The sequence below is a fragment of the Pristiophorus japonicus genome, unplaced genomic scaffold (genome assembly GCF_044704955.1).
Source record: "Pristiophorus japonicus isolate sPriJap1 unplaced genomic scaffold, sPriJap1.hap1 HAP1_SCAFFOLD_226, whole genome shotgun sequence".
Lineage (NCBI taxonomy): Eukaryota > Metazoa > Chordata > Chondrichthyes > Pristiophoridae > Pristiophorus > Pristiophorus japonicus.
The window spans coordinates 672,152-816,330 of NW_027251973.1; the positions used below are offsets into that span (position 1 = coordinate 672,152).

A 144,179-nucleotide genomic window follows, 5' to 3' on the forward strand; every position below is an offset into this window, starting at 1 on the left:
AATAAAGGAAACTACAAAGATATGAGAGCAGAGTTGGTTAAAGTGGACCGGAAAAATAGATTAAAGTGTGGGATGGTTGATGAGCAGTGGCAGACATTTAAGGAGGTGTTTCATAACATAAAAGAAAAATATATCCCAATGAGAAGGAATAACTGTAAGAGAAGGGATAACAATTCGTGGCTAACTAATGAAATAAGGGATGGTATCAAATTGAAAACAAGGACATACAATGTGGCCAAGACTACTGGGAGGCCAGAGGATTGGGAAACTTTTAAAAGCCAGCAAAGAATGACTAAAAAAATTATAAAGAGAGGGAAGCTGGATTATGAAAGTAAACTAGCATAAAATGTAAAAACAGATAGTAAGAGTTTCTACAGGTACATAAGAAGGAAAATAGTGGCTAAAGTAAAAGTTGGTACCCTGGAGGAAGAGACTGGGAAATTAATGGGAAACAAGGAAATGGCAAAGATGTTGAACAAATATTTTGTATCCGTCTTCATGGCAGAAGACACTAAAAACATTCCAATAGTGGATAATCAAGGGGCTGTCGGGAGGGAGAAATTTAATACAATCACTATCACTAATGAAGTAGTACTCGGTAAAATAATGGGACTAAAGGTGAACAAGTCCCCTGGACCTGATGGTTTACATCCTACGGTCTTAAAAGAAGTGGCTGCAGAGATAGTGGATGCATTGGTTGTAATATCCTGGATTCTGGGGCAATCCCAGCGGATTGGAAAACCACAAATGTAATGCCCCTATTTAAAAAAATGAGGTAGACAAAAAGCAGGAAATTATAGACCAGTTAGCCTAACGTCTGTCGTTGGGGAAAATGGTGGAGTCCATTATTAAGGAAGCAGTAGCAGGACATTTGGAAAAGCATAATTCAATCAAGCAGAGTCAGCATGGTTTTATGAAAGGGAAATCATGTTTGACAAATTTGCTGGAGTTTTTTGGGGATGTAATGAGCGGGGTGGATAAGGGGAAACTAGTGGATGTGGTGTAGTTGGATTTCCAGAAGGCATTCGATAAGGTGCCACATAAATGGGTCATTTCCGGTTGGCAAACAGTAACTAGTGGGGTGCCACAGGGATCAGTGCTGGGCCCTCAACTATTTACAGTCTACATTAATGACTTGGATGAAGGGACCGAGTGTAATGTAGCCAAGTTTGCTGATGATACGAAGGTGGGTGGGAAAGCAAATTGTGAGGAGGACACAACAAAATCTGCAAAGGGATATAGACCGGCTAAGAGAATGGGCAAAAATTTGACAGATGAAGTATAATATGGGAAAATGTGAGGTTATCCACTTTGGCAGAAAAAAATAGAAAAGCAAATTATAATTTAAATGGAGAATAATTGCAAAGCACTTCAGTACAGAGAGACCTGGAGGTCCTTGTGCATGAAACATAAAAAGTTAGTCTGCAGGTACACAAGTAATCAGGAAGGCCAATGGAATGTTGGTCTTTATTGCAAGGGGGATAGAGTATAAAAGCAGAGAAGTCCTGCTACAACTGTACAGGTTATTGGTGAGGCCACACCTAGAGTATTGCATGCAGTTTTGGGCTCCGTATTTAAGGAAGGATATATTTGCATTGGAGGCTGTTCAGAGAAGGTTCGCTCGGTTGATTCCAGAGATGACAGGATTGACGTATGAAGAAAGGCTGAGTAGGTTGGGCCTATACTCATTGGAGTTCAGAAAAATGAGAGGTGATCTTATCGAAACATATAAGATATTGTGGGAGCTCAACAAGGTGGATGCAGAGAGGATATTTCCACTCAGGGAAACTAAAACTAGGGACATCGGGCTAGATTTTATACTTTTGTGCATATTGCCCAAAAAATGGGCGTTATTTCCGGTGTGGGCAGTAAAAATGGGTTTTCAGATCGCCGGCTTCTCGCCCATTCTCAAAGCACCTAGTCTCCATTTTTGAAATTGGGCATTACCGCGAGTGATATGAAATGGGCGGTAACGTTAAATCTCTCAGACCTTCTGCCATAAAGTGTCACAGTCCTTAGCAACAGCATGGCAATGCTCGATTCCCACAATTCAGGATGTCAAGGTTAATCATGACATGTGCAGAAGAGGAAACAGAGAGAGAGAGAGAGCTGAGAGGGACTGAAGGCATGTGTGGGTGTGGTGTGGCTGCTTTGGGAAGAAGGAGGGAGAGTTTAGCGCTTTAGAGCAAATAGGGAAACAAAAATTAGCTGTTACCAGCCACACATTTGCCCGAATTTGGCCTATAATGGAGGGAAAGGAGGAGGCATCACAGCACACTGTTGAGACTGACGCTGGCGAGAGCAGTGAGGTGGGAGAGGAGCACATTGGAGGACGCAAAAGAATGAGGAGGTTGTTGTGGAAAAATATTTTCGAGACTGTATAATATATAAAGAGAGGGTTATTAAATCCGAAACAAAGCTTTGGGAGAAGTGTCAGAGACCCCTGTCTCTGAACCACTTCTCAAATTGGTATCTCCAGTGAGGTTCTTTTATCTTACAAATTATGTCACTTTACATCACATGCTTTATCACTCGTCCTTCAGTCTAATCATCGCATTACAAGGTTTACAAAGCTTTTACTATCCAAGGCTGAGTTCTTGATATAAACCAGCCTGCATTGTGACAGGGCATTATAAACAAGTGCAGGCCTTTTTGGCACCGGTATAGACAAACATACCCTCAATTATCTCTCCAGTCGTTCATTATCTCACTTTCCTATCTCCATAACTCAAGGCCAGCATACCTTGAAGTCTAACTGTGTTTTTTTATATAAAGCATAATGCATCAGTATTGTCCCTTACAAAATTCATTAAAGGGGAAAATAAAAACAAATGTTTGGTCCCGTATACTAGTCAAGTATATGTCCAAAAATACGCTCCAACAATATTCCCCCTTTTGGTCCTTCAGGATGTTCACGAAATCCAGATGACCACAATGATAGTAGAATGGTGTCATATATTCATCCTTTGGGGTATGTTACTTCCCTGATGTTCCGTATGTCCACCTTGCCTGTAGCTCGAGGCTACCCTTCAAAGATAGTGGTCGGTGTCAACGTCGTCTGTTTCTTCATCCTTGGTGTCTTCAATAATTTCCATCAGGTGTGCTTCTTCTTCGGTGGTTACACTGACTACTGGCATCAGTCGGACCATCATAACTTTACAGCAGATATTAAAACACCCGATAATCAGACAGCAAATAATTATTATTACAACCAGAATAATTACTCCATGCATAAGATAGGACCCCCAGGATCCCCCTAATAGCCAGTCAAATCAGCCAGATCCTCCTGTCATGGATAACTTCTTTACCTCCCTTCTTATGTGATCAGCGAGGTTGGTTATGTTTTCTGAATTATCGGAAATGTAAGTGCAACATTCAGCTCCAATTAAGGCACATGTGCCCCCACTTTGTGCTAGTATATAGGGCCATTCGGTTCTGGAGTAACATTGTGCGTATGGCTACCATTTCAGCCATTATGCCCTCCATTGCTTCAGCAGTGTCGTTAACTATCTGTTCCAGTACCCTCTCTAGGTTACGTAATTCATCCATGGTGCGTCCTATCCCAAATGGGAGCATCATGACCCCAAATAGCCTCTCTACCGGGGTAAGACCTCGTTTTAGTCGACCTGGTGTCTGTACTTCTGCTAAAGTACGTACCCGTCTGACAAAAGGGGACCACATATCCCAAATAAGAGGACCCCCTCCAGTCCTGTGGCAACCAGGGGTAGGCCTTATGCCCGCACACAAAATAAGTGCCATTGTATGCTGTTAGATTCGATCCCAATCTCTCTCTCAGCCCCCGTCGCCACCTAATCTTAGGGTCCCAGTCCTGGCTACTTGTTTGATTCTTCAAACCCTCTATTTCAAAGAACCCCTGGTTTGTTGTTTCACTGGCTATTATGTTCCACCTGGTGAGGGTAAAGTATTGCGTACAATTGCTATATCCTGCTACAAAACCTGTTTCCTCACCAGTCAGGTTTCTAGTGAAACAAATGTCAGTGGTGGGCCTTCCAACTCCTGAGGTGTTGGTCAAAACCAGGAACGGTGTCGTTCCGACCTATTGTATTCCGGCTGGTACCATCCGTCATGCATCCAAAAGGTAACCCCCCGATCTCCATGTTTTTTTATCCCCACTCTGGTTCCAAGTATCATTTACTTCCCCTGTACCATTTTGTCACATTACCCACTCTGCTACTTCCGAAATGTTAAGGGAGATTGACCTCAAAGGGATGCCTCCTTTGCTATGTATGGGGATGTGTGAACATACCCAGCAACTAGAAAAGTTCTCATTTTGCGCATAAACATAAGACATGTACAAAAAGGTATTCACATGTAACTCTCGTTTCGGTCTAGCTAGCAGGCCGGACCTAACACGAACTATGATAATCGCAGCGATCGCAATATATAGTTTCATCTTATTAGTCTATAATTAACAAATAGTCAAAGGCAAAATGGCCGTATGGCTTGCTTGAAGAATCTCTCGCTGTCAATCTGTAAATAGACAAACAAGAACAACTAATACGTGTGCTAAACGGCTGGTTCAAAAACCTTAAGCTGGGTCCGATGCTTCCATTGTCCGTTCCCTTTAACATCGATGCAGGCACAAGTGTCCCTGCTGATTATAGCCTCATACGGTCCTATCCATTTTTTTGGGGGGCAAATCCCGGGAGGACCCTTACCATAACACGACTTCCCGCCAACAGGACTTCAGGGAGCTTTGTAAGCTCTGCTTCTGCATCTCTTTCTTCCTGATTGTCCCTAACTAACTTACGCATCCCTTTTAATTGAGTACTTAGTTCCAAAACATACCGTTTTATTTTGTCTTATAATGGGCCTACATCGGTCCCACCTGTTATGATGTTCTCTGGTAATTGCATCGCCCTTCCTGTCATTAGTTCAAAAGGGGTTAATCCGGTTGTCCGGTTTGTCATGGCTCTTAATTTCATCAATATAATGGGTAATACTTCTGTCCACGTTTTTCCTGACGTTTGCATGGCCTTTGCCAGGGCGTTCTTAAGAGTATGGTTCATGCGCTCTACCATCCCAGAACTCTGCGGGTGGTAGGGGAGGTGGAATTTTTGTTTTATGCCCATCAGCTGGCATATTGTTTTTACAATTTTTCCGGTGAAGTGGGTGCCTTGGTCAGAATATCCTTGCCACTGTTGAGGCAGTGGAATCACGTGTGGGGAAAGCTTCCACCCACTGGGTAAATTGATCTATAATCACTAGGCAATATCTTTTTCCATGGGATGGGGGCAAAGGACCTGTGAAATCAATTTGTACGTGTTCCTATGGCCCCCGTGGATGGGGCTGGTGTCCCATTTTAATTTTAATGGGCCTGCCTGGATTATATTGTGCGCACGTAACGCATCGATGGCAATATTTGGCACTATCTCTCCCCATCCCTTTCCTCCACCAATCTCTTCCAAGACTCCCGGTCATGGCCTCTTGTCCCGAATGAGACAGGCCATGGTGCAACTCCAATAAGGTATTCTGTATGCATTCAGGCGCCATTACCTTGTCGTTTCGTCTCCAAACGTTATCCTTCCCTTGCGTTGCGCCTTGCTTTGTCCACATACCTATTTCCTCCTCAGAAGTGTCCTGGTGTAGTTTCTCAATCCTTATCTCTTCGTCTCGGGCCCCAGCGGCACTGACTGAGGCTTCCTCACACTCTTCCTGTTCTAATGCCTTCTGTGCAGCTACGTCTGCAGCTTTATTCCCTGGTGACTCAGCCAACCTGGACTGGTTCGGTCCGGCTCCCTCCTGTGGGCTTTAATTTTAATAACCGCTACCTGTTTTGGTTTATTACTGGCTGCTAAAAGAGCTTCTATTCTCAGCTGATGCTTTCTGGGATGTCCGCTAGTTGTGATAAAATCCCTTCTCCCCCATGCTGTCATATAATCGTGTACTACCCCGAATGCATATCTACTGTCCGTATAGATATTAACAATCTTATTTTCCGATAATTCCAGTGCCCGGGTGAGGGCGACCAGTTCTGTCACTTGAGCTGACAACCCCCCATTAATTCGTCCTAATTCAACTGTCTCTAGATCCTGGTTAACTACGGCCCATCCGGTACGAGGTAGTCTCTCTACGTATTTTCGTGAGCCGTCCACAAACAAGGTTTGTTCTGCGGTTTGAAGGGGGGCGTCTTTTATTCTATCTTCTTCCATATCCTCATATACCTCTTCGCAAAAGTGGGGTTCCCCTTCACCCATCATACCTTCTGCAGGGTTGTTTCCTACATCTCTAATTATGGTTACCGCTTTGTTGGGTGTTAAGAGGACTGCTTCCCACTTTGCCCGTCTCATATTAGATATGGTTCTCAGTTTTTCTGTGTTTAACATTTCTACCAATGTGTGTTTAGTGTGGAGAATGATGTTTCCAGTCATCACCACAGGCTCGCTTAATTTTTACCGCCCAAGCTGCGCAATCTAGCGTGGCTATACATCTGGATAACCCAGTCACCACCGAGCTTTCGGTGGTAGAGTAATAGGCTATAGGTCTCCTTTTATCCCCGTGATCTTAGGTGACCACGGCCATATAGAACCCACCTTCATTGTTACAGTGGATGTGGAAATCCTTACCCATATCAGGCAGTCCCAATCCAGGTGCGGAGACTAGTTCTGACTTGAGTTTACTATACGCCTGTTCTTGTTCAGGGCCCCACTCTATGAGGTCTAGGGCCGGTTTCCCCTTGCCGCAATCAATCAGGGCCTTAAATGCACTAGCATCTCACACTGTTGGCCCCCTATGAGTGCAGACAAATATATCCTTCCCTCCTTTTTACTTTGTACAGGGGCCGCCGGACATCACCGGGTGGCTTTGTACGCCTGCCACTTCTGGTATTCCTGTTCTGACAGGATCCTTGCCTTATTAGGATAGCCATTTTTACCATAGCATGTCGCTTCCAGGTGCCCTTTCTTACCACAATACGTACATTGCTTTTCACTGCCTTTCCCTTTGCATTCCCTGGCAAAATGACCCGGTTTTCCACAATTATGGCAAGTCCCCCTTTTCTGCCCTCCTCCTGTTCCCATGGCAGAGACCTTTTCCTGCTTTATCTTTTTCTTTTCTAAACTGCTAAAGCTTACTGTTTTGGCCTTTTTCAAAAGTCCCTTTTACACCTTCACAGATAGCTCACCACTCACCCAGGAGTTTGACCTAATCCCTGAAGGTATTTCTAAATTTAAAACTCTTTTTTTTTACTGAGCTAGAAACTTTCTTGTCAAGGTTTTACACAAAAGAAAATGGGAGCGTTTTAAAAGGCATTCTTTATCTCATTCCTAGACTAAATTTATGTCTTTCAACCCAATTGCATGTTTTCTTTCGACAAGTAAGTGAGCGTGTCAAATAAATTCTTTTTTTTTTATGACCGGGACCATGTATTTTTTATCTTTTACTTAACAAACCTATCCTTTGTGCATTTCCTAGCTCTGTAACTTATCATCCGAATATATCCACACCTTTGTTTCTAACTTAAAATGTAATACCATAAGGTTCACAGTTTCTTAAACTTCCCACATACAGGACAACACTACGAAGGGTTAAAAATTTTTTCACTCTGTTTGGAAAAAGTGGGTGGAGCTAAAACAGGCAGGCAACTCCACACCTTCCCAAACAGGCTTTCATTCATACCGCAGTCAAAATCACTCAAGTACTCTCTTCATTCAAAATAGACACTCACAAAAGTCTTTCTTCATTCAACAAAGCTTATGTCTGGATCCATATGTCACTTAAGATAGTTACTATCAGCTTTTTTATGGCATTACATAATTACGCAAGTTACAATTAATGATAGGAATTAATTAATGACCCGGGCAGCCCGCGTTTTACATTCCCTTCCTTACCTTCCATGTTCGCCAGTCTCGGACGTTTCCCTTTGTTTCTGTAATACTCACGGCCACGACTACTCTGTGGAGACCCTTTGTCTTCGCAACAAAGCTAGCGTGTTTCCTTACCACCGGAGTTTTTGGCTCTAGGTTGGAGTGATCAGTTCCCTTCCGCACCGACCTTATTTACTAAAGGGACAACTCAAACTGGTTAGTCAGCCTCTTCCCGCTATCTGTTTACTCATATCTTATACACTATCCCGTCGTGCCCGTACACCTCTCTTTTCAGTCTCTAACACCAGATTCCAGATACTGTCTTAAGTGATCACGTCTGATCGGACAGTATCCTGTCGTGACGCCATTTTGTTGTGGAAAAATATTTCCGAGACTGTATAATATATAAAGAGAAGTTTATTAAATCGGAGACAAAGCTTTTGGAGAAGTGTCAGAGACCCCTGGCTCTGAACCACTTCTCAAATTGGTATCTCCAGTGAGGTTCTTTTATCTTATAAATTATGTCACTTTACATCACATGCTTTATCACTAGTCCTTAAGTCTAATCATCGCATTACAAGGTTTACAAAGCTTTTACTATCCAAGTCTGAGTTATTGATATAAACCAGCCTGCATTGTGACAGGGCATTATAAACAAGTGCAGGTCTTTTTGGCACCAGTTATAGACAAACATACCCTCAATTATCTCTCCAGTCATTCATTATCTTACTTTCCTATCTCCATAACTCAAGGCCAGCATACCTTGAAGTCTAACTGTGTTTTTTTATATAAAGCATAATGCATCAGTATTGTCCCTTACAAAATTCATTAAAGGGGAAAATAAAAACAACTGTTTGGTCCCGTATACTAGTCAAGTATATGTCCAAAAATCCGCTCCAACAAGGTTCTCGGATGAGGCAAATGCCTCCCTCCTGCAGGAGGTCGAGTTACACTGGGTGATTTGACCTAGGGAGGACGTGGGAAACCGACCCCAAAGGCCTACCAGAAGATATGGACCGAGATAGCTGAGGTGGTCTTGTCGGCGACCAATGAGGTGCGTGAGGGCAACCAATGCAGCAAATGATGGAATGATTGTAGGATCCGCAAGAGTAAGTATTACATTTATTAACATGTACTTATGTATTTATATAATTTGATTTGTAACAGTCATGAGTGACTATCAGCAGATGTGAGGTCTTTCACTTTCACTGGGAATGTTGTACTCAAAGCCTGCGGTCATGGTGTACATCTTTAGGTAAAGAATGATAATTATCCTAATAAGCATGATTCCATCTATCAGTTATGTGTTGTATCAGTCTCTATGACAGTACCTAGCAATGATATCGCGCAATGATCTCATGCCATGTCGTCCTGTACCTTTTACAGAAGAAGCTATCGACAATGAGGCCCGTGCAAAGGTGAATGGGTGGGGGGCCACCAGTTCCTAGCGACATCACTGAGATGGAGGAGCAGATGCTTGCACTCATGGGGAAGCACATCCTGACTGCCATGGAAGCATCTGCAGACCCTGAAGTGATGCCACGTGAGTAAAGTTCACACCATTGCATGATGTAAAGTCAAGAGATGCCACGCCCACTCATATCCGAACAATCACATATGATAGATGATTTCTAAAATTGTCCTAGAAATAATGCTGGCCTAATGAAAATCTTTGCAATGCAAATGTGCTGATGGTCATGAAATGTGATGTCTGTGATGATTTTGATAGTAGTGGTGCTTTTGTCGTGCATATGCTTTGTGTAGCGCTGGACTCACCTTGTGACCCTTCTCCTTTAATGACCTCATCTGTGTTTGCAGCTCAGCTAGCAGCACGGCCCCAGGTAAGATCACAGAGGCCAGAAGGTGGGGGTGCAGGGCCAGACTCACTGGATGATCCGATATCTGGTGCTGAGGAGCTCTGATTCTCGCCTGTCAATCCGCTGGGTCTGTTCTCTACAGATGAGAGCGTGGACTTCGAGGAATCTGCATCGCCACTTTCCAGAAGCCATTCCACCCCAAGGCCATCTAGTGCTTTTCCGATCATTCCCGCCTCCACTTTGGAGGTACCAGCCCCTAGCACCTTGCCACAGGGCACCCCATTGCTCCCCAGGACAGCGCCGACCCTGCGGAGGCTTTGTGGACGCGGTAGGTCTGGTTCACGAGCACCACATGTGAGCAGAGAGATGGTACAGGAGGACTGTAGACATTGGTGACTGTCATGTGTGTAGACCATGAATAATAACAGTATAGTCGCATAAGGTGTGCCACCAGAGGGCAGTGTGGTGGGAGACCTGAGGGTCACCTGCATAGGTGTGCAGGGCCCAGTATAAAGGGCTGACTGTTATATATGTATACTTGTATTTACTCTGTACAGCCACCAGAGGGATCATCCCTTGGAGTCCCAAGGGATCCCATAATCCCTTGGGAGCACAAGTATTCAAGGAGGCTTCACAGGTTGGCGAGGTACTCTGGAGACCTGCAATAAAAGACTACGGTCACACTTTACTTTGAGCCACAGTGTTCAGTCTGACTCTTTCTCCATACACAACAACTGGCAACGAGATACAGATAGCAAACCCAAAGATGCAGAGAACAGTGGGCATCCTGGAGAAATTCTTGGAGGGAGATGATTGGGAAACTTTTGTGGAGCAACTCTACCAATACTTCGTGGCCAATGAGCTAGATGGGGAAGAGAGTGCTGCCAAACAAAGGACGATCTGCCTCACCGTCTGTGGAGCACCAATGTGGGCCTCATGAAGAATCTGCTCACTCCAGCGAAACCCACAGAGAAATCGTACAACGATTTGTGCACACTGGTCCGAGAGCATTTGAACCCGAAGGAAAGTGTTCTGATGGCGAGGTACTGGTTCTACACCTACTAAAGGTCTGAAGGCCAGGAAGTGGTGAGTTACGTCGCCGAGCTAAGACGCCTTGCAGGACATTGCGAATTTGAAGGACATTTGGAGCACATGCTCAGAGGCTTTTTCGTACTTGGCATTGGCCACGAAACCATACTTCGCAAACTTTTGACTGTAGAAACTCCAACCTTGAGTAAGGCCATAACGATAGCCCAGGCATTCATTGCCACCAGTGACAATATGAAGCAAATCTCTCAGCACACAAGTGCTGCTACAAGTGCTGTGAACAAAGTGATGTTGTTTTCGAATCGTAACGTACAGGGCAGGTGACACATACCTGCAGCTACACGTCCGCAGATGTCTCAGAGTCCACTATCAAGGGTGATGAATGCAAGGCATTAACACCTTGTTGGCGTTGCGGGGGTGATCATCGTTTACATTCATGCCGATTCAAAGAGTACGTTTGCAAAGGCTGTGGAACAATGGGACACTTCCAACGAGTGTGCAGGTGAGCTGCAAAGCCTGTTAAACCTCCAAACCACCATGTTGCAGAGGAGTTCAGATCCACGGAGGATCACGACGGACCAGAGCCTCAGATCAAGGAGGCAAAGGTAAATGAGATGCACACATTCACCACGAATTGTCCCCCGAAAATGCTGAATGTTGACCTAAATGGACTCCCGGTGTCAAAGGAGCTGGACGCGGGTGCCAGCCAGTCCATCATGGGCAAAAAGACTTTCGAAAGATTGTGGTGCAACAAGGCCTCAAAGCCAGTCTTAACTCCAGTTCACACGAAACTAAGAACTTACACAAAAGAACTGATTCCTGTAATCGGCAATGCTACCATAAAGGTCTCTTAGTATGGAGCGGTGCACAAGATACCAGTCTGGGTGGTACCGGGTGATGGTCCCACGCTGCTCAGCAGGAGCTGGCTGGGAAAGATATGCTGGAACTGGGACGACGTCCGAGTGCTATCGCCCACTGACGACACTTCGTGTGCCCAGGCCTTAAACAAATTTCCTTCGCTGTTCAAATCAGGCATCGGGAAATTCAAAGGGAAAAATTGCAGATCCACCTAATGGCGCGACCCATCCATCACAAGGTGAGAACGGTACCGTGCATGATGAGAGAAAGGGTAGAGGTCAAGCTAGACCGGCTGCAAAGAGAGGGCATCATTTCCCCAATCGAGTTCAATGAGTATGCCAGTCCTTTCATCTCAGTCCTCAAGGGAGACGGCACTGTCAGAATCTGTGGCGATTACAAAGTAACTATCAATCGTTTCTCCCTGCAGGACCAATACCCACTACCAAAGGCCGACAACCTCTTTGCAACGCTGGCGGGAGGAAAGACATTCACGAAGCTGGATCTGACTTCAGCCTACATGACGCAGGAACTGGAGGAATCATCGAAGGCCCTCACCTGTATCAACACGCACAAAGGTCTTTTTGTTTATAACAGATGCCCATTTGGAATCCGATCAGCGGTGGCGATATTCCAGAGAAACATGGAAAGCTTACTGAAGTCAGTCCCGCGCACCGTGGTCTTACAGGACGACATCTTGGTCACAGGTTGGAACACAGTCGAGCATCTCCAGAACCTGGAGGAGGTTCTTAGTCGACTCAACCACGTAGGGCTCACGTTCAAACGCTCGAAGTGCGTTTTCCTGATGCCTGAAGTGAAGTTCCTGGGAAGGAGGATTACGGTGGACGGCATCAGGCACACCAATTCGAAGACAGAGGCAATCGAGAACGCACCGAGGCCACAGAACGTGACAGAGCTGCGTTCGTTTCTGGGACTCCTGAACTACTTTGGTAACTTCTTACCGGGACTCAACACACTGTTAGAACCATTGCATGTCTTACTATGAAAAGGGGACGAATGGGTTTGGGGCAAAAGCCAAGAAAATGCCTTTGTAAAAGCGAGAAAATTGTTATGCTCAAATAAATTGCTTGTGTTGTATGATCCATGTAAGCGTTTCATAATAGCATGTGATGCGTCGTCATATGGTGTCGGGTGTTTATTGCAACAAGCTAATGACTTCGGGAAACTGCAACTGGTTGCTTATGCATCCAGGTGTCTGTCTAAGGCTGATTGAGAAAGAAGCATGAGCATGTTTCTATGCGGTAAAGAAAATGCATCAATACCTGTTTGGGCTAAAAATCAAATTGGAAACTGACCATAAGCCACTTATATGCCTGTTCTCCGAAAATAAAGGGATAAATACCAATGCATCGACCCGCATCCAGAGATGGGCGCTCACGTTGTCCGCATACAACTACGCCATCCGCCACAGGCCAGGCACAGAAAGCTGCGCCGATGCTCTCAGTAGGCTGCCATTGCCCACCATGGGCTTGGAAAAGGCACATCCCGCAGATCTAGCCTTGGTTATGGAAGCATTTGAGAGTGAGCAATCATCCGTCACTGCCTGGCAAATCAAAACCTGGACAAGCCAGGACCTCTTATTATCTCTAGTCAAAAGCTGTGTGCTTCACGGGGGCTGGTCCAGTGTCCTAGTGGAAATGCAGGAAGAGATAAAGCCGTTCCAGCGGCACAAAGATGAAATGTCTATACAGGCAGACAGCCTTCTGTGGGGCAATCGAGTAGTGGTCTCCAAGAAGGGCAGAGACACCTTCATCAATGACCTCCACAGTACCCACCCAGCCATCGTAATGATGAAAGCGATAGCCAGATCCCACGTGTAGTGGTCCGGTATCGATGCAGACTTCGAGTCCTGCGTTCACAGATGTAATACATGCTCGCAGTTAAGCAATGTACCCAGGGAGGCGCCGCTAAGTTTATGGTTTTGGCCCTCCAAACCGTGGTCTAGGGAACATGTCAACTATGCAGGCCCGTTCTTGGGTAAAATGTTCCTTGTTGTTGTAGACACGTACTCCAAGTGGATTGAATGTAAGATAATGTCGGCTAGCACGTCCGCTGCCACTACTGAAAGCCGATGGGCCATATTTGCCACACACGGCCTACCCAATGTCCTGGTGAGTGACAACGGGCCATGTTTTACCAGTGCTGAGTTCAAAGAATTCATGACCCGTAATGGGATCAAACATGTCACATCTGCCCCGTTTAAACCAGCGTCCAATGGTCAGGCAGAGAGAGCAGTGCAAACCATCAAGCAAGGCTTGAAGAGGGTAACTGAAGGCTCACTGCAGACTCGCCTATCCCGAGTCCTGATGAGCTACCGCATGAAACCCTACTCACTCACTGGGATCTCACCTGCTGAACTGCTCATGAAAAGAGCACTTCAGACAAAGCTCTCGTTAATTCACCCTGATCTACATGAACAGGTAGAGAGCAGGCTGCTTCAACAAAGTGCATATCATGATAACGCAAATGTGTCACGCGAGATTGAAATCAATGATCATGTAATTGTATTAATTTATGGACAAGGTCCCAAGTGGCTTACCGGCACTGTCATGGCCAAAGAGGGGAGCAGGGTGTTTCGGGTCAAACTTTCAAATGGACTCATTCACCGGAAACAGTTGGACCAAATCAAACTCAGATTCACGGACTATCCTGAGCAACCCACCTTGGACCCTACCTATTTTGATCCCCCAACATACACACCAGTGGCAACTGGCACCACGGTTGACCACGAAGCAGAACCCATCATCTATAATAGCCCAGCAGGGCCCAACACACCAGGCATCCTAGCAAGGCCAGCTGCACAGCAGCCCAGCGAGGGCCCAACAAATGAATCAACAACACCAGCTTTGACATCGAGACGATCAACCAGGGCAAGAAGGGCCCCAGATTGACTCACATTGTAAATAGTTACACTATTGACTTTTTGGGGGGGGGGGGGGCGGTGGGGATTGCTGTTAGATATGTATACTTGTATTTACTCTATACAGCCACCAGAGGGCTCATCCCCTGGAGTCCCAAGGGATCCCATAATCCCTTGGGAGCACAGGTATTTAAGGAGGCTTCGCAGGTTGGAGTGGTACTCTGGAGACCTGCAATAAAAGACTAAGGTCACACTTTACTTTGAGCTCACAGTGTTCAGTCTGACTCTTTTCCATACACAACACTGCCCACCATGCTTGTGCCTCACTCTGGAGTTATTATAACTGGGACTAAGGTCACAACAGCTCAAGTACAATTCTAGACCTCGTGGAGTCATTCATAAGAGTATTAAAGACATACCAGTGACCAGATCGTCAAAGCATTGGGGGGCATATCCCGACAGCTGGCCACCATGACTGAGTACATTCTGCTGATGGCGGAGGCCCTGGATGCGATAGCCAGGAACAAGCCTCCTCCCAGTGGTCCCAGAGCACGGCACTCCACCCCTAGGTTCCGCACCACCACTGCAAACGACAGATGAGAGGAAGGACCAAGAACCTGCTTCTGCATCAGAGAATGTTGCCCTCTCGGCACCCCCCACTCCCGTACCCATGCAACCACCGCCTCTGCCTTCACCCCCCCCCCCCCCAATGAGGCACCGCCTGAGGAGCTCCTCGGCCAGGCGCCATGGAGTGAGGAGGGGAAGGGGTAGAGGTGGGGAGAAGAAAGGGAGAGGGGAAGGAAAGTGAGGTGAATGTCCGCAGGTGATGGCTTGTTTCAATTTTCATGAAGCAGAAAGAAAAAGATGTAGGACAGGAACAATCAAATCCAATGCTTTGTCGTTTTTGAAACCATTATACTAATTATCTGATAACTTAAAAATTTGAATTCATACTTCTGATTAGAGATCGAGACACTGAACATCCATTCATATGTGATTCCTAATCCAAACCTCAAGCTCACTCTTTTAGCCACTCAGAAGTAATCATCTGTAATATTCTACATCTTCCTATTTGTTACATTCAATATTACAATCGCAGGCAGGTCACTTTAAATAAGCAAACCACTGAAAAAAAATTAAGCTGTACCTACAAATCTTAAGAGTTACCTCTCAAGATCTAGGTTTGCGAATTGTTGCGTATGCAGTAACTCAATAGGCTTAGTACCGTGAACTCAATCAGGTGCGACCTGACTCTACTTTATTAGCTCTTAAAGTGAGGATTAAACATGGAGGCTTTCTTTATATACAAGGGCTGCACGTGTGTGTCTGTGACCCAATGACCTTCGACGCTCGCTCCCCCTGGTCACAGGTAAACCCAGGCATACATGATTCCCCCCCAAGATCTTGGTATCAGTCCTATTTACAAATTGAGACGGTCCGGTGTTTTCCACTCCCTAGTTGATCGTCTCAGTTCAGTTCCAGATCTGGGTGAGCTCTCTGAGTCATTCATGACTTGAGGCTGGGTAGCCGATCTCATGGGAGTGGCAGTGTCCACGTTGGGGAGTGAAGCTCCAGATTTATTGACAACAGCAGGGTTTTCTGATAGCTAAATATGAATCGGCTGGTCATTGATGGTGTCTTCTTCAAGCTGTTCCGGTTCGTCTGTGTGCCGCAATTTCATCTGATCAATGTGCCTCATGCATGTTTGCCCATTAGTGAGCCTGACAATAAGCACCCTGTTACCCTACTTGGCCGTAACAGTGCCAGTGACCCACTTGGGGTCTTGACCATAATTTAGCACAAACATAGGATCATTAATAGAGATGTTGCGTGACACGGCAGTGCGATCATACCACTGCTGATGTTGACATCTGTTTTCGACGTGATCGTTAACATCAGTGTGGACAAGCGAGAGCCTGGTCTTGAGATCTCTCTTCATCAACAGTTCAGCAGGGGAGACCCCGGTAAATGTGTGGGGTCTCGTCCTGTAACTAAGCAGTATGCATGACAAGTGAGTCTGCACAGAACTACGAGTTACGCATTTCAGGCTCTGCTTGATGGTTTGGACGGCCCGCTCCACTTGTCCATTGGACGCAGGTTTGAATGGTGCTGACCTTACGTGCTTGATACCATTGAGTCTCATAAACTCTTGAAACTCCAAACTTGTGAAGCACGATCCGTTGTCGCTCACAACGATGTCAGGCAGACCATGAGTGTCAAACATGGCACGAAGGTTCTCAATGGTGGCTGTGGATGTGCTGGATGACAAGATTACACATTCTATCCATTTGGAATATGCATCGATCACCACCAAAAACATTTTGCCCAGGAAAGGACCCGCACAGTCGATGTGCATTCTCGACCATGGTTTGGATGGCCACGACCACAGACTTAGTGGAGATTCCACTGGTGCATTGCTTAACTGCATGCAAGATTTGCACTGATGCACACATGACTCCAAATCAGAGACAATGCCAGGCCACCAAACGTGAGTCCTGGCAATGGCCTTCATCATCACAATACCGGGATGGGTACTGTGTAAATCCCGTACAAATCTCTCCCTGCCTTTCTTGGGCTTAACATCACGATTACCCCATAGCAAACAATCAGATTGAATGGATAGTTCGTCTTTGCGAGGGTTGTAAGGTTTGGTCTCATCACACACTTCCCTGGGAATGGCCGACTAAGGACACAATGTTTTAAAACCGATAAGATCGGATCCTGGCTGGTCCAGGTCCTAACTTGTTGAACAGTGACATACGACCCTTCACTATCAAAGACATCCATGACCAACAGTAGGTCCGTGGGCTGTAGCATTACCACCTCCGGCTTGGGCAATGGTAAACGGCTGAATGCATCGGCACAATTCTCAGTACCAGGTCTATGGCGAATGACATAATCATAGACAAATAATGTCAGCATCCACTCTGGATGCGGGACGACGCATTGGTATTGATACCTCTACGCTTTGAAAACAAAGATATGAGAAGCTTGTGATCGGTTTCAAGCTCGAAACGAAGCCCAAACAGAGACTGGTGCATCTTTTTAACGTCATATACGCAGGCTAAAGCTTCTTTCTCTACCATGCCGTAGGCTCTTTCCACTTTAGACATGCTTCTCAACGTGTACGCAATGGGTTGTAGTTTGCCTGACTCATTGGATTGTTGGAACACGCAACGAACCCCATGTGATGAAGCATCACAGGCCAATACTAAACGCTTGCACGGGTCATAATGTACCAGCAATTTGTTGGAACAAAGCAGATTTCTAGCCTTCTCGAAGGCCCTGTCTTGAGATACACCCCAAACCCAGTTGTCGCCTTTTCTGAGCAGCATGTGCAGTGGCTCTAATAATGTGCTCAATTTAGGTAAGAAATTACCGAAGTAATTGAGAAGACCAAGGGACGATCGCAGCTCTGTCACATTCTAGGGTCTGGGTGCATTTTTGATGGCCTCTGTTTTCAAGTCCGTAGGCCTGATGCCATCTGCAGCAATCTTCCTTCCCAGGAATTCGACTTCAAGTGCCATGAAGATGCACTATGAGCGTCTCAGCCTGAGCCCCGCTTTGTCCAGATGACGTAGAACCTCTTCCAGGTTGTGTAGGGTGTTCGGCAGTGTCACGACCTGTGACCAGAATGTCATCTTGGAACACTACGGTTCTAAGGACGGACTTCAGTAAACTCTCCATGTTTCTCTGAAATATGGCTGCAGCCGAGCGAATTCTGAAAGGACACCTGTTGTAAATGAACAGCCCTTTAAGCGTATTGATGCACGTAAGTTTCTTCGACGATTCGACAAGCTCCTGTGTCATATAGGCTGATGTCAGATCCACCTGGCTTTCCCCTGGCTAGCATTGCAAACAGTTCATCAGCCTTTGGTAACAGGTCCTTATCCTGTTTCGAAACTTGGTTGATCGTAACCTTGTAGTTTCCACAAATCCTGACAGTGCCATCACTCTTCAGCACAGGAACAATGGGACGAGCCCATTCGTTAAATTCGACAGGTGAAATGCCCCCTTCACGTTGGAGTCTGTCCAGTTCGATTTCGACCTTCTCCCTCATCATGTACGGGACCGCCCGGGCTTTGTGATGGACGGGTCTTGCATCCGAGTCCTGGTGGATCTGCACCTTGGCTCCCGTGAAGTTGCTGATGAACGGTTCAAACAGCGAGGGAAATTTGCTTAGCATTTGAACACACAAAGTGTCATCCACCGATGACAAAGCTTTAATATCGTTCCAGTTCCACTTTATTTTTTTGAGCCAACTCCTGCCGAGCAGCGTTGGTCCATTGCCTGGAACGATCCATAGCGGTAGATCATGAACCGTCCCATCGTACGCCACCTTGACTGCTGCTCTGTCAATCACTGGTATAAGCTCTTTGGTGTCGGTACGCAATTTTTCATTTACTGGACTCAGCTTGGGTTTCACGGCCTTGGTGTCCCACAGCTTTTCGAAAGTCCTCTGGTTCATAATTGACTGACTGGCACCCGTATCTAATTCCACAGATACCGGCACACCGTTCAATTTTACTTCAATCATTATCGGTTGGCTCTTTGTCAGGAACGAATGTACACTATACACTTCCTCCTCGGATATTTCGGGTTGCATTGCCGAATCCACTCCGGATCGGTCATCATCATCCACGTAGTGTGTCGCAGCACACTTGCTGAGCTGCGGACACATCCGCTGAAGGTGCCCCATTTTCACACAGCCTCTACAAATGTACTGTCTGAAACGGCACTGATGAGGCCGATGATTGTCCCCACAATGCCAACAGGGTGAAATCGGATTCGTGTCCAGTGGCAGACTTTGAGCAGCTACAGGTTTCGCAGGTAGGCTCTGCCAGGTGCAGCTCTGCCAACCGACGACACAATCTGATGCACAGTACTTGCCGTGGAGATCCGACTCTGCGAGGATATCTGCTTTGTACTATCGACCGTGGTCAGGCAAGCCTGGGCGATTGTGATGGCCCTGCTCAGATCCAGTGTCTCCGCAGCCAGCAGCTTCCGTAGGATCACCTCGTGGTTTATGCCTATTACAAAGATATCGCGCAGCATGTCTTCCAACGCGGTTCCAAACTTACACGTCCCAGCGAGATGTCTCAGGTCGGCAACAAATTCTGGCCCTCAGAACGAATATGCTTGTAAAAGCAATATCTCGAGATAACGGTGCCTTCTTTAGGTTTGAGATGGTCCAGAATCAGAGCACACAATTCCTCATAGGTCTTTTCTGTTGGACGTGCAGGTGAGAGCAGATTTTTTATGAGGCCATAGATTTTTGGACCACAAACCATGAGGAAAACCGCCCTGCGCCTAACTGCATCAGCATCTTCATCCATCTTGTTGGCCACGAAGTACTGGTCGAGGCGATCCGTAAAATCCTCCCAGTCTTTTCCCTCTACGAATCGCTCCAGGATTCTAATGGTGCTCATTTTTTTTGTGTGTGAAAGTCCGTATTGTGCCTCGTTGTCAAATGTTGCGTCTGCAATAACTCAATAGGCTTAGTACCATGAACTCAATCAGGTGCGACCTGACTCTACTTTATTAGCTCTCAAAGTGAGGACTCAACATGGAGGCTTTCTTTATATACAAGGGCAGCACGTGTGTGTCTGTGGCCCAATGACCTCCGACGGTCACTCCCCCTGGTGGCAGGTAAACCCAGGCATACATACATGACACGAATAATATAAACACTGCTACATGGAGAGTCTTGGCTGTCTTACATTTGTCAGCTGAAGTGTCCTTATGCTGAAGCACTTTTAGCAGCTGCACACATGGCGTGATTTGAAGAAGGCGGCAAGAGGAGCGGCAATATCCAAAATGGATGAGCGGGCATCAACTCGGCGTTGCACGTCTCGCTCAGACTGATTACAATACTTTCGGCAAGCGCAGGCAAAGGGCAAAAGTGAGGCAGCCACCATTTTTCCCCCAAAGCAGGCTTTCATGGCCAGCGGTCAGACCTCGAAGATTGAGGCCATAGTATCTGTCCTCACGGAAAAAGACACAAAAAATATTCCAGAAATAGTGGGGAACCAAGGGTGTAGTGAGAATGAGGAACATAAAGAAATTAGTACTAGTATAGAAGTAGCACTGGAGAAATTAATGGGACTAAAAGCCAACAAATCCCCTGGACCTGACGGCCTATATCCTCGGAATTTAAAAAAGATGGCTGCAGTGATAATGAATGCATTGGATTTGATCTTCCAGAATTCCCTCGATTCAAGAGCAGTCTATGGAAGGTAGCAAATGTAACCCCACTATTGAAGAAAGGAGGGAGTGAAAACAGTGAACTATAGTCTAGTTAGCCTGACATCAGTGTTAGGGAAAATGCTAGAATCTATTATTAAGGCTGTGGTAACACGGCACTTAGAAAATCGTAATATGATTGGACAGAGTAAATGCCGCATTATGAAAGGGAAAAAGGGAAATCATTTTTGACAAATCTAATAGAATTTTTAGAGATTGCAACTAACAGGATAGATAAGGCGAGCTAGTTGGATTTTCAGAAAGCATTCGATAAGATGCCACACAAGAGGTTATTACACAAAATTTGGGCTAATGGGATTGGGGGTATTATATTAGCATGGATTGAGGATTGGTTAACAGACAGAAAACAGAGTAGCAATAAATGGGTAATTTTCGGGTTGGCAGGTTGTAATTAATGGAGTACTGCAAGGATCAGTACTTGGACCTCAGCTATTTACAATCTATATCAATGATTGCGCGGAGCTTGGAGCCCACGATTTCTCGGATGAAAGTGATGGGCAACGCCATTAGAGCACTTGGGGACCATACCATGATGCTGGGTGTAATGGGCAATGCCGCAGCTTCCATTGCAGCACAACCAGAAGTGACCCAATATCTGAGTGCTGCAGTGGAAGCTCTGACTTCTGTCATGCAGGCTCAGCTTGCTGCCAAGCAAGATCAGACCGCTGCCATCGTGGCTGCGTTTACTGGTGTGGAAAGGGTCTTGCAGGGTCTCACACCAGTCCAGCAATTGTCCTCCAACAGATGGGTAGGAATGTTGAGCTGCCGCCCCAGGGAAGTGGTAGTGGCTCCGTGGAGCTGGAACCTGCTATCCTCTCTCAGGATAACAGCATTCATCCTCCCACCACTGCCACTCCACCAGTGCCCTTGCCTTTGCCTATCAGTCAGTCTGCCCAGACTGCTGCCGTCGATGCTGAGGTGGTGCAGTCCACAGCCAGGCTTTCTAAGCCTAGAACTGCTCATCCTGCAAGGCGAGCTGCAGTGTCCCCCATGAAAAGTCAGCAGTCTTCCACCAGCCATACTGCAGCCACTGGGGTAGCACTTCGTAGAAGCACTAGAATAGGCAAAGGCTAAGGGAATTCACAATGGTGATTGGTTGAATTTGTAATGTAATATTAGAATTAATCATTCAGAAATTTTTGTTTGGGTTGTTTGTTGTAAGTTGGCTTTCATTTCAGCATTGTGGCCAAGAAGACGCTGTGATGTTCCGGTACAGAGGGATGGTAAGATGGGGAATTGTTGAGCAATGGGGATCTGGGGTTACATTCAGGGGAAATGAAGTCTGATGATGCACTCACAGACAATTTGTCTGGAACAATGATTTACAGGTTGCCTTCTGTCGAAATCTCGACCTCCGAAAAGAATGACTCCGACACTTACAGCTCCAGTCGAAGTTTCTTTAATTCGCTTGCTAGCAAGGGGCAGGTTACACTCAGTCAAGGGCTAAGTGAACACCTCTGAAATGGTTCAGTTTAACAAGATATTTATACAGTAAAACCCAAGTTATGGCCTCTCCCTGTGTATTGCTCTGTCTCACAGTCAGTGAATACAGATAAAGAGTTAATTACTATATCCTGGTCCTGACATGGTATCCAGATATTTCCTTTTGTCAGGGTTATCAGTTGGCCAGCCGGCCATTACTCCATGAGTCATAGGTAATGGGCTATCATCTGTCTTGTATTGTGTCAGGATAGTTCAATTTCCTGGTCAGTTTATCTGTTTGCATCAAATGGATGAGGTCTCTGCAAGAGATAATGGCTAGAAGATAAGGGTGGGGTGACATGGAACTTCTGTAGTGTAGACAATAGGAAAGCACCATGGGGGGGGTACTTGTCTCAGCATGACTTGTCTCCTAGCTGTCTGATGGCCATCAGCCATCTCAAACCAGGTTTAGCTGTTTATGCAAGCTGACTGCTAAAATGCAGAAAGTTCTGGAAGGGCCAGGACTCCATTTTGATATATATATATTGCAAAGGGCACACAAATACCGTATGGTATCAGCTTAGACAAAAATACATTTCCACATTCCCCCATTTTGTCCTTCACAAGGACAACTTAATCCATTCTGATCTTGTACAGTCTCTCCATTTCCATTTCCACACAAGAGCATTCAGCAGTTGTTGCTACCATAACTCTAGCCGTGATCTCGGTAGGTAACATAGTTTCTCCCACCCTGGCACAGCAACACTTAACGATGACAAATAATAGATACAGGGCGAAGACTATCAGCAGGAATATGATCAAACCCTGTACCACAGATTTCCCCAGGGCTCCCAACCATCCTGATGCCCAACCCCACAAGGTGATACCGTCCTGGCCAACTGTCTGTTTATACTCTATTACCTTTTTCCTGATGTTTTCAGCTAGACTGCCGATATCTTCTGATTTATCTGGGATATATGTACAGCATTCTTCACCTATTAATGCGCATGCTCCTCCCTCCTTGGCTAGGAGATAATCTAAGGCCATACGATTTTGGAGAGCCACTGTTCGAATAGCTACCATTTCGTCATTTATCCCTTCAAAGGCTTGGGAAGTGGCGTTGGCTACTGATTCGACTAAGTTAGCCAGTTCCCGTAACTGCCATTCGGTCGATGCTATTCCATAGGGTGGCACCATTACCTTGAATATTCCGTTTAGCCACGTCAAATCCTGCTTAAATCTGTGACTTCCATAGGCCTCCCTTAGAGTCCTTACTGATCTGATAAGGGGTACCACATATCCTAAGTAACAGGACCCTGTCCAGTTGGCTGGTAACCATGGGTAGGCTTTATGGCCACAAATAAAGTAGGTGCAATTATAGGACGTCAGCTCCTGGTCCTTTCGCACTGTCCCTATTTGAGTGGTCTCACCTTCCCACCCTTTACCTGGGGCTTTGTTATGGACCGTTGTCCAGCCAATGGTTGCTATCTTTCTCTCAGTGGAATTAGGTGTGGCTTGCCATTTAATCATTTGGGAACACTTACTGCGTCCCATTTCTGGTCCTTTAGTCTCATTACTCTCTAGGCATATTATACCTTCAGGATTTTCTATTCTGGGAGTAATGCTTAGGAAGGGAGGCTGATGGTTATTATCATAATTGGGCTGGTACCATCCCTGGAAGGCTGTAAGTTTATACCCTGCCGACCTCCATTCTGTTTGCTCCTTCGTTTCTGGCCCCTTAGTTAGTTTCGTCCTATTTTGCACTGTCAACCATTCTACCATTTCTGATTCGTTAAAGGGGACAGATCTCAGGGGAATACCCCCCCTGGAGTGGACAGGCACATGGGAACACACCCAACAACTTGATAAGTTTCTTTCGTGAACATACCTATGACTCAGCGCCATAAATACGTTTACGTGCAATTCCCTTCGGTGGCGGGTCTGTACCCCTGGTGTAATCAATAATGCGAAGTAAAACCCTGTCAAGCCCAGCACCATCAGTCCCCATAGTCCATACAGTTCCTTATTCAGTCTTCCTTTTTCTATTCCTCTGATTCCTTCTTCCCTTCCTCCTGGTCGGGTGCCCATTTGCAATGGAATGCGTGGATCCATGTTGGTCTTTCCTTTACCTTGATTGCAGTATTGGTCGCCAGCAAGACCTGGTATGGTCCTTCGAATCTTGGCTGTAGACTGCTTTTTCTTTTAAAAATATTGATGTAAACGAATTCCCCTGGCTCCAGGTTATGACACTTCCCTTCCGCTGGCTTGACTTGGGCTTCCTTTACCTGTGAATGAAAGCTGGAAATACATTTGGTTAGTGCAATACAATAATTCAACATATTTTCCTCCATTTTGTGGATGTCCATCTGTTTTACAGTAAATGGTGCTGTAAAAGGTAGTCGTTGGGGACGTCCCATAACTATCTCATGCGGTGACAGGCCTGTTGTTCTGTTGGTTGCAGATCGCATTACCATCAAAGCTAAGGGCAGCAGTTCTGTCCATTTCAGTCCAGTGTCATTGCATAGTTTTGCCAGTTTATTTTTAAGCATTCCATTATATCTTTCAACAAGTCCAGCTGATTGTGGATGATAACTGCAATGAAAACGTTGATTAATCTGCAAAGCTTTACACATTTCTCTTATAACAGTTCCCGTGAAATGTGACCCGTTATCACTAGAAAGCTTAGCAAGGATTCCGAAGCGCGGTACAATTTCTTTTAACAAACATTTAGCAACAGTAGTGGCATCGGCCTTTTTACATGGAAAGGCTTCAATCCATCTAGAGAACACATCTACAATAACTAATACATACTTGAATCCCATACACATAGGTAATTCAATAAAATCCATTTGTAAATGTAAAAAAGGCCCGACTGGATTTGGGTGGGAGGCAGATTCTACTTTTTCCGTCTTACCCGGATTCATTGTCTGACAGGTAACACAATTTTCTCAGATTTGTTTTGCAATTGCCGAAATACCTGGTGCATACCAAGTTGCCAAAATATAATCTGCCAATCTCCCTTTGCCCGCATGTGTGAATGTATGAACACATCGGGCAATCCATGGAAGTAAGGATCTGGGGGCCACCACGCGGCCGTCGTGGTGAACCCATATTCCTTCTGGATTTTTATAACATTGATCCTTCGTCCAGGTCACCACCTCCTCCGTACTGGCCTGTGTCTGAAAGGCCAGCACGTCATTAATAGTGGATGGCGGGTCTGAGCAATTATTTTTCCTTAGTGGGAACAATGACACCTGCATCCCCCCTTTTGACAGAGCTGCTGACTTAGCTGCATTATCAGCTCTGGCATTCCCAAGTGCCACCTCATTCGACTGGCCTGTATGTGCTTGGCATTTGATAATGGCAAGTTTCAAGGGGCATTGAATGGCTCGCAGAAGATTTTCCACTTGTTCTGCATTTTTGATAGGGGTTCCTGAAGAAGTCAGGTACCCGCGAATCTTCCAAATTTGTCCATAGTCATGTGATACCCCAAAAGCATACCTGGAGTCAGTGTAGATATTAACTGTGTGTCCTTCAGCCAGAATACAGGCTCGAGTTAACGCAAACAATTCGGCTTGTTGGGCTGAAAAGGAGTCTGGAAGAGAGGCTGTTTCGACAACATTAAACTGAGTTACAATTGCATAAGCCGCTCTAGGTTGGCCCCTATCATTTCGTAGGGCTGATCCGTCAACATAGTACATTAGATCAGGGTCACACATTGGCACATCTGTTAGATTGATACGTGGTTTAGTCACTAATTCGGTTACCATTTCACATGAATGGGGTTCGCCGTCGTCTTCTGTGGGGAGTAGAGTGGCTGGATTTAAGGTAGTGCATCTTTTGATGATAAGGTTTGGATTTGATAACAGTTCAACCTCGTATTTAGTGGTTCTTGCGGAGGTTAGGTGTTGGGTGGCACACTTAGTAAGTAAAATCTCAACAGAGTGTGGGATATACAAAATGGTCTGATGATTTAGAGTTATTGTCTGAGCCTGTTGCATAGCATAATAAGCTGTTGCCAATGAAGGAAGACATCCTGGTAGTCCACGTGCCACTGGGTCTAGTTGGGTACTGAAATATGCTACTGGTCGCTGCCTGTCCCCATGTAACTGAGTCAAAACAGTTGTGCAAAACCCGACTTATGATGCACAAATAAGTTGAATAGCTTAGTGTAATCTGGTAATCCCAAGGCGGGTGCTGAAGTGAGGGACTGTTTAAGGTTCTGAAAAGCATTCCGGGATACCTCATTCCAAATCAACTTCTCTGGTAGTGCGGGCATGGACATGTCTAACAGTGGTCTAACGATCTCGGAATAACTCATAACCCATTGCCGGCAGTATCCTGTCATGCCGAGGAGGTGTTTCATTTCTCTCTTGGTTACTGGTAGTGGGGCAGAGCAGATTGCTTTTACTCAGTCTTGTGTCAATTGTCTCGTATCTCTGACCAATTCGTGCCTTAGATACCGAACCTTTTCTGAGACAAATTGTAACTTTGCCTTTGACACCTTGTGTCCTTTCGAGGCCAGAGCTTTTGATAACACAAGGGAGTCCGTTTCGCAGGCCAATTTGGAGGGTGAGGCGAGCAATAAGTCGTCAACATGCTGCACAAGTGTAGAACCTGCTGGTAAAATTACATCTTCCAGATCCCTCTTTAGGCATTGTGAGAATATGGTAGGGCTCTCGGTAAATCCCTGCGGGAGTCTTGTCCACGTATATTGGCGTCCTTTATACGTGAAGGCAAACAGGAATTGGGACTCTGGGTGAATGGGTATTGAGAAAAATGCTGAACACAGATCAATTACTGTGTAATACGTTGATGATGCCGGAATACTGGCAAGTATAATTGCCGGGTTGGGTACCACCGGATAAGTTGGGAATACCGAATGATTCACGGCTCGTAGGTCTTGGACAAATCTCCATTTGTCACTATTGGGCTTCTGCACCGGAAAGATCGGTGTGTTACATGGACTTCTAGTTGGAACGATTACTCCCTGGGCCAGCAGGGACTTAATGACTGGCTCGATACCTTGTTCTGCGGCTGGGGACAAGGGGTATTGGGGCTTCTTGGGGAGTGGGGCGGTTGAATTGATCGCTACCTTATATGGTTGTGCGGTGAGCATCTTTCCTACTTCATTAGCGTGTGTAGACCATAGTTGTTCTGGAACTTTAGCAAGAAGCTCTGCTGTGCTTTGTTGTACTGGGAAGCTAGTGGCTGAAAGCATCCTTTCTTCTAAGACAGCATCGAAGTATATTTTCCCATTCAACTTGACAGAATAGCCTCCCCCCCTTTCATGTTGCCCCAAAGTTCCATTACGTGTGTGCCATTCCTCTTGTACTGGGGATCCTTGCATTCTTTTAACTATTTGTCCCAAATCCTGGGGCTTATGTGTGCCTGCAACCGCAAGGGTGCAGTGTGGAATGCTCTCTTCAACCCTAAACAAGCACTGACTGTGGGAGGGTAATTCAACCCTTGCCGCTATCCCTTCGGGTCCGATAAAGATTTGTTCGATCATCAATTGATGTTTCTGGTGCAGGAATGGTTGATAAAAGATTTGTGCTGTAGCGAATGATCCCGTGTTGTCACAATATGCTGTGCAGTGTAATGTTTCGTACCACTTGCCCAAGGTTTGAGATTTGAGGTAGTCTGTGGTTAACCTTGTTACACACCAATATGAACCAACCAAATAGGATAGGGTTTTGCTTAGTGTGGGGTCCAAATTTTTCCAGGCATACAATATGGGAGTTGTGGGTTGAAGTAGTGGGTATGCGCCACATTTATCTATGGGGACCCGAACCTCCAGACCAGCTGGGGAACAGAGGATTGTGGCACTCATTTTACATAACAGGTCACGTCCACACAGGTTCACTGGAACCTCCTTAGACAGTAGGAATGAATGATTATCTTCGTAATCCTCTAATTGTACATTGATAGGGTTGGAGAAAAACATTTGCTGTGCGTGTCCAGATAGTCCAATCACTGAGGTTTGATTAGTGGAAGTGGGAATTCCCCTTGTATCTTCCCTTGAAAGGACCGAATAGGTGGCACCAGTATCCACCAGGAATGGGATATCCTTCCCTTGTATTCGTAGTTTTACTTCAGGTTCTCCTATGGCATTTAACGAAATGACGGGTAGCTGTTTGTTCGCAGCACTCGGGTCTGGGATTGGGCGTCATTGATCATTATACGGGCAATTTGGTGGTTGGCCGAATTGCTTTTGATTCTGTGATCCAAATGGATCTTGCACAGAGAAATTAGTCTGAGGTCTAGCATGTACCTGGACTTGGGTCCGCATATGGGTTGGGTCCTGAAGGGGGAGGGTGTGCTCTATTACCTGCCTGTTGAGTCCAATCATAATTTGGTTGTTGTTGTTTTGCCCGGCAAGTTCTAGCCCAGTGTCCAATCTGACCACAATTGTGACAGGTATCATATTGTTCCCGCCCTGCACCTCCTCTCCCTCTTCCCCTGTAATATCCTCCTCTGCCTCGCCCTCTTCCTCTACCCTGGGGGGGCCGTAGGACGGTGTCACCGGGGTGGGTGTTATTGGAGCTGCTTGTCCTACAAACATGGTGACCTTGCTTCTAGATTCTCTATTTCGCTCTTGTATGTCCTTTAACATAGATACAACCTTGGATAGCGATTCCTGTCGCCATCCGAGACAAACTAGTTTAAAGGATCTCTGAGTTCGGGTCGCAGCCCGTTTACCACGGCGCTGATCATAGGAGCTTCTACCTCCTCCATTTTCATGCCTGAACATTGGTTCATGATCTCTCGCACTCTTTCTACATAATCCTCAACATCCTCCTCCTTTCTTTGTGTAGTTTCCATAATTTTGGACCAATTCGTTTTCCTCGGGAACACCGAATGTAAGCCTTCCCAACATCTTCCCCAGAACCCCTCTCCTGGCTTCGTGCTGGGATCTGCATCCGGAACCTCTCGATGGGTTTTAAAATCTTTGAGTTTTATCTCAAGTTCGGCAAATTTCGTGTCCTTTAACCATGCTTTCAGTAAGATTTGACCATCTAATATACTGGGTTCGTGGCACAAGATGATTACTTTTAACTGGTCTATGACCTTTTCAATATTGGTTTTGGGGTCTGCCAATCCTTCCACAATTATTCTTAACTCACTTGGTGACCATGGTTGATAAATAGGGACCGGAGCCCCCCCAGAGAGTGGACTGGGAAAAAGTCTTACTGGGTATACAGACGATGATGGCGCCAGGTTATCGGCTTGTTCACGGGTAAGACTTCGTGTGCCACCTGCAGGGCCGTCATGGTATTGATTCCCTTGTGACTGACTTATTTTTCCTGCAGCCGCACCTGTATTGTTGGGAGCGGGTGTTACCCCATTTCCCTGTGCTCTGGCCCCAGGATCGTTCCCTCCTTGTTGGCCTGGAGCACCCCCCGGGGGTGGAACATACGGCGGTGGTCGATGGCTATAGGGAGTCCAATCCTCATCCCAGTCCTCATCCTCATCCTTATCCCAACCCTCAGGGGCCCTTGGTGAGTGTGCCTTTGTCTCTTTAGCAACCATAACGGATGGATGTTTGTTATGTCGAGGGCGATACACCTGCTCTACCCGTTCATCCCCCTGCTTTCTCCCTCTAGAACACTGCTTGCTAACTCTTAGGCTCTTCTCGTGTCATTCCTCAGCTTCCCTTTTCCAATCTCCAAACGCTGACCAATTCACTTTTTTTTTTTCCTCTTCTACCTGGGTCTCTGTCTATAAGGCATTCTTCTAGACAGGTTATTCTCTCTAAATTGAATGAACCATCGGGTGGAAATGGCCTGTTTTCACCCTTAGTCCATTTTACCCATTCTCTTAGGTGGTCAATTGAAGACTGACCACAATTCTGGAGCATAAAATGGGCTGGGGTCCCTTTTGGTGGTGGTTTACTTGCTCCAGCCCCCATTCTGGATGATTTAAGATTTTTCCACAGTTTCTGATTTCACAATCCTTTCGGCCAACCGAGTTCTCTACGCCCACTTCTCCTGGCTGTTACATGGCCTGAAAAGGCTCTTAATTCGGGCTCAGTCTGGGTGTGTGAGATATGTTGGCACGAACCAACCGTAGTTGATCAATCAGTCACTGTTTCTTTTCTTAATCAATCCTTGTGTTTTTTTTCCGAATCACAACTTTCCCTAGTGACTCTTCCCGTTTCTCTAATGGCAATGACTCACAAAGATATTGCACACAACAGTAATACAAGGACAACAAACAATATTCCCGCGAGTACACAAATCATAACCTTACACCTTATCTAAACAAATTCTCAGTCTGCGTTGTACGCCACTACAGACCGAGTCCTTAACTTATCCTAATAAAAAAACTGATAAAACTTATGGTTCCGTACCCAAACTCTTTGATCGATTGCGCTTTCCTTTTTTTTTTCCTGTACTCTTATCACATAAGAACCCCTTCCGAATTAAAAACAATAAAAATCTTATCACATAAGAACCTTCGATCGATTAGCGCTTTCCTTTTTTTTTTACTCTTATCACATAAGAACCCCTTCCGAATTAAAAACAATAAAAATCTTATCATATAAGAACCTGGAACCCTTTTCGATCGACTAGCGCTCCCTTACCTATTGAAACCTTCCCCGGGCTGTTTCGAGATTTTTCCAGAACCTGTTCTCTTCTGCTGGCAAGCTGAGAAAGAAATGGTTATAAAAAAATACCTTTAGCTTTTAAATGCCAAGTCTTGTAGATTGCAGTACCTCCCCTGTGGACAACAGATTACATATGCGATTCAACAGTGAAGAAACCTCTTGTGAGCAAAAGGCTCACCTTGTTTGGCCACTGAAGCCTTTCACTGGAGAGGCACTATGCCTGTTATCCGTTTTACTCACACGTCAGAGAGTATGCAATCTCGGTGGAACCTCCAAGAAGTAACTGTCGAAATCTCGACCTCCGAAAAGAATGACTCCGACACTTACAGCTCCGGTCGAAGTTTCTTTAATTCGCTTGCTAGCAAGGGGCAGGTTACACTCAGTCAAGGGCTAAGTGAACACCTCTGAAATGGTTCAGTTTAACAAGATATTTATACAGTAAAACCCAAGTTATGGCCTCTCCCTGTGTATTGCTCTGTCTCACAGTCAGTGAATACAGATAAAGAGTTAATTACTATATCCTGGTCCTGACATGGTATCCAGATATTTCCTTTTGTCAGGGTTATCAGTTGGCCAGCCGGCCATTACTCCATGAGTCATAGGTAATGGGTTATCACCTGTCTTGTATTGTGTCAGGATAGTTCAATTTCCTGGTCAGTTTATCTGTTTGCATCAAATGGATGAGGTCTCTGCAAGAGATAATGGCTAGAAGATAAGGGTGGGGTGACATGGAATTCCTGTAGTGTAGACAACAGGAAAGCACCATGGGGGGGTACTTGTCTCAGCATGACTTGTCTCCTAGCTGTCTGATGGCCATCAGCCATCTCAAACCAGGTTTAGCTGTTTATGCAAGCTGACTGCTAAAATGCAGAAAGTTCTGGAAGGGCCAGGACTCCATTTTGATATATATATATTGCAAAGGGCACACAAATACCGTATGGTATCAGTTTAGACAAAAATACATTTCCACACTTCTCTCTTCTTCCTTCTTTTCTTCCTTCTTTTCCTCCTCTTCATCTACGTACTCTGCCTTCTCTTTTTACTGAGGTGGTTGCAGAACCCGTAGTCGCAAGGGCTGCACCCTCATGATGGCCAATTTATGGAGGATGCAGCAGACTGGCATGAATTGGGACACCCAGTCTGGTGAGTACTGGAGAGCTCCTCATGAGTAGTCAAGGCAACAAAACCATTGCTTGAGCACCGCGATGGTCTGCTCGATGAGATTCCTCATGGTAGCATGGCTGGCATTATAAGATTGCTAGCCATGAGTGGTAGGATTGCAGAGGGGGGACATCAGCCAGGTGCAAAGTGAACAGCCCTTGTCACTGAGCAGCCACACTTAGGTTCGACATGGTGGCTGGAAGATTGCTGGCACAGCGGACTGGCGCAGGATGATGTCATCATGACTCCCTGTTTCTCGAGTACAGAGTCTCCTTGACCTGAATACCGAGATATTTACTATGTTGCCTGTTACTGTCTGGAAGGATCTGCTGGTGAAAAGATTCAGGGGCATTTTCACCTTAAGAGTCACTGGAAGAGTCGCCGTCGCCCTGCTCTGAGGCTGCAGGTCTGGTCCCAAGAGATGACAGAATTCTGTGACCACCTTCTTGGTGAAGCAGAATCTCCGAATACACTGCTCCTGGTTTAGGTGCAGGACATCGCTTCAGTAGTTCCTCAAGGCAGTGTCCTGAGCCCAACTATCTTTAGCTGCTTCATCAATGACCTTCCCTCCATCATAAGGTTAGAAGTGAGGATGTTCGCTGATGATTGCACAGTGTTCATTTCCATTTGCATCTCCTCAGATAATGAAGCGGTCCGTGCCCGCATGCAGCACGACCTGGATGACAGTCAGGCAAATGGCAAGTAACATTCGCGCCACATAAGTGCCAGGCAATGCCTGTCTCCAACAAGAGAGAGTCTAACCACGACCTCTTGACATTCAATGGTATTACCATTGCCGAATCCCCCACTATCAACATCCAGAGGCTTAACTGGCAGAGCCACATAAATACTTTGGCTGCAAGAGCAGGTCAGAGGCTAGATATTCTGTGGCATGTGACTCACCTCTTGACTCCTCAAAGCCCTTCCATCATCTACAAGGCACAAGTCAGGAGTGTGTCAGAATACTCTCCAGATGCCTGATGAATGCAGCTCTGACAACACTCAAGATACTCAACACCATCCAGGACAAAGCAGCCCACTTGTTTGGCACCCTTAAGCATTTATTCCTCCACTACCAGCACACCATGGCTGTAGTGTGCACATCGACAAGATGCATTGCAGCAACTCACCAAGGCTTCTTCGGTAGCACCTCCCAAACACATTACCACTAGTGCTTAGAAGGACCAGGACAGCAGGCACATGGGACAACATCACCTCCACTTTCCCTTCCAAACCACACACCATCCTGACTTGGAAATATATCGCCGTCCCTTCATCATCACTGCGTCAAAATCCTGGAACTCCCTCCCTAACAGCACTATGGTGTACCTTCACCACACGGACTGCAGCAGTTCTAGAAGTCAGCACACCACCACCTTCTCAAGGGAAATTAATGGGCAATATATGCTGGCCTTGCCAGAGATACTCATATCCTGTGAACAAATAAAAAAAGGTGCTACACATTAACAGAAAGGATGTATTTTAATATGCATTTCTAGTGTTAGCTGTGGCTCAGTGGGTAGTATGCGCTCCTCTAAATCAGAAGGTTGTGGGTTCAAATCCCACTCCAGGGACTAGAGCACAAAAATCTAGGCTTACACTCCAGTGCAGTGCTGAGGGAATGCTGCACTCTTGGAAGTGCCATCCTTTTGATGAGATGTTAAACTGGGGCCCCATCTGCTCTCTCAGGTGGATGTAAAAGATCCCATGGCACTATTTCAAAGAAGAGCAGGCAAGTTATCCCCGGTGACTTGGCCAATAGTTGTCCCTCAATCAACATAACAAAAACGTGATTATCTGCTCATTATCACATTGCTGTTTGTGGGAACTTGCTGTGCGCAAATTGGCTGCTGCGTTATCCACTTTGCAACAGTGGCTGCACTCCAAAAGTACTTCATTGGCTAATAAGTGCTTTGAGATGTCCGGTGGTCGTAAAAGGCGCTTTATAAATGTAAGTCTTTCTTTAATGTGGAAAATATGCTCCTTAAATTTTGGAATCATTTTATTATTATACTTGTTTTTTATGTTTGTAGTGCAAAAGTTCTTAAAAGAGTGTTTGAAGACCAGGCCCTCAAAACTGCCACCAAGCTCATGGTCTACAGGGCTGTAGTAATTCCTGCCCTCCTGTATGGCTCAGAGACATAGACCATGTACATTAGACACCTCAAGTTGCTGGAGAAATACCACCAACGATGTCTCCGCAAGATCCTACAAATCTGCTGGGAGGACAGATGCACCAACATTAGCGTCCTCAACCAGGCCAACATCCCCAGCATTGAAGCATTGACCACACTTGATTATTTCCGCAGGGCCAGACACGAGACTCCCAAAACAAGTGCTCTACTCGGAACTCCTTCACGGCAAATGAGCCAAAGGTGGGCAGAGGAAACGTTACAAGGACATTCACAAAGCCTCCCTGATAAAGTGCAACATCCCCACTGACACCTGGGAATCCCTGGCCAAAGACCGCCCTGAGTGGAGGAAGTGCATCCGGGAGGGCGCCGAGCATCTCGAGTTGCATCGCCGAGAGCATGCAGAAATCAAACGCAGGCAGCGGAAAGAGTGTGCGGCAAACCTGTCCTACCCATCCTTTCCCTGAACGACTATCTGTCCCACCTGCGACAGGGATTGTGGTTCTCGTATTGGACAGTTCGGCCACCTAAGGACTCATTTTAAGAGTGGAAGAAAGTCTTCCTCGATTCCAAGGGACTGCCTATGATGATGATGATCTCCTCTAGACCTCATATAACTTTCACTGCACTCTCCTGTAACTGAGAAAGTCAAGATCGAGAAAACCACTTAGCCCACAAAAGCTCATCTTTTTGGTTCCCTCACATTCCTACCACAACATTCAGGTGTTCATTGAACATTCCTAAAAATATGTTATTTCTGTCTGTTATATTATCTTGTACATTCATCATTCACTTGTAAGAGCGAAAAACTTTAATCAGGTGTAAAGTAGTTTGGTGTAATTAATATATAAAGTAAGAAAGACTAAGAGTAAGATTTAAAATGCATTCATGGTAGAATAGCTGAATTAGGCAAAACATAGAAGGTCAGAGAAATTCTCTTTAGGATATAAGAACACCCACAGCATTTATGTAGACAGCTCACAGTAATAATGAGAGAAGACCGCAATGTTCCTGTCATGTGAGATAATAGACACAAGGCCTCTTTGAAATGGGTAACAGACAGGTGGTCTGCCAAGGATACAGCCTGACAGCTAGTATGGGAACACGTTTACAGGAAAGTAACACATAACCTATAGGGGAGGGGGGCTTTTCCCGTAGCAACAGTGATGTACCAATTCAAAATCACTGTAACCAATAGAATCATTAGAAATTACTGTAACCAATAATATTGCCTGTAACCTGTATTAACCAATGTATTAGTAGCAGGTGAGCGGGGACTGGTGGCAAATAACCAATGGAACACTTCCCCGCGTAGTTCCACCATTTTGACTGTATTTGAACTGTATAAGAATGTAGCTGTGTAGCTTGTCCCATGAGATCGGTGTGGAGAACACTCAGTAACGGTACTGATGCGGCCGGATCTCCCTTGATTAATCAGGTTTTAATAAACAACTCTTTTCTCTCTAAAAGATCTTTCGTGTGAGTGTTATATTTTTAATACTCCACAACACACTGAATAAAGCTCTTCCTATTCTTTTAAATTTACTTTTCATATGTCTGATTAAAGAGATACAGCTTTTTAAAAACTCTTGGTCCTACTTTTCTGTTTCTATTTTGAAGTAATATTCTAGGTTGAATAGGTAGTTTCACATTGCTTGTTACTAGTACTAGTTGCAGTATAAATCCAGTCCAATGCAAAGCCAAGTTTTAAACCTGTATGTAATATAGAGCTCCGCCTAGTAGACTACTGCTCCACCTAGAGGACTACTGTGGTAATGTAACTACTGATGTAAAGACAATAAAAGTCACATGATGTACTGGAGCCATCTTGTAGAAAATATGTGTATTAGTGATGTGGTAAAGATTATATCACGCTGTCCAGTTTGCTGCACCTCATGGTATGTTTTAAATATATTGGCGTAGAAATTCCGCTTTCTCCTTCCCGTGGGCGTTCGACTAAATTTTAGAGATAAAATACGCACTTACCTGAAGCTGCTGTGCCAGCTCGACTTTCTGATCCACAGGCCTCCTCTTGCTGTGCGTTGAAGCGGGTGCACGTTGGGACGTGCGCAGGCCTGGAGCTGGAGTCACATGGCTCAGGGCAGCCAATCAGGTATAGTATATTCTCATTCATAGTAATAAGAGTTTCGTAAGTCCGAAACTCCTATTACTATGAATGAGAAACCTCCCCAAACACCCAAAACACAAATAAAAAATAGAAAATATACACTACATATTTAAGATTCATTTAAATTAAAGTTTAATTATGTCTTATAAAGATATATTTTCCCAATTTTTTGAAAAGTTTTTTTAATTATGCCTTAAAATAAACTTACCATTGTGGGGAGAGTTGTTAACAATAAAATATGGTTTCATAACTTTATTTTTATATGTTTTTGTGTATTTTAAAACACTTGCGCATATAAAAGTAGGCTATGAGCCTGCTTTTTCAGGCGCAAGATCTTTTAGGACATTTGCTGGGCAAGATATGCATAAATATCGCAAACTTGCACGTACAAATGTCCTCGTTCCCAATCTGGCTACGCTTGACAGATCAGAAAAGCAGGTTTTCAGCGCATACGCATTGCGCACTTTTCCGATGCCTTCCCGGGTCCGTAGAAACTTCGTACGGGCCCGGGGAGGTTGGAATTTCTACCTCAGTATTGCACCATTTTAATGCAAGAAGACAAGTTACTGCCCACTCTCATAACATTAGAATTAGTTGCTCTGCAGCTAACTGTTGTGCATGCTGCAAAAGTGCATAGGCAGAGCTCTGTTCTGGCCTGGCTGGGTAGAGACCTGTGTACAGCATAGTCGAGGAGCATAGCCCAGGTCCTGTATTGTGCTAAACAGATGCCACATTCAACCCAACAGGTCCCTTCCTGTGTCATTTACATTTATTTGTTCACATGGATAATTAAATAAACCTTCCGTTGAAGTTCTGAGATTATTCCTCTCAGTGATCATCTTGCATTGTCAAAGGCAGTCCAATTCATGGAGCAGTAAAGTTAATTGTTGCGGATAAAATGTTCACAAGGGTTCTCCCGATCTTCCACTGTAAATGCGTCGGAAACGTCAAATTCGTCGGTGATTTTCTCGATGCTCAAATCATGTCAGATGTTCGGTTCTGGTGTCCTGCAGGTGATCACTAGATTCCCTTAATAGATTACACTGTGCAACATTAGAGCTTCCAGGAAGTCAAACTGTAGACGAATGAATTATGGCTGCCCTATAGTCAGATGCCAGAACGTGGACTGCAATCCTTCTCCCAGATGTGCCCTTCTCCTACCGTCTCTATAGAGGAATTGTAACTACTCAGCATTTCAGACATGATGTATTGCTGGCATTAACCTCCCTTGGACAAGGCCAGTGTAACATCAAACCTGTCTTAGCAAAAGGGCTCCTTCGGACAGGAGCAAGTTTTTGAATTCTGTTCCTATTAGATAATGAATTCTGTTGTTACTGGATAATGTTGCTATGTAATTGACAATGATACCACTTGGCTTTTGGTGGAGGGGAGGAGTGTTCTTCGGAGATAGCTTCATTTACTGCAGTCCAACACCGAATGCTGCTGACACTTCGCAGGCGTGAAGACACATCGCAGTTCTCAATCTACTTTAGAAAAGGTACACGTTTTGTTGGTGCATTCTCATACCACTAATTTATGTTGCTTATTTACTCAACTGTGCACAAGTTTATTTTATTTTCCTTCATACATGTATAATTGGATTTTTAGTTCATATTTTCCTCAAGTTTTACTGAAATATTTGCACTTAATTTGAATTAAATATTATTGTGCATTACTGTTAACTATTAGAAACAAAGTATGTTTGTGAGAAATAAATTGTATCTCCATTGTTTATGGGGGAAGAGAGGGAAGGCTTCTTTTCCCACGAGCGGGCCCACTGATATAGAGGGTCGACACTCGCCTCAGCCCACCTAGCAATTCTCGAAGTTAGCAGACAGAGACGGATGGCAAAGTATAACGATCTTTATTACGAACGTCCGGGAACATCCCTCATCACAGCCGCCTGCGAGTGGAGATGCACTCCGAACAGCACAATCATACAACTTTTATACATTTCAAAACCCCTCTGTTCCTGGACAAGACCTTCCTAGATTTCTAATTGAACTACCTTATCAGTGCTACTTCTCTAATTGGACTACCTTATTAGTGCTACTTTGGATTGACAAGCCAAGACCCTCGTGACCACTTTAGGCCGTGACTAGAATGACTTCATTAGGTCAGAATTTGTTGATTCTCCTTGGTGCCCGTGAGTCCGCCTCGAGCCTCTTCGCAAAGACTTATCAATGTCTGTTTAGGTTCTCACATCGTATCCTGTCGGAATATTATTGAATTGATAACTTCTGTAGCCTTGGTACAAGGCGAAAGAGAGGCCATTTACCTCCTTCTGGGCCAGTGCAGGAACCAGCACTTTAACCCTTGTCCCGCTGGTATCCCTAATGCCAAATTTTCCTCTTACACCATAACGATTTACCAGCTATTAAAGAAATGCATGGCAGTGTGTATATCCACAGCACTGATTGCCAAAGAATCTAGTAAAAGCTGATAAGTGACCAACCTAAAAATATGAAAGCATTCCAAAGTAATGATGAAGAAATATGCTAACACAAAGGACATGATCAGTGTAACTCTTTTAGTTGGGTTGTAAACAAATAGTATAATGGACTATGTAAATCAAATTAGTGATTCATTACCAAACCCACTTTTAAAGAGATATCAACAGTGTGTATGTCCTGGATTGAATGACTTTCCATTCTGCATTACTATGCCTTAATACAGTGAAGTGCTGAGGAAAATGTTTGTTCACTCTGTTTCTGATTAAAGTTTGAATAACAACATAACAGAACTTAATTCTATAAGAACAAAAGCAAAATCCTGCAGCTGCTGGAAATCTGAAATTAAAACAGAAATTGCTGGAAACACTCAGCAGGTCTGTAAACATCTATGGAGAGAGAAACAGACTTAATGTTTCAGGTCGATAACCTTTCATCAGAACTGGAAGGTGTTTGAGATTAACAGTTTTTAAGCAGGTACAGAGGCAGTGAAAAGGGAGAAGGAAATAACAAAGGGGAAGGTCTGTGATTGGGTGGTATTATATTAATTCCATGGGATTTAACATTTTGCATTTACAAAGAAAAAAAAACCTTGCATTTATATAGCATCTGCCATGACTTCAGGATGTTCCAAAGCACTTTACAGTCAATGAAGTACTTTTGAAATGTAGTCACTGTTGTAATGTAGGAAATGCTGCAGCCAATCTACGCACAACAAACTCCCACAAACAGCAATGTGATAATGACCAGATAATGTGATGTTAATTGAGTGATAAATTTTAGCAAGACACCAGGGATAACTCCCCTGTGCTTTTTTGAAATAGCATCACGGGATCTTTTACATCCACCTGAGAGTAGACGGGTCCTCGGTTTGACATCTCATCCGAAAGACTGATTTGGCTCAACCAGCCACCAGCCCCATACAAACAAAAAAAAAATGCAGCTCTCTGCTTTCATTCAAATAATGCTCTAGTTTAGCACAACACACCATGGATTGGTCAAAGATGTAGATCCACCCATGTTTCCCATGTGTAAAGTCATGATTTAACTGTGCTGCTGATAATTTGCTTTGCCCAGGCCAGACCAGCAGCGTCACTTGCTTCCACCTTCTGGTGGTCAGCTCTAGAGGCTATTCATCAGGTCTCAAGTCCAGAATCATACATGTCAATTACAAGTACTATTAAATGACAGCATAATTTACTCATTATATTCATTGCATTTCAAAAGATATATCAGATTTACCATTGAGATTAGAGGTCCAATCAGATCAGTTGAAAGGCAGGTCTTGAGTATACCAAAACCAATCAAATTGGTTGGAGGACAGAACTGTGTGAACTAGTTAATAAGGCATTGTCTCGCACTGCTAATCTGAGGCAAAAATAGCTTAATGAGCTGATGGCTTCTGGGAGTCAGTTACGAATGTGTTTGCTTAGCATTTGTCACCAAATAAATTAATTTAAAAGGCAGCTTTTAAAAACTTATTTTTCAAGGTTAATACCTCAGTTGAAATAGCAGAGGAATGTTATATGACCATTTTTAACATTTACCCCTGTTTTCACTCATAGAGTAATTTCAAGTCTTTTGTGTTTAAAACAGAAAATGTTTGAAATGCACAGAAGTTTTCTGTAGCCTGGCAGACTCCTTTAGTGCTATCACAGTGTATGGACTTTAAAATAAAAGCACAGGGCTAGCAATAATGCTAAAACAAAGACTAGCAGTAATTTAAAAAAATACTGGGAGTGAGACTGAAAAATACAAACATCAGGACTTGGAATAAAAAACACACCAAAGTGCAAATGAGACAAAAGAAAATAACTGGGTACAGATTCGATTTGCCCTCTTATCCTTCATCTCCTTTCCTATACCAAACTTCAAAAACTTCAAGCAATTGAAAGTCTTTTCCCAACAGAGAAAATAAATGTTCCACAGTCATTTCCCCCACCTGTGTTTCTCCCCTGTTGGACAGGGGGACAGCAACCTTTTATTTGCTATTCCTTGTCTTATTCTTTCAATACTCCTCTCAACTGACCCACAAATGGTATTATTATTCTGCAATAATCTGATTTGTGACTTATGCAGTCATCTTTCCACAATGGAGACCACCTCTACCATAGATATATCTGCAGAAGGTGAGGAGGAATTTGAAATTCAACACCAGGAAGAACAGCCAGGAAGAGAATCTTCTCGTGAAAATGAAGGTATCGTATTATTTAACCAATACATATTATATTGCATTTGATCAGCATCTTTATAGTAAATGTGCATTTATCTTTCTCTCGGAGCAGAGATGTATGCATATATAAGGAAGTACAAATACCAAGTACAAAACTGTCAAGATTCTTAATGGTGTTTAATGTGTTAATATAAAAGAAAAAATAAAGTTGAAGCTGTAAACTACAGAAGATCATTTTGACTCAGCAACTCCACATTAAAATGACCAATTGATGACCACCTTGCAGAGCCCTATGGCGATACTCAGCCTACAAGAAAGAATATGGTGGATTATATAAATACAGCATCAAGACCTATGAGTGCATCATTGCCATAAAATTATGTTTTTTTTACAAAACATGTATATTTATACCATTGTAAATGTTGGCTTTGCACTTACATTTATAAAATGTATTTCTTTGCCCGATTTCATTGCAATACATTGTGAAGTATTGTGATGTCAATGGCCTTTTGCCATCAGCTATGGATGTAAATACAACATGGATGTTATCTCCATGTATGCAGCATAAATCTACAGAACAGTTACTCATTAATCTCACGTATTCCCGATATTTCTACTATTTGTAAGCCAAAAGATTGTTCATGTGCCTTTATAGTATCTTCCTTATTCAGTGGATGATGCTGTTATCCTCCACTTGTTGAATAATAGCATCAGTCATCAATGCGAAGAATCACAACTAAGATACTTCACCTCCAAGATGTTTTAATGTAATTCTAAATAACCTATGGTTCACCCTCTTGGGCTATTTATAATAATGTTCCCTCTGGTTCTGCTCAAGCTCCGACCTTTCGTTTTTCCACATTGCTGCGAGGAGGAAAGACTTTTTGACAACAAAGTGAAAAATAGCATATTTGAAATCTGTCTTTTAGCAAATGTTTTGTTGTATTTTTCTTCTATTTGTGCAAACAAACAGATCACAAGTACATGAAGCTTAACAACTATTGTCCACTATTTTCTTATTTTCTCAGCTGGTTGATTTAATAACAAACTTGTAAACTCTCCTGGCCAGAAGAAAAAATAACCGGTATATTTGAAGCTTTTAGAAGGATTATTGTTGGTGCTGTTGACACTTCTCCCTCTTGAAATATATTTTGCTTTTCCTTGGTTCTACAAATAATCTGCAGCCTAAAGAACAAGTGACAACCTGGACCCAGGCTCCTAGCCAATGCTGCTCCGAAACTATTTGCATTTTCACTCATAATACCAGCATGTCCTGATTAAAATATATATTGAACAACAATAGCGACTTTCCTTTATATAGCATCTTTAACATAGAAATAGCCGTAGGTACTTCACTGAGACCAAATCATAGAAGGGTCTTGAGAGAGGAGAGGGAGGCAGAGAAGTGGAGGAGTTTAGGGAGGGAATTCAAAAACATGGGGCTTAGATGGATCAAGATAATGTCACAAACTGTGGGATGAAGGAATTTGTGTGCACAAGAGTTGGAGAAAAGGAGAATTCAGGGGAAGGCTGTAGGGCTGGAGGAGGTTACAGAAATAGGGAGAAGTGAGGCCAGGAATTCTTAAAGATTATTCAGAGGATTCTCTTTTCAGTGCCAGCCTGTTTCAAAGACAAGGTAAAATGTTAGTTACCTCTGGATTAAAGGTATGATGGGCTTGGGGCAAACTGATCCAAATGGGCCTATAGTTATACAAAAGCAAAATACTGCAGATGCTGGAATTTGAAATAAAAACAAAATTCTGGAAATCTCAGCGGGTCAGGCAGCATCTGTGGAGAGAAAAACAAAGTAAACGTTTCAGGTCGATGACCCTTCGTCAGAATTGGTGAATGTTCAAAAAGAACAGATTCTTAAGGAACACTGAAAGGGGGAGGGGAAGAAAGAACAAAAGGGAAGGTCTGTGATAGGGTGGAAGGTAGGAGAGATTATAAAGACAAAAGGGATGATGGGTCGAATTGAAATGGTAATGGCAGAAGTTAGAAAAAAGTTAGTCTAGATAGGGTGTGAATAGCAAAATAATGACCAGCTGTCATCGGAGACAAAGCGAAAAAAACCATAAGATCGGGGTGAGGGAGCCAAAAATGGCCAGAGGTTATGGTCTGAAATTGTTGAACTCTATGTTGAGTCCAGAAGGCCAACAAGTGCCTAAACAAAAGATGAGGTGCTGTGTTGAGCTTCATTGGAACAGTGTAGGAGACCGAGGATGGAGATGTCGGAGCGGGAGTGGAGTGGGGAATTAAAGTGACAGGTGACCAGAAGCTCAGGATCACGCTTACGGACTGAACGGAGGTGCTCCGCAAAGCGGTCACCCAATCTGCGTTTGGTGTCCCCAATGTAGAGGAGACCACATCGTGAGCAGCAAATACAGCATACTAAATTGAAAGAAGTACAAGTAAATCGCTGTTTCACCTGAAAGGAGTATTTGGGGCCCTGGACCCAGGAGGTAAAAGGGCAGGTGTTGCATCTCATGTGCTTGCACAGGAAGGGGAGGGGTGCGGGGGTGACTTCGGAATGGACCAGGGTGTCGCGGAGGGAGCGGTCCTTTGGGAATGCTGAGAGGGGAGTGGAGGGGAAGATGTGATTGGTGGTGGGATCATGCTGGAGGTGGCGGAGGATGATCCATTGAACGTGGTGATTGGTGGGGTGAAAGATGAGGACAAGGGGAACACTGTCGTGGTTCTGAGAGGGAGGGGAAAGGATGAGAGCAGAGATGCGGGAAATAGAACAAACATGGTCGAGGGCCATGTTAACCATGGCGATGGGGAATCCTCTGTTGAGGAAAAAGGAAGACATGTTGGATGCACTTGTGTGAAAGGTGGCATCGTCAGAGCAGATGCGACGGAGACGAAGAAACTGGGAGAATGGAATGGAGTCCTTACAGGATGCGAGGTGGGAGGAAGTTTAGTCCAGGTAGCTGTGGGAGTCAGTGGGCTTATAGTGGATACTGGTCAATAGCCTATCCCCAGAAATGGAGATAGAGAAGTCGAGGAAGGGAAGAGAAGAATTGGAGATGGACCATGTGAAGGTGAGGGAAGGATGGATAAAGGGCAAAATGAATTAAATTTTCGAGTTCAGTGTGAGAGCAGGAAATGGCATCAATACAGTCATCAATGAACTGGAAAAAGAGGTGAGGGAGAGGACCAAAGTCAGACTAGAACACAGATATCCCACAAAAAGGCAAGCATAGCTAGGACCCTATGTGGGTTCCCATAGCAACACCTTTAATTTGGAGAATGTGAGTAGAGTTAAAGGAGAAGTTGTTCAATGTGAGAAAAAGTTCAGCCAGGTGGAGGAGGGTGGTGGTGGATGGGGACTGGTTGGGCCTCTGCTCGAGGAAGAAGCAGGGCCTATAGTTATGTTTGTTCATGTCCATTCCATTACGTTATTAATTCTGATTCAGAGTATGAAAACATAGGCCAGTATATTCAACAATGAAAGCATATATTCTGTATCAAGTAGGTATATATTCTGGTTCTGATAACATTGCAATACTAGATTACTGTATATATATGCAAATTTCTCTCAATAACATGTGAAATAAAACAAGCTAATACATATTCTGTTCTGTATATAGGTACATTAGTGTATATAGGTACTTCTGTATATAGGTATAAACAAATGAATCTAGCCTGTATAAGCAAGAATATATCCTGTAGGTACTTTTCAAGATAACATTGCGAGACTTCCTATATGCAAATTTCTCAATGATGTCTCCTGTTTCAATAGTAGCCAGCACGTCATGTTCAATACACAGAAGTGAAAGGACACTCAGTCGGATTTGACCCATCTTTGCCCAAATTTGATTTTTTACTCTTGAGCACAGAAAACGATCATTCTCTACTACAGTTCGTAATCATCAGGGACAGGTACATCCGAAGAGCACTTGAAACATTAGCAAATGTTACACATAGTCCATTGTCACTGATTCTATTCAGCCTATTTGGGATGTTTTATATTTTTTTTCCTACATTTATTTGGTGGGCCTATGTTCTTTGGTGGGCCTGGGGCTGCAGCTCCATCCTCCCCATGGTTAATCTGTTCCTCACGAACTTGTTCGTATCAGACCAGGTCACATAATTAGTGAGAAAATGGAGGATAGATCTTAATCAAGGTGTGTTTTTAATGAGGAATGAAAACATACAGGAATAACAAAGTGGAGTAATATGTTTTCAACCTATACACAAATGGATGGATTGTTGATAGTAGACTATTATTTCAATCCTAATCAGATTTTTTGTTAATTGTGGATTTATGTTTTTTTCCACCAGAAATTCTCACAGACACCAAAAAGTCGTCAGACGCTGCTCGAAGGATTTGGAGCTACGTTCCAAAGGAACTCAACTGTTTGCAGGTTCTGAGATCACCATCCACAAATCTATTGAGCACTTTGGAGCTGTGACCTGGCCAGGGGTGTGTCTTACTTAGCACATACTAAATTTAGAACCTATACTTGATGAGAATAAAAATGGGAGACATAGGATAAAGAAACAAATTAATAAAACTTTCTATGGACCACAGGAATTGGTATAAATTTACTATCATTTATCAATTTGTAACAATTATAACGATGAATGTAGTGTTTTTGCACAGCATACTGGAGCTACAAAGTGGTGTGCATGCTATAGATGGGGCGGGGGGCTGTCACAAGTTAATATCTATGGTCACCAGGCTCAGCCCTGCGATTCTGCCACATACTGCATTATTAATCTACATGCTTCCAGGGGTGGTAGTGAACACTGGAGTGAGAATCCCCGAGTCACTGTAGTTCACTTTAGGGCAGCTGGTTACAGAGCAGCCCAGGTAAGGGCCTGGAAGCAGCTTGTCACCCCTTATGGTGCATGACATAGTGAGAGCACAGGATGGGAAGAAAGTGTAAATGCATTCAACAAGGAGTTAAAATTAAAATTATTCTTATATTGCCACATAGCTGAGGATCATGCTGTTGAAGGGATTATATTCTCTCACCTCCACCCCTCTCCTGCACCCGCCACACTAATTGTTCAGACCAGGTTTCCCAAATTATGTTCTAAAATTGCTGATTAGTGATGAATTGAAGTACACTGGATTATTTACCCATAAGTACTGTTAATATTATATCAAAGAAGCAGATGCTCCATTCAAGCTTCTTTTTAAAATTGAAAGTTATAATAATTATAAGTAACAATAGCATTGTTCTATTTCGCCCAATCCTGTTAAGCTTTGAATTTTTCTACTAGTTGGAAGGTGTTAGTGAAGGGCAAAACTAAGAGTAATACACACATGGATCATTTGGCATCGATTGACTGTCTTAATTTTCTTAGTTTTCTCATAACGTGGACCATCAAAATCAGTATTCTGTCAGGTGTCATCAGCACTCCACATTTAAGTAATAATACAATCGTATGGTAGTTAGAATAAAACAAAGGGATACTGATAATCCAATGGGGCCTTAATATCTTCTTACAATATCGCTAAAGCACCCATATTGAAGATGGCTTCAATCTGGAACTTGCTTTATTGTAAACATCAGCAGTTGCATTACCACAGTAGTACACTAGATGGAGCAGTAGTCCACTAGGTGGAGCTATATTACACTTCTCCCTCCTTAATGAAGAAGTAATTGTAATAATATAATCATCATACATAACTTGCATGGTTATACATAACAAAAGATATGAACTTATTTTGCCATATTTACAAATCAAACTTAACCACTGGTTTTCTGCTTCAAACAGAACTTCTAAAACATGGTATTGAACGTAGACTCATTCTAGGCTGAGCCTGAGGAAAGTTTTTCTCTAAGGGTAACCCTTGATCTACATTTTGATACACCACAACTTCAGACTGTTTGTCTGCCTGACTTGGATTCAGACTTAAATTCTGACTTTCTCTTGGACTTGTTTCTAACACATCTGATGTAAGATTTGCTATTAGTACTCTACTTGTAACAAGACTATCTGACTCATCAGAAGTAATCGAAACATTCCAACTTTCAATTCCTTCCACATCTGTAGGTAAAATATGATCAATGTGAACAGACCTAACCTGTCCATGATCAAACATCTTGACCAAATACGTGCGAGGACCACATATCTTTACTACTCTTCCTGGTAACCACATTAACCATTTATGGTGATGGTTCTTCACTCTCACCTTCTGATTCAATTTCAAACTTCTCTCTCTTACTCTACCTCTATCATGATTCTCTTTCTGTGTGATTGTGCCAAGATTGGTTTTAACAATGAGAACCTGGTTCATGGCTGTCGTTTGAGAAACAACACTGCTGGTGTTCTACCAATAGTTGTATAAGGAGTATGACGATAAGTAATTTAAAAATTTGCCAATTTGTGGTCCAATGGCAACTGCCATTTCCTTGGATTTGGATCCAATATTTGCTTAATGAAGCCGAGTGGTAAGGTGGGACCTTGGTATGTTTCACACCATTTCTGCTCATGAACTGTGCAAATTCTTCTGAACAAAATTGCAGCCCATTATCAGACACAGTTTCTTCTGGGAGGCCATATGAAGAAAACAATATTCGCAAATTATCGAGTGTTTTACTTGTTGTTATCTTCCGCATCGGAAACATCTCTACCCAATTCAAATGGCTATCAATCACAATGAACAATTGTTGTCCTTCTAGCTCAGCAAAATCTACATGTAAGCTTTGCCACAACCTGGGAGGCCATTTCCATGGCTGAAATGCTACTGATGGTGGTTTCTCGCTTACTGATTGACATGTTGTACACTGACTAATGATGTACTCTATATCATTATCTAGACCTGGCCATCATAAGTAACTGCATGCAAAACTCTTGGTCAAGCACATTCCCAGGTGCTGGTCATGAAGATCTCCTAAGAATTTGGACCTGAACTTATTAGGAATAATTACTCTTGTACCCCACATGAGGCAATCTTTATCCACTGATACTTCATTCCTACGGATGAAGTATGGATGAATATCTATCTTGATACCTGGTTTGGCAAGCCATTTGCATTGTAATCATATACCTTTAACATAACTGGATCATGTTTGATTGCTCTAGCAATCTCTTCAGCTGTGAATGGCAGTTCACTAATGTATGAAATGTAGAACACTTCTTCCCTATTGGGTGTAACCTGTGATGGGGATGGCAACCTGGACATAGCATCAGCATTACCATCTGACTTAGGTACAACAATGGGTGTAGCTCAATTACTTAAATATACCTTAGAGATAATGTTCTCAGTTTCTAGTCTTTTGATTTCTTGCACAACTTTCTCCTCGAGTGCATATGGTATGGGACGTGGTTTGCAGTAAGCTGGTCAAACGTTCTTCTGTACCCTGACACTCACCTTGAAACCTTGGATCGGACTGCCTGTTTCATGAAACACCTTCGGATGCTGCTTGATGACATCACCCTTCGATGCCAATCGTGTTTCAACACGAAAATCCTCATTCCAATCCAGCTTCAGTGATCCCAACCAATTTCTACCGATTAAGGCAGGCTTGTCTCCTGCCACTACTAAGAGAGGCAAGCTCTGAAACTGATCTTTGTATTTCAGTCAGCTAGGAACAGTATAAAAAGAGGGGACTTGGTGCAGTCTTGCTCGGAGTGCAGTGGCAGGTCAGAGTGCAAAGGTAAGAGTTTGGTAAGTGGAATAGTTCGGGCAAGTGGGAGCAGGAGGTGTTGCTTTGTCTTGTTTTCCCCACCAGTGCTGACTCTCCGACCTGGGAGGAACAGAAAACAAAGTGTGACGTCACAGCAAGAGGGTAAGTGATTGGCTGATTGATTGGTGAGTAGTTTTTCTTTTTTCCTTATCATGTCAGTAAGAGCCCTTTCGCATTGTTGCCAAATTAGGTTACTTTAAGGGTTAAGTCATGGCGGGAGAGCCCAGACCCGTGTCATACTCCTCCTGTGCTATGTGGAAATCAGGGACGCTTCCAGTGTCCCTGAAAGCTATGTGTGCAGGAAGTGTAACCAGCTGCAGCTCCTGTTAGACCGCATGACGGCACTGGAGCTGCGGATTGATTCATTCTGGAGTATGCGCGATGCTGAGGATATCGTGGATAGCATGTTCAGTGAGTTGGTCACACCGCAGGTAAAGGTTACAAAGGCAGATAGGGAACGGGTGACCATCAGGCAGAGCAGGAGTAGGAATGTAGTGCAGGAGTCCCCTGCAGTCATCTCCCTCAAAAACAGATATACCTCTTTGGAAATTGTTGGGAGAGATGGATCACCAGGGGAAGGCAGCAGCAGCCAAGTTCATGGCACCGTTGGTGGCTCTGCTGCACAGGAGAGCAGTAAAAAGAGTGGAAGAGCTATATTGATAGGGGATTCTATTGTAAGGGGGATAGAAAGGCATTTCTGAGTTCGCAACCGAGACTCCAGGATGGTATGTTGTCTCCCTGGTGCAAGGGTGAAGGATGTCTTGGAGCGGCTGTAGGGCATTCTGAAGGGGGAGGGAGAACAGCCAGTTGTCTTGGTGCATATAGATACCAACAATATTGGTAAAAAGCGGGTTAAGGTCCTACTAGGACTGACATATGTGGAGATGCTGGCGCAACTAGGCCTTTATACACTGGAGTTTAGAAGGATGAGAGGGGATCTCATAGAAACATATACAATTCTGACAGGACTGGACAGGTTAAATGCGGGAAGAATGTTCCCGATATTGGGGAAGTCCAGAATCAGGAGACACAGTCTTAGGATAAGTGGTAGACCATTTAGGACTGAGATGAGGAGAAACTTCTTCACTCAGAGAGTTGTTAACCTGTGGAATTTCCTGCAGCAGAGAGTTGTTGATGCCAGTTCATTGGATGTATTCAAGAGGGAGTTAGATATGGCCCTTACGGCTAAAGGGATCAAATGGAGCGAAAGCAGGAAAGGGGTACTGAAGGAACGATCAGCCATGATCTTATTGAATGGTGGTGCAGGCTCGAAGGGCCAAATGGCCTACTCCTGCACCTATTTTCTATGTTTCTATGTTACTAGACGAATTTAGGGAGCTAGGAGTTAAATTAAAAAGTAGGACCTCAAAGGTAGTAATCTCAGGATTGCTACCAGTGCCACGTGCTGGACAGAGTAGGAATCGCAGGATAGCTCAGATGAATACGTGGCAAGAGGGAGGGATTAAAATTACTGGGACATTGGAACCGGTTCTGGAGGAGTAGGACCAATACAAACCGGATAGTCTGCACCTGAGCAGGACCGGAATCAATGTCCTAGGGGGAGTGTTTGCTAGTGCTGTTGGGGAGGGGTTAAACTAATATGGCAGGGAGATGGGAACCTATGCAGGGAGACAGAGGGAAATAAAATTGGGGCTGAAGCAAAGATAGAAAGGAGAATAGTAAAAGTAGAGGGCAGAGAAACACAAGGCAAAAATCGAAAAATTCTAAATGGTCAAAGCCTGAAGGCTCTGTGCCTCAATGCGAGGAGTATTCGTAATAAGTTGGATGAATTAACTGCGCAGGCAGCTATTAACAATTATGATATAATTGGGATTACAGAGACACGCCTCCAGGGTGACCAAGGCTGGGAACTCAACATCCAGCGATATTCAACATTCAGGAAGGATAGACAGAAAGGAAAAGGCGTTGCTGGTTAAAGAGGAAATTAACACAATAGTAAGAAAGGACATTAGCTTGGATAATGTGGAATCTGTATGGGTAGAGCTGCGGAATACCAAAGGGCAGAAAACGCTGGTGGGAGTTGTTAACAGACCATCAAACGGTAGTAGTGAGGTTTGGGATGGCATCAAACAAGAAATTAGGAATGCATGCAATAAAGGTACAGCAGTTATCAACTTTAATCTACATATAGATTGGGTTAACCAAGTTGGTAACAATGGAGGATTTCCTGGTGTGTATTAGGAATGGCTTTCGAGACCAATATGTCGAGGAACCAACTAGAGAGATGGCCATCCTAGACTGGGTGTTGTGTAATGAGAGAGAACTAATTAGCAATCTTGTTGTGCGAGGCCCCCTGTGGAAGAGTGACCATAATATGGTAGAATTCTTTATTAAGATGGAGAGTGATAGTGTTAATTCAGAGACTAGGCTCTTGAACTTAAGGAAAGGTAACTTCGATGGTATGAGACATGAATTGGCTAGGATAGACTGGCAAATGATACTTAAAGGGTTGATAGTGGATAGGCAATTTATAGATTACATGGATGAACTTCAACAATTGTACATCCCTGTCTGGAGTAAAAATAAAAAGGGGAAGGTGGCTCAACCATGGCTAACACGGGATATTAGGGATAGTGTCAAATCCAAGGAAGAGGCATATAAATTGGCGAGAAAAAGCAGCAAACCTGAGGACTGGGAGAAATTTAGAATTCAGCAGAGGAGGACAAAGGTTTTAATTAGGAGAGTGAAAATAAAGTATGAGAGGAAGCTTGCAGGGAACATAAAAACTGACGACAAAAGCTTTTATAGATATGTGAAGAGAAAAAGATTAGTGAAGACACAAATAACCTTCTGGAAATACTAGGGGTTCGAGGGTCTGGCGAAAAGAAGGAACTGAAGGAAATCCTTATTAGTCAGGAAATTGTGTTCGGGAAATTGATGGGATTGAAGGCTGATAAATCCCCAGGGCCTGATAGGCTGCATCCCTGAGTACTTAAGGAAGTGGCTCTAGCAATAGTGGATACATTGGTGATCATTTTCCAACATTTTATTGATTCTGGATCAGTTCCTATGGGCTGGAGGGTAGCTAATGTAACACCACTTTTTAAAAAAAGGAGGGAGAGAAAACGGGGAATTATAGACCGGTTAGTCTGACATTGGTGGTGGGGAAAATGTTGGAATCAATTATTAAAGATGAAATAGCAATGCATTTGGAAAGCAGTGACAGGATCGGTCCAAGTCAGCATGGATTTATGAAAAGGAAATCATGCTTGACAAATCATCTAGAATTTTTTGAGGATGTAACTAGTAGAGTGGACAAGGGAGAACCAGTGGATGTGGTGTATTTAGATTTTCAAAAGGCTTTTGACAAGGTCCCACACAAGAGATTGGTGTGCAAAATTAAAGCACATGGTATTGGGGGTAATGTATTGACGTGGATAGAGAACTGGTTGGCAGACAGGAATCAGAGAGTCGGAATAAATTAGTCCTTTTCAGAATGGTAGGCAGTGACCAGTGGGGTGCCGCAGGGTTCAGTGCTGGGACCCCAGCTCTTTACATTATACATCAATGATTTAGATGAAGTAATTGAATGTAATATCTCCAAGTTTGCAGATGGCACTAAGCTGGGTGGCAGTGTGAGCTGTGAGGAGGATCCTAAGAGACTGCAGGATGACTTGGACAGATTAGGTAAGTGGGCAAATGCTTGGGAGATGCAGCATAATGTGGATAAATGTGAGGTTATCCATTTTGGTGGAAAAAACAGGAAGACAAAATATTATCTGAATGGTGATAGATTAGGAAAAGGGAAGGTGCAACGAGTCCTGGGTGCCATGGTACATCAGTCATTGAAAGTTGGCATGCAGGTATAGCAGTCAGTGAAGAAGGCAAATGGCATGTTGGCCTTCATGCTCGAGGATTTGAGTATAGGGGCAGGGAGGTTTTACTGCAGTTGTACAGAGCTTTGGTGAGGCCTCACCTGGAATATTGTGTTCAGTTTTGGTCCCCTAATCTGAGGAAAGACATTCTTGCTATTGAGGGAGTACAGCGAAGGTTCACCAGATTGATTCCTGGGATGGCAGGACTGACAAATGAGGAGAGACTGAGTCAACTGGGCTTGTATCCACTGGAGTTTAGAAGAATGAGAGGGAATCTCATAGAAACATATAAAATTCTGACGGGATTGGACAGGTTAGAGGCAGGAAGAATGTTCCCGTTGCTGGGGAGTTTCAGAACCAGGGGTCACAGTCTAAGAATAAGGGGTAAGCCATTTAGGACCGAGATGAGGAGAAATTTCTTCACTCAAAGAGTGGTTAACCTGTGGTATTCTCGACCGCAGAAAGTTGTCGAGGCCAGTTCGTTAGATATATTCAAAAGGGAGTTAGATATGGCCCTTACAGCCAAAGGGATCAAGGGGTATGGAGAGAAAGCAGGAAAGAGGTACTGAGGTTGAATGATCAGCCATGATCTTATTGAATGGCGGTGCAGGCTTGAAGGGGCGGATGGCCTGCTCCTGCACCTAATTTCTTTGTTTCTATGTTTCACTGATACGATGATACATATCGCTGATACGATTTTCTCTCCTGATTAGCCTCGCAGCTCTATCTTTGACTTCTCCATTGGAGAATCACTGAACTTGTCGCGATATAAAGATTCCAGTACTCTGCTCACGGATGCACCAGTGTCGATTTCCATGGGTATCTTGGTTCCTGCAACGTCTACTTGGATGACAATACTTTGCGAATCAATGTTAGGTACCCTCGTGCTCCTGATGATGTGTATCTCCAGAAACTTCTTGTCCAATTCTCAGGAATATTGGTTGGCCATATCTATCGACATAGCTGTTTGACAAGGTAAATCAAAAGTCAAGTTAGGGGTTGTCAACAACATTCTTCTGATTGCTTCATTTTTCATCCCACAAACAAAGCCTTCATGCTATTCTCGGTCCTGAAAGTTTCCGAAATGATAGCGAGTGGATAGCTTTTTTTAAGCCACAATGTACGCTCGTCAGTTAATTGATCTCATGTTTCAAAATGATATCTTTCAGCAATTTCCTGGGGCTCAGGACTGTAGTGTGTCCTAACTTGGTTAGAATCTCATTCAGTAGCTTGTCCTTTGGCTTGATAGGGACAAGCACATTTTTCAGGGTTTCATACATCTCGGGGCCTGCTTCAGTCAGGAAAATAGCCCATTTTCTTTCCAACAACCATTGGTTTACGGTTTTTATCATCGGGGACTTCGACAATGCTATTAATTTCTAGCCGCTTCACATATGCTCTGAAAGTCTCTCTGTCGCGGTGGAACTCACCCAAACATTCTATTATTCCTATAGGCGCAGCCATCTGGACTCTGGCAATATCAACAGCGTGCTTGAAATTTACCTTGGATTTTTAGCTGTGCTGCAAAACCAAGTTTCTCTGTGAATTGGCTGAATTATCCACCAACAAATATCTCAGCTAGGGAATTAGATTATCCCATCCTACGTCACCAATGTAGTATCTTCTTCATCATCATCATCATCATAGGCAGTCCCTTGAATTGAGGGTAACTTGCTTCCACGCCAAAAAGGGATGAGTTCACATGTGTTTCAATAAAGGACCTAATATTCTGGATCCCAAACTACATCTTGAAGTGTGGAAGATGCCTGTGCGTGGATTTTTTTAACATGTGATGGCCGTTATACACCAGCCACTGCACGGACTTGACAGAGCTTGGTCTTGGTCCAGTGGCAAGGATTAACCAGGATGACTGGAGACCAGCTCTGCTGCATGGAACTAATGCGCACACATATCGCAGTGTGGGCTGGCCCGTGCTGCCCCTGGGCTCTCGCCTCTTCTGGGCCCCGAACTCTCGCCTCTCCTGGGCCCCGATCACATCCCTCTACAAACTCTTGCCACTCCTTCGAAAGCCTACTGAATTTTTCAGGCAAGCTGGTGTTAGCCTCAAATAAGGTAATAATTTGAGACCACTATGGGTTTAAGAAATGTGAAGACATGTCAATGCACTGAAAGAGTTACAAAACAAAATTTGACACCGAGCCACATAAGGAGATATTCAGGCAGATGACCAAAAGTTTGGTCAAAGAGGTGGATTTTAGGGAGCATCTTAAAGGAGGAGAGAATGGTGGAGATACGGAGAGATTTAAGGAGGGAATTCCAGAGCTTGGAGCTGAGACAACAGAAGGCATGGCCACCAATGATTGAGCAATTATAATCAGGGATGCTCAAGAAGGCAGAATTAGAGGAGTGCAGATATCTCGGCGGGGGCGGGGGGCTTGTGGGGCTGGAGGAGATTGATGAGATAGGGAGATCGAGGTGTGTAAAATGATTAAATGATTTGATGGGGTAGATAGAGAGAAATTATTTCCTCTGAGTGGGGAGTCCAGAACAAGGGGTCTGAATCTTAAAATTAGAGCAATGCCGTTCAGGAGTGATTTCAGGAAACACTACCTCACACAAAGGATCGTGGAAATCTGAAAATCTCTCCCCGCAAAAGGCTGGGGGTCAATTAGAGTTTTCAAGACTGAGATTAGTAAGATTTTTTATTGGGTGAGGGTCTTGAGAGATATGGAGCAAAGCTGGGTAAATGGAATTGCGCAGGAGGAGCACTGCACCGCCGGAGACGCCAAACCGAGGCCCCGTCCGTCCTCCCAGCCGAGACGCAAAAGATCCCAAGGCACCACCTCAAAGAAGAGCAGGGGAGCTATCTCCGGTGACCTGGCCAACATCTATCACTCTTACGACATCACTGAAGCACATACACTCAAGATGGCTTCAATCTGGACTGTTTTATTGTAAACATCAGCAGTTGCATCACCACAGTTGCCCACTAGGTGGAGCAGTAGTCTACTAGGTGGAGCTGTGTTACACGAGTGACAAGACTCTCCTTAAGTAATAAAATAAACTTCATTTTGTATCAAAATGGTAGGTTTACTCTGCCAGAGTTTATAATATAGCTCAAAATGGTGCAGTACATGGTAGAATAACAAACACCATATCACTTTATTAATCATGAGTTAATTGGAACCAGACAACTTTATTGTATTTGACACTGTTATATTTTGTGTTTTATGCTGCACGTTCTACTTGGATTCAGTATCATCAATTGTTCACATAATCACATCTTGTAGCCCCTAAAAACAATGCATTTTTAACTGCCCAGTACCTAGATAAAAGATAACGTTCTAGAAATTCATGCCACAAAAGCTGTCGGTGTCACCTTGGGTGGGTGTAAAATCCGCCAAAATGGTGGCGTTGACAGGACTGAAAAATTGGTGCTGGGGACTAATTAACATTAGCTCAGTGCTAAACTTAATGCAATGCTGTCCTGGTGGCGTTCGTCCTGGCAGGAGGCCCTAATGTACCATGGCCACAGCTGGAACAGCTTGCTTTGAAAGCGAGGCTGTCATTCCAGAAAGCAGTTCAGTCCCTTAAAGGGGAACCGCCTTCTGAAATGAAAAAATAAAAATCATGTAAAAATAGGCAGTTTTACCCCTCACAGCTCAACTGCCTTCTGAACAAAATTAACATTAAAATAAATTCCAAATGGAAATCTTCAGCTCTTCAAGCTGAATTGCCTTCCACACTTAAATAAAATGAGAAAAGTGCTAACACAAATGGCTCAGCAAGCCAGGGAAGGGGCACCCAAGGTCTCGTGTGCAACACTCCAGCTTTGTGCAGGGGGTCAACACTGCCAAGACAGGCCCTCTACCCACAGGGGCCAGGAGGCCCTCCAGAAAAAACAATGTGGGACCACATCACCGAGGCCATCACTGCCAGCAGTGTCGCCCCCATCACCTGGCTCCAGTGCCCAAAGAAACTTCATGACTTCAGATCAGGTATCAAGGTCAGTAAATACATCGTCAAAAGCCCTCTCCTCACAACTGCACCACTAGCCTCATACATTGATCAATTTTGCACGACTTCCCCCCAAATCACTCACCTATCAACAATATGTTCCAATCACAAGGCACGTCTCTACTAGCTTCACCTCATTCTTGGCAGGGGCATGGATGAGCCCTTGTCCAGCGATGGAGTTGAAAGGACAGAAGAAGCTGGTATCTGCAATGTCTGTAAGCTTGTAATGTTTGTAGCTCCACACTGTGGATGTGGACGTATTGTGTACTGCAACAGCAGAGTTAATAATAAACAGAACCAGGCAGATTCCGAAGGCTTCCGAGAGAGGTGCCTGCTTGTGCTCTGTGAATATATCCCATTTGGCGATGAGATGGGATTTTTCGGATGATTTAAAGCTTGAATTTTGTTGGGGAAGGATTCAGCCAGCCGACAGAGGGACTTTGGAAGTTTCTGTCTTTGGAAAAAAGCTACAAAATCCGAGGTAAAATACAGCACACGGTGTGAACAGCTAGAGATTAAAATGGCAGGTGTAATCGGACATTTGGGGGAACATAGACATGACCGGGAACGTTTTAAAGCGTATGTAGATCGGCTAGAAATGTATTTCACTGCAAATAACATAATCGAAGTTCCAGACAATGCAGTCCGGGCTGTGTTGGAATGCAAGAAAGCAATCTTCTTATTGGAGGCGGGTCTGGCATTGTACGAAACCCTTGTAAATCTGCTTGTGCCTGACGAGCCAAATGATACAATGCTTAGAGATTTTAACGAAGCTGGAGCAGCATTATAACCCCAAACTGTTAGAAATTGCTGAAAGCTATCATTTCGGGATTCAGAATCAAAAGGCTGATGAAGGTATCAGCGATTATATCATTGCATTAAAAAAGCTATCGATGCACTGTAATTTTGGAAACTTTCAAAACCGAGCATTACAGGATCGTTTTGTTTGTGGGGTGAAAAATGATGCGATCAGAAGGAAGTTATTGATGACGGATGACTTGACTTTTGAGATTGCTTGTCAGACAGTGAGGTCGGTGGGCATGGCTGAACAATATTCCCGAGAATTAAATAATAATTACGTTCGTCAAGTCAACCGAGTTAAATCACCTGCAGGTTCAAAGTAAAAGATAGTGCCAGTCCAAAGTCTCAGAAACCGGAAATTCTAACAGAGCGTCGAAGTCGTGCTGTAGGTGCCTGGGACAACACATTGCTCAAAGTTGTCCATACGTGAAGGCAGAGTGTTTCTTCTGCAGGAAGACTGGGCATCTTGCGAAGGCATGCCGACTGAAGGGTAAACCAGCTTTCAAAGCTATGAGTCCAGAGTTCAAAGCTATGAATAGAAATCCCAAGAGACTACATAGCATGGAAGAACAACAACAGGACGAGATGTTAGAGTTGCACGTCATCAGGAGCACGAGGTTAATGGACAGCGATTCGGAAAGCATCAAAATCCACATAGATGGTGCGGGATTCAAGATACCAATGGAAATTGACACGGGTATATCCGTGAGTGTAGTACTGGAATCGTGGTACCTCGACAAATTGCATGATTTCCAACTTGAGAAGTTCAAGGTAGAGCTGCGAGGCTACTCGGGAGAGAAAATTCCTGTGGTAGGTCATATCACCGTACTGGTGAAATATAAAGATCAATTTCAGAACTTGCCTCTAATAGTAGTGAAAGGAGACAAGTCTGCCTTACTAGTAAGAAATTGGTTGAGCTCACTGAAGCATGATTGGAGTAAGATTTTCTGTGTGGAAACGAGATTTTCATCAATGGATGAGGTTATCAAGAAGTATCCGAAGGTGTTCTGCGAAACGGGTAGTCCGATCTAAGGTTTCAAGGCAAGTGTCAGGGTACAGAAGGACGCTAGATCGGTTTACTACAAGCCACGTTCCATACCATATGCACTCAAGGAGAAAGTTGAGCAAGAACTCAAAAGACTAGAGACTGAGAACATTATTTGTAAGATAGATCGATGTAATTGAGCTACACCCATTGTTGTTGTACTTAAGTCCGATGGTAAGGTAAGATTGTGTGGTGATTATAAAGTAACCGTAAACCAGGTTCGAGAGGGTAATGTCGCCAATACATTGCCGAATATAGAAGATTTGTTCACAACACTAACAGGTGGTCAGATCTTCTCAAAACTGGATCTTACGAAAGCCTACTTACAGCTTGAACTAGATGCGGAGTCCAAGTCATGTTTGACTATAAATACTCATCTAGGCCTATATCAATTTAATAGGCTACTGTTTGGAATGTCTTCCGCCCCTGCCATATACCAAGGGGTGATGAACCAGATTTTGCCAGGTTCTGAAGGGGTAGTATGTTATTTGGATGACATACTAATTTCAGCACCAAATAGCCAAATTCATAATAACATATTGAATTAAGTCCTCAAATGGCTAGAGAAGCACAGAGTATGAGTGTCTGCTCATAAGTGTGAGTTATTTAAAAACTCAGTGCAGTACTTAGAATACAGAGTAGACAAAGATGTTTTACATCCGACCAAGGAAAAACTGGATGCAATCAGAAATGCACCCACTCCCAGGAATGTCAGTGAATTTGGTTCATTCTTGGGTCTTTTGAACTATTATGGGAAGTTCCTACCAAATTTGGCTACAGTATTACATCCACTGAATGAACTTTTGAAAAAACAGGTCCATTGGAAGTGGTCAAAAAAATGTGATACAGCATTCAAGGAGTGTAAAAGCAAATTGGTAGAGAGCACCATGTTAGTTCACTATGACATATCTAAGGAGTTTAATTAAGCTCGCATGTGATGCCTCACCATGTGGAGTTGGGGCAGTGATCTCTCATGTATCACATAGTGGGGAGGAGAGACCAATTGCTTTTGCTTCACGCACGCTCAGTGCCAGTGAGAGTAATTATGCGCAAATTGAAAGGGAAGCTTTGGCATTAATTTTTGGGGTCAAGAAGTTTCACAAATACTTGTATGGTCATAAGTTTACCATCGTTATGGACCATAAGCCCCTAACAGCAATCCTCCATCCAAAGTCCCCAGTTCCAACATTAGTTGCAGCCCGAATGCAGAGATGGGCTTTGATTTTGCCAGCATATACATATGATATTGAATACAGACAATCAGCTGATCACAGTAATGCTGATGCAATGTCTAGATTGCCTTCCCCATCACAAGTTACACCCAATAGGGAAGAAGTGTTTTATTTTTCATACATTGATGAACTGCCAGTCACAGCTGAAGAGATTGGTAGAGCAACCAAATGTGACCCAGTGATGTCAAAGGTGTATGAATATATTGCAAATGGATGGCCAAACCAGGTGACAGACAAAGATACACATCCATTCTTCATTCGTAGGAATGAATTATCAGTCGATAAAGATTGTATCATGTGGGGTGCAAGAGTGGTTATACCAAATAAATTCAGGTCGAAATTATTCGGAGACCTCCGTGACCAGCACCTGGGAATATGCTTGACCAAGAGTTTTGCACAGTTATTTATGGTGGCCAGGTCTTGATAAAGATATAGAGTACATCATGAATCAGTGTACGACATGTCAATCGGTAAGCAAGCAACCACCACCAGTACCATTACAGCCATGGAAATGGCCTCCCAGGGTGTAGCAAAGGCTACATATTGATTTTGCTGAGTTAGAAGGACAACAATTGTTCATTGTGATTGATAGCCATTCGAAATGGGTGGAGGTGTTTCCAATGTGGAAAATAAAAAGTAAAACATTGGACATTTTACAAAAATTATTTTCTTCATTTGGCCTCCCTGAAGAGATTGTTTCGGATAATGGACCACAATTTAGTTCAGAAGAATTAGCACAATTCACGAGCAAAAATGGTGCGAAACATACCAAGGTTCCACCATACCAGCCTGCTTCGAATAGTGCAGCAGAGCGCACTGTACAAATTGTAAAACGCGCCCTCATAAAACAAATGTTAGATCCAAATCAAAGGAAACAATAGTTGTCATTGGATCACAAAATGGCTAATTTTTTGATTACATATCGAAATACTCCTCATACAACTACTGGTAGAACACCAGCAGAGTTGTTTCTCAAACGACAGCCACGAACCAGATTCTCATTGTTAAAGTCAAATTTGGCACAGTCCGTAGAAGAGACACAATTAAGACAGAAAGAGAATCAGGATAGATGTAGAGTAAAAGAGAGAAGTGTGAAATTAAACCAGAAGGTGAGAGTGAAGAACCATCACCATAAATGGGTAAAGTGGTTACTGGGAAGAGTGGTGAAGATATGTGGTCCTCGCACATATTTGATAAAGATGTTTGATAATGGTCAGGTTAGGTTTGTTCATATTGATCATATTTTACCTACAGACATGGAAGGAGTTGAAGGTGGGAATGATTCAATTATTTCTGACTCATCAGATAGTTATGATACACCAGTAGCAAATCCTAAATCCAATGTACTGGAAACAAATGCAGGAGAGAATCAGAATGAAAGTCTGAGTCCGAGTCAGGAAAACAAAGAGCCTGAAGTTAGAGTGAGTTCAAATGAAAATCAAGAAAATTCCGTGGAGGAAAACGTTCCTCAGGATGAGTCTCGAATGAGTTTTGATTCAACACCATGTTTGGAAGGTTCTGTTCGAGAGCGAAGGTATCCTCTTCGAAACAGAAAACAAGTGGTAAAGTTAAATTTGTAAATATGGAAAAAAAATAAACTTTATATCGTGTGTTATGTATAAACATGAAAGTTATGTATGATGTTTGTTATAATAACTTCTTCATTAAGGAGGGAGAAGTGTAATATCTGTAAGCTTGTAATGTTTGTAGCTCCACACTGTGGATGTGGATGTATTGTGTACTGCAACTGCAGAGTTAATAATAAACAGAACCAGGCAGATTCTGGAGGCTTCCGAGAGAGCTGCCTGCCATGTAGGAAGCTGTGTGTGCTTGTGCTCTGTGAATATATGACAGTATCGTCATATGTTATCCTCCTTCTCGTATGCACCTCTTGCTTTCCTGCCTTCCCCTCACCACAATTCCACCCTTGTGCCTTCCTCAGTTCACACACCCAAGAAATGCAATCCAATGAAGAGAAGCAGCATCACTCAATTTCACACTCCCAACCACCAGCTCCTCAAGGCCAATCAGCAAGGCCATTTGTAGTGTCCCCCACTGAAAGTCAACAGCCTTCCACCAGCCAGGCTGCAGGCACTGGGGTAGCACTGTGTGACGTCACAGTAGGATAGGCAAAGGCACACACAAAACAGTCACTAAGGGAATGCAAAAGGGTGATGAGTTGATTTCTTGATGGTGTAGTGGATTGATAGATGCATAAAGTTGGATTGGAAAGCTTGCTTTGTGGTGGCTTTTGTTTCAGCATTATGGCCAAGAGGACGCTGTGATGGTCAGTAACAGAGGGAAAGTATGGTGTGGGACAAATGTTAAAACGGGAATTGGGGTTGTGGTCACTGGTACCGCAGGCAGATGATTCGAACTCTGATAACTTGGCCAGAAAAGTGCTGTCTGGGTTGAATCCTTACTTCTGCTTCTTCCCTTTCGGTGTCTTTCTCTTCCCTCAGCGAGCAGTTGCTGTAAATGTGAAATGAAAGCATAAAATGCTGGAAACACTCAGCAGATCAGGCAACATCTCAACCTGAGATGTGAACTCTGTTCCTCTCCCCACGGATGTTGCCTGACCTGCTGAGTATTTCCAGCATTTTCTGTCATCTCAGAGGCCTTCCTTTACCATCTGAGGCCTTGCAAGCAACCAACAGCACTCCCTGCACTCTTTAAAAAGTTTTAACATGTAACAAGCCACTTCTTCAACAAAATTTTAAAAATCCAGTCCAAAAGCTTAAATGCAAACTTAACCTGAAAGATGTGCGTGTCCCTTTAAAAGGTGCTGACAACATCTCTCTCAGTCTGCTGAATGCTCGGTTTTCGGAGCGAGCTTAGGACCCAGTGCTGAACTCAGCTCCAAGGTCAAAATTCGCTGAGGTGATGTTATGTCGACGTGCAACGTCACGCTCTCTTCATTTACATGGCCAGGGTCAGTGGCTGTAAGGCCCTCAATAAAATGGCAGATGTGGAGTCCTGTGCCAGAGAAGGGTGCTGGAATGGCGGCCACCATTTTTCGCCAGGGCAGCGATGCAAATGGGTGGTGGTAAGTGGCCCAATTTTGAGGCCAACGAGTCCTATGAATAGCAATCAGTATGAAACCGTGTATTTATGATCACGTACAAATTTTGGCATTCTTCACAATATGCATACATATTGATATTCGTTTTTTAACTGATACACTATGCATGGAGTCAAAGTAACCCAATTTCCTGCTGGTAACAATGAAACTGCTTAGCTGGGTTTCAGAAACCTCAGGTAAACTCCACTCAGAAGCTTCTGGCCTCAGGAGTTCTCAATCAAGGATGAAAGCCAATCTCTCAAAGATTTTTGGTCATGCTTTTCTGTCAACATTTCCCATTCAATTTTGTCATGTCAACGGTCACTATTTGGTTTCAGACTCTGGCCAGTAGCTAGCTCAAGAAAATCTCTGAATTCCATTAGCATATTGTATGGAAAACATAGAAACATAGAAAATAGGTGCAGGTGTAGGCCATTCAGCCCTTCGAGCCTGCACCACCATTCAATAAGATCATGCAAATTCAGTACCCCATTCCTGCTTTCTCTCTATACCCCTTGATCACTTTAGCCATAAGGGTCATATCTAACTTCCTTTTGAATATATCCAATGAACTGGCATCAACAACTCTCTGTGGCAGGGAATTCCACAGGTTAACAACTCTCTCGAGTGAAGAAGTTTCTCCACATCTCAGTCCTAAATGGTCTACCCCTTATCCTAAGACTATGTCCCCTGGTTTTGGACTTCCCCAACATCGGGAACATTCTTCCCGCATCTAACCTGTCCAGTCCCGGCAGAATCTTACATGTTTCTATGAGATCCCCTCTCATCCTTCTAAACTCCAATGAATAAAGACCCAGTTGATCCAGTCTCTCCTCATAGGACAGTCCAGCCATCCCTGGAATCAGTCTGGTGAACCTTCGCTGCACTCCCTCAATAGCAAGAACGTCCTTCCTCAGATTAGGAGACCAAAACTGAACACAATATTCCAGGTGAGGCCTCACTAAGGCCCTGTACAACTGCAGTTAGACATCTCTGCTCCTATACTCAAATCCCCTAGCTATGAAGGCCAACATACCATTTGCCTTCTTCACTGCCTGCTGTACCTGCATGCCAACTTTCAATGACTGATGAACCATGAAACCCAGGTCTCGTTGCACCTCCCCTTTTCCTAATCTTCCGCCATTCAAATAATAATCTGCCTTCCTGTTTTTGTCACCAAAGTGGATAACCTCACATTTATCCATATTATACTGCATCTGTCATGCATTTGCCCACTCACCAAACCTGTCCAAGTCACCCTGCAGCCTCTTAGTTTCCTCCTCACAGCTCACACTGCCACCCAGTTTAGTGTCATCTGCAAACTTGGAGATATTACACTCAATTTCTTCATCTAAATTGTTAATGTGTATTGTAAAGAGCTCGGGTCCCAGCACTGAGCCCTGTGGCACTCCAGTAGTCGCTGCCTGCCATTCTAAAAAGGACCAGTTAATCCCGACTCTCTGCTTCCTGTCTGCCAACCAGTTCTCTATCTACGTCAGTACGTTACCCCCAATACCATGCGCTTTGATTTTGCACACCAATCTCTTGTGCGGGAACTTGTCAAAAGCCTTTTGAAAGTCCAAATGCACCACAGCCACTGGTTCTCCCTTGTCCATTGAACAATTCTATTCAAGTTACTGTAGGCAATATACTAATATATATAAAATAATTATTGATCAGGGTTATAATTGTTTCTTCCTATAGGCAGTTGAGCTGTGCCATTTTCTGGAAAAGAATTGGAAGGAATTCAAACTTGACGACAAAAATGTAATAGAACTAGGAGCTGGAACAGGATTGTTGTCTAATTCTGGTTAGCTTACTAGGTTAGTGTTATGAAACATGAACTTATATTTTTATTTATATTATTCTTCGTATTTTAATCTTCACAATTTCAATTTTCATTAACCTCGTGCCATTAATGTAGAAAAGCATCCCAAGATGTTTCCTGGAAGCATAACGAAAAAATGAACACCAAACCAAAGAAGCGGGAACGACCAAAAGCTTGGCCAAAAGGGCTTTTTCAGAAGGATCTTGGAGAAGGAGGGTGGAGAGGCAGAGGGGTCAAGGGAAGGAATTAAGAGCAGGGGCCTAGGCAGCTTAAGGCATGACTGCTATGGAGGGTGGGGGGGGGGGTGGGAGGGAAGGAGTGGGCAACAGCCTAAAATCAGAGGAACAGAGAGTTTTGGGGAGGGACAGTAACACTGGAAAAGGCTAAAGAGATAGGGATTTAAACATAAAGATGAGAATTTTAAAGTTGAGGTGACTGACCAATATAGGTTAGCAAGGATGGGCTGATGGGTAAGAAGGATTTGGTAAAGGACAGGATACAGATAGCAGAGTTTTGGATGAGCTCATGTTTAGAGTGTGGAGAGTATTGGAATGGTCCAGTCTGGAAGTGACAAATGTATGGATGAGGGTTTGCCAGCAGATGAGTTGAGGTGGGGCGGAGGAAGGTGCTGTTATGGAAGGGAAAGTAGGGAGTCTTTCTGATGGAGAGGAAGTGGGGTTGGAAACTTAGCTTAGGGTCAAAACTGACCTTGAGCATATGAGCAATCTTTTTTCCGGGGAGGGGGCTTGAGTCGGTGGTGAGGGTATAGTATTTATGGTGATGGCTTTCATTGTTCCAACGTTTAGCTGGAGGAAGTTGTGGCTCAACCAAGACTAAATGCTGCACAAGCAGTCAGACAGCACAGAAGCAGAGGAGGGACTGAGGGAGATCACGGAGAGGTAGAGCTGAGCATCATCAGCGCACATATGAAAGCTATCCTCATGTTTGCAGATGTTGATGAGGGGGTGGGGAAAGGCAAAAATGGGTCCATGGGGAACTCCCTAGGTGATACTGCAGGTTTGGAAAGAGAAGCCATTGCTGGAGATGCTCTAGTTATACTGTCATCCAATATCAGTGATATTTGATGACTGGCTAAGAGGATTTGGGTGGGAAGAGAAAGGCAATCACTCTTGCACTTCCAAAGTTCAATACCTTGACAATATTTCATTTATACCATGTACAGGTTAATGCAACATAAAGTTTACTAAAATTTGGTAATTTGGCTTGATATTTTGATATCTATATTTCATCATATAACTGGAACAACACATAAGAACATAAGAAATAGGAACAGGAGTAGGCCATACATAGAAACATAGAAACATAGAAAATAGGTGCAGGAGTAGGCCATTCGGCCCTTCTAGCCTGCACCGCCATTCAATGAGTTCATGGCTGAACATGCAACTTCAGTACCGCATTCCTGCTTTCTCACCATACCCCTTGATCCCCTAGTAGTAAGGACTGCATCTAACTCCTTTTTGAATATATTTAGTGAATTGGCCTCAACAGCTTTCTGTGGTAGAAAATTCCACAGGTTCACCACTCTCCGGGTGAAGAAATTCCTCCTCATCTCGGTCCTAAATGGCTTACCCCTTATCCTTAGGCTGTGTCCCCTGGTTCTGGACTTCCCCAACATTGGGAACATTCTTCCTGCATCTAACCTGTCTAACCCCGTCAGAATTTTAAATGTTTCTCTGAGGTCCCCTCTCATTCTTCTGAACTCTAGTGAATACAAGCCCAGTTGATCCAGTCTTTCTTGATAGGTCAGTCCCGCCATCCCGGGAATCAGTCTGGTGAACCTTCGCTGCACTCCCTCAATAGCAAGAATGTCCTTCCTCAGGTTAGGAGACCAAAACTGTACACAATACTCCAGGTGTGGCCTCACCAAGGCCCTGTACAACTGTAGCAACACCTCCCTGCCCCTGTACTCAAATCTCCTCGCTATGAAGGCCAACATGCCATTTGCTTTCTTAACCGCCTACTGTACCTGCATGCCAACCTTCAATGACTGATGTACCATGACACCCAGGTCTCTTTGCACCTCCCCTTTTCCTAATCTGTCACCATTCAGATAATAGTCTGTCTCTCTGTTTTTACCACCAAAGTGGATAACCTCACATTTATCCACATTATACTTCATCTGCCATGCATTTGCCCACTCACCTAACCTATCCAAGTTGCTCTGCAGCCTCGTAGCATCCTCCTCGCAGCTCACACTGCCACCCAACTTAGTGTCATCTGCAAATTTGGAGATACTACATTTAATCCCCTCGTCTAAATCATTAATGTACAGTGTAAACAGCTGGGGCCCCAGCAGAGCACCTTGCAGTACCCCACTAGTCACTGCCTGCCATTCTAAAAAGTCCCCATTTACTCCTACTCTTTGCTTCCTGTCTGACAACCAGTTCTCAATCCATGTCAGCACACTACCCCCAATCCCATGTGCTTTAACTTTGCACATTAATCTCTTGTGTGGGACCTTGTCGAAAGCCTTCTGAAAGTCCAAATATACCACATCAACTGGTTCTCCCTTGTCCACTCTACTGGAAACATCCTCTTTCACAAATCCATGCTGACTTGGACCTATCATGTCACAATTTTCCAAATGCGCTGCTATGACATCGTTAATAATTGATTCCATCATTTTACCCACTACCGATGTCAGGCTGACCGGTCTATAATTCCCTGTTATCTCTCTTCCTCCTTTTTTAAAAAGTGGGGTTACATTGGCTACCCTCCACTCCATAGGAACTGATCCAGAGTCAATGGAATGTTGGAAAATGACTGTCAATGCATCCACTATTTCCAAGGCCACCTCCTTAATTACTCTGGGATGCAGTCCATCAGGCCCTGGGGATTTATCGGCCTTCAATCCCATCAATTTCCCCAACACAATTTCCCGACTAATAAGGATTTCCCTCAGTTCCTCCTCCTTACTAGACCCTCCGACCCATTTTATATCCGGAAGGTTGTTTGTGTCCTCCTCAGTGAATACCGAACCAAAGTACTTGTTCAATTGGTCTGCCATTTCTTTGGTTCCCGTTATGACTTCCCCTGATTCTGACTGCAGGGGACCTACGTTTGTCTTTACTAACTTTTTTCTCTTTACATATCTATAGAAACTATTGCAAACCGTCTTAATGTTCCCTGCAAGCTTCTTCTCGTACTCCATTTTCCCTGCCCTAATCAAACCCTTTGTCCTCCTCTGCTGAGTTTTAAATTTCTCCCAGTCTCCGGGTTCGCTGCTATTTCTGGCCAATTTGTATGCCACTTCCTTGGCTTTAATACTATCCCTGATTTCCCTTGATAGCCACGGTTGAGCCACCTTCCTTTTTTTATTTTTACGCCAGACAGGAATGTACAATTGTTGTAATTCATCCATGCAGTCTCTAAATGTCTGCCATTGCCCATCCACAGTCAACCCCTTCAGTATCATTCGCCAATCTATCCTTGCCAATTCACGCCTCATACCTTCAAAGTTACCCTTCTTTAAGTTCTAGACCATGGTCTCTGAATTAACTGTTTCATTCTCCATCCTAATGCAGAATTCCAACATATTATGGTCACTCTTCCCCAAGAGGCCTCGCACAACGAGATTGCTAATTAATCCTCTCTCATTACACAACACCCAGTCTAAGATGGCCTCCCCCCTAGTTGGTTCCTCGACATATTGGTCCAAAAAACCATCCCTTATGCACTCCAGGAAATCCTCCTCCACTGTATTGCTTCCAGTTTGGTTAGCCCAATCTATGTGCATATTAAAGTCACCCATTATAACTGCTGCACCTTTATTGCACGCACCCCTAATTTCATGTTTGATGCCCTCCCCAACATCAGTACAACTGTTTGGAGGTCTGTACACAACTCCCACTAACGTTTTTTGCCCTTTGGTATTCTGCAGCTCTCCCCATATAGATTCCACATCATCCAAGCTAATGTCCTTCCGAACTATTGCCTTAATTTCCTCCTTAACCAGCAATGCTACCCCACCTCCTTTTCCTTTTATTCTATCTTTCCTGAATGTTGAATACCCCTGGATGTTGAGTTCCCAGCCCTGATCATCCTGGAGTCACGTCTCCGTAATCCCAATCACATCATATTTGTTAACATCTATTTGCACAGTTAATTCATCCACCTTATTGCGGATACTCATTGCATTAAGACACAAAGCCTTCAGGCTTGTTTTTTTAACACCCTTTGTCCTTTTAGAATTTTGCTGTACAATGGCCCTTTTTGTTCTTTGTCTTGGGTTTGTCTGCCCTCCATTTTCCTCATCTCCTTTCTGTCTTTTGCTTTTGCCTCCTTTTTGTTTCCCTCTGTCTCCCTGCATTGGTTCCCATCCCCCTGCCATATTAGTTTAAATCCTCCCCAACAGCACTAGCAAACACTCCCCCTAGGACATTGGTTCCGGTCCTGCCCAGGTGCAGACCGTCCGGTTTGTACTGGTCCCACCTCCCCCAGAACCGGTTCCAATGCCCCAGGAATTTGAATCCCTTCCTGCTGCACCACTGTTCAAGCCACGTATTCATCTGCGCTATCCTGCGATTCCTACTCTGACTAGCACGTGGCACTGGTAGCAATCCCGAGATGACTACTTTTGAGGTCCTACTTTTTAATTTAGCTCCTAGCTCCTTAAATTCGTTTCGTAGGACCTCATCCCTTTTTTTACCTATGTCGTTGATACCAATGTGCACCACGACAACTGGCTGATCTCCCTTCCTTTTTAGAATGTCCTGCACCCGCTCCGAGACATCCTTGACCCTTGCACCAAGGAGGCAACATCCTGGAGTCTCGGTTGCGGCCGCAGAAACGCCTATCTATTCCCCTTACAATTGAATCCCCTATCACTATCGCTCTCCCACTCTTTTTCCTGACCTCCTGTGCAACAGAGCCAGCCACGGTGCCATGAACTTGGCTGCTGCTGCCCTCTCCTGATGAGTCATCCCCCTCAACGGCACCCAAAGCAGTGTATCTGTTTTGCAGGGGGATGACCACAGGGGACTCCTGCACTACCTTCCTTGCACTGCTCTTCCTGTTGGTCTTCCATTCCCTATCTGGCTGTGGACCCTTTCCCTGCGGTACGACCAACTCGCTACACGTGATACTCACGTCATTCTCAGCATCGTGGATGCTCCAGAGTGAATCCACCCTCTGCTCCAACTCCGCAACGCGGACCGTCAGGAGCTGGAGGTGGATACACTTCCTGCACACATAGTCATCAGGGACACTGGAGTCATCCCTGAGTTCCCACATGGTACAGGAGGAGCATAACACCCGACCGAGCTCTCCTGCCATGTCTTAACCCTTAGATACACTTAAATTGGCAACAACAATGTTAAAAGTTACTCACTGATATAGAAGAGAAAAAAGAAAAACTACTCACCAATCACCAGCCAATCACTTACCCTCTTGGCTGTGACGTCACCTTTTGATTTATTTCTCCTTCTTTTTTGCCTTCTCTCCCCGCTGCAGCTGCACAGGTACGCCTCACGCTGCTGCTGAGCCTTTATAGGCCTCACCAACGCCAGGAACTCCCGCCTCTCGCTGCCGCTGGGCCTTTATAGGCCTCACCAACGCCAGGAACTCCCGCCTCTCGGACTGTCGCCGCCTCTCGCTGCCGCTGGGCCTTTATAGGCCTCACCAACGCCAGGAACTCCCGCCTCTCGCTGCCGCTGGGCCTTTATAGGCCTCACCAACGCCAGGAACTCCCGCCTCTCGGACTGCCGCCGCCTCTCGCTGCCGCTGGGCCTTTATAGGCCTCACCAACACCAGGAACTCCCACCTCTCGGACTGCCGCCGCCTCTCGCTGCCGCTGGGCCTTTATAGACCTCACCAACGCCAGGAACTCCCGCCTCTCGGACTGCCGCCGTCTCTCGCTGCCACTGGGCTTTTACAGGCCTCACCAACACCAGGAACTCCCGCCTCTCGGACTGCCGCCGCCTCTCGCTGCCACTGGGCTTTTACAGGCCTCACCAACGCCAGGAACTCCCGCCTCTCGAGCTTGCTCCACCATTCAATAAGATCATGGCTGGTCTGATCATGGATTCAGCTCCACTTCCCTGCCCGCTCGTCATAACCCCATATCAATTAAGAAACTGTCTATTTCTGTCTTAAATTTATTCAATGCCCCAGCTTCCACATATCTCTGAGGCAGCAAATCCCACAGATTCACAACCCTCTGAGACAAGAAATTTCTCCTCATCTGTTTTAAATGGGCGGCCCCTTATTCTAAGATCGCACCCTCTAGTTCGAGTCTCCCCTACCAGTGGAAACATCCTCTTTGCATCCACCCTGTCAAGCCCCCTCATAATCTTATACGTCTCGATAAGATCACCTCTCATTCTTCTGAATTCCAATGAGTAGAGGCCCAACCTACTCAACCTTTCCTCATAAGTCAATTCCCTCATCCCCAGAATCAACCGAGTGAACCTTCTCTGAACTGCCTCCAAAGCAAGTATATCCTTTCGTAAATATGGAAACCAAAACTGCATGCAGTATTCCAGGTGTGGTCTCACCAATAACTTATATAGCTGTAGTAAGACTTCCCTGCTTTTATACTCCATCCCCTTTGCAATAAAGGCCAATATATCATTGGCCTTCCTGATCACTTGCTGTACCTGCATACTATCCTTTTGTGTTTCATGCACAAGTACCCCCAGGTCCTGCTGTACTGCAGCACTTTGCAATCTTTCTCCATTTAAATAATAACTTGCTCTTTGATTTTTTTCTGCCAAAGTGCATGACCAACATTATCATCTGCCAAATTTTTGCTCACTCACTTAGCCTGTCTATGTCCTTTTGCTGATTTTGCTGGAAGCATAAAGAAAAAATGAACACCAAACCAAAGAAGCAGGAGCAACCAAAAGCTTGGCCAAAAGGGCTTTTTCAGAAGGAGGAGGGTGGAGAGGCAGAGGGGTCAAGGTAAGGAATTAAGAGCGGGGGCCTGCCATGGAGGGTGGGTGGGGGAAGGAGTGGGCAACAGCCTAAAATCAGAGGAACACAGAGTGTCCTCCTCACTCATTGCCTTTCCTCCCATCTTTGTATCGTCAGCAAAGTTGGCTACGTTACACTCAGTCCCTTCTTCCAAGTCATTAATATAGATTGTAAATAGTTGGGGCCCCAGCACTGATCCCTGCCACACCCCACTAGTTACTGGTTGCCAACCAGAGAATGAACCATTTATCCCAACTCTCTGTTCTTTGTTATTTAGCCAATCCTTTATCCGTGCTAATATATTACCCCAACCCCATGAACTTTTATCTTGTGCGGTAACCTTTTATGTGGCACCTTGTCAAATGTCTTCTGGAAGTCCAAATACACCACATCCATTGGTTCCCCTTTATCTACCCTGTTCATTACATCCTCAAAGAACTCCAGCAAATTTGTCTAATGTGACTTCCCCTTCATAAATCCATGCTGACACTGCCTGACTGAATTTTGCTTTTCCAAATGTCCTGCTACTGCTTCTTTAATAATGGACTCCAACATTTTCCCAAACACAGATGTTAGGCTAACTGGTTTATAGTTTCCTGCTTTTTGTCTGCCTTCTTTTTTAAATAGGGGCGTTACATTTGCAGTTTTCTAATCTGCTGGGACCTCCCCAGAATCCAGGGAATTTGTTAAATTGCAACCAAATGCATCCACAATCCCTGCCGCTACTTCTCTTCTTTTAAGACCTAGGATGCAAGCCATCAGGTCCAGGGGATTTATCTGCCTTTAGTCCCATTATCTTACCACCACCTTTGTGATTATGATTGTGTTTGAACATTTTTTTAAATTTAAAAAGGAGATTCTTCACTGACAGGTTGTTAAAAAGTGTAATAATGTTGCTGAGAAATGGGAGGCAAGGCAGGAGTCTGGCCTCATAACCTTCTGTTTGGGACTGATGATCCACAGTATGCACCAAGTCCCATTTACCCATTACCCCTGTGCTCAGTGATCTAAATTGGCTCCCAGTCCTGCAACAACTCAATTCTGGCCTCTTGCGCATCCCCTATTTTCATCGCTCGACGATTGGCAGCCGTGTCTTCAGCTGCCAAGGTCCTAAACTCTTTAATTCCCTCGCTAAACCTCGCCACCTCACCTCTCTCTCCTTTAAGACGCTATTTAAAATTCATCTCTTTGGCCAGGCGTTTAGTCATCAGTTCTAATATGTTCTTATGTGGCTTGGTATCCAATTTGGGACATTTTACTATGTTAAAGGCATTGTATAAATGCAAGTTGTTGTTCGTGAGGGTTATCCATATGTCTGCATATTTCAATGTTGTTGTAATTGACACTGATAACAGACATAGGTCTAGATATTAACAGGGATGGGTTACATAGGCCGGCAGGGGATGGGGGTGTTTCGGATGCAAAACCAGTATGTTTTTGACAGGTTCCCCGCCCGGATCAGTCTGATTGACAGGCTTAGCTTCCAATTGGGCGGGGAGGACACCGGAGTAGGCCCAGGGGCAGGTAAGGCCGAAGGCCGATCCATGACCTGGGGGTCTTTGTATGGGAGGGGTCCGATGGTGGGGGGGGGTGGGGGGGAAGCTTGAGGGGCCGAATAAGCACTCCTGCACCTCCTGGCTCACAAGCAGTGCTGTACAGGCACTTATCTTCTCCTTGAAGCTGTCCCCACCTCCCTTCAGCTATTGGGTTTTTCGAGGTCTAGGTGAAATCAGGCACGTGCTTATTTGTACCAGCAAAATGCTCTGATTGTCTCTGATTGGCTCTCTATGATAACATGACCTGATTGCTGATTGGACCACTTGGAGAAAAAGGCACATCTCGAAGTTTCTCTGGAATGCGTAATTAGAATCACCCAGCCCAAGTTCTGAGTGACTTTGCAAATTGTAATTTGAGCCATTCTGACATCCGACCACAGAAAGGATAGAGCTCTCCTATCCCAGCTCAAGTTCCTGACCACCTCCCCATCCCAAGTTACTGCCTTATCCCGACCAAAGTTCCTGCCCCAACACAGTGCAAGTTCCCGACCTTACGACCCCCCGCCCCCCCCCCACATCATCATAGATGAGGCATTGTGTGGGGGTCACGGATTGTTAACAGGTTTATTGGGTATGAAGTGCATATAGAGTGTCATGACTTTTGTATTTCATCCCTTGTCACACACGCACCGAGCTATCTGAGAATTCGGGTGTGGGTGTAAAGGGGGTGGGGTTAGAAGAATGTGATCTGTCGCTCTCTTCCCTTCGATCCCCCCAGTTTCTCTCTCCCTCCAATGCCCAGTCACTCTCTATCTCTCCCCCCAACCCCCCGGTTTCTATCTCTCCCCCCAACCCCCCGGTTTCTCTCTCTCTCTACCCCCCCTCCCCCCGGTCTCTCCTCCCCACTCCCCTCCCCCCGGTCTCTCTCTCCTCCCCCCCCTCTCCCCGGTCTCTCTCTCCTCCCCCCCCCCCCTCCCCCGGTCTCTCTCTCCTCCCCCCGGTCTCTCGCCCTTCCCCCACTCTCTCTCACACCCTCTTTCTCTCCCCCCCCCAGTTGGTCTTTCTCTTTCCCTCCCCAACCCCCCCCCAGTTGGTCTTAATCTCTTTCCCTCCCCTCCCCCCAGTCTCTCTCTTCCCCCACCCCACCCCACCACACCACACCCCAGTCTCTCTCTTCCCACCCCACCCCAGTCTCTCTCTTCCCCCCCTCCCCACCCCAGTCTCTCTCTTCCCCCCCACCCCAGTCTCTCTCTCCACCCCCCCACCCCAGTCTCTCTCTCCACCCCCCCACCCCAGTCTCTCTCTCCACCCCCCCACCCCAGTCTCTCTCTTCCCCCCCCACCCCCAACCCCAGTCTCTATCTCTCTCTCTCCTCCCCCCCGTTTCTCTCACCCTCTCCCCACCCCCTCTCTCTCTCTTCCTCCAGCCCCAGCCCCACCACACCCCGATGTCTCCCACCTTTGCTGTTTTCTGTCCCAGAGGCCACGAAAATGTGGCACAGATCCAGCGCCAGTGAACTCCCCGCGGCACTGAGCCCAACTCCCGGTGTGGGGTTGGAGGAGTGTGCCCATGTGTGGGTGTCGGTGTCCAGGAGCGCAGACACAGGAAGTGTTACAGCGGAGGTTACATTGCCAACCCGCTTCCTGGCTGTGGATTGGCTGGCCAGCCCTTGTCCTGCCTCCATTGGCTGGCCTGAAATAGGCCAAGTTTCAGAAATCATAAATACATTTTACGTGTATTTATTGACTTACACAGGGTGCATGGCTATTATGAAGTCACATACACATTATAATTTTCAATGTGACTTAATTAACTCACTAATATGGAATATATTTTAATATCATTCACTGATCAGTGATATGGAAAATTTTGTAGGCACGATATGTCTGCTTATTTATGCCTTTTCTTTCAGGTGCTTATCTAACTGGTATTGATCTCTCTTATGCAGCTGGAAACTTACAAAGTAATCTTATGAGAAATACACGAAGGAGAAGCAAGCATCAACCCCAGGTTCAGGAGTTGGTTTGGAATGTAGATTTGGATAAAAACATTCCTCAATCTGTTCATCATTATGATTCCATCCTCACAGCGGATGTTGTTTATCATCATGACTGTCTGGCTGATTTACTGGCTACATTTGGTTACTTTTGTCAACCAAGCAGTGTAATATTATGGCAAACAAATTAAGATTTAATTCAGACTACGAATTTTTGGAAAGATTCAAAGCAACATTTGATATCCCAAATTCCAAAACAGTAATAATTAAAGGAACAAAGAAAGTGCAGTTAGTGAACAATAGTTAGTGGGAAAGCACCACTATTTCTATTCAAAACAATGCACTTAATATTTGACAGGGGAAAGAGTGGTTTCTGTTAAATCGATCTTAAACAAACCCGATACAGTATTCAATGTGTTGTAAATTGACACATTTAACACGATAAATTGCTCATTTCTGTTTCATCTTGTACACCAGCTTTTATTATCACATTGAGCACACTGACATATATTGGAAGATTTTATTGAATATTCACCAATAGTTTGCATTGTTTGTCACACAATTTGTTTGAATTTATAGTGAAATCTGCTGTCTTTAAAAAGTTATTTTCTAATGCATGTTCAAGTTTAAATGGTTGATTTGTTGATCAGTTTGATGTAATAATTTCTTTGTATTAACTAACCACTATGAAAGTTGTACTTATTAATTAAAAAGTAACACTTTATTACTAATATAAATGCTCTTGAGAACGCACACAAAAAACCCAAGGAAGATTAACCCCTGAAGCACCAGCATTCAGGGGAACTCTGTACCACTGGTCAGACAATTTTCTTTCACATTTTGTCATATATTATAAGGCTCAAGCATCACCAGACCACACAGCAATAATGCTGAGATATTATATGGCACTTTGTTACTGCTCTGTTAAACAAAATATAAGTTTTCAAAATTTTGAATATAAATGAAGTCATTTAAACCATAACTTTAGCTTTGCATGCCTTTGCTATTAACTTTTATTTTCTATTATCTATATTCTCTGTTTTATCATTTATTTTTACTCATTTCCAGAACATTGGATCTGGATTTGATAAAACTTTTAATCTGCCTGCACTCCCACTACCTATTTTCAAAGCCAGGACCATCTCAAAACGAAACAGTTGTTATGATCGACTGTGAACCGCTTTGAAAGTGTTTTTTCAGCCAGAGAAGAACCTCTAGTAAAGTTTAACTTGAGATTGTTAGCATGGCATATGGATTAAACTTTATATTCAATTCTTGGTCAACTAGAAAATGGAAACACAGGATGCAGTAAGTCATTGATTTTGTTCACCCAAGAGGATGTGTGAAATGAGTGATCACTTCCATTCAAGTTTGTTAAAATATTTCATATTATACACAAGAGTAGGTTTCAAACATTGGGGTAAGGGAGGCCTGGACCATTTTGTTGGACTGGCCCTTATTAAGATATATACGGCAAGTTGCATGTCCTGAATGAATGTCCTGATGCAGCTTACTGGCTCCGGGCCAGCGCAATACTGACCCAGGCTGGGAAGTAGTAGCCAACATTGCTCTGGTAGAGGTTGGAGGAGCACTCCTGCTCCTCATAGTCCCACAAAATATTTTTAGCACTTGCCTTTTCGAGCTTCTTCTGCTGTACTGGCAGGTTTCACCAAGCGTAGCATCCGCAGCAGATACTCCACCCTGTAGGCAGTTAAAATGGCATTGGGTCCTTTGTACATTATAGGACCCCACTTTACATAGATTCATGGGGCTCCGCCTAATTCAGGAATATGCCAGGGCCGCCTAATTGAAGCCCACCCAAGAAAAATGATTTGTGGAGGAGAATAAGGCAGTTAATTCCATCATCTCCATTTTATGTTTGCGACTTCCCTTTTTCCATCAGGTGGAGGGAGTTAAAATGCTTGTTGAAGCTTTTAAAATTAAAACAGGGGCTTATCAAAACAGTTTAAAAGCTGGTATTGGTGATGTCTCTCATCCATCTCCTGCAACACATGCAGGTGAGAGCAAAATGCAGAGGATGGGGCTGGATCTGGGAGGATGGGTGATTAGGGCTTGTAAGAAGCAGGGAGGGGGCTGGGGCTCAGGATGAAGGGAGTAGAATACCAGGCTTTGAGGCAAGGTGGTGGCCAACAGATCCACGAATTATGATTTTACTGGGAAATGGGTAGATAAATGGGGGAGTGGGGGCGGGGGCAGGGCGAGCGGCAAGATCGCATGCTGGCAGTGAGGCCCGGAGAGATTTTTGTTCTCTGACCTCATTTCCATAAGTTAGATCAGACTCCTGCCCAAACCCGCTGTAATTTAGTGCCTGGCTGTCAGGATTTTAGGCAGCACGAGGCCACTGCTGGAGACTTGACGGAACAGTGCCCAATAGTCACAAACGCGCATGATGATGAGGGGGGGAGGTATGGGGGGGCGGAGGGAGAGGTAGTGTTCGTGTGTCAGCAGTGGATGGAGAGCCTGGGACTGGGGAGGCGAGGCGAGGCCCAAGGTTACCCTGTTGGACCTTACCTGAGTCTCTTCTGGTCTTCGATTCAGCTCTCTGAGGGTTTAAAAGAGGCTTGCATTTATGTAGCGCCTTTCACGACCTCAGGATGTCGCAAAGCGCTTTACAACCAATGAAGTACTTTAGAAATGTTGGCACTGTGGTAAGATAGGAAATGCAGCAGCCAATTTGCACACAAGCAAGCTCCCACAAATAGCAATGTGATAATGACCAAATAATCTGTTTTAGTAATGTTGATTGAGAGATAAATATTGGCCAGGGATAACTGCCCTGCTCTTCGATATAGTGCAATGGGATTTTTTTTACGTCCACCTGAGACCAGACAGGACCTCGGTTTAATTTCACATCCGAAAGACAGCACCTCTGACAGTGCAGCACTCCCTCAGCATTGGAGTGTTAGCCTAGATTTTTGTGCTCCAGTCTCTGGAGTTGGACTTGACTCCACAACATTCTAACTTAAAGGTGAGGGTGCTACCAACTAAGCTATGGCTGACATGCTTGGCCTGGCAGGGAAGCCTGATCTGCATGTTTTAAGTTCCTCGCTGACTTCATGTGGGCTTCCTTGACACTTGCTATTTAAATTGCAGTTGGCCAGATGGGGCGGGAAGGCATTGGTTGAGTCTCCTGCTCCATTTTCCACTAGGCGGGAGGGTCAGAACTCAGATTTAGTGGTCATGTGGTACCGATTAATCAATTGGATCTCAAAAAAAGGTGATTTAAAAAAAATTATATTTTGAAAAAAATTAATGGGACGGTTCTTATGACTCACTCACATGCTGTCAGATTATTAGGTTAATACCTTGCAGTTCTACAGAAGGGAAGCAGCTCAAAGATTTTAATTTCACAACCCCAGAAGAAACTCACACTGTAAGCTTATATCAAGAAGGTAGACAGTAGATTTCCTCACACATATGTTATAAGAGACATTAGCTAAGCAGTTCTGAAGTGTTCAAGAGCATTAATTTCTTTGGGCATTCTGAAGCTCAATGCTAGTTCTTGGCACTGAGCGGAACCCCATCCTCCTTCATTTAAGGGCAGCTTTTCAGTTCTATTTCAGGTTAGTAAATGGTGCCAAGTAATAAAACATATTGCCATTTTAACATTACTTACTGGCTTGCTATTTATAGCAGCATTACAGCACTGCCACTTAAACAAATTATATGGCGAACAATGCTGTCTCACTCACGTTCATGTTTATTAGCCATTTCCTCCAAAACAAAACACACCTGGTATCCTCTTCTTGTTTCTGGTTTCAGAGAAAGAAAAAGGACATCTTGTTTGTTTGACCCAAGGACTAATTGTGTACTTTCTCATGGCTACTCCCAGAACAGAATTAGCAGAAGATTTTAAACCAGTCACTTGGCAGCCAAGGGATTCATAGAAATACATAGAAGTTACAACACGGAAACAAGCTATTTGGCCCAATCGATTCATGTCAGTGTTTGCATTCCACATGAACAATTAGTCCGAATTACATGTATCCACCCTATTTCCACATCCATTCATGCCCCCACCACCCAAAGGGAAATTCAAAGATATGGTGATGAGAATATAAAAGATTTAATTTTTAAAAAAGAGTTTATTTGCCTATTATGCGTCTTGTACTTTATTTTGGACCCATTGTTTTGTCATTCAATGTTTATTTGTTCAAATAAATTGTGTGTGTCCATGACATTTTACCTTGTGGAGTTTTCAAACATTGTGTACTTGGTACTTGCCTACAAAAAATTTAAGTAACTAAGGTGCATAGGAATGGAAGAAAAAAAAAAGTTGTTATATAATTTGCAACCATCATGGAATCTCTCAGTGAATATATGCAGGTAAAGCTTGCAACAAATTAAAATTCAGGAGACTATTGTATCCAACTGAGAAGCAGGACAACCAAACATCAGATTCAACACTGGGAATGCTTTTTCTTGTCAAATATTAATTTCTTTGTTTTGTTTTGTTGGGTTTATAATCCATCTTGTTGCAGCTACCAGTAAGGCTTTGAGTACCAAATGGAAGTGAATTGACTTGTTGATGGCTCACCTGTGATGATACAATATAGGCAGATTTGTAAATCCTGCAAACAGTATATTAAATAACTATTTTAAGAGCTTTTTTAATGCCACATTCTGTATTAATAATTAGTTGTGAATGCTAGATGTCAAGGATATGCATGTTATCAGCTGTAGCTCACAAATTGAAATAAAAAGACCAAAAACAAACGTTTAAAAAGTTAGATACTAAGGAGTGAAATCAGTCCTATAATGCCCAAATTTCATCAAGGAATGGAAAAAAACACCTTGAACACCATGTACAATACCAAGTAAAATGTTAATATATTTCAAAATGTTTCAATGCACTGAATCTGTAATCCTTTCGATTATAAATTGTGAAGTATTTCTTCACATTTTTTGCCATGCTATTGATGATTTTCAAAATCGAAAACAAAAAATAGAAAAACAATATTGAAAAGATGGTTCATGATATTTAAAGTAGAGACTTAAAGTCATACAAGTCCATGTTTTATGCATCACGGTTTGGCATTTTAATAATGGATTTTTGCTGTATAAGGACAATACATGTGTTTTACATTAACTGAAGTTGGTGGCACCACCACAGGAGGAACATTGGGTAATCATCACGTTTTCATGGTCTCTGAACAATAAATGTTATACTGCATTCTCACAAAAATTAAAAAAAGGTTGAACTTATTACAAGAAGATTTTGAACATATCACTTGCATGGAAATCTTCCCAACTACAGCAATACGGGCACCAGTACCCATGTTCACTTAGCCTACTGAAGCCCTACAGCATTTTACGAATAGATGTCCAGATTGAAGTCAAGTATAGTATGTTTTACCTTAATTTAAAACATAGTATGCCATGGCACTTTACTCATGAAACTTGCATTATAAACACTATTCTTCTTGTTTGACAAAGTTTTGTTCAGATTCTTACTTTGAAAGGGCTTACATATGACTTGTTTAATAATGTATTAGAATAGACTATTCCTATTTCAATGATGGCCTTACCTGTACTCCAAGTTTAATCAAGACGTGAGTTATAAATTTTAAATTATTGTAGTCTAATTTTCAAACCAAATTTGGCTGTGGAAATTAGGTTTGATTAGCATAATTTGTTAAATGTTACTGTACTCTGTTCATGTTTTGCACGGATTGGAATTATATTGTTCAAGTTAATGAAAATTTGTAAGTTTTGAATGACAACTTATTTCCTCTCCTACTTTGTACTTTGACCCATTAGATAGGCAAAGTAGAAAAGCATTAAAGGCCATTAAAGATATGTTTTCATATAAGAATGGATAAGGATAGGAAAATTATCCAAGAAGACAATCAAAAAAGAAACATACTTGAAATTTACTAAACACATTTTGACAATGCATCTAGAACTTGCCTTTTTCATATTTTCACGAGTTCATTTCATGTTCCACTGCCGTACTGAAATTCAAGGGTGTATGAAGCACAGTTGCCAAAATTATTCAATTTATTTCTGGGATACTGCATGCTGGGAAAAGAAAATGTCCAGGAATTGTTTTTATATTAAAAGTAAACACACTTTCTTTAAATTTGGGGATAAAAGTTAGGACACAAGATAAATGCCACAAACAAGTTGGGCCCAGTGGAGGGCAAAAAAAGTTAGTTGGCAAATATGCAGAAGTGGTAAACCTAAAAACAAGAATACCAGTCTGCTCAATAAATAAAAAAAGAGAGACAAATATCTATTTCAAAACAGTAACAATTAAACCTAAGGAACTCCGAGAATCATGAAAAACAGAACCAATATTTGCCTATGCTTTGAAAGAAAATTATACAATGCATAGTTTCTTTTTTAATCGAGTAAGTATCATGGCAAATAGTAACAGACATGTCACACAATAATTGCTTCCATTAATGAATGAAATACTGTATAAAAGTCCAAAATACTTTTAAAAAACTGCCTTTTTAGAAAAAGACAAAAGTATAAAAATTGCTAAATTTACTTTCTTCATTCAATTCGATGCCTGTAACATTTAACCTAGAAAGGAGAATAGTCTTGTGGATACATTAAAGGAAGCCAACTCTCTGTAAACAATGCACAATGGCTCCATCCAAGTGACTTCATTATCTAAGTGAAAGAAACATTTGAATATTACGGCAAACGCTTGAACAGCAAGTACCAATCTAGTCTGGTACATCTTTTAACAACTTGATTTTGGGTATACTGTTTTGGGTACTTTTGGGGTCGGGGGGCGGGGGGGATGAGGAAAAGTCAGGGAAAGGCAGCAGCAGCCAAGTTCATGGCACCATGGGTGGCTCTGCTGCACAGGAGGGCAGGAAGAAGAGTGGGAGAGCTATAGTGGTCGAGGATTCTATTGTAAGGGGAATAGATAGACGTTTCTGCGGCCGCAATCGAGACTCCAGGATGGTATGTCGTCTCCCTGGTGCAAGGGTCAAGGACGTCTCGGAGCGGCTGCAGGACATTTTGGAGGGGGAGGGTGAACAGCCAGTTGTCGTGGTGCATATAAGTACCAACAATATAGGTAAAAAAATGGGACGAGGTCCTACAAGCTGAATTTAGGGAGCTAGGAGTTAAATTAAAAAGCAGGACTTCAGAGGTAGTAATCTCAGGATTGCTACCAGTGCCATGTGCTAGTCAGAGTAGGAATTGCAGGATAGCTAAGATGAATACGTGGCTTGAGGAGTGGTGCAGGAGCTTGTAGGACCTACTCCTGCACCTATTTTCTATGTTTCTATGAAAGGCTTTTGACAAGGTCCCACACAAGAGATTGGTGTGCAAAATTTAAGCACATGGTATTGGGGGTAATGTATTGACGTGGATAGAGAACTGGTTGGCAGACAAGGAAACAGAGAGTTGGGATAAATGGGTCCTTTTCAGAATGGCAGGCAGTGACTAGTGGAGTGCCAAAGGGCTCAGTGCTGGGACCCCAGCTATTTACAATATACATCAATGATTTAGATGAAGGAATTGAGAGTAATATCTCCAAGTTTGCAGATGACACTAAACTGGGTGGTGGTGTGAGCTGTGAGGAGGTTGCTAAGAGGCTGCAGGGTGACTTGGACAGGTTAGGTAAGTGGACAAATGCATGGCAGATGCAGTATAATGTAGATAAATGTGAGGTTATCCACTTTGGTGGCAAAAACACGAAGGCAGAATATTATCTGAATGGCGGAAGATTAGGAAAAGGGGAGGTGCAACAACACCTGGGTATCATGGTACATCAGTCATTGAAGGTTGGCATGCAGGTGAAGGCAGCAAATGGCATGTTGGCCTTCATAGCTAGGTGATTTGAGTATAGGAGCAAGGAGGTCTTGCTGCAGCTGTACATGGCCTTGGCTCAGTTTTGGTCTCCTAATCTGAGGAAGGACGTTCTTTCTATTGAGGGAGTGCAGCGAAGGTTCACCAGACTGATTCCCGGGATGGCAGGACTGACATATGAGGAGAGACTGGATCGACTGGAGTTTAGAAGAATGAGAGAGGATCTCATAGAAACATGTAAAATTCTGACGGGACTGGACAGATTAGATGCAGGAAGAATGTTCCCGATGTTGGGGGAGTCCAGAACCAGGGGTCACAGTCCAAGGATAAGGGGTAAGTCATTTAGGACCGAGATGAGGAGAAACTTCTTCACTCAGAGAGTGGTTAACCTGTAGAATTCTCTTCCGCAGAGAGTTGTTGATGCCAGTTTGTTAGATATATTCAAGTGGGAATTGGATATTGCCCTTACAGCTAAAGGGATCAAGGGGTATGGAGAGAAAGCTGGAAAGGGGCACTGAGGTGAATGATCAACCATGATCTTCTTGAATGGTGGTGCAGGCTCGAAGGGCCGAATGGCCTACTCTTGCACTTATTTGCTATGTTTCCCCATTAAGGGTTTTCACTGAACAAAAATATATTTCTTTCTTGTCTTTGTCTTTGTCCAGTATTACCTACACAATGTTAAACAAGTAGCGTTGCAAATGGAAATATATCTCGCGAATTTGAAGTTGGCAGCTCAATCTGAGGGATAGATTTTGATTATTGCACTTGTTAACTTCAGTGGCCCCATCATCTGCCTGAGGCTTGTTTCCAATTGGACGATGCTCAATTTGCACCCTGTTTCTTCTGGCCTCCAATGATCCCTGTAAAGACCACTGCTTAGGCCACGAAATAACTGGAACAATTAATTTATGCTGAATTACACAATGGGGTCCGAAAACAGCTGGTCGGCTGTCAATTAGCATATTCAAGGTCCGAATGCCATTTTAGGTAGGTGCCCATGTCACTTGAAAGTTGCCAGCTAGCACAATTCTGGATGGCGGTCGGGCGAGCGAGCGAGCGGAGGGGGGGGGGGGTGCGGGGGGCGCAAGGGAGGCCCGGCGAGCGCAGGGGAGGAGGGGGGGGGCGAGATGGCGAGGGCGGGCCGGGGGGGCGAGACGGCGAGGGCAGGCTGGGGGGGCGAGACGGCCAGGGCGGGCCAGGGCGGGCAAGAGGGGCGAGAGGGATCGGGCGGGAGACGACGAGGGCAGGCCGGGGAGGCGGGGGGAGACGTCGAGGGCGGGTGAGGGGGCGAGAGGCATCGGGCCGGCAAGGGGGCGAGAGACAGATCGGGCGGGCAAGGGGGCAAGAGACAGATCGGGCGGGCGAGGAGGCGAGAGACAGATCGAGCGGGCGAGGGGGCGAGAGGCATCGGGCAGGCGAGGGGGCGAGAGGCAGATTGGGCGGGCGAGAGGCATCGGGCGGCCGAGGGGGCGAGAGGCATCGGGCGGGCAAGGGGGCGAGAGGCATCGGGCGGGCAAGGGGGCGAGAGACATCGGGCGGGCAAGTGGGCGTGATGGATCTGGCGGGCATCCTTTATGTTGTTTCTCTGGGTTTTCTGTTGAAGGTAGAGCAGGAGAATCCCCATGGAAATTACTGTCAAATACGTTATACTGTATTTATAAGGGTGACATGTTGGCAATAATCATGATCAACGCATTTTGTAAATTAGAGAATTTTACAATGTTTTCAAGCAAATACATAAATTAGTGCTGACATTAAAAGATCATGGAGTTTACTGAAGTAGTTTAATACAATTTAAATCTGCTGAGTTAAAAAAAAATGCCTGATGGATCATAACCTGCTTTTTAATGTCATACAGGTTGATACGAGCTATCAATGTGAAGTATATTTAATGTAGGGAGGGATTCCCATTGGCTTAAATTAGCAACCAATTGTGGCAATTTACACAGATATATCTTCTCTCCTTATTTCTTTCTACCCAGTCTTGCTCTTTTGATTTTCTATTTGAAGAAACCTTTGTAAGCAAAACTCTTCATTATTATATACATTAGTCTTACCTCGATGCAATTTTTCCAGTTTTCCTTACTCGGTTTATCCTCAAGAAGTTTTATTGCAAACTTGAGTGCTCGACCATACATTTTGTTCACTAGTGCATGCTTGTATGCAAAAGGTAAAACCTATTAAGACGAATGACAGAAAAATAGCAAATATATGTATTGTAACATAAGAAATAGAATTAAGCAATAATGTGCCAGCCTTAATTTTCTACACAACTTTTGGGCAAGCACTTTATTATTATCTCTTCATTCATTTTATGTTTTATGGACTTACTAAAGTTGGACTAAAACTCATTTGAACATTGAAGTGTTGAGTCTTTTGAAGCGCTGGTAAAACAGAAACTCTGCTGGGGCTGGGTGAAAACCCATGGTGGCGGTGGCAGGGGTGGGAATGCAATCGGATTCCCCAGTCTGACTTTCCACTAATATACCACCTGATTAAGGGCAGCGTAACAGAGGAAAATCCTGCCCTTATTATCACCAGACAATTCAATCCATAACAGCATCACAGCAAAGCCCAGTCTTGTCCTCAGCTGACATCCATTCATACATATTTTTCCAGGAGGAGTTACTGGATAGTAAAATCCTTTGGATGATTTTTCTCTTCCCTGGTCTTAGGGTGGCTTGTGAAGCTATCTGTAGTGCCCAATTGTTGCATGGCTAAGATCAGATAGCTCAGCAGAGTCCAGAAATTAAACCTGGAACTTTTTGTTCTGTAGCTCAGCTACTCGCTGCTTCAACCAACTAAGCTGCTAGGTAGCCAGGAAAGAAGCTTTGAAAGAAATTGGTCAAAGATCAAAACATCTAAAATGACAATTACTATTTATTGCTGTTACTATTTACTGCAAAATTGCATTCATTTAGAGAAGAAAAGAAGCAAACAACAAAAATTCAAAACAACCTTTTTCTGATGTGTATGGACAACAATCATAATTACGGCTGACAATACAAGAAAAAAAAACTGTGGGCATGGTTCCCAACAAGGTCATATGTGCAATGGGGAAATCATAGAATGGTTACAGCACACAAGGAGGCCATTCGGCCCATCGAGCCCGTGCCGGCTCACTGCAAGAGCACGTCAGCTAGTCCCACTCCCCCGTCATTTCCCCGTAGTTCTGCAATTTCTTTCCCTTCCAATTCCCTTTTCAAAACCTCAATTGAGTCTGCCTTCACCACTCTCTCAGGTAGTGCATTCCAGATCATAACCACTCGCTGCATTAAAACATTTTTCCTCATGTTGCTTTTGATTCTTTTGCCAATCACATTAAATCTGTGTCCTGTAGTTCTCAACCCCTCTGCCAATGGGAACAGTTTCTCTCTATCTACTCTGTCCACATCCCTCATGAGTTTGAACATCTCTATCAAATCTCCTCTCAAACTTCTCTGCGATAAGGAGAACAACCCCAGCTTCTACAGTCTATCCCTGTATGAAGTCCCTCATCCCTGGAACCATTCTTGTAAATCTTTTCTGCACCCTCTCTAAGGCCTTCACATCCTTCTTATAGTGCGCTGTCCAGAATTGGATAATACTCCAGTTGAGGCTGATCCAGTGTTTTATAGAAGTTCATCATAACTTCCTTGCTTTTGTACTCTATGCCTCTATTTATGAAGCGTACGCTCCCATATGCTTTCTTTTAAACTGCTTTCTCAACCTGTGGAGTGGGGGGAAATAAATATCAAAACAGCAGCACAATGACAATTTGATTTTTTATAAACGGGATAGGGTTTCGAGCTGAATGACAACAATAATAATGAGGAGATTGAACAGATGAAGAAATGTGAAATGCTTTTAAAAAAAACCCAATGAATTTTGTGTACACTGGAGCATAAAGAAGTGATAGTACAGGGTGGCTGGATATTTGTTATAAACCCAGAGATCCCCAAAGTGTTGAGTTGCTGCTCTCAGTTGAAATCAATGGGCAAACACCAAGCAGTGGTCTGGCACTTTACCCACAGGAAGGCTTGTTCTCCCAAAAGTAATTGATCAAAATCAAGTTTACCTTAGCATCAGTAAGTTCGGCCCACTTAAGTATCTCCCAGAAGATTTCAGTTAAGCTTTTGAAACTGTCTTTGGGATCATCTTCTGTACTGTCTATTTCTTCTGAGGCGGTACCATCCTGTGTTTGAAATTGAAGAAGCATATCTGCCAATGCACAGCCCTTTCAGCACAAGGCATCAATCAGGGAGGATTTCTGTCTTTCCATCTCACTGAGCATAGGAACAAAAATAAAGATCATCAAAAAAATGTTTTCAACATAGCAAGAAATCATACACTTTAAAGACAGTTATTAAAAAACATTATCCTGGAATACAAATCTTTAAGTTACTTAGAAAAATGAGTTTGTTGAAGTAGGTCAAAAATTTTAAGGACTTACTCAACAAAGGTGTCAGAAGTTATTTGGTTGTCTGTGCAGTAACTAATAAAATCTTTGAATGTTTGGTTTCAGCAAACTTAGCCATTTCTTTGGTTCATTTATTTCCCAAAATGTAGATATAACAAAAATGCAATGTTTTAAATTATGCAGATAGCCTCATTTAAAAGCTGTTTTATTTTTACATGCCCACTGTCATCATTTGATTAAACAAAATAAACTGAAATAGAAGTAATTTATTTTAATGCTTGAAGCCATGGATCAATGTCAGATGCAGCAGTAGTCAGTTAATACAATTTATAAAACATTATAAGTGATTACTATAACTAGCTAAAGTTGGTCAGAGAAGTAAAAGACTGGAGTTGCCCAGATAATCAATGTATCATTTTCCAGAATGTCTTGTGTAGATCAAAAATTAAAATGTTATGCACCTTTTTGACAGTAGCTGCTTCAGGTCTGGGATCAGTCTTCATAGCTAGATGAATTGCTAATGCAGTTTGATCGATACGAGATATGACATCATCTGCTGCTCCACTATGTCATCCCGTCTTTTAATTCGCTCCTAAATGAGGGAGATCAGAATTCCTGCAGTAGTAGTAATAATAACAAGCAGTTACATAGCATCATGAAAATGCAAAATGCCCCAAGACTTGTTATTGGCGCGGGGGTGCGGGGGGAGGGGGGGGGGAGAAAAAAAGGAACAGAAGCTGAGCCACGGTGGAAGAGTTGAGTTAGAGGTGATTGCAAGTTTAGTTGAAAAGATGGGTATTGAGAAAGTCTTTAAAAAGGTGGAGAGAGAAGTGGAGAGGTTCAGAAAGAGATTTCCAGAGAGTGGGAGCAAGACAACTGAAGGCTCTCATAACAATAGCAGAGGGGGGGATGCACAGAAGGAGGACTGGAGGACATGGGGTTGAACGCAAGACTGGAGGAAACTGCAGAGTTAGAGTGGGGAGACAGGTTTGAACAGAAGGGTGAGAATTTTCAATTCAATGTGTTAGGGGACAGGGAAACATTGATCAATGTGGATGGGAGTGATGGGCAACTGGGTCGCAGTGGGAGGCAGGATATGGGCAGCGGCATTTGTAGAGCATGCAAAGTTAGCAAGGAGGATATTGGAGAAATTGGAGGAGAAATTGGCTACCACCGTAAACAGACGTGGGGATTGCGGAATGTGCCTGTTCATTGACTGCACGCATCAATAGGGGGCTCGATATCGCGAGTGGCTAGGGCTACGTTATGGCAGCCTGCACCTCTTAAAGGGGAGGTGCATTGTAGCTGCAAGAAGTGGTGGAAGTTTTTTTCGAAAGTCATTCTGGGCTGTGATACTTTGAGGAATGGCTGAACATGCGAAAGAGCGAACACTAAGGTTTTTGGTCGATTCCCTGGATATCTTGGTGCAAGATATGGAAAGGAGATACAAACTGTATCCGCAGGGTAGGGGGTGAGAGAGGGGAAGGAGGCCCTCCAGACATGTTCAGGAGGCAGTGGGATCAAATAGCGATGGAGGTCGATGTCAGGAGTGTTGCTCCAAGAACATGGATGCAGTGCAGGAAGAAGTTTAAAGGTCTGAATTGAGTTGTCAAGGTGAGTGAGTTCATCTTTAAATGCTGCATCCTACCAACTGCACAATTAGCCTCACCCACTGCTTAATTCTCTACACCCCCATCACCCAACTACAAGCAATCTCCATCAATCAGTACTCAACCCTTTAGTTCTTTACCTCACCCTCACACACTTAGCATTATAGCAAGCCTTGTACCCACAACTCACAGACACTGGCAGCTATTCAACCATGACAGCCATAGCACCCAAACATATTGGAGGACACTCACTGACACACTTCTTTTTTTCTTGCAGGAAAGGATCTTCCTGCACTGCATCTATGTTCTTGGAACAACACTCCTGACATTGAAGAACTGGGAGGATGTATCTGCATGTTTTAACCCACCTGGAGGAAACAGTGCTGGCCATCGTGGAAGAGGCATCACTGAGCGGGGCTGAAGCAATCTATTATGAGGATATCAGCATATCTAATCCTCCTTCCCCCTTATCTCAAAGTCTTCTGGCTCACAAGCTGCAGATGGTGTAAGCACACAGTTCTTACTTTGTCTTCTCCCCTCACCACAACACAACCCTTGTCCCTTTTTCATTTCAGAAAACCAAGAACTGGAGCCTTCTCAGGCATTGTAGAAAGAGATACACTCACATACGATAAATGAGACAGGTAAAGATCCTCTGGTCCTTCGACCCTGCCCCACACAACTGTGATACCTTGTATATCACAATATATACACTTCATTCGATCTTACATTCGCAGCCATCAGCTCAGACACCGATACTGTGCGCCTTTTAGAGGCTAAGATAGAGGAGGGATCTGCATGTGGTGAGACACTAGACACAATTATGCAGGAACAAGGGCTGGGGCGGGTGGAGGGGAGGGGAGGGGGGGAAAGTATAGCACAGGTGGGGGGCAAGGTCACACACTCGATCTGCTACAGAAGTTCAAGCCACCCACGACTCCGAGGGACTGCCTATGATGATGACAGAAGAAGTCAGATGAGGACATCAATCAGAAGGCGGTTGATGGTTGTACATAACCAAATGCTAAATGCACTGCCTGCGCTAAATATCAAAAAGCATGGAGCAGTCCTGCATCAACCTGGCACAGGGCTTTGCACAGAGCTTGGAGCCTATCTTTTCTAACATGAAACAGGTGGTTATCTCTATCAGCACACCTGTGCAACCAACGATGCCACAGCTTCCATTGTGGCACATATAGCTTGCATCAAAGGTCGGAGTGCTCCAATGGAAGCTCAGACTACTGCCCTACAAACTCAGACTGCTGGCATCATGGCTCTGGATACCACTGTTCAAAGGGGCTTCCAGGGCACCACAGCAGTCCATCAATCAATAACATTGCTGAGGCGCCGCCCGGGAGAGTGGCAGTGGCTCCATGGAGCAGGAACCTGCTGCCCTCTCTCAGGATGACAGTATTTCTGCTCTCACCCCTGCCACTCCACCAGTGCCCTTGATGTAGCCTGTCAGCAAGTAAGCTCAGACTGCTGCAGCCCTGGGTGAGATGGTGCAGTTCGAAGCTGAGTCTTCTCAGCCCAGAACTGCTTGAGGTCGCCCTCCAAGGCCATCTGCAGTCTCCTCAATTGGAGGTCAGCAGCCTTCCACCACCCATGTTGCAGCCACTGGGGAAGCAGCTTGTAGGAGCACTAGGAGAGGCAGAGACAGGCACAAAGGGAATGCACAAGGGTGATTAGTTTATTTTTGTATGTATTGTGTCATGTATAAATTTATAAAACTGAATTGGAATGTGCATTTTTTGGTGGTTTTGCTTTGTGTGGTGTTGGAAAGAGAACAATTTGATGGTCAGTGATAGAGGAAAGGATAGGGCAAATAGACTGGCTGAGATTACTGGTATCGCTCATGAATTAATTGATCGCGTAGAGCCCAGACAGAAAGGGGCGGTCTATGTTGTATTCTTCCTTCCTCTTCCTGTTCCTCCACTTTCTGTTGCACTTCCTCCTCCTCTTCAGCTTCTAGTCTGATAGGTGGTGCTAAAGGCTGTTCTCTCATAATGGTGAGGTTGTGCAGCATACTATCACAAATCTTGATACCGCTCAGGTGAGTACTGCAGGGCTTCTCCAGAGCCATCCAGGCAGCGGAAGCATTGCTTGAAGATGCCGATTGTGTGCTCCATAATGTTCCTTGTGGTTGCGTGTCTTTTATTGTAGGCCTGCTGTGCAGGTGGCATAGCGGACTGCTGCAGAATGAAGGGATCGTGACTACTGCCAGCATTTCAGGCATTACCTGAATGGTCACACACCAGCTGCACATTGAGGGACTGGAATCCCTTTCGGTTCACGTCAATGGCCAAGTTGACATTAAGCGCATGCAAGGCAATGTGCATCCAGTCAATGGCACCCTGCGCCATGGGGAACCCTGCAAACCCTCGTGTTCGTCTCTGGCAAGAGGGAATGAGATGAAGCTGTCTTTCTATGTATAGAGAGCCTCAGTCACCTTCATTATGCAGCTGTGCACTGCAAACTGCGGGATGTTACTTCCAGCAGCAACTTGAAGGGAGCCAGACGCATAAAAGTGAAGAGCCGCAGTTACCTTGACAGCCACTGGCAACGTAGTCCTTGCCCTACTTTGAAGGCTGCAGAAGTTGACAATTTTTTACCCTGTGCCTTCAGATAATGCGCTCCTTGTGTGTTACATTAGTGACATTTTTAAATGTCATCATGAAGTAGTGAGTAGATTCGGAAAAAAAAAGGTGGATCCTCAGGTGACTCCAGAGGAGACTAAGCAGAGGTTATATGGCTTAGAGTGACATTAGAGAGTGCCTTTAATCACTAGCATTGAGGAAAGCTAAATTTAGTACAATATTGTATATAAATTGAGAACATAAATAGTGCGGGAGACCGAGATAGTGGACCTGGAAGGAGTCAGCAGCAGAGGCGGCAGCAGAAGATAAAGAGCGGAGGAGGCCGAGACAAAGGACTGAGAAGGAGTTAGCAGCACCGGAAGCAGCAATACAAATACGGAAAATTCCAAAAGCACAGCAAAATCAAGGAGTGACATCACAGATCAGCAGTTAGGTGACTAGTGCATGAGTAGTAGCACATCTCTCTAACTTAATTAGACAAACTAATTAATATAACTATAAATAATCATTCGAATACTTTAACTAAGAGAGCGAGACAAGCGGCTGGAGATAAAGGTAAGCCCGACTTTTAAGACTCTTGGGGGAAACAATTCTGCTGCGCCCTGTTAGGGGGCGGTAACAACCGGGAGGCGAGACATTTGCGCTAGGCACGGAAGTCCCGCCCCGCTCACTAAACCCGGGTTACCGCCCCCAAAAGGAAGTGGAGCGCAAAATAACAGACTCCACTTCTTTTCTGGAGCGATAGTGGGGCGGATGGGTCGTGAGCGGGGCACAGCGCTACGCACTGCAGGAGGTCCTACCTGGACCACCAATGAGTGGGGGTGCCATGCCGATTGCGGCACGGACCCCGTATTCAAAGCGCCAACTGATCAGCGCTCGGCAAAACTGGCAGAATTTTTTTTTAAATGGCCCACACGTCCCTTTTAAGTTAACGCGAGTGGCTGGCCATCCTGTACACAACCCCTGATGCGGTCGCTGGCATCGCCTGGTGCAGCTTCAGGGATCGATAGCTAATTTAAGGTCTGGGATGTTACGCACAGTGATGTTGTTGTCTTCGCAGGTGCAGCGGAGCGGGGCGCTATGGTTACTCCCGCGGAATTTAGCGGGTGTCGTTAGCGGTGCCGCGCCCGGGCGAAAAGTAGTTTGCGTCCCTGGGGTGCTAACGGGAGGCGCAAACGAATTTCTAGGCCTTAGTCTTAAGTTTATTTCTGCAAGTTAGTTAAATTCAAATAAATAAAGGCATGGCAGGGCACCTCAGTCCTGTGGAATGCACATCCTGTGCCATGTGGGAACTCCAGGATGCTTAACATGTCCTGGACAACCATGTGTGCAGGAAGTGTCGTCTGCTGGAGAGCAGCAGCTGGCATCACTGCAGTGCATCCTGAGTGAGGCTGAGAGCGACGTGAATAGCATGTTTCAGGAGGTGGTAACCCCACAGCGCAAGAGTGTGCAGGCAGAGAGGGAATGGATGACCGGCGGACAGAAAAGGGGGACCAGGCAGGAGTCCCCCTAGTGCATCTCACTCTCTAACCAATAGTGAGGGCGATGGTTCCTCTGCACAGTACAGCCAGAGCCAAGTCCATAGCACCACCGGTAGCTCAGCTGCACGACGGGTGATGGGTGAGGAGGAAGATCGGGAAAGCAACAGTGATAGAGGATTCGATAGTTAGGGGAACAGACAGGCATTTCTGCAGCTGCAAATGAGAAGCAACATAAACTGAAGGGTACAAGCCTAAAGGGGGTGCATGAACAGAGAAACCTAGGGGTATAGGTGCACAAATCATTGAAGGTGGCAGGGCAGGCTAAGAAAGCAGATACAAAAGCATATGGGATCCTGGGTTTCATAAATAGAGGCATAGAGTACAAACGCAAGGAGGTTATGAAGAACCTTTATAAAACACTAGTCCAGCCTCAACTGGAGTATTGTGTTTAATTCTGGGCACCGCACTTTAGACAGGATGTGAAGGCCTTAGAGAGGGTGCAGAAAAGATTTACGAGAATGCTTCCAGGGATGAGGGACTTCAGTTACGTGGATAGACTAGAGAAGCTGGGGTTGTTCTCCTTAGAACAGAGAAGGTTGAGAGGAGATTTGATAGAGGTGTTCAAAATCATGATTGGTCTAGAGAGAGTAGAGGGAAACTGTTCCCATTGGCAGAAAGGTCGAGAACCAAAGGACACAGATTTAAGGAGATTGGCAAAAGAACCAAAAGCGACATGAGGAAAAAAAATTTTACGCAGCGAGTGTTTAAGTTCTGGAATGCACTGCCTGAAAGGGTGCTGAAGGCAGATTCAATCGTGGTTCTCAAAAGGGAATTGGATAAGTACCTGAAGGAAAAGAATTGCAGGGCTACAGGGAAAGGACAGGGGAATGGAACTAGCTGAAGTGCTCTTGCAGTGAGCCGGCATGGGCTCGATGGGCCGAATGGCCTCCCACTTTGCTGTAACCATTCTATGATCCTACATGTACATTGATAAACTTTCAGAGGAATCTTACCTTTTTAATGTCCAATTGATGCAGTCGTGCAACATACAGAGGAAGATGGGTTGGATAAGACTCTTTCAATTCTTCATAGAATGCATTCATGTCCAACCTGCAGAAAAAGAAAATCCTTCTGATATGGATTTACTGAAGACAAATTTCGAAGATTATTCCATGCAATCTTATTGCAGTAACAAGACTACATAAATTAATAGACTTCTAGAAACTATCAGTGCAGTTCATTGAAGTATTACAATCTTCACACAATAGCTTCGTTAGACAGGCACTGGAAGTGGCACTGAGTAGATATAGAATGATTCTCTACAAGGAAGGAAAACAGATTGTGACATCAAGTTATTCACAGACATTTCCTCATGATCAAGGAATTGATGGAGACTATGATACACCTGAGGGGGAAGGGCTGTCATGGAGTTAACATGCATGATTTAAAGGAGGAAAAAGTCCTTTGTGCTTGTTGCCTCAACATTGAAAATAGACCTGAATTCTCTTCTTTGTTTAAGCAGTCATAATTGTATTGTGCGGTTCTGATTATTAATATAATAAAACTTACAAATTAAAAGCAACTGAACTCAAGACAAATACTCTTAATGTAACAGTTTTAAAAGATGTCTCATGGCACTTGAAATTATGGACACTGATGATATTTGACTAGTCTGAGCAAGTCATTTGAGAATCAGGTGCATCTCTTTTGGGTTGGAAGCAGCAGTGTTAAATCTAGCCACGTTAAACAATTCAATGGATGGTTAACATTATAACCAGGGAATATGAAGAGGGCATCCCACCACATTATATCGGTCTTGACGTGTACAAACATGCACAACTAGGCCAAGAATGTGCCTCCTGCAAATCATGAGTTGACAACATACACAACTACTGTATATAAATAAGAAAACCAGTGTACTATTTTCTTCTGCAAAAAATGTGTTTATACATTAACTATTATAGGTTTTACCCATTTTCCGGTTTTACTTTGTAATCTATTTATTTCTAATAATTGGCCTCTTGTATTAAATTTATATCCATCTATTTAAACCTTTTTTTTCAATTTTAGCATTATCATTTTTCTGCCAGTAGATGTTAACCTTTTGGCAGGTATTATAAAATACTGAGTGTAAAATATGTTGACATTTTTCTTCATCTTGACTGTTATATCCAATATTAGTTACCAGGAAAATCAAACAGGAGAACCTCAAAGGATTTCTAGTTTCAGACTTCGAGATCTAATCATGTAAACACGTGAGTTACAGGGTCAGCAGTTCCATTGGAAATGTTTATTTCACAAGGAGTGCAGGCAAGCTGGTTATAAAAGTGTTTCATAAGAGAACATTAAACTGGATGTACTGTTTCCTGAATGAGTGCCACATTATCTACCTTTTAAAGCCATTAACATAAATATAAAAAAAAATATATAACAGGACTCTCCACAGCGATTTAGTAAAATTCTGTCGATGAGGACAGTCCTTTACATTTTTTCTAACGTCCCATGGTTTCCCCATCTTGCTTTACCATCAGATATCTTGAGTCTAAATATGAAGATAATTAATTGGAACCAGCATAAAAACATAGAAAATAGGTGCAGGAGTAGACCATTCGGCCCTTCAAACCTGCACCACCATTCAATACGATCATGGCTGATCATGCAACTTCAGTACCCCATTCCTGCTTTCTCTCCACACCCCTTCATCCCTTTAGCCACATCTAACTCCCTTTTGAATATATCTAACAAACTTGCCTCAACAACTTTCTATGGGAGAGAATTTCACAGGTTCACAATTCTCTGAGTGAAGAAGTTTCTCCTCATCTCGGTCCGACATGGCTTACCCGTTATCCTTAGACTGTGACCCCTGGTCCCCTGGTTCTGGACTTCCCCAACATCGGGAACATTCTTCCTGCATCTAACTTGTCCAATCCCGTCAGAATTTTATATGTTTCTATGAGATCCCCTCTCATTCTTCTAAATTCCAGTGAATATAAGCCGAGTCGATCCAGCCTTTCTTCATATGTCAGTCCTGCCATCCCGGGAATCAGTCTGGTGAACCTTCGCTGTACTCCCTCAATAGCAAGAACGTCCTTCCGCAGATTAGGAGGCCGAAACTGTACACAATATTCAAGGTGTGGCCTCACCAAACCCTGTACAACTGCAGTAAGACCTCCCTGCTCTGAAACTCAAATCCTCTCGCTATGAAGGCCAACATGCCATTTGCCTTCTTCACCGCCTGATGTACCTGCATGCCAACCTTCAATGACTGATGTACCATGACACCCAGGTCTTGTTGCACCTCCCCTTTTCCTAATCTGTCAGCATTTAGATAATATTCTGCCTTCCTGTTTTTTGCTACCAAAGTGGATAACCTCACAATTATCTACATTATACTGCATCTGCCATGCATTTGCCCACTCATCTAACCTGTCCAAGTCACCCTGCAGTCTCTTAGCATCCTCCTCACAGCTCACACTGCCACCCAGCATAGTGTCATCTGCAAACTTGGAGATATTACATTCAATTCCTTCGTCTAAATCATTAATGTATATTGTAAATAGCTGGGGTCCCAGCACTGAACTTTACGGTACCCCACTAGTCACTGCCTGCCATTCTGAAAAGGTCCCGTTTATTCCAACAGCACAAAAAAGATAAGCAAGCCAAGGAAATATACAAACATTTGGATAAACACATAGCATATATGATGTTCCAGTGAAAGAAAGAAAATTGATGAGCAATGAAAACAAGCATTGGCTGATATCTCCCATAACTTTAAAAACATTAACACTACAAGCAGATTACTAGTTACTAGATTGGCAGATCTTCCTGCAGGGAAAGACACTTTACAAAATGAAATGCCTTTCAGAATATACTGGTGCAGGGTTGGGCAACACGATAGTTGGGCAGGATTTCAACTATGCCTTCATGTGGAGACACAGAATAAAGCCCAGACATTTTCTCCACAAATAGGAAGAGTAAATCGGAGGAAAAATCAAAACTAGGCCACTTATGTGCATCTACTGCTAGAATCCCACTGGCAAAGGCCGGAGAGAGGGTTGACAACTTTCCTACTACTCATCCAGTTGAAGATGGTGTGCGGCACAGAAAACCAGGGAGGCAGAGAGAGTTGAGAAAAGGAGAAATATATTCGTGGGTCCATATTAAATATGTAGATGAACTATTTAATAAAAGGGTTAAAAATAATAAAATGTTTTTAAAAGATGTATGGAAATTAGGAAAGGAACAAATTTAGGAATATATGTGAAAGTAAAATCAACTAAGGTCCAGGATATAAAGAATAAATTGGAAAATCAAATTACAATGGACATTAGGGAAACAGATATATTCTGGAACAATATTCATAATCATACAAATTGTTAAAAACATGCATTTCATAATTTCAAAACACCTGAAATGATTTAAGAGACTAATATTATTTCTTCAAAACAGCTTTCACCATGAAAAATGACTTATTTTAATGGCTTGAATTTTAAATGGAGTATAAATGTTAAGAATAGTGAATGCTCTCTTGGCATTAAAATTTATGGAGGTTTAATCTCTCAGTCGGCTTCACTGGACTACCCACATCTTGGAATGAACAAATACATACTTGGCCATCCACTATATCTTCAGGTCTCTTACAGCATCAGCAAATTCATCTTCACATCCTTCTCTTTATCCACATCTTTCTCTTTGTTTCCATTCTTTTGCTTATTTGGAGATGGTATAAGATGATATTGCGCAGATATCATATCCTGTTATAAAACAAGAGAAAAAAAAATAAATTAACAAAAATCTGGATTATATTATTCCATTGATGTGAAGAAACAGAAAGGAATGTTCATCCTCAGTATTCACACTTCTTATGGCTTAATAACATTTACAAGCCTAGCACAGTATTTTTAAAACCGGATTTAAAAAAAAATATTTCAATATTTTTATTTGATCCTATCACACAGCTTGCAGTAATTTAAATGTGATGCCTGAGTGTTTTTGCTTCCAAAGTTATGAAGTGGATACTACTTTTTAAAATGAAACCAAAGTCATTAAATAAGATACTATAAAGAAAAACACGAGAAGCTAAAAGACAGGATTAGAGAAAGAAAAATCCTAACTGAAGGAGCCATATCCTTCCCCGTTTGCCTTTTAGTTTACTCCAATTTAGTTTATGGAATCTCTTTGCCCGATTATGCCTCAAATTTTAAATTCTCATCATTGTGTTTAAATCTCTGTGACCTTGCTCGTTCTTATTTCCTTCAGCTCTACAACACTCCCAAAACTCTCCATTCCTGAGATTCCGGACTTATGCATTCTTCTGACTGCGGCTTTTGGTGCATTCTCCTCCCTTCGCCCCACCACAGGTGGTTGTTTGTTCATCAACTTAAGTCCCACTCTCTGGAATTCCCTTCTTAAGCCTCTCCATCTCCCCTCTCTTTCCTTGAGCCTATCCCTAAAACTTACCCCATTTGACCATGCTTTTGGACATCTCTCCTAACACCTACTTCTCTGGCTCGGAAGCTGTGAAGCTCTGTGGGATGTTTTTCCATGTTAAAGACACTATATAACTGCAACTTATTGTCCTTGATTAGGTTTGCATGGTTGGGGCTCCAATTATTATCTCCACTGCCCTTCTCCACCACCTGTCTTTGCTTCTCACTCTTTTCTCTATTTTCCCTCTCTGCTGTGCCTTCCAAACCATGGCATTGCACACGGAGAGTCAGTACCAAAGGTAGTTTTAAGGTCAAATTAGTTTATAGTCAATAATTGGAGATGGGGGAATTGAGTAGAGGAGCTGGAAGAGGAGTGGAGGAAAGAGGGAGGAGAGGAGAAGAGGAAGTAGGAGGAAGAAAATTTACATTACAACAGTGACTTTGTGTCAAAATTACTTCATTAGCTGTGAAGCACTTTGGGATGTCCCAACATGAAAGGCACTACTGAAATCATAAGTATCACGGGCAGAAACACCCAACCCCTACCCACACCCTACTTTTTCCATCATTGACATCAATCAAATGTTCAACATATCCAGCAAAACAGAATACAAACGAAAGCAGGAGGGTGGCCCCTCCCCCCCATACATTACAACAAATTGCAGACACCCAGATGGAGATATAACACAGCCATCACCTGCAGACATGCACCTCACTTTCTTTCCCCCCCTCCCCTTCTTCTCCCCACCTCTACCCCTTCCCCTACTCGTTCCACGGCACCTGGCTGAGGAGCTCCTCAGGCGATGCCTCATTGGGGGGGATGAAGGCAGATTCGGTGGTTGCACAGGTACGGGAGTGGCGGGTGCCGAGGGGGCAACATTCTCTGATGCAGAAGCAGGATCTTGGTCCTTGTTCTTATCTGTCGTTTGCAGTGGTGGTGCGGAACCTAGGGGTGGGGTGCCATGCTCTGGGACCACTGGGCGGTCTGTGCCAGCAGTGTTCCTGGCTATCACATCCAGGGCCTCCTCCATCCACAGAATATACTCAGTCATGGTGGCCAGCTGTCAGGATATTTCCCCCAATGCTTCGATGAGCTGGTCACCAATGTCTATAGCCCTCCTGGACAACTGTACCATCTCTCCACTCTCATGTGGCACTCGTGGACCAGACCTGCTGTGTCCATGAGGCCTCCGCGAGGTTGGCGCCATCCTGGGGACAAATGGGGTGCCCTGTGGCGAGGTGCTTGAGGTTGGTACCTCCAGAGTGGAGGTGGGAATGACCAGAGGACCACTAGATGGCCTTGGGGTGGAATCGCTTCTGGAGCGTGGTGATGCAGGTTCCTTGAAGTCGACGCTCTCATCCGTAGAGAACAGACCCAGTGTATTGACGGGCGAGAATCGGAGCTCCTCAGCACCAGATGTAGGATCGTCCGGAGAGTCGGGCGCCGCGCCCCCATCTTCTGGCCTCTGTGGTCTTGCCTGGGGCTGCGCTGCTGGCTGAGCTGCAAAATACAAATGAGGTTATCAGAAGAGAAAGGGGTGCTAGGGTCACAAGGTGAGTCCAGCGCTACACAAAGCATATGCACAACAAAAGCACCACTGCTATCAAAATCATCACAGACATCACATTTCATGACCATCAACACATTTACATTGCAATGATTTTCATTAGGCCAGCATTATTTCTAGGACAATTTTAGAAATCATCTATCATATATGATTGTTCGGATATGAGTGGATGTGACATCTATTGACTTTACCTCATGCAATGGTGTAAGCTTTACTCACATGGCATCACTTCAGGGTCTGCAGATGCTTCCGTGGCTGTCCGGGTGTGCTTCCCCATGAGTGTTCGCACCCGCTCCTTCGTCTCAGTGATGTCACTGGGGACTGGTGGTCCCCCACCAGTTCGCCTCTGCATGGACCTCATCGTCGATAGCTTCTTCTGTAACAGGACGACATGGCATGAGATCATTGCGTGATATCATTGCTAGGTACTGTCACAGGATCTGATACAACACTGAACCGACAGATGTAATCATGCTTATTATGATAATTATCATTCTTTACCTAAAGACGTGCACCGTGACCGCAGGCTTTGAGTAAAACGTTCCTTGTAAAAGTGAAAGACCTCACATCTGCTGACAGAGTCTCATGACTGTTACAAATCAAATTATATAAATGCATAACTACATGTAAATAAATGTAATACTTACTCTTGTGGATACCACAAGGTTGTTCCATTGTTTGTGGCATTGATTGCCCTGACACACCTCGTTGGTCACTGATGAGACCACCTCTGCTATCTCGGCCCATATTTTCTGGTAGGTCTTTTGGGGTGGGCTTCCCATGCCCTCCCTGTGTCAAATCACCCTAGCGTAACTCGACCTCCTGCAGGAGGGAGGCATTTGCCTCATCTGAGAACCTCCTCACTCTTTTGCACCCTACAATGTGCTCCTCTCCCAGCTCACTGCTCTCGCCAGCATCAGTAGCCACAGTGTGCTGTGATGCCTCCTACTCTCCCTCCATTATAGGCCAAATTCGGGTGGCTGGTAACAGCTAATTTTTGTTTCCCTATTTGGTCTAAAGCTCTAAAGTCTTCCTCCTTCCTCCCAAAGCAGCCACACCACACCCACACACGCCTTCAGTCCCTCTCAGCTCCTTCTCTCTCTGTCTCCTCTTCTGCGCATGACCCTTGACCTCCTGAATCGCGGGAATCGAGGGTTGCCATGCCGTTGCTAAGGACGGCGACACTTTACAGCAGAAGGTCAGCGAGATTTAACGCTGCCGCCCATTTCATATCGCTCGCGATAATGCCCAATTTCAAAAATGGAGACTAGGTGCTTTGAGAATGGGTGTGAAGCCAGCACTCTGAAAACTAATTTTTACCACCCACACCGGAAATATTGCAAAGAAGTATATAATCTAGCCCATTGAATCATTTTCCTACAGTGAAAGATTGCAAATGCTTTTTAGAGCTAATGATGACAATGAAGTCCCAGCAGGTGTGGCAAATTTATAAACAAGGAATCAGGCAGTGCACGAGAAGATGAAAGCTATTCTGTCAGTCATGATTGGTGCAGAGAATTATAGTATCTTAATGAATTTGTTAACCCCGAGAAAGGTTAAGGATGCTTCATTCTCAGACATACTACAGATATTGTAGAACCATTTTGATCCACAGCTTTTAGAAATAGCAGAGAGCTATAAGTTCGCAATGAGAAACAAAAGACCTGATGAAACCATCTTTGAATACATTGTTGCCATAAAAAAATTATCTCTACACTGCTACTTTGGAGAATTCTTAGATAGGCCTCTTTGAGATAAATTTGTATGTGGACTCATGGATGAACGCATCGCATCAAAATTGTTAGGTATGGTTGATTTCTCTTTTAAGAAAGCTTGAAGATAACCACCTCCATGGAAATGACAGAGAAAAATATTAAGGCATTTCACCCATTATCGGCAATAGTAGTAGTCCACAGTCACCGGGCTTGAGCAATGCAGAAGAGGCTGAGCCCGAGTTGGAGGGAGAGTTATGAAACCAAGAAGAATAGATGTAATGGCAATCATACTGCACAGCAGTGTCTGTTCAAGTGGGCAAGATGCTATCGGTGCCAAGTAAGGGGACACATTGAAGCTGCATGTAAATCGAAGGACAGGTCCAAGGATAGTCAAAGACTTCACTGTGTGGAAACTGATCAGAACAGTATAGGTTTTGGTGTATATGCAGCGAAGGGCAAGACAGTACATTCCTTATGTCAGCATTTCAGAACATTAGCACTGATTAATAATCGATGGATTAATATGACAATAGATACAGTGGCTGATTGCTCAATAATGCGACAAGATGTGTATTACAAGAATTTCAGGGGTATACCACTAAAAGTGAACTCAGCAGAGCTGAAAACATATTTAGGGGAAAAACTGCAGATGCTTGAGCAAATGGAGTTTATAGTATGATACCAAGGGCAACAAGCAAGATTACATGTTATTATAGCGAAAAATGTCAATCGGCCGACACTTATCTGCAAAGATTGGCTAAGAGTGCATTGTTTGGATTGGTACAGCATCTGTAGTACAGAAAGGGTTAAGTCTCTGCTAGATACACTGGTGAAGAAATATGCTAACATGTTTGAGGATTCATACGAGGGCAACAAGGGATACAATGCACATATTCAGGTTAGGTCAGATGTCAAACTTATTTTTTGTAGACCAAGGCCGGTACCATATGCATTAAGATCACAGGTTGAGTGAGAGCTTGATAAGTTGGAGAAAAACGGAGTTTAAGTGAAGAATGATAGGAGTGACTGGGCCACCCCATTAGTTGTAGTTCCGAAGACAGACAAAAAGGTGTGGCTTTGTGGGAATTATAAAATTACCTTGAATCGAGCAGTTGATGATGAACAGTATCCTTTATTGACATCACAGTACCTGTATGCAGAACTAGCGGGAGCCAAAGTCTTCACAAAACTGGATCTCTCCCATGCCTAAGCTCAACTCAACATTGACAAGGATAGTCAGCAGTATCTGACAGTCAATACACACAAAAGATTTATATTCATACACTAATGTCGAGGAAATTTTAGCTTAAATTAACTCAGGCGGAGACTTTCAGAGTCGTGCTTCGAGATAATTTTATTTCCTAACAAGATATCTCGGAGAGTCCGCTCAGTCCACACTGAGGCAAAACTCTCCTTTACAAGCAAATTGTCCCTATCTTTATACAGAAATAGAATACAGAAATAGAAAAGGAATCTTATTCATTAGTTCCGTGAGTACAAAGGTTGTCTCGGGAGGCACACACTCTATCTGTCCTTGCATAGTTTCTCCCTGTTCACAGTCTGATAAGCAGAATATCAGGAGACTCCCTTTTAATACCAGATAGTCATTTAATTACATTTCTAAGTTTCAAGGCTAAAAAGTGTGGGTATTGTTCTAGTCCTATTATTTCTTCAAATATAGCAAAAACAGAATTTAACCCTTCCCTTTACCATAAGCCATAGATTCATAGATTCTTTCTTCCACAACTAAGTTGCCCTATGGTATCAAGTCCTCACCAAAGATACTTCAGGCTACCTTGGATCAGATCTTAGAGAATAAATCACTGTTTGTGCAATCAAGATGATGTGTTGATAGCCACTGGCACAGAGAAGGAAAACTTGAACATCTTAGTAGTATTCAGACAGTTCAATAACCATAACCTGAAGCTGAAGAGGAATAAATGCACATTCATACAGCATGAGGTGGTTTATCTAGGATTGCGTGTTGATGAAAATGGTCTCTAACCAGTTAAGGAGAAAATGCAAGCCATCATGATGGCTCCAGAACTGAAAAAAATGACTGAATTACGATCCGTTTTAGGCATGATCCAATATTATGCTCGTTTTCTTCCTGCATGCATCACTCCATTATTTATTAAAGAAAGGTGTGCGTTGGTTATGGGACAAAGAGCAACTGAATGCATATGACACATGCAAGCGATGCTTGAGCAGTAGTGCCCTTCTCTTCCATTTTCAACTGATTCATGAACTAAGACTAGCATGTGATGCCTCTGGATATGGTGTGGGAGCAGTGATCAGCCATGTTGTGAATGATGGACAGGAAAAAATGGTTGTCTTTGCATCGCATACGCTCAACAAAAGCGAACAAAATTATGCCTAGATTGAGAAGGAGGCATTAGCAATTATATTTGGTGTTAAAAAGTTCCATCAGTTTCTTTTGGGATGCCAATTCATGCTCGTAACCAATCACAAACCGTGACTAATTATCTTAGGCTCAAAGGCGGCAATTCCATCTATGGCGGCTTCCAGGATGCAAAGATAGGCTATTTTATTGTCTCAGTATGATTACAAAATCGAGTATCGTACATCGATGCAGAATGCAATGGTGGATGCCCTTTCAATGTTGCCTCATGAAGATTCTGAAATTGGCCACGAACAGTCAATCTTCAATCTAGATGTCGTTGATGAGGACCGCCTCTGTTATTGCAGAGCACACACAGAAAGATTCCACATTACAGTGGGCCTATGAGCACTCCCTGCGAGGGTGGTCTGATGATCAGATGCATTTAGACGAGGGGATAAAGCCCTTTATCATCGTCGGCATGAATTATCATGTCAGCAGGGATGTCTAAAATGGGGCCTGAGAGTATTCCCAGTGCACTATGGACCAAAGTCTTGACGGAAGTTCGCGGTGAGCATATTGTCATCGTAGGCACGAAAGGAGTGGCCCGAAGTTTTGTTTATTGGCCTGAGTTGGATAGTAAGTGTACTATCTGTCAAGTCTGCAGGGCCATGCCAGCTAAATCGGCACTGCAAACATGAACTTGGCCAACGAGGCCATTCCAAAGAATACATATTGATTTTTGTGAGAGGGGCAGTGATAATGTCCTGGTTCTAATCGATAGCCGTTCGAAATGGCTGGAGGTACAGCATATGGGGCCATCTATGATGACAGAGCGTACATTCGATGAATTGCAGATATTTTTGCATGCCATGAACTGTGAAGAAATGGTGTCAGATAATGGGCCGCAATTTCAGTCCATGCATTTTACAAATTTTGTCAGACACAACGGTATCAAACCCATGTTAGTAGCACCATGTCATCCTGCTTCGAATGGGGCAGCTGAAAGGTTGGTCAGGATTGTCAAAGAGACTTTGCGGAAACATCTTCTACAGGCTGGATCATCGGTGAGCATGAAGCACAGCTTAGCGAATTTTATTTTCAAATACAGAACTACACCTCATTCTACAACAGGGTACACACCTGCTGAATTATTGATGAAGCATAGTCTGAGGACGAGTTTCAGTTTATTGCAACCGCACTTGTCTGATAAGGTAGAAAGGCACAATTAGTGTAGAAACGTCATTATCATTCCAGTATTAAAGGGCGGTGTTTTCAGAAGGGTGATCAGGTCAGAGTTCTCAGTCTGTTGAAAAGGGCAAATCCATGCAAATGGGACATTGGTACAATTATGTGGTTCCAAGCAGTACTTAGTCAAAATTGGTAACTACATCAGGAAGGTTCACGTGGATCAAATATTTGTAGTGCGTGATAATTATTAGCCTGACTTGGATGATGATCAGAGTGAGTTGGCAGATCAAAGTACTTCAACGGACACAATGGTCACAACATCCATATCCCCACCAACTCAGATACAGCTGGCTAAAGGCAGTTCTGTGGCTATGGGACAAACTCACAGGGACTCTGTATCTTCTGAGGGCTGAGGTGGAGTTGAGGTTTAGTGGAGAAGATCAACTAGACAAGATATTGATAACGAGGAAGAAAGCCAACACTAGGACTGATGTAAGGCTGCCAAGGAAACTCAAGAGGATACAGGAAAATAGAGATGAGGAATCCTGGGCTATACGCCCTGAAAACAGATATTCCCCAAGACAGTATCTGGAAACAAATCAGAATATAGAAAATGGGCATAGCCAGCCAACTGCAAAGAAATGAAGGTCAGTGCAGGAGAAAGCTAAAAGCTCACAACAAGATAATCAGGCTCAGCAGTCGAATCTGTAAAATTGTAATCATAAGTAATCTTTTGAAATATTGTATAAATACCTTGCTGCTAAAAAAATGGGGAAGCAGTGTAATGGGCTCGACATTCCACTTGGATTGCTAGGGCTCAAAAAATAGGTGATGTTCCAGCCCTAGTGATGTTTCAGCTCTCTGGATCGCTGGAAGATCACCCATTTTTCGGATTGCAACTTTCGGCATTTTTTTTCCGGCGATAGCTCAGCGATGTGGAAGACAAGACATCCCTAGCAACGGCCTTTCTGCGCATGCCTATTTTTTTGCAAAGAAGGTTTCCTGGAATTCTGGAGGTCAGGGGTCATTCAGGCATGCGAAGAAGGCAAAGGGAGGGAGGGGGAGGGAGAGAGAGAGAGAAATAAAACAGTTAGAGTAAGTGAGAAAATCAAAACTAAAGAAAGCAGTTAGAGAGTGAGAAAATCAAAACTAAAAGATGCCCCAGCACGAGGAGTCCGCAGAGAGTGTGCAGGATGTGGAGGGGAGGAGGACAAAACCCTTCTCCCACGAGGTCCTCATCCTGGAGGTGCACTCGAGGTGGGGCATGGGAAACCTCTACGCTGGTCACATTGGAAAATTTGGGGCGAGATCGCCGATGTGGTGTCCTCAGTGTCCCGCGAGGCGAGGGGCTCTGACCAGTGCCGCAAGAGGTGGAACAGCCTGGTTGCTTCAGCAAGAGTAAGTATTAATTAGATTTTTAATTGTAATGATCCACTGAATATGTAAATCTGCCGGATTAAATTAAGCTGGGTATTCTTGCGTAGATTCTCTGCTAAGATTTGGACAGGGTTCTGAACCTGCGCCCTTTAAGTCTAATTTTGGCACCATCTTCTTTTGGGTTACGTTGGTGGATGGAGTACGGTTGAGCACTAAGAGATTCAGTCACCTTCACCCACACTGTGTCTGTCTCTCCAGCTGCTGTGACATAGACATGTGAGCTAGCCTGGACTGGGGGAGAGCTGCCCTGGCTCGCTGTCTGCCCTGGGACACTTTGGGACATTAACTCCTGTCATTGCCAGCTCACCAGCTGTCCTGATTCCCACCCCCCACCTCCAGGGGAACTTCATGGAGATTGTAGTGGAGATGTTTGTGTCAAGCATTAGATCCTAAACACGATCTTTGTTATAACCATGCATCAATTGTGGATACAAACCCTATTAGCATATAATGATGGAAACTGTTGTCTTTCCATGATATTACCTAATCAATCAGCTTATGCCATGCTCTTGTCACATTTGCAGAAGAAGATATCTAAAAATCGGGCTAAGCGCAGATGCACAGGAGGAGGTCTTGCCCAGCTGACCATCCTAACGAACCTTGAGGAACATGCAGCAGCATTTGTGGGCACCCACAGTTGCTCGGCCACCACCTGTGGTGGTGCAGATCCCTCCCTCGCGTCACGTGAGCAATGTGTAACACAGTGGTAATTCAAAGTAATGTAACGGCATTTCATTGTAATATATGAATGATGTGATGTTAAGCATGCAGCTTCTATGCTACTCTCCGGTTAACAACATAAGAACATAAGAAATAGGACTAGGAGTAGGGCATCTGGCCCTTCGAGCCTGCTCCACCATCATAAGATCATGGCTGAATTCCACATAGATGTACTATCATATGATGTAATAAAACGTAACATCTCTTGGTTCCTAATTATTGCAGTACTGTTGCTCCTCCTACGTATGCCAGCGCAGCGCAAGAATGTGTGCCCTTCTAATAAACTCAATAAGCTCAATTGTGTTTTGTAGGTCCAACTCCGCAGGCGCAAAGGGATGCCGCACCTGTCCCTGTCCTCTTACAGGTGATTATCACCACGGGTGCTGAGGAGGAGACCACGGAGCCAGAGTAGGAGATGGAGACTGAGGAGGATGCCCCTTGCATCACGTCAACTGTTGTACCTGCGGCCACATCATTGACTTCGACTTCGACGGAAGAAGTAGCGGGCCCAAGAAGCTTGCAGCAGGTGACCGCAATGCATCCAACAGTGCCCACGCCAATCCCACGGAGGTAGAGTCAGCGAGGTCGGCATGCGCTGCGCCGAAAAGATCCTAAGGAGGACATGACTGCACTGTGCAGGGAGAGAGTCGCGAGCTCCTCCAGGCATTCACAATTGTTATTGTTATTAAAATTGTGTTGAATGTTGGGGGTTTTGGGAGTGTGGGAGAGTGTTTGTTGAATTTTATTTTTGGGTGTTTGTTGGGGGGGAGGGGGGGTGTTATTAAAAAAAATTATATAATTATAAAAATTATTTAAACATTTTATTTGAAATTTTACAATTGTCGTGCACTGTCTTCTAATAACGTAAGGTATAACATGAATACAACTCTTGGAAAACAATGGCCAGGTCAGGCAAGGATGAAACATAATGCAACTGCAACTGTCACTATAACTGCCACCAATGTAAGTTCACGCAAAGCGTAAATTTATGAGTTGCTGACGCAAGAGTTTTGCAGCTGCGTAAGTCTCATGGGGCCTTTCCGGTCTTGCTGGGGAGGGGGCGGGGGGGGGGATGGGTTAATCGCTAGACTGATTGTCTTCCCCCTCGTCTACCTCTTCCATGACTGTCACCTGATGTGGACCGGCAGTTCCATCTGGCAATTGTTGTCCTCTCCTTATAGCTAGGTTATGCAACATGCAGCACACCACAGTAAACTCAGCGACCTGGTCAGGGTGATATTGTAGACTGCCTCCAGAGTGGTCCAGGCATCTGAAGCACTGCTTCAGCACTCCAATTGCCTTGTCGACAATATTACGTGTAGCTATGTGGCGTTCATTGTAGCGCTTCTCGGCTTCCATCTGGGGATTACGCGGGGGGGGTCATGAGCCAGCTGGCAAGGCCATGTCCTTTATCCCCCAGCATCCAATCATGACCTTGAGGCAGACTCTTAAACAGGTCAGTGACAGCACTCTCACGCAGGATGTGCATGTAATGGATGCTGCCTGGAAAATTTGCATTTACTGCCATGATTATTTGGTTGTGGTCGACAACGAGTTGAACATCCAGGGGAGTGGAATCCCTTTCGGTTCTGAAACACCTTCACATCCTTTAAAGCTGCTCTCAGGGCAATGAGCGTACAATCTATTGCTCCCTGCACCTTGCAGAAGTTTGCTATTCTCGAGAAACCCAGAGCCCTCTTGGTCTGTGCCTCCCTGGTCATAGGGAAGCTTATAAGGTCCATTCTGTGAGCATAAAGGGCTTTAGTCACCTGTCGAATGGAGCAATGTGTGGCGTGCTGAGAGATACCACCGATGTCACCAGCTGAAGCCTGAAAGGAGCCCGATGTGTCGAAGGAAAGTGCCGCAGTAACCTTTACCTCAACGGGCAGTGCGATCCTGATGGTGCTGGTAGGCTGCAGATCTCCCTTGCTGAGCTGGCATATCGCAGCGATGACCTCCTTTCGGAAGCACAGCCTCCTAAAGCACATGTTATCGAGAAGTTCAAGTATAATCGCTTTTCCCTGTTTCTACGTCGGGTGTAAGGTCTCCTCCTCCGCAGTTGTCTGCCTTCTTCAATATACCTTCTCCCATCTTTAACATGTGATTAGTGACCAATACTGGTAGAAAAATTACTGACCCCATCACTATTGCTATAAATTCCCTAAATGTGTCCTCAATAAATAGAAATGTGGGCAGATGATTGCCAAAGAGTCAATAAGGCCTTTAAATTAACTCACAAATTAATTCTCCTCGTAAGCCCCTTCTTTGGTGAGAGGGGAGCGACCTGTCAAAAGCCCAGCGGGAGATCGAGAGCCAGCAGCAGTTGGTGAGAGGGGAGCGACCTGTCAAAAGCCCAGCGGGAGATCGAGAGCCAGCGGCAGTTGGTGAGAGGGGAGTGACCTGTCAAAAGCCCAGCGGGAGATCGAGAGCCAGCGGCAGTTGGTGAGAGGGGAGCGACCTATCAAAAGCCCAGCGGGAGATCGAGAGCCAGCGGCAGTTTGTGAGAGGGGAGCGACCTGTCAAAAGCCCAGCGGGAGATCGAGAGCCAGCGGCAGTTGGTGAGAGGGGAGCGACCTGTCAAAAGCCCAGCGGGAGATCGAGAGCCAGCGGCAGTTGGTGAGAGGGGAGCGACCTGTCAAAAGCCCAGCGGGAGATCGAGAGCCAGCGGCAGTTGGTGAGAGGGGAGCGACCTGTCAAAAGCATACCGGTGCAGCTACAGCGGGAGAGAAAGCAAAATAGAAGTAGAAAGTAATCAAAAAGTGACGTCACAGCCAATGTGGTAAGTGATTGGCTGGTGATTGGTGAGTAGCTTTTCTTTTCTTTTTATTGTTATTACCAATTTAAGGGTATCTAAGGTTAAGACATGGCAGGAGAGCTCGGCCATGTGATATGCTCCTCCTGTACCATGTGGGAACTCGGGGACACTTCCGGTGTCCCTGGGCGCTACGTGTGTGGGAAGTGTATCCGCCTCGAGCTCTTGACGATCCGCGTTGCGGAATTGGAGCTGAGGGTGGATTCACTCTGGAGCATCCACGATGCTGAGAATGACGTGAGTATCACGTGTAGTGAGTTGGTCTTACCGCAGGAGAAGGGTCCACAGCCAGATAGGGAATGGAAGACCAGCAGGAAGAGCAGTGCAAGAAAGATAGTGCAGGGGTCCCCTGTGGTCATCCCCCTGCAAAACAGATACACTGCTTTGAGTACTGTTGGGGAGGATGACTCATCAGGGGAGGGCAGCAGCAGCCAAGTTCATGGCACCGTAGGTGGCTCTGCTGCAAAGGAGGGCAGGAAAAAGAGTGGGAGCGCGATAGCGATAGGGGATTCGAGGGGAATAGATAGGCGTTTCTGCGGAGGCAACCGAGACTCCAGGATGGTATGTTGCCTCCCTGGTGCAAGGGTCAAGAATGTCTCGGAGTGGGTGCAGGACATTCTGAAATGGGAGGGAGAACAGCCAGTTGTCGTGGTGCACATTGGTACCAACGACATAGGTAAAAAAAGGGATGAGGTCCTACGAAAAGAATTTAAGAAGCTAGGAGCTAAATTAAAAAGTAGGACCTCAAAAGTAGTAATCTCGGGATTGCTACCAGTGCCACGTGCTAGTCAGAGTAGGAATCGCAGGATAGCGCAGATGAATACATGGCTTGAGCAGTGGTGCAGCAGGGAGGGATTCAAATTCTTGGGGCATTGGAACCGGTTCTGGGGGAGGTGGGACCAGTACAAACCGGACGGTCTGCACCTGCGCAGGTCCGGAACCAATGTCCTAGGGGGAGTGTTTGCTAGTGCTGTTGGGGAGGAGTTAAACTAATATTGCAGGGGGATGGGAACCTATACAGGGAGACAGAGGGAGACAAAAATGAGGCAAAAGCAAAAGACAGAAAGGAGATGAGGAAAAGTGGAGGGCAGAGAAACCCAAGGCAAAGAACAAAAAGGGCCACTGTACAGCAAAATTCTAGAAGGACAAAGGGTGTTAAAAAAGCAAGCCTGAAGGCTTTGTGTCTTAATGCAAGGAGTATCCGCAATAAGGTGGATAAATTAACTGTGCAAATAGATGTTAACAAATATGATGTGATTGGGATTACGGAGACGTGGCTCCAGGATGATCAGGGCTGGGAACTCAACATCCAGGGGTATTCAACATTCAGGAAGGATAGAATAAAAGGAAAAGGAGGTGGGGTAGCATTGCTGGTTAAAGAGGAGATTAATGCAATAGTTAGGAAAGACATTAGCTTGGATGATGTGGAATCTATATGGGTAGAGCTGCAGAACACTAAAGGGCAAAAATCGTTAGTGGGAGTTGTGTACAGGCCTCCAAACAGTTGTAGTGATGTTGGGGAGGGCATCAAACAGGAAATTAGGAGTGCATGCAATAAAGGTGCAGCAGTTATAATGGGTGACTTTAATATGCACATAGATTGGGCTAGCCAAACTGGAAGCAATACGGTGGAGGAGGATTTCCTGGAATGCATAAGGGATGGTTTTCTAGACCAATATGTCGAGGAACCAACTAGGGGGGAGGCCATCTTAGACTGGGTGTTGTGTAATGAGAGAGGATTAATTAGCAATCTCATTGTGCGAGGCCCCTTGGGGAAGAGTGACCATAATATGGTGGAATTCTGCATTAGGATGGAGAATGAAACAGTTAATTCAGAGACCATGGTCCAGAACTTAAAGAAGGGTAACTTTGAAGGCATGAGGCATGAATTGGCTAAGATAGATTGGCTAATGATACTTAAGGGGTTGACTGTGGATGGGCAATGGCAGACATTTAGAGACCGCATGGATGAATTACAACAATTGTACATTCCTGTCTGGCGTAAAAATAAAAAAGGGAAGGTGGCTCATCCGTGGCTATCTAGGGAAATCAGCGATAGTATTAAAGCCAAGGAAATGGCATACAAATTGGCCAGAAATAGCAGCGAACCTGGGGACTGGGAGAAATTTAGAACTCAGCAGAGGAGTACAAAGGGTTTGATTAGGGCAGGGAAAATGGAGTACGAGAAGAAGCTTGCAGGGAACATTAAGGCGGATTGCAAAAGTTTCTATAGGTGTGTAAAGAGAAAAAGGTTAGTAAAGACAAACGTAGGTCCCCTGCAGTCAGAATCAGGGGAAGTCATAACGGGGAACAAAGAAATAGCAGACCAATTGAACAAGTACTTTGGTTCAGTATTCACTAAGGAGGACACAAACAACCTTCCGGATATAAAAGTGGTCAGAGGGTCTATTAAGGAGGAGGAACTGAGGGAAATCTTTATTAGTCGGGAAATTGTGTTGGGGAAATTGATGGGATTGAAGGCCGATAAATCCCCAGGGCCTGATGGACTGCATCCCAGAGTACTTAAGGAGGTGGCCTTGGAAATAGCGGATGCATTAACAGTCATTTTCCAACATTCCATTGACTCTGGATCAGTTCCTATCGAGTGGAGGGTAGCCAATGTAACCCCACTTTTTAAAAAAGGAGGGAGAGAGAAAGCAGGGAATTATAGACCGGTCAGCCTGACCTCAGTAGTGGGTAAAATGATGGAATCAATTATTAAGGATGTCATAGCAGCGCATTTGGAAAATGGTGACATGATAGGTCCAAGTCAGCATGGATTTGTGAAAGGGAGATCATGCTTGACAAATCTTCTGGAATTTTTTGAGGATGTTTCCAATAAAGTGGACAAAGGAGTACCAGTTGATGTGGTATATTTGGACTTTCAGAAGGCTTTCGACAAGGTCCCACACAAGAGATTAATGTGCAAAGTTAAAGCACATGGGATTGGGGGTAGTGTGCTGACGTGGATTGAGAACTGGTTGTCAGACAGGAAGCAAAGAGTAGGAGTAAATGGGTACTTTTCGGAATGGCAGGCAGTGACTAGTGGGGTACCGCAGGGTTCTGTGCTGGGGCCCCAGCTGTTTACATTGTACATTAATGATTTAGACGAGGGGATTAAATGTAGTATCTCCAAATTTGCGGATGACACTAAGTTGGGTGGCAGTGTGAGCTGCGAGGAGGATGCTATGAGGCTACAGAGTGACTTGGATAGGTTAGGTGAGTAGGCAAATGCGTGGCAGATGAAGTATAATGTGGATAAATGTGAGGTTATCCACTTTGGTGGTAAAAACAGAGAGACAGACTATTATCTGAATGGTGACAGATTAGGAAAAGGGAAGGTGCAACGAGACCTGGGTGTCATGATACATCAGTCATTGAAGGTTGGCATGCAGGTACAGCAGGCGGTTAAGAAAGCAAATGGCATGTTGGCCTTCATAGCGAGGGGATTTGAGTACAGGGGCAGGGAGGTGTTGCTACAGTTGTACAGGGCCTTGGTGAGGCCACACCTGGAGTATTGTGTACAGTTTTGGTCTCCTAACTTGAGGAAGGACATTCTTGCTATTGAGGGAATGCAGCGAAGATTCACCAGACTGATTCCCGGGATGGTGGGACTGACCTATCAAGAAAGACTGGATCAACTGGGCTTGTATTCACTGGAGTTCAGAAGAGTGAGAGGGGACCTCATAGAAACGTTTAAAATTCTGATGGGTTTGGACAGGTTGGATGCAGGAAGAATGTTCCCAATGTTGGGGAAGTCCAGAACCAGGGGTCACAGTCTAAGGATAAGGGGTAAGCCATTTAGGACCGAGATAAGGAGAAACTTCTTCACCCAGAGAGTGGTGAACCTGTGGAATTCTCTACCACAGAAAGTAGTTGAGGCCAATTCACTAAATATATTCAAAAGGGAGTTAGATGAAGTCCTTACTACTCAGGGGATCAAGGGGTATGGCGTGAAAGCAGGAAGTGGGTACTGAAGTTTCATGTTCAGCCATGAATTCATTGAATGGCGGTGCAGGCTAGAAGGGCTGAATGGCCTGCTCCTGCACCTATTTTATATGTTTCTATGTTTCTATGTTTCAAGCAGCCTCTCACTTCCTCCGATGTTCAAAATGGCATCTGTAGTGCCGCGTCCTGCCGAACAATGCCAGTTGGGAGCAGCTTTTCTCCAGTGATCTTCTTGGTGAGCGATCAGCCCGGCGATGTGTGGGCGATGTGGGGAAAGTTGCAGTGGGCGATCACCTTGGCAATGTCAAAATCTTGTGTGCCAAAAGTTGGGCCACCGACCTTTGGGCGATGTAACGGCCCAACGTACCAATTTTAAGGTGAAATGAGTGATAGCCTGCCTATTTGGACGATAGATGGGCGTTAGCCCAGTGATCACCAGGGGAAAGTCTAGCCCAATGCATGTACCTGTGAGTATGCTCACAGGTTTGTTGAGCTGTTGAATTGTAAGTGGCTTAGCCAGTCATGTGATGTTCACAAGTCTCAAATAAAACCACAGCCAGTTGGGTTTAGGGGAACCACGATGAGGCATGCGGTTGTGAGCCTGGTGGATGAACTGGAAATGTGTAGTGTGATTTTTAAGTCATTGGGAATAAACCAATTGGCTCTTAATAGGAATATGTTGCTATGAATTTTTAAGCAAAGAACCCATGAAGCAAATACATTACAGCCATGTTCTTGCCCACTCACTTAGCCTGTCTATATCCCCTTGATGCTTCCTTGTGTCCTCCTCACAGCTTACTTTCTCACCAAACTTTGTATCATCGGCAAACTTGGATACATTACACTCAGTCCCTTCATCTAAGTCAATATAGATTGTAAATAGCTGAGGCCCAAGCACTGATCCTTGCGGTACCCCACAAATTACAGCCTGCCAACCCGAAAAAGTCCCATTTATTCCTACTCTCTGTTTTCTGTCCATTAACCAATCCTCAATCCATGATAATATATTACCCCCAATCCCATGAGTCCGAATTTTGTGTCTCTTCTTCTTCGGTAGTCCCTCGTATCGAGGATGACATGCTTCCACACCAAAAGGTTTATAGGTGTTACAATGAGGGACCTGATATTCCAAAGGCCTAAACTAAATATTGAAGGGTGGAATATGCCTGTGCGTGTTTTTTTTTAACGTGTGATAGCTGTTGCACACCAGCCACCACATGGGCTTGACAGAGCGAGGTCTTGGTCCAGTGGCAAGGATTAACAAAGACGACTAGAGAACAGCTCTGCTGCACGGACCTAGTACGCACACATATCACAGTGTGGGCTGGCCCGTGCTGCCCCTAGGCCCTCGCCTTTCCTGGGCTCCGAACTCACGCCTCTCCTGGGCCCCATTCACGTCGCTCTGCAATCTCTCGCCGCTCCTTCGCCCGACCTCGCCCCTCCTGCTGTACCTGCCCACGCTCAATCAGCGACTTGGATTATGGTGACGTTGAATCCAGTCGCCCTCCTCCAAGTCGTTGCCCTCCTGAACTAGCTCGCGCTGCTCCTTTCGTAGCCTCGATCTGCGGCTGATGTTCCCTTGCAGGTCAGGGCCATGCTGTGTACAATTTTGTGTAATAACTTGTTGTGTGGCACCTTATCGAATGCCTTCTGAAAATCTAAATACACCACATCTACTGGTTCCCCCTTATACATCATACTAGTTACATCTTCAAAAAACTAACAGATTTGTCAAATGTGGTTTCCCTTTCATAAAACCATGTTAACTTTGCCTAATCATATTACAATGTTCTAAGCGCCCTGTTATACCACCTCCCTAATAATAGATTTTAGCATTTTACCAACTACTGATGTAAGGCTAACTGGCCTATAGTTCCCTGTTTTTTCTCTTCCTCCTTTTTTATATAGTGGGGTTATGTTTGCTATCTTCCAATCCTTTGGGATTGTTCTAGAATCTAGGGAATTCTGGAAGATTAATACCAGTGCATCCACTATCTCTGCAGCTATCTCTTTTAAAACCCGAGGATGTAGCTTGTCAGGTCCAGGGGATTTGTCACCACTTAGTACTGGAGAAATTAATGGGACTATCAGTTGGGTATTGCCTCCCATTAGTTGGGTATTAATAATTAGCGCCTTGCCCTCGACTGCCAGCCAGATTATGATATCAGTACACGTGCAATGCCCCACTAGTGCCCGGACACGAAATTCAGTTTGTGCGACTCACTTACTGACAGCCACTGAACACGCCAGAGAAAGCAAACGGTCTCAGCTACTTTGGGCAATGCCGGGAGGGTATTTAAAGGGATGAGCAACCAGGTTACTCAGAGGTTACAGTGAGTGATATGTTTCCACGTAGCACAGTGCGTGTATCTCTTGGATTGCTGTGGCAGATTGTCTTCAAAGTTACAGCGATTTTAGGTGTGCCTTTAGATGGCTGCAGTGCTAACACGCAACCTTCATCTCCTCCAAGCAATTGGGAGGCGGCGTCGATAGAGAAGGGAGATTGGGAATGTGGGGCCATGAATGAGGAGACCCCGTAGACATCGGGACAGGAGGCCTTACCCTCCACAGACTTATTAGGAGCATTCATCATACCTCGACATGTCTGAGGAGCAGTGCATTAGAAGGCTGCGGTTCCACAAGGAAGTCATCCCCAAGTTATGCCATCTTCTGCAGCCAGACCTAAAGGCTGATATCGGGACCAGGACTTCGCTGTCTGTCGCAGTAAAGGTCACTATGGCGCTCAGTTTCGATGCCTCCGGCTCTTTCCAAGCTACAGCAGGGCACATCTGCAGCGTGTCACAATTTGCTGCTCATTGCTGGATCCGCAAGGTCACACACGTTCTCTACCACAGGAGAATGGACTACAGAAACTTTCCCACGACGAGGGGGAAACAGGATGAACAGTCATGTGGATTCGCCAGGATAGCAGGCTTTCTGCTGGTTCAGAGCTCCATTGAGCGCACCCACATGGCATTCTGTGCACCACATCAGAATGCGGACATGCTTCGCAACCATAAGGGCTACCACTCTCCCAATATACAGTTGGTGTGTGACCACATGCAGCGAATCCTCGCTGTGAATGCCCGCTATCCTGGCAGCGCACACAATGTTTTCATCCTGCGGGAGAGCACAGTACCACGACTCTTCCAGCCACCACATGAAGGTTAGGGCTGGCTGCTCGGCGACAAAGGCTATGGTCTAGCCACCTGGCTCATGACACCCCTCCACAACCCCAATACCTGTGCTCAACATTGGTGCAACAAGAACCCTGATAGAGCAGACTATCAGAGTACTAAAGCAGCATTTCGGATGCCTTGACCGCTCTGGAGGCAGCCTTCAATACTCCCCTGATCAAGTCTCGCTCTTCATTGTGGTCTGCTGCATGCTGCACAACCTGGCTATCATGAGGGCCCAGGCATTGCCACTGGGGCTTGCCATGGCGAGGCAGACGAGGATAAGGATCATCAGCTATGGAGGAGGTACCGTGCCAATGCTGCCACTGCAAGGATCGCACATCAGCGCCTCATTCTGCATCAATTCCGTTGAATCAACGACCAAATGACGACTGGGCCTCATAGTCACATCGCTATGTGCTAGGCTCCTGGTGCACCGCCGTGAAATTCTCAAGTAATACATATGACAGCAATTCAAACTGTCAAATCAACATTTTGTTATCTCTAACAAGAATGTCCCCTCAAGCAGCATACCATTAACTCTTCATCGGCAACTAATAAAGAATGTAACAAATGCTCCTTGAAACAGTGTAACACACAAGCAACTTCATGAATATATTTACAAATGCCTCTCCCATCTGAAATGCAAGACCAGCTCCCATGAACCATATTATGTCAAGACCCTTCCACAAATAACAGATGTCAAAAATCAGCAACAAAATATGTACAATTATATTTACAAAATGTGGACATCTGGCCATGGTCAGAAAAGTTCTTATTAGGACTTACGAGCATATTTCCCACAACTTTCCTTTTCCCCCGCTCCCACGCCTAGTGCTCCTCTTTAATGCGCCCGCAGCACCTACAGCAAGGCTGCTTGAAGACTGCTGTGTCTGGGAGGCAGAGACTGCAGATGGCCTAGCAGGATGCCCTAGCCCAGCTCTAGGCACTGAAGGCCCGGCAGCGGACTGCACACCTCAGCGTGGGCGGCAGCAGTCTAGGATGGGTGGGATGCAGACCGTGGCAGGTGTAAAGGCGGAGTAGCAGTGGCAGGAGCCTGGAATGTTATCATCATGAGAGAGAACAGCACCTTCTATTTCCATCGATGCACTGCCACTCTCCCGGGGCAGAGCCTCAGCATCCAGAGCAATCTGCTGGTGCACAGATTGTTGGCCTGCTTCGGCACCGTGAGTTCCCCGTTGGACTGTGGGGAATCCAGAGAGGATGGCAGCAGTCAGTGCTTGTGTGGCATCAATCTAAGTCTGCATGAGAGCAGACTGTGTCTGCAATGCAGCAGACAGTGACTGCATCACATCACAAAGGCCTTGCATTGCTTCGGCCTGCCCCATCACCTCTGGGTCCCCACGGTTGTTCGTCGACTCCAATATTCTTTGGTACTTGCCAAGGATGGGCTCGATGTGCTGCTCAAATGCATGGGCAGTGCTTGAGGTGGCCTCACCCAACCACACAGCAAGTCCATCCATGCTCTGCAGGACCCTTGCCAATGCACCCATAAGCTCGCGGTGCATCCCCTGAGACCCTGTCGCCATACCCTTCAAATCCAGGTCCACATCTGAGTCACACTCAGCAGGACTCAAATGCCGACTCACCCTGTGGTGAGCTGGCCCCGAGCTTCCCTTCATACTTGGCGTTGCTGCAAGGCCACTGGGTCCAGGAACATCAGGCTTGTCAAATCCCAGGAAGATCAGCTTATCCACCAAAGTGGTGTCCCCACTGTATGCAGCAGATGGATCCTGCCGGACTGGCACAGAACTGGTGTCACCTTCCTCCTCCTCTCCCCCTTTGTTGGAGGTGGATGCCTCATGGACAGGCTGTTGTGCTTTTGGCTCATTATCTGTAAGCACAAAGCAACAGAAATGTGGTTAGCAGCAGGGGAGGGGGCAGGAAGGGAAGATAGGACATTTATATGTAAGGTGGGAAAGGCACATGGTTTCAGGGGTAAATGGTCTCATACAAGAGGGAAAGGGGATGAACATACCGTCACTGTCCCCAGGGGGCTCGGCTTCCCTGACCGCTACCGCACCCACTTGTGTGCCCATGAGGTCCTCCGGTCCACAGATGTTGTTCCCTGTTGTGAGCGAGTTTCGCCTGCAATAACAAACAGAAGAAGGCGTGAGTAAATGTGCAGCTAATCATCTGCCATAGGTGCCTTGCAGAGTTCAATAGCTGCTATTATATGGAAGTATGCAGATGTCCATTTGACTCTCAGTAGCCTCGTAGGGTGGCTGTGTGAACAGTGGGACTTGGTGGCTACTAGCTAAGATTAAGGGTAAGACTAAAGTTTTGCAAACACATATAAAGATTGAAAAGGTAGTAAGAGGAAGGGTGGGGCTCAGTAGGGACCAAGAAGGAGAGCTACACATGGAGGCCCAGGGTATGGCTGCTGAACTGAGGTGGAACTTTGTAGCTTTCTTCAGCAACAAAGAGCATGGGTTGGTACACAGAGTAAAGGAGCAGGTACTGCACAGACTGTATAATGTGTGAGACAGTGAGGTTCACATTATGGCATTGTAAAGTTAATAGAAAAGGTACTCACCCTGATGACCCGAGTAAGGTCGTTCAACTTCTTGCGACATTGTGTCGTAGTTCTGGGCACCGTGTTCCTTGCCGACACGTGCTGTGCCACCTACCTCCACAAACTTCTGAAAACTCTAGGCGGTGGTCACCTGCCACTCTCTGGCTGCAGGACATCCCTTTGCCTCTCCACAGCCTCCATTAAAGCCTCCAGGGCCGCATTGGAAAAGCGGTGGGCACGCAGCCTAGCTCCACTCTCAGCCATAATGCCGCTCGGACCAGACTGCAATGGTGAAACTGCGTCTGTGCAGAGTCATCTTACCTCCCCTATAAGAAGCGGCTGGCTCGGGAATGTTTAACGACAATCACCTTATTCCATATTCACTCTGGGAATTTATCGCAATGATTTTCGGCTTCACTGCCCTAAGAGAATTGTGTAACGACTGATTTCCCGCTCCATTTCCCCCTTGGGGTGCTGAAACAGGTGGGCGGCGTTAACTTTCACAAGGTGCTACACTGGGCTTACCGCCTCAAAATGGGCGATACTGAATTTCTAGCCCATACTGGTTTCAAGTTCCTCATTCTGTCCAGACCCTTGGTTCCCCACGTCTTCTACCCTGAAGAGGAAATTTAATGGGCTAGAAATTGCCCTTCTACTCGATTGGGGAGCGATACCCATCCAGGTCTGGGACTTCCTGCGCCCAGCCCGGAAATCCCGCCCTGATCATTTTCCAACAGTCTATCGACTCTGGATCAGTTCCTATGGACTGGAGGGTAGCAAATGTAACACCACTGTTTAAAAAAGGAGGGAGAGAGAAAATGGGTAATTATAGACCGGTTAGCCTTGTCATGTATTCAGCCAGCATTGCAACCCATGCATAATCTGATCTAAGTTATACACTGTGAGAACACTGACCACTAGGTGGTGAACTTGTGGGAGACACTCCTAACCTAGACCTTCAGATATAAAAGGGGAAGCTCCACCCACTTCCTTCACTTGAGTGCTATGAAATAAAGGACAGGTCACAGACTGACCTTCTCTCAAGCAGGGGCCTCGTGTGCATTTATACTGTACAGTAAGGACGTATTAATGGCAACAAGGAACTGGGATTTAAACCACGCGAGCATGGCCACTCGCAGAACAGACGAGAGGTACCGTGTTAAGGAATGGTTGGGACAGAGATTCAACATTGTTAAAGCAGCACACAGTTCTCCGGGCAATAACAGGGGCAGTCAGGGACGATCGACTGGCAAGGGACCTTTTGTTTCAAACAGCAGCTCATGCTGGAGGCATGGAGGAACACACTCAGCCGGAGTTTGCAGAGATGAGCAAAATACCTGCAGAAATTGCAGAAATGAACGCTGGGGGAAATCGCTGGAAGCTGAAGTTCAGCAAGTTCATGTGGAGCACGTATACAGTTCATACACCAGGACGCCACCAATAATGATGAAAGTGCTCCTCAATGGCATCCCAGTATCAATGGAGCTAGACATGGGGGCCAGCTAGTCCCTGATGTGTATCAAACAGTTCGAAAAGTTGTGGGCGTCCAAGGCCAGGAGGCCAAAAGTATCGGCGATTGACGCACAGCTACAGACTTACACAAAGCAGATCATTCCGGTGCTAGTCAACACCACGGTAGTCATGACTCACAAAAATTCGGAGAACAGATTGCCACTCTGGATTGTCCCAGGGGATGGTCCCGCATTACTGGGGAGGAGTTGGTTTGCTTTCATGAACTGGAAATGGGGCGATGTCAATGCAATTTCCTCTGTGGAGCGAGTATCATGCTCACAGATCCTGGACAAATTTGACTCATTATTTCAACCCGGCATCGGCACTTTCATGGGGGCCAAAGTAGTGATTCACATAAACCCGGACGCCAGGCCAGTACACCACAAGGCCAGAGCGGTGCCGTCCGTGATGCGGGAAAAGATAGAATGCGAATTGGACCGCCTGCTGAGGGAAGGCATCATCTCGCCAGTTGAATTCAGTGACTGGGCGAGCTCGATTGTGCCGGTGCTCAAGGTGGATGGGTCGGTCAGGATATGTGGCCACCATCAATCGGGTGTCACTCCAAGACCCGCTACCGAGAGCGGAGGACCTCTTTGCGACGCTATCCAGTGGAAAGCTTTTTTCAAAATAGGACCTGACCTCAGCTGACATGACGCAGGAGCTGGTGAGTGAGTCCAAGAAGCTGACCACCATCACAACACACAAGGGGTTGTTTGAGTACAACAGATGTCCGTTCGGGATTCGCTCAGCCGCCGCGATCTTCCAACGAAAGATGGAAAGCCTCCTCAAGTCGATTCCAGGGATGGTGGTTTTTCAGGACGACATCCTCATCACGGGTTACGATACTGAAGAACACCTCCACAACCTGGAGGAGGTGCTACGCAGACTGGACCGGGTAGGGCTGCGACTGAAAAAGGCGAAGTGCGTCTTCCTAGCTCCAGAGGTAGAATTCCTGGGGATGAGGGTAGCAGCAGACGGGATTAGCCCAACTGCGTCCAAAACTGAAGCGATCCAGAGAGCACCCAGATCCCGTAACATGACGGAGCTGCGTTCATTCCTGGGGCTCCTGAACTATTTTGGTAACTTTCTTCCCAATTGAGCACGCTGCTAGAGCCGCTACACGTGCTCCTACGCAAAGGTCGCGAATGGGTCTGGGGGGACAGCCAGGAAAGGGCTTTTAATAGAGCATGCAATTTGTTATGTTCCAACCATCTGTTAACGCTATATGACCCATGTAAGAAACTCGTGTTAACGTGCGATGCGTCGTCATATGGCGTCGGGTGTGTGTTGCAGCATGTCAATGCCCAGGGTCAGTTACAGCTGGTAGCTTATGCCTCCAGAAGTCTGTCCTAGGCAGAAAGGGGCTACGGGATGGTAGAAAAGAAGGCGCTCGCATGTGTATATGTGGTAAAGAAAATGCACCAGTACCTGTTTGGCAGGAAATTTGAGCTGGAGGCAGATCACAAACCTCTAACGTCCCTTTTGGCTGACAACAAGGCCATAAATGCAAACGCATCGGCCCGCATACAGAGGTGGGCACTCACGTTAGCCGCCTATGACTACACAATTCAGCACAGACCGGGCACTGAAAACTACGCCGATGCACTCAGCAGGCTCCCACTAGCCACCACTGAGGGGGCTACCGAGCATGCTGCTGAGATGGTCATGGCTGTTGAAGCTTTCGGAAGCGAAGGCTCACCTGTGACAGCCCGTCAGTTTAAAGTCTGGACAAATAGAGACCCGCGATTGTCTCTCGTCAAGAAATGTGTCCTGAATGGGGACTGGGCAGCCACGTACAGGGCATGCCCTGAGAAATTTAAACCATTTCACAGGCGCAAGGATGAACTCTCAATTCAGGCCGATTGCCTACTGTGGGGAACCGTGTAGTCATGCCCCAGATAGGCAGACAGGTGTTCATCAGAGAACTCCACAATGAGCACCCGGGCATTGACACGATGAAGGCAATTGCCAGGTCACACGTTTGGTGGCCAGGGAGAGCCGCAGATCTGGAACTTTGTGTTCGTAGGTGCAACACGTGTGCCCAGCTGGGCAATGCATCCAGGGAAGCCCCCCTTAGCCCCTGGCCATGGCCCGCCAAGCCTTGGTCACGCATCCATGTGGACTACGCAGGTGCTTTCATGGGAAAAATGTTTTTGGTTGTAGTAGACGGCTACTCCAAATGGATCGAGTGTGACATTTTAAATTCAAGCATATCCTCTGCCACGATAGAAAGTCAATGGGCAATGTTCGCCGCCCACGGTCTACCGGACATCTTGGTCAGCGACATGGCCCGTGCTTCACAAGCACTGAATGCCATGACTTCATGGCAGGCAATGGAATTAACCATGTCAGAACGGCACCGTTCAAGCCAGCCTCAAAAGGCCAGGCAGAACCAGCAGTGCAGATAATCAAACAGGGGATGCTCAGAATCCAAGGGTGTTCCCTACATTGCCGCTTATCACGCCTCCTGTTGGCCTACAGCTCCCGACCACACTCGCTCACAGGGGTTCCACCCGCAGAGCTGCTCATGAAAAGGACGCTCAAAACCCGGTTATCCCTTATCCACCCCACCATGAAAGAAATTGTCGAGAGCAGGCGCCAGTCACAATATGACTACCATGACAGGAATGCGAGGGCGCGATGTATTGATGTAAATGACCGTTTTTGTCCTCAACTATGCTGCAGGGCCCAAATGGCTCGCAGGCACTGTGGTTGCCAAAGAGGGGAATAGGATTCTGGTAGTTAAACTTACCAATGGACAAATCTGCCGCAAACATGTGGATCAAACAAAAAGGAGGTTCAGCAACCCCAAAGAAGAAGCAGAGGAAGAACACGATGTCGAGTTCATTCCACCACAGGTGACCGAACACAGGAACCAAAGGGAGAAGAGCCCAGTCACTGTGGGCTGTCCGGACAGGCCTGAGGCACCGCAAACAGCAGACACTCAGGCCAGCGCCCAATAACCGGAGCCCCAACTCAGGCGCTCTAGAAGGGAGCGTAAACCACCAGAGAAACTCAACCTGTGATCCCAATAAGACTGTGGGGGGGGGGGAAGGTGATGTCATGTATTCAACCAGCATTGTAACCCATGTATAATCTGACCTAAGTTATACACTGTGAGAACACTGACCATTAGGTGGTGAACTTGTGGGAGACACTCCTAATTTAGACCTTCAGATATAAAAGGGGAAGCTCCACCCACTTCCTTCACTTGAGTGCTATGAAATAAAGGACAGGTCACAGACTGATCTTCTCTCAAGCATGGGCCTCGTGTGCATTTATACTGTAGAGAAAGGACGTATTAAGCCTGACATCAGTAGTGGGGAAAATGTTGGAATCAATTATTAAAGAAGAAATAGCAGTGCATTTGGAAAGCAGTGACAGGATTGGTCCAAGTCAGCATGGATTTATGAAAGGGAAATCATGCTTGACAAATCTTCTGGAATTTTTTGAGGATGTAACTAGTAGAGTGAACAAGGGAGAACCAGTGGATTTGGTGTATTTGTACTTTCAAAAGACTTTTGACAAAGTCCCACACAAGAGATTGGTGTGCAAAATCAAAGCACATGGTATTGGGGGTAATATACTGACATGGATAGAGAACTGGTTGGCAGACAGGAAGCAGAGAGTCAGGATAAATGGTCCTTTTCAGAATGACAGGCAGTGACTAGTGGAGTGCCGCAGGGCTCAGTGCTGAGACCCCAGCTCTTTACAATATACATCAATGATTTAGATGAAGGAATTAAGTGTAATATCTCCAAGTTTGCAGATGACACTAAATTAGGTGGTGGTGTGAGCTGTGAGGAGGATGCTAAAAGGCTGCAGGGTGATTTGGACAGGTTAGGTGAGTGGTCAAATGCATGGCAGATGCAGTATAATGTGGATAAATGTGATGTTATCCACTTTGGTGGCAAAAACACGAAGGCAGAATATTATCTGAATGGTGGCAGATTCGGAAATGGGGAGGTGCAACGAGATCTGGGTGTTATGGTTCATCAGTCATTGAAAGTTGGCATGCAGGTACAGCAGGCGGTGAAGAAGGCAAATGGTATGTTGGCCTTCATAGTTAGGGAATTTGATTATAGGAGCAGGGAGGTCTTACTGCAGTTGTACAGGGCCTTGGTGAGGCCTCACGTGGAATATTGTGTTCAGTTTTGGTCTCCTAATCTGAGGAAGGACGTTCTTGCTATCGAGGGGTGTAGCGAAGGTTCACCGGACTAATTCCCGGGATGGCGAGACTGACATGTGAGACGAGGTTGGATCAACTGGGCCTTTATACATTGGAGTTTAGAAGGATGAGAGAGGATCTCATAGAAACTTATAAGATTCTGATGGGACTTGACAGGTTAGATGCGAAAAGAATGTTCCCGATGATGGGGAAGTCCAGAACCAGGGGACACAATCTTAGGATAAGGGGTAGGCCATTTAGGACTGAGATGAGGAGAAATTTCTTCACTCAGAGAGTTGTTAAGCTGTGGAATTCCCTGCTGCAGAGAGTCGTTGATGCCAGTTCATTGGATATATTCAAGAGGGAATTAGATATGGCCCTTACGACTAAAGGGATCAAGGGGTATGGAGAGAAAGCAGGAAAGGGGTACTGAGGGAATGATCAGCCAAGATCTTATTGAATGGCGATGCAAGCTCGAGGGGCCAAATGGCCTACTCCTGCACCTATTTTCTATATTTCTATGACATGGAATTGGGCCATACGCCCCTCAAAGGAAGCGGAGAGCTGTCTCTGGCCCTCCACTTCCTTTGAGGGGCGCCCCCAGAACGTTAGCGCAGTACTGAGCATGCCAGTGCTATGCGGACGCTCCTTATAGCGCTGAAATGCTGCAAGTCCCCTTCCATTAAAAGGGAGGGTCACTGCGCACTCTTCAGGCTCTTTGGTGGCTGCCAATGGGCCACCAGGGATGTGATTGAACGTGCCAACAGACCAGCACCCAAAACGGAGTGCCGGGGTGCACGATGGCAGCTTGTTTGACGCGAAGGCCGCCATTGTCGAGCCGACCCAAGAGTCGGCCGACAAATAAAGATGGTGGCTCTGGTGCTAAAGGCCTCCCCTTTAAGGGCACCCGGTGATGGATGTCCCCCAACTTCACGAAGCTGGCGTTGACATCTGCCCGTGCCAGCCTTGTGGCCCGTAGGAGAAATTCCCCTGCAGGGATCGGCGCGGGGTGGTGAGGGATCAGTGCACACGGTGAAGACGTATTCGCCGGTTGCATGCCGGACTGGGGCGCTAATCGTGGGGCCTGGTGCTGCTAGGTCAGTGCCCCCCCAAACCTCTAGGGCAATTTCCCAGGAGGCAGTAACTCACCCCCGAATGAAAACGCCATTAGCGCCCCCCTGCCAAAGTATTGGATTAATGTCTCTGCCATTTCATTATTGCCCATTATAATATCTTCTGTCTCTGCCTCCAATGGGACCTTGTTTACTTTCACTAATCTCTTCCTATTTACATCCCTATAGAAATTCTCTGCCCCAGAGAGCTGTGGAGGCTGGGTCATTGAATATATTTAAGGTGGAGATAGACACATTATTGAGCGAAAGGAGAGTAAAGGGTTATGGAGAGCGGGCTATTGAATGGCAGAGCAGGCTCGAGGGGCCAAATGTCCTATTTCTTATGTTCTTATGAATCATTTATAACCTATTTTATGTCTCTTGCTAATTTACTCTCATATTCTTTTTTCTCTTCATATCAATTTCTTGGTCCTCCTTTGCTGAATTCTAAAATCTTCCCAATACTCAGGCTTACTACTCTTTTTTAGTACTGAAATCATTTCTATAATTATGTTAATGAAAGAGGACAAATGTTTTGTACTCCCTGGACCATTTTGAGGTGGTGCAGCTTAACATCGTGCCCGTTTCGAGCTATATCCAATTTCTAGGCCCAAATCTCGAACCTCAACCCAGTACTCCTACAAACTCTGGCAGGTGGTGCATCAAATCACGCTGACATCACTATCTGCCTACTCTACATACTGTTTCCCACGCACATACCGCCCGCACTATCGCCCTCAGCAAGATGGCGAACAGCGCGGGCCATGCCACAAGTCGGTGGAAGTGAGGTGGATGCCATTTTTTTAAAATCCAGCCATAACTACTGGCACTAATGTGCCAGATTTCGCAGCCAAATTATCTAAAACAGGAATTTGTAACCTGGTTTGTGGCCAACAATAAATTGCATTTATGTACCATCTTTAACATTGACAAAGTCCCAAGATGTTTCATGAAAGTATAATCAGGATTAATTGACACTCAGCCAAAGGAGGTATAAGGAGGGGTGAGTAAAAGCTTGGTCAAAGAACAAGATTTTAAAGAGGGCCTTTTAAAGGAGGGGAGAGAGGTGCAAAGGTTTATGGAGGAAATTCTAGAGTTTAGGGCCTAGAGGGTTGAAGGCACAGCCGGCAATGGTGGGCCGAAGGGAGTGGAGGATGCACAAGACCAGAGCTGGAAGAATGCAGGGGTTCTTGGAATAGATTACAGAGCTAGGGATTTGAACACACGGATAAGAATTTTAAATTGGCGGCATTAAGGAATAGGAGCCAATAAAGATTGGCGAGCCCAGGGATGATGGGTGACTGGGATTTGGTACAAATTAGGATTTGGGCAGCAGAATTTTGAAGGAGGTAAAGCTTGTGTGTTATAAGTAAAGTGGAGGATGGGAGGCCAGCCAAGAGAGCATTGGAATAGTCGCATTTGGAGATGACAGTTTCAAATAACTGTAGGGACAGATAATAATAACTTTTATTTATATAGCTCCTTTAAAGTAGTAAAACGTCCTAAGGTGCTTCACAACAGTGTTACAGACAAACAGATAAACTTGACACCGAGCCACAGAAGAAATTAAGGCAGATGATCAAAAGCTTGTTTAAAGAGGCAGATTTTAACGAGCGTCTTAAAGGAGGAAAGAGAGGTAGAGAGGCATAGAGGGAGGGAGTTCCAGAGCTTAGGGCCCAGGCAGCTGAAGGCACGTCCACCAATGGTTGAGCAGTTATAATGAGGGATGTTCAAGAGGCCAGAATTTGAAGAGCGCAGATATCTTGTGGGATTGTGAAGCTGAAAAAGATAGAGCAAGATAAAGGATGTGGTGGCAGATTAGATCCAAGACCAGGAACGGCAGGAGCTGAACGAGAGCAGAGGAAGATAAAGAGCACTGTGGCAAAGCAGGCTCAAGACCAAAAGGAGAAGGAGCTGAGCGAGAGCGGAGTAGGATTAATAGCACGTCGGCAGAGCAGGCCCGAGACCACAGGCAGCGAGACCAACTCAAACACAGGCAGGAATTAAAGTGACGTCAGCACAAAGGAAGGAGCTGATTGGTGAGTAGCTGGTGAGTGCATTTTCTTTAAAGAGGCATTTAAAAATGTTTTTCCAGTATTTTAGTGCTTAGTGCAAGTTAGTGTGTAGAAAAGAAAAAGAAACATACTAGAAAGTAGATAATGTAAATAATATAGATAATCTAGACTAAGATATGTGTTGTGGATGCAACAACTGTTAGACTGAGTACTGTTTAACTCCAAGAGGTAGGACCTTGGCCCTGATTTAATAAGGCCCAAAGTGACTAATATACAAAATGTCTGGCCTTTTATACTTGGGCTGCACACACGTCCTTTACAAATTGAGACGATCCAGTGTTTTATGCTCCTGGGTTGACCGTCTCAGTTCAACTCCGGCCTTAGGTGAGTGTTCAGAGTCTGTTGTGACTGGTGGCTGGGTGGCTGACCTGGTGGGAGTGGCAATGGCCATGTCAGGGATTGAAAGTCCATTTTCATTGAACATGTCAGTGATTGAAAGTCCCGATTCACTGATGACCACTGAGTCCTCTGATGACTGGGGGTAGATTGGTTGGTCATCGATTATCTCTTCCTCCGGCTGTTCCGGTTCGTTGGTGTGCCGCAGCTTTGTCTGATCCATATGTTTCCTACATGTTTGCCCATTTTTGAGCTTGACAATGAATACTCTGTTGCCCTCCTTGGCCATGACAGTACCAGCGATCCACTTGGGACCCTGACCATAATTCAGAACATATACAGGATCATTTACAGAACTATCGCGTGACACAGCTGTGCGATCATGATAGCATTGCTGACTTTGTCTTCTATATTCAACATGATTATTCAAGTCAGGATGTACAAGAGACAGCTTGATCTTCAGACCTCTGTTCATCATTAGTTCAACAGACGAGACCCCGGTAAGCATATGTGGTCTTGTCCTGTAACTTAGCAGTATGCATGACAGGCGGGTCTGCAGTGATCCTTGGGTTACTCGCTTCATACTTTGCTTTATGATTTGGACAGCACATTCTGCTTGCCCATTGGATGCAGGTTTGAATGGTGCTGACCTTCCATGTTTGATACCATTGAGTTTCATGAACTATTGAAACTTCTGACAGGTGAAACACGATCCGTTGTCGCTAACAACGAAGTCAGGCAGACCATGTGTCACGAACATGGCACTGAGATTCTTAATGGTAGCTGTGGATGTGCTGGATGACATGATTATACACTCTACCCACTTCGAATATGTATCCACCACAACTAAAAACATCTTTCCCAGGAAGGGGCCTGCAAAGTCTATGTGGATCCTGGATCATGGTTTGGACGGCCACAACCACAGACTCAGCGGCGATTCTGCTGGTGCTTTGCTGAGCTGCATGCAAGTGTTGCACTGATGCACACATGGGGCTCAAATTTCCCCAGGAGTTGCCCCGCTGTTTTTGGAGCAAGTAGCCTTTTTTGGAGTTACTCAAAAATCATAAATTTCTCCATTTAACTTGCTCCAATGTAAGTCAATTAGTTAGGTTTTTTTTCGTTTCGTTTTTTTTTCTCCATAAGGGGGCGTTACAGCCACTTATGACTCTTTTGGCCATAGAAGCAAATTTGGCCAGCTAAAAGTTAATCCAAACTAACTTAGGCCAGTGTATATGGCTACTTTTGTAGGCACAGAAAAACCTTACCTACACTTAAGAGATCAGCTCAGGTAGCCAGAGATAAGTGGGGGCGGGGAGGTGAGTTAGAGGATTCTAAAGCACCAAACACCTTCACATCATCAGCACAACACCACAACATCTTCAGCATAATGTCTTCACAACATCATCAAAAATAAAGGAAAGATAAATCAGCTACTGAAAATGGAGCAGTCCTGCCTTGCCAACTGCAGAACGCACCAGCTAGCCCTTCGGCTAGAGCTAGGGGCAGCAGGCACACTTGACTGTAGGGGTGAGGGATGTTTTTTTTTTACAGTTGTTCCTAAATGTTGGGTGGTGATACTGGAACATGATTCAGTCTTAATGCAAAATATCTTTTTTTGGAAAGTTTACAGTGCACTTCAACAACAACAACAACAGCAACAACAGCAACAACAGCAAAGAAAGGCTGCAGCCATCCCTCACTCACATCTTGGGGAAAGTGCACTTCCTCATAGGGTCGGTAATGGTGGTGGGGGGGTGTTGTTGGCCTGGCTTGGGTCTCACCGGTGGCTGGTACATGGATTGAGTAGATGGATGGTGGCATTTGAGTATACGGCCTTTGTACCCTTATTGCAGTAGCTAGCTCCCTCATGGCATCTGCCATCACTTGCACAACCTCTGAAATGCCCACCCTTCGTTCCCGTCTCAGTGCTGATATTTCTCCCGACAATGTCGCTACCTCATCACGCACCCCACTGACGGTCGCCACAAGTGATCTTATAAGGGCATTGGTCTCCTCACCCAATGACATAACCTGATTAACATTTGATGAAGGCTGCATCTCAGGAGAGATCGGTCGGCTTCTCCTTCCTCTCGCTGTGGGTCTGCCGAGTGGCACCCCTCCAGTGTGAGGCACAGGCTGGGATGGTGGGGCACTGGGTGTTCCAACATGCATTTCACCACCGCCACTGGGACCCGCAACCTCAGATAGGCGTGAAACCATGGAATGTCGCAGCGGAGCTCATGGAGTTTTCTGGCAGTATGATGCCCTGTATTATGGACTTGGCCATATCACGATCAGCATTCTCCCATGAACACATTTCCATGGACCCCTCCTCCCCCCACTCGCCTTGTCGGAGCGCACGCATCTGGATCTTCTGGTGGATCTTCAGGATGTTCAGGATTGTCTTCCTCTGCAAAATACCACAGAACAGTCAAATGGTTAGCAGCACAGGAGGGGGCAGGATAGGTGGCATGAGTAGTCTCACGTGTAGTAGGCCAGACAGCAGGTTGATTTGAAGGGCGACGATGCATTTTAATGACTCACCCTCACCCTCGCGTGTGGGTCCAGCTTGTGCAGAGCTGATTCTTTTTCTGCAGGTGTGACTCAGCAAGGCAGCAACCCTCTGTTCCAGGGGTGTCAGTTGGTGCAGATTTGGTGGACCTCCTCCTGTTTTAAGTCTTTCCCTTTTGTTGTGGGCCAATTTCTTCTGCAAAGATGAAAATATAACTTTTCACACATGCTGCGCTTCTGATGGGTGGGACATATACAGATGGTCACATTTATAATTGCAATTCCATTTAAAGATGAAGATATTACTTACACTCACTACTTGACCAACATCCTGCCATTTCTTTTTGCACTGGCTTCCAGATCTTGTGGTATTCACCCGTGCGGAGTATTCTTCTGCAACTAGGTTCCATCGTCTTCTCATTTCTTTGGAGGGAACTTTTGTGGGACCACTCTTACTGATATCCAGCTCCAGTCATTTGTCCTCAATGACAGTGACTAGTTTCTCCACTTCCTCATGGAGGAAATTCTTTGTTCTTGTTGCACGCTCTTGCGTCATTGGTGTAATGGACTTACACTCAGGTTATCTTGAAAAATCACAGTTCTCACATTTCTTCCACCAATGCAGCATTTCTTTCCACTCCTTCAGCCACCCAAAAATCACTATTCACACCTTACCTTTATAGCTGGTCCATTGCCACTGCTGCTGAGGCACTGAGGATGCTCTCCCTTTAATTGGCCGATTGCCAAGCTTCCTGCTCCATTGCGCATGCGCGCATGCTGAAACGGACATGCGTCTCTCTGCTGGTACTCGAGGAGACGCTGGGCCCAAGCCCCGCCCCCTTGCTGGCTGCATTGAGCAAGTGTGGCCGAAGCTCCACCCCCGCAGGCGCCACACTACGGGACCAGAACGATGAAGGAGCGGCCAAATTAAAAGGTAAATTTTCGCCGCGTTTATTGCCTCACAGTACTAGGGCTAACTACGCCGCTCTAGGCGGCTGGGGAAATTTGGGCCCATGATTCCAGTTCAGAATCAATTCCCGGCCACCACACATGAGACCTGGCAATGGCTTTCATCATTACAATGCTGGGATGTGTACTATGTAGCTCACGTACAAATTTCTCTCTCCCTTTCTTGGGCATAACAACACGATTGCCCCACAGTATACAATCCGACTGAATAGACAGTTCGTCTTTGCGACAAATGTAAGGTTTGGTCTCCTCGCACATTTGCTTGGGTATGGCAGACCAATCACCTTTGAGGATGCAACTCTTCACCACCGATAAAATCGGGTCCTGGCTGGTCCAGGTCTTAACTTGTTGAGCCGTGACAGGGGTTCCTTCACTCTCAAAAGCATCCATAACTAACAATAGGTCCGTCAGTTGTGGCGTTTCCACCTCCGGTGTGGGCAACGGCAGACGGCTCAAAGCATCGGCACAATTCTTGGTGCCAGGTCTATGGTGAATGACATAATCATAAGCAGATACTGTCCCTCTGGATGCGGGATGAAGCATTGGTACTGATACCTTTGGTTACAGTGAACAGTGAAATGAGTGGCTTGTGATTTGTCTTCAGTTCAAACCGAAGACCAAATTGGTACTGGTGCATCTTTTTAACCCCATACACAGAGGCTAGTGATTCTTTCTTTACAGAATTGTAATGTTGTAGGCTCTTTCCGCTTCAGACAAACTTTTTGAAGCATACGCGACTGGTTGAAGTTTACCCGACTTAGCTTGTTGGAGGACGCAACCAATTCCATGACGAAGCATCATAGGCCAATATTAAATGTTTACATGGGTCATAATGTACGAGCAGCTTGTTAGAGAAAAGCAGATTAGTGGCTTCATGGCACCAGAGGTCGAATTCCTGGGGAGGAAAATTGCTGATGACGGCATCAGTCCCACGAATGCGAAAAACAAAGCCATCAAGAATGCACCCAAGCCACAGAATGTGACGGAGCTGCGTTCGTTCCTGGGTCTACTCAACTAGTGGCTTTCTCAAGAGTTCTGTTTAGAGACGCACCCCACACCCAGTTATCGCCTTGTCTTAGCAGCATGTGCAGTGGTTCTAATAAGGTGCTCAATCTAGGTAAGAAGTTACTGAAGTAGTTGAGTAGACCCAGGAACGAACGCAGCTCCGTCACATCCTACGGCTTGGGTGCATTCTTGATGGCCTTGTTTTTCGCGTCCGTGGAACTGATGCCATCATCAGCAATTTTCCTCCCCAGCAATTCGACGTCTGGTGCCATGAAGACGCACTTCGAGCATTTCAGTCTGAGTTCCACTTTGTCCAGACGATGTAGAACCTTTTCCAAGTTGTTCAGATGTTCCTCGGAATCACGACCTGTGATCAGGATGTCATCTTGGAACATGACGGTTCTGGGAACGGACTTCAGTAGACTCTCCATGTTCCTCTGAAATATTGCTGCAACCGAGCAAATTCCAAAAGGGCACCTGCGATAAATAAACAGTCCTTTATGCTTGTTAATGAACGTAAGTCTCTTCGATGTCGCGACCAGCTCCTGTGTCATGTAGGCTGACATCAAGTCCAGTTTGGTGAATGACTTCACCCCCCGGCTAGCATTGCAAACAAGTCATCAGCCTTCGGTAATGGATACTGATCCTGTTTCAAAACCCTGTTGATCGTAGCCTTGTAGTCTCCACAGATTCTGACTGTGCCATCACTTTTCACCACAGGAACAATGGGGCTGCCCCTTTCATTAAATTCAGCTGGTGATATGATTCCTTCATGCTGGAGTCTGTCCAGTTCAATTTCGACCTTCTCCCTCATCATATACAGAACTGCCCGAGCTTTAAGATGGACGGGTCTTGCATCCGAATCCACGTGGATCTGCACCTTGGCTCCCATGAAGTTGCCGATGCCTGGTTCGAACAGCGAGGGGATCTTACTCAGTACTTGGGCACATGTATCTTTCTCCGACGACAACGCCTTGATGTCGTTCCAATTGCATCTGATTTTTTCAAGCCAGTTCCTGCCGAACAGCGTTGGGCCATTGCCTGGGACAATCCATAACGGTAACTCGTGAACCGCACCGTCATACGACACTTTAATTGTGGCACTGCCAATCACCATTATGAGCTCCTTGGTGTACGTGCACAACTTGGCATTGACTGGACTCAGCCTGGGCCTCACAGCCTTAGTATCCCACAGCTTGTTGAATGCCCTCTGGCTCATTATCGATTGACTCACCCCCGTGCCCAGTTCCATCGATACCGGCACCCCATTAAATTTCATGTTGATCATTATCGGTTTGCTCTTAGTTAGGAACGAGTACAATCCATACACTTCCTCCTGTGGTATCTCAGATTGCGTAGTCGGATCCACGCTAGTTTGACCATCATCCTCCACGTGGTGTGTCGCAGCAAGCTTGCTCATCTGCGGACACTGGCGCTGGAGATGCCCCACTCTTCGACAGCCTTTGCAATTATATTGCTAAATTGCCAGTGATTTCCCCCACAATGCCAACAAGGAGAAATTGGATGCATTCCCGCTGGCGAACTTTGGGCAGCCACAGGTTTTGCGTACACAGTCGGGTAGGCCCTGCCATGTGCCGCTCTGCCGAATCAATCATATTTACAGTACTTGCCGAGTTTCGATTTTTCACTGATATCTGCTTTAGACTTCTATCAGTTGTCATGCATGACTGAGCGATCGTGATGGCCCTGTTCAAGTCCAAAGTCTCCACCGCCAGTAGTTTACGTTGGATCATCTCATGGTTGATACCGACTACAAAGAAGTCCCGCAGCATGCCTGCCAACACAGCCCCGAACTTACACGATCCCGCTAGATGTCTCAGGTCGGCAAGGAACTCCGCCGCATTCTGGCCCTCTGAGCGAACGTGCGTGTAAAATCTGTATCTCGAGATGATGATGCCTTCGTCTGGCTTAAGGTGGTCCTGTACCAGTGTACACAATTCTTCATACGTGTTCTTTGTGGGACTCACAGGCAGGAGTAGATTCTTTATCAGACCATAAATTTTTGGACCACAAACCGTGAGGAACACCGCCTGGCGCTGATCTGCATCGCTGAACTGATCCATTTTGTTGGCCAAGAAGAGCTGGCACAAACGGCTCACAAAGTCTGCCCAATCTTCTCCTTCCATGAATCACTCCAACAATCCAATTGTGCTCATTTTTGCTTGCAAAGGTTCTTGTTGCCTCGTTGCCAAATGTTGTGTATACAATAACTTTTAGACTGAATACTGTTTAACTCCAAGAGGTAGGACCTTGGCTCTGCTTTATTAAGGCCCAAAATGACTAATATACAAAATGGCTGGCCTTTTGGAGTCGAGAGAGGCAGCGGCCTATAAAAGGCTCAGCAGTCCGGGGAGCGTCGAGAGAGGCGGGAGTCGAGAGAGGCAGCAGCCTATAAAAGGCTCAGCAGTCCGGGGAGCGTCGAGAGAGGCGGGAGTCGAGAGAGGCAGCGGCCTATAAAAGGCTCAGCAGTCCGGGGAGCGTCGAGAGAGGCGGGAGTCGAGAGAGGCAGCGGCCTATAAAAGGCTCAGCAGTCCGGGGAGCGTCGAGAGAGGCGGGAGTCGAGAGAGGCAGCGGCCTATAAAAGGCTCAGCAGTCCGGGGAGCGTCGAGAGAGGCGGGAGTCGAGAGAGGCAGCGGCCTATAAAAGGCTCAGCAGTCCGGGGAGCGTCGAGAGAGGCGGGAGTCGAGAGAGGCAGCGGCCTATAAAAGGCTCAGCAGTCCGGGGAGCGTCGAGAGAGGCGGGAGTCGAGAGAGGCAGCGGCCTATAAAAGGCTCAGCAGTCCGGGGAGCGTCGAGAGAGGCGGGAGTCGAGAGAGGCAGCGGCCTATAAAAGGCTCAGCAGTCCGGGGAGCGTCGAGAGAGGCGGGAGTCGAGAGAGGCGTACCGGTGCAGCTCCAGCTGAGAGAAGTCAAAAAAGAAGTAGAAAGAAATCAAAAGGTGACGTCACAGCCAACGTGGTAAGTGATTGGCTGCTGATTGGTGAGTAGTTTTTCTTTTTCTTTATTAGTCAGTAACTTTTAACATTGTTGTCGGCAATTTAAGTGTATCTAAGGGTCAAGTCATGGCAGGACAGCTCGGTCATGTGATATGCTCCTCCTGTACCATGTGGGAACACGGGGACAACACCAGTGTCCCTGACGACTACATGTGCGGGAAGTGTGTCCACCTCTGGCTACTGACGGTCCGCGTTGCGGAGTTGGAGCTGAAGGTGGATTCACTCTGGAGCATCCACGATGCTGAGAATGACGTGAGTATCACGTGTAGCGAGTTGGTCTTACCGCAGGAGAAGGGTCCACAGCCAGCGAGGGAATGGAAGACCAGCAGGAAGAGTAGTGCAAGGAAGGTAGTGCAGGGGACCCCTGTGGTCATCCCACTGCAAAACAGATACACTGCTTTGAGTGCTGTTGAGGGGGATGACTCATCAGGAGTGGGCAGCAGCAGCCAAGTTCATGGCACCGTGGCTGGCTCTGTTGCACAGGAGGGCAGGAAAAAGAGTGGGCGAGCGATAGTGATAGGGGATTCAATTGTAAGGGGAATAGATAGGCGTTTCTGCGGCCGCAACCGAGACTCCAGGATGGTATGTTGCCTCCCTGGTGCAAGGGTCAAGGATGTCTCGGAGCGGGTGCAGGACATTCTAAAAAGGGAGGGAGAACAGCCAGTTGTCGTGGTGCACGTTGGTACCAATGACATAGGTAAAAAAAGGGATGAGTTCCTACGAAATGAATTTAAGGAGCTAGGAGCTAAATTAAAAAGTAGGACCTCAAAAGTAGTAATCTCGGGATTGCTACCAGTGCCACGTGCTAGTCAGAGTAGGAATCGCAGGATAGCTCAGATGAATACGTGGCTTGAGCAATGGTGCAGCAGGGAGGGATTCAAATTCCTGGGGCATTGGAACCGGTTCTGGGGGAGGTGGGACCAGTACAAACCGGACGGTCTGCACCTGGGCAGAATCGGAACCAATGTCCTCGGGGGAGTGTTTGCTAGTGCTGTTGGGGAGGAGTTAAACTAATATGGCAGGGGGATGGGAACCAATGTAGGGAGATAGAGGGAAACAAAAAGGAGGCAAAAACAAAAGACAGAAAGGAGATGAGGAAAAGTGGAGGGCAGAGAAACCCAAGGCAAAGAACAAAAAGGGCCATTGTACAGCAAAATTCTAAAAGGACAGAGGGTGTTAAAAAAACAAGCCTAAAGGCTTTGTGTCTTAATGCAAGGAGTATCCGCAATAAGGTGGATGAATTAACTGTGCAAATAGATGTTAACAAATATGATGTGATTGGGATTACGGAGACGTGGCTCCAGGATGAGCAGGGCTGGGAACTCAACATCCAGGGGTATTCAACATTCAGGAAGGATAGAATAAAAGGAAAAGGAGGTGGGGTGGCATTGCTGGTTAAGGAGGAGATTAAGGCAATAGTTAGGAAGGACATTAGCTTGGATGATGTGGAATCTATATGGGTAGAGCTGCAGAACACCAAAGGGCAAAAAACGTTAGTGGGAGTTGTGTACAGACCTCCAAACAGTAGTAGTGATGTTGGGGAGGGCATCAAACAGGAAATTAGGGGTGCGTGCAATAAAGGTGCAGCAGTTATAATGGGTGACTTTAATATGCACATAGATTGGGCTAACCAAACTGGAAGCAATACGGTGGAGGAGGATTTTCTGGAGTGCATAAGGGATGGTTTTTTAGACCAATATGTCGAGGAACCAACTAGGGGGGAGGCCATCTTAGACTGGGTGTTATGTAATGAGAAAGGATTAATTAGCAATCTCGTTGTGCGAGGCCCCTTGGGGAAGAGTGACCATAATATGGTGGAATTCTGCATTAGGATGGAGAATGAAACAGTTAATTCAGAGACCATGGTCCAGAACTTAAAGAAGGCTAACTTTGAAGGTATGAGGCGTGAATTGGCTGAGATGGATTGGCGAATGATACTTAAGGGGTTGACTGTGGATGGGCAATGGCAGACATTTAGAGACCGCATGGATGAACTACAACAATTGTACATTCCTGTCTGGCATAGAAATAAAAAAGGGAAGGTGGCTCAACCGTGGCTATCAAGGGAAATCAGGGATAGTATTAAAGCCAAGGAAGTGGCATACAAATTGGCCAGAAATAGCAGCGAACCTGGGGACTGGGAGAAATTTAGAACTCAGCAGAGGAGGACAAAGGGTTTGATTAGGGCAGGGAAAATGGAGTATGAGAAGAAGCTTGCAGGGAACATTAAGACGGATTGCAAAAGTTTCTATAGATATGTAAAGAGAAAAAGGTTAGTAAAGACAAACGTAGGTCCCCTGCAGTCAGAATCAGGGGAAGTCATAACGGGGAACAAAGAAATGGCGGACCAATTGAACAAGTACTTTGGTTCGGTATTCACGAAGGAGGACACGAACAACCTTCCGGTTATAAAAGGGGTCGGGGGGTCTAGTAAGGAGGAGGAACTGAGGGAAATCCTTATTAGCCGGGAAATTGTGTTGGGGAAATTGATGGGATTGAAGGCCGATAAATCCCCAGGGCCTGATGGACTGCATCCCAGAGTACTTAAGGAGGTGGCCTTGGAAATAGTGGATGCGTTGACAGTCATTTTCCAACATTCCATTGACTCTGGATCAGTTCCTATGGAGTGGAGGGTAGCCAATGTAACCCCACTTTTTAAAAAAGGAGGGAGAGAGAAAACAGGGAATTATAGACCGGTCAGCCTGACATCGGTAGTGGGTAAAATGATGGAATCAATTATTAAGGATGTCATAGCAGTGCATTTGGAAAGAGGTGACATGATAGGTCCAAGTCAGCATGGATTTGTGAAAGGGAAATCATGCTTGACAAATCTTCTGGAATTTTTTGAGGATGTTTCCAGTAGAGTGGATAAGGGAGAACCAGTTGATGTGGTATATTTGGACTTTCAGAAGGCGTTCGACAAGGTCCCACACAAGAGATTGATGTGCAAAGTTAGAGCACATGGGATTGGGGGTAGTGTACTGACATGGATTGAGAACTGGTTGTCAGACAGGAAGCAAAGAGTAGGAGTAAATGGGTACTTTTCAGAATGGCAGGCAGTGACTAGTGGGGTACCGCAAGGTTCTGTGCTGGGGCCCCAGCTGTTTACACTGTACATTAATGATTTAGATGAGGGGATTAAATGTAGTATCTCCAAATTTGCGGATGACACTAAGTTGGGTGGCACTGTGAGCTGCGAGGAGGATGCTGTGAGGCTGCAGAGCGACTTGGATAGGTTAGGTGAGTGGGCAAATGCATGGCAGATGAAGTATAATGTGGATAAATGTGAGGTTATCCACTTTGGTGGTAAAAACAGAGAGACAGACTATTATCTGAATGGTGACAGATTAGGAAAAGGGGAGGTGCAAAGAGACCTGGGTGTCATGGTACATCAGTCATTGAAGGTTGGCATGCAGGTGCAGCAGGCGGTTAAGAAAGCAAATGGCATGTTGGCCTTCATAGCAAGGGGATTTGAGTACAGGGGCAGGGAAGTGTTGCTACAGTTGTACAGGGCATTGGTGAGGCCACACCTGGAGTATTGTGTACAGTTTTGGTCTCCTAACCTGAGGAAGGACATTCTTGCTATTGAGGGAGTGCAGCGAAGGTTCACCAGACTGATTCCCGGGATGGCAGGACTGACCTATCAAGAAAGACTGGATCAACTGGGCTTGTATTCACTGGAGTTCAGAAGAATGAGAGGGGACCTCATAGAAACATATAAAATTCTGACGGGGTTAGACAGGTTAGATGCAGGAAGAATGTTCCCAATGTTGGGGAAGTCCAGAACCAGGGGTCACAGTCTAAGGATAAGGGGTAAGCCATTTAGGACCGAGATGCGGAGGAACTTCTTCACCCAGAGAGTGGTGAACCTGTGGAATTCTCTACCACAGAAAGTTGTTGAGGCCAATTCACTAAATATATTCAAAAAGGAGTTAGATGCGGTCCTTACTGCTAGGGGGATCAAGGGGTATGGCGAGAAAGCAGGAATGGGGTACTGAAGTTGAATGTTCAGCCATGAACTCATTGAATGGCGGTGCAGGCTAGAAGGGCCGAATGGCCTACTCCTGCACCTATTTTCTATGTTTCTATGTTTCTATGTTTTATACTTGGGCTGCACACATGTGCGTGCAACCCAATGGCCTCCAACAGTGACGCCATCTAGTGGCTAGTGATCCCAAAAGTATATAATGACAATATGGCAGAGCAGGTTGTATGTCTGGACTGCAGTATGTGGGAGTTTGTGGACAGCGAGACTGTCCCGAGCAAACACGTCTGCAGTAGGAGTCTCCATCTCAAATCTCTCCGGCTCAGAGTCATTGAGCTGGAATGCGAGTTGGAGACACTTTGACACATAAGGAAGGGGGAGGTATATCTGGATAGTTCGCTTCAGACTTCGGTCACATCTTGTAGAGAGGTGCAGTTTCAGAATGGGGCTGATGTGACCGATAGTGTGCAGGATAAGGGGAACCCAGGTGAAATAAAGAGAATCCACAGAAACTGATCCTATCTAACAGGTACAATGCACTCGCTATTTGTGAGCATAAGGATGAACTGCCAGAAGGACAGCCAGAAGGCGAACCATGGCTCTTTGGAGCAGGAAGCTGTGCTAAGGGGGGAAGCATAATGTGTTGGTTGTAGGGGATTCTATAATTAGGAGGATAGATAGCATCCTTTGCAAGGAAGATCGAGAGTTTCACATGTTATGTTGCCTACCAGGTGCAAGGGTGAGTGACATCTTGCAAAAGCTTGAAAGGATATTGGAGAGGGAGGGGAAGGGTCCAGTCGTTGTGATCCATGTTGGGACCAACAACATAGTGAAGAGTAGGCAATAGGTCCTGTTTGGGGAGTACCAAGAACTAGGAGCTAAATTAAAGAACAGGACCACAATGGTTACAGTCTTTGGATTATTATCTGAGCCATGTGCAAGTTGGGATAGGAATATGCTGATGAGGGAGGTAAACAAGTGGCTGAAAGAATGGTGTGGGAAAGAGGGTTTCATTTCATGGGGCACTGGCACCAGAACTGGGAGAGGAAAGGACTGTACTGTCGTGAAGGAGTCCACCTGACTGGTTTGGGACCAGGGTCCGAGCAGAAAGGATAAATAGGGGGTCACAAGGACTTTAAACTAGTAAATGTTGGGGGTGGGGGGTGGTGAGGGCATAGGTGGAAATTGTAGGACAAATAATCGTGAAAAACAAACGAAAGGGAAGAGAGTAGAGCAACAGGAAGATACTGTGCTTTAGGCACTACAGGTAAAGGGAAAACTAAAAGATGCAAAGTGATTAAACCAGGAGCGAGAAATAAGAAACATGTGAGTAAAACATTAGAGCTGAAGAACAGGCTAGGGTGTGTGGTGTAAATAAGTGTCTTTATAAAAACACATGGGGCCCGAATTTGATCAAAGCTAAGTTCTGCCCGTTTTTCGGCAGTACCCGGGCGGTGCATGCTTTTTTGCCGGCCGCTACAACTGGGGCTGATTGTGCGCAAGATTCATTTTGGTTTTCTCGGCGGGAGTGGGAGCGGCAGTGGCCGGCAGCAGGAGTGGGTGGTAGGTGCAGGCTTCTTGACTCGGGAAAGCTCGGAGGCCGTGTACTGCGCATGCACGAGATTTGAAATTTATTTTTGCCTGATGACCTCATTTTTCCTGCAATTGGGACTGACGGGTCAGCTACGCATGTGCATAAAATCTCATGAGGGACTTACACCTGATAGTTATAGAGGGAAGTCATTGAGAGAGTGGGAAGAGAATCATCAGCCATTCACCTTGAAAACCTATCATAAGTGGTAGAAAAGTTGCCAGGAAGTCCAATGCAGGGAGGCTCAGAGCTCCCTGGTTTACAGATGATGAGCTGGAGGCACTTGTCTCTGAGGTGGAGCGCCGTTACAGAAAGCTCACCCGGGATGGTCATGGCAAGCCAGCCCTGCCCCATTATACATGCATTTGGCGGGAGATTGGGGAGGCCGTGTCCGCAGTGGGCACCATGGTTTGTGATGGAGACCAGTGCAGGAAGAGATGGAATGATGAGGTAGCGGCAGCAAGAGTAAGTAAAGATCTTATTGATGCACTCCCGTACTACTGAAAAGTATATGTGTGTATGTGTGTGTGTGTTGCATCTGCAAACCGAATAAAGAGTGTAACTTTTATTTCTACAGAGGAAAAGAACAGCCAATGCCTCAAAGCAGTGTGGCACGGGAGGGGGCCCACCAGAGGTCATCGAAGTGACTGACATCGAGGAGTGTGCCTTGGCGTTGGTGGGTGACCACCCCCATGCCACCACACATGGTAGTGCTGATCCCGTGCTACAGCATGGTAAGTTGATCATTATCTCTGATTTGTGTTACACTCATGTCATGCAAGATCATGTAATGTGATGTAAAATGCATTTTAATGTACTGTCTGTCGGCCATTTAGGCTGTGGTGATGTAGTAATGGTAGTCCTTCAAATAAGACTGTGATACATGACGATACTCATGTCAGCATTACCAACCCTCCCCCCCCTCGCCGCTGCTAAATACTGAAATGTTTGTGTTGTACTTGCAGGTGATGAATCGGATAGCACCGACTTAGGCACCCCATGAATCTCTGGCAGGCAAAGGCCATGTGCCACACCAACACCCTCCACCTTGACCTCATCAAAGCCCGCCCCAGCAGCTCCTTCTGCCCCTCCACTCAACATCCACCATATCCCCCGCATCCACCTCTGCAACCCAGAGAGACGAAGACCCGGAGGAACAGCAGGAGAAGACCCAGTGTTTGTCCCACTTGAGCTCGAGGAGGTGGAAGAGCAGGTCTCCATCCTCATGACATAGAAACATAGAAACATAGAAAATAGGTGCAGGAGCAGGCCATTCAGCCCTTCTAGCCTGCACCGCCATTCAACGAGTTCATGGCTGAACATGAAACTTCAGTACCCACTTCCCGCTTTCACGCCATACCCCTTGATCCCCCGAGTAGCAAGGACTTCATCCAACTCCCCTTTGAATACACCCAGCGAACTGGCCCCAACCACTCCCCGCGGCAGAGAACTCCACAGGCCCACCACTCCCCGGGTGAAGAAGTCTCTCCCCATCCCGGTCCCAAACGGCCCACTCCCCATCCCTAGACTGTGACCCCTGGCTCCGGACCTCCCCAACACCGGGAACACTCCCCCCGCATCCAACCCGTCCAAACCCGTCAGAACCCTAAACGTTTCCATGAGGTCCCCTCTCACCCCTCCGAACCCCAGTGAATACAAGCCCAGTTGACTCAGTCCCTCTTGATAGGTCAGTCCCACCATCCCGGGAATCAGTCCGGCGAATCCCCGCTGCACCCCCCCAACAGCAAGCATGCCCCTCCTCAAGCTAGGAGACCAAAACTGTACACAATACTCCAGGTGTGGCCTCACCAAGGCCCTGTACAACTGTAGCAACACCTCCCTGCCCCTGTACTCAAATCCCCTCGCTATGAAGGCCAACATGCCACCTGCTTTCTTAACCGCCTGCTGTACCTGCATGCCAACCTTCAATGACCGATGTACCACGACACCCAGGTCCCGCCGCACCTTCCCCCCTCCCAATCTGTCACCATTCAGATAATAGTCTGTCTCCCTGTTTTTACCACCAAAGTGGATAACCTCACATTCATCCACACCACACCTCATCTGCCACGCACTTGCCCACCCACCCAACCTATCCAAGCCACTCCGCAGCCTCACAGCATCCTCCCCGCAGCTCACACCGCCACCCAACCCAGTGCCATCCGCAAACTCGGAGACACTACATTCAATCCCTTCGTCTAAATCATTAATGTATAATGTAAACAGCTGGGGCCCCAGCACAGAACCCCGCGGCACCCCACTAGTCACTGCCTGCCATTCCGAAAAGCACCCATTTACTCCTACTCTTTGCTTCCCGTCTGACAACCAGCCCTCAATCCACGTCAGCACACCACCCCCAATCCCATGTGCTTTAACTTTGCACATTAATCTCCTGTGTGGGACCCTGTCGAAAGCCCTCCGAAAGTCCAAACATACCACATCAACTGGTACTCCCCTGTCCACTCTATTGGAAACATCCTCAAAAAATTCCAGAAGACCTGTCAAGCACGATCTCCCCTCT

At 45.2% G+C, this 144,179-nt stretch overlaps 1 protein-coding gene and 1 pseudogene across 7 annotated transcripts; one reads left to right on the forward strand and one right to left on the reverse strand.

The window, feature by feature from the left end:
• Nucleotides 1-22,107: 22,107 nt before the first annotated feature.
• Nucleotides 22,108-97,257, reverse strand: LOC139245638 (tripeptidyl-peptidase 2-like). Of its 7 annotated transcripts, none has more exons than XM_070871214.1 (8): nt 97,116-97,257; nt 93,520-93,616; nt 87,280-87,410; nt 86,477-86,684; nt 84,477-84,596; nt 80,554-80,664; nt 78,336-78,395; nt 33,279-33,317 (listed from the first exon to the last, which is right to left on the reverse strand). In XM_070871214.1, the coding sequence occupies exons 4-6, from the start codon at nt 86,615-86,617 to the stop codon at nt 80,644-80,646; spliced, it is 282 nt and encodes a 93-aa protein (XP_070727315.1). In that variant the 5' UTR covers nt 86,618-86,684; nt 87,280-87,410; nt 93,520-93,616; nt 97,116-97,257; the 3' UTR covers nt 33,279-33,317; nt 78,336-78,395; nt 80,554-80,643. The 7 variants fall into 7 exon arrangements, 6 of the variants coding, with proteins under 6 accessions (XP_070727312.1, XP_070727311.1, XP_070727315.1 ...); XM_070871213.1 differs by lacking the exon at nt 33,279-33,317 and adding an exon at nt 48,427-48,476; XR_011590033.1 differs by lacking the exon at nt 33,279-33,317 and adding an exon at nt 76,031-76,323 and having other exon boundaries at nt 87,280-87,433.
• On the forward strand, nt 37,574-74,929 carry LOC139245639 (protein-lysine methyltransferase METTL21C-like; annotated as a pseudogene).
• Nucleotides 97,258-144,179: the final 46,922 nt, after the last annotated feature.

What these genes read in the sequence shown, in the direction of transcription:
- LOC139245638 (XM_070871211.1), bottom strand. Translation starts at nt 24,224, where the DNA reads ATGGATCCACGCATTCCATTGCAAATGGGCACCCGACCAGGAGGAAGG.